Source organism: Telmatherina bonti (assembly GCF_933228915.1).
Source record: "Telmatherina bonti genome assembly, chromosome: 23".
NCBI lineage: Eukaryota > Metazoa > Chordata > Actinopteri > Atheriniformes > Telmatherinidae > Telmatherina > Telmatherina bonti.
Window position 1 is genome coordinate 1994860 of NC_136632.1, and position 129204 is coordinate 2124063.

The 129204-nt window shown below is 49.6% G+C and overlaps 4 protein-coding genes across 5 annotated transcripts in view; 2 read left to right on the forward strand and 2 right to left on the reverse strand.

The window, feature by feature from the left end:
* The window catches only part of LOC306773256 (ATP-dependent DNA helicase Q1-like), a 119716-nt gene extending 100854 nt beyond the window's left edge, over positions 1-18862 (reverse strand). Inside the window, exons 1-13 of one of the 2 annotated variants that reach the window (XM_079263020.1) lie at positions 18601-18862; positions 18445-18513; positions 16630-16851; positions 16378-16557; positions 14988-15094; positions 14388-14586; positions 13880-14046; positions 9269-9350; positions 7605-7753; positions 7399-7516; positions 7188-7326; positions 7023-7114; positions 5958-6174 (exon numbers count right to left, since the gene is read on the reverse strand). In XM_079263020.1, coding sequence (XP_079119146.1) covers positions 5958-6174; positions 7023-7114; positions 7188-7326; positions 7399-7516; positions 7605-7753; positions 9269-9350; positions 13880-14046; positions 14388-14586; positions 14988-15094; positions 16378-16557; positions 16630-16851; positions 18445-18469 — 1697 coding nt within the window. In that variant the 5' untranslated portion in view covers positions 18470-18513; positions 18601-18862. Of the gene's footprint in view, positions 1-5957; positions 6175-7022; positions 7115-7187; positions 7327-7398; positions 7517-7604; positions 7754-9268; positions 9351-13879; positions 14047-14387; positions 14587-14987; positions 15095-16377; positions 16558-16629; positions 16852-18444 lie in introns of both variants that reach the window. The other variant, XM_079263019.1, reaches the window with a different exon arrangement.
* Positions 18863-19362: 500 nt separating this feature from the next.
* golt1ba (golgi transport 1Ba) lies at positions 19363-26196 on the forward strand. Its single transcript, XM_079263082.1, has 5 exons — positions 19363-19498; positions 19700-19791; positions 21300-21478; positions 21568-21649; positions 24038-26196. Exons 1-5 carry the CDS (start codon positions 19474-19476, stop codon positions 24074-24076), a joined length of 417 nt encoding a protein of 138 aa, XP_079119208.1. The 5' UTR covers positions 19363-19473; the 3' UTR covers positions 24077-26196.
* A 7960-nt stretch (positions 26197-34156) lies between these two features.
* Positions 34157-35640, forward strand: spx (spexin hormone; the record flags this gene model as incomplete). Its single annotated transcript, XM_079263107.1, has 6 exons — positions 34157-34162; positions 34798-34881; positions 34977-35034; positions 35208-35270; positions 35412-35498; positions 35576-35640. 6 exons carry the CDS (start codon positions 34157-34159, stop codon positions 35638-35640), a joined length of 363 nt encoding a protein of 120 aa, XP_079119233.1.
* Positions 35641-37303: 1663 nt separating this feature from the next.
* gys2 (glycogen synthase 2) lies at positions 37304-121235 on the reverse strand (the record flags this gene model as incomplete). Its single annotated transcript, XM_079262952.1, has 16 exons — positions 37304-37519; positions 67557-67637; positions 69618-69781; positions 69866-69961; positions 74933-75059; positions 75198-75311; positions 76035-76113; positions 76185-76244; positions 82876-82982; positions 83068-83188; positions 83306-83423; positions 83566-83710; positions 85585-85770; positions 85875-86066; positions 113907-114088; positions 121112-121235. The coding sequence occupies 16 exons, from the start codon at positions 121233-121235 to the stop codon at positions 37304-37306; spliced, it is 2112 nt and encodes a 703-aa protein (XP_079119078.1).
* Between the last annotated feature and the right edge of the window lie 7969 nt (positions 121236-129204).

Sequence of the window (129204 nt, forward strand, 5' to 3'; positions counted from 1 at the left end):
TGTTGTGGCTTGTCGTGTCGTGTTGTGGCTTGTCGTGTTGTGGCGTGTCGTGTTGTGGCTTGTTGTGTTGTGTCGTGGCGTGTCGTGTTGTGGCTTGTCGTGTCGTGTTGTGGCTTGTTGTGTTGTGTTGTGTCGTGGCGTGTCGTGTTGTGGCTTGTCGTGTCGTGTTGTGTCGTGGCGTGTCGTGTTGTGGCTTGTCGTGTCGTGTCGTGTTGTGGCTTGTTGTGTTGTGTTGTGTCGTGGCGTGTCGTGTTGTGGCTTGTTGTGTTGTGTTGTGTCGTGGCGTGTCGTGTTGTGGCTTGTTGTGTCGTGTTGTGTCGTGGCGTGTCGTGTTGTGGCGTGTCGTGTTGTGGCTTGTTGTGTTGTGTTGTGTCGTGGCGTGTCGTGTTGTGGCTTGTCGTGTCGTGTCGTGTCGTGTTGTGGCTTGTTGTGTTGTGTTGTGTCGTGGCTTGTCGTGTCGTGTCGTGTCGTGTTGTGGCTTGTTGTGTTGTGTTGTGTCGTGTCGTGTTGTGTCGTGGCGTGTCGTGTTGTGGCTTGTCGTGGCGTGTCGTGTTGTGGCTTGTTGTGTTGTGTTGTGTCGTGGCGTGTCGTGTTGTGGCTTGTCGTGTCGTGTTGTGGCTTGTCGTGTCGTGGCTTGTCGTGGCGTGGCGTGGCGTGTCGTGGCGTGTCGTGTTGTGGCTTGTCGTGTCGTGTCGTGGCGTGTCGTGTTGTGGCTTGTCGTGTCGTGTCGTGTCGTGGCTTGTTGTGTCGTGTTGTGGCGTGTTGTGTCGTGGCTTGTCGTGTCGTGTTGTGGCTTGTTGTGTTGTGTTGTGTCGTGGCGTGTCGTGTTGTGGCGTGTCGTGTTGTGGCTTGTTGTGGCGTGTCGTGTTGTGGCGTGTCGTGTCGTGTTGTGGCTTGTCGTGGCGTGTCGTGTCGTGTTGTGGCTTGTTGTGGCTTGTTGTGGCTTGTCGTGGCGTGTCGTGTCGTGTTGTGGCTTGTCGTGTCGTGTCGTGTCGTGGCTTGTTGTGTCGTGTTGTGTCGTGGCTTGTCGTGTCGTGTTGTGGCTTGTTGTGTTGTGTTGTGTCGTGGCGTGTCGTGTCGTGGCGTGTCGTGTTGTGGCTTGTTGTGGCGTGTCGTGTTGTGGCGTGTCGTGTCGTGTTGTGGCTTGTCGTGGCGTGTCGTGTTGTGGCGTGTCGTGTTGTGGCTTGTTGTGGCTTGTCGTGGCGTGTCGTGTCGTGTTGTGGCTTGTCGTGTCGTGTTGTGTCGTGTCGTGTCGTGTTGTGGCTTGTCGTGTCGTGGCGTGTCGTGTTGTGGCTTGTCGTGTCGTGGCTTGTCGTGTCGTGTTGTGGCTTGTCGTGTCGTGTTGTGTCGTGGCGTGTCGTGTCGTGGCTTGTCGTGTCGTGTTGTGGCTTGTCGTGTCGTGTTGTGGCTTGTTGTGTTGTGGCTTGTTGTGGCGTGTCGTGTTGTGGCGTGTCGTGTCGTGTTGTGGCTTTTCGTGACGTGGCGTGGCGTGGCGTGTCGTGTCGTGTTGTGGCTTGTTGTGGCGTGGCTTGTCGTGTCGTGTTGTGGCGTGTCGTGTTGTGGCTTGTTGTGTTGTGTTGTGGCTTGTCGTGTCGTGTCGTGTTGTGTTGTGTCGTGGCTTGTCGTGGCTTGTCGTGGCTTGTTGTGTTGTGTCGTGGCTTGTTGTGTTGTGTTGTGGCTTGTTGTGGCGTGTTGTGGCGTGTCGTGTCGTGGCGTGTCGTGTTGTGGCGTGTCGTGGCGTGGCGTGTCGTGGCGTGGCGTGTCGTGGCGTGGCGTGTTGTGGCGTGGCGTGTTGTGGCGTGGCGTGTCGTGTCGTGGCGTGTCGTGGCGTGTTGTGGCGTGTCGTGGCGTGTCGTGGCGTGTCGTGGCGTGTCGTGGCGTGTTGTGGCGTGTCGTGTCGTGTTGTGGCTTGTCGTGGCGTGGCGTGTCGTGTCGTGGCTTGTCGTGGCTTGTTGTGGCGTGTCGTGGCGTGTCGTGGCTTGTTGTGGCGTGGCGTGTCGTGTCGTGTCGTGGCTTGTTGTGGCGTGTCGTGGCTTGTTGTGGCGTGGCGTGGCGTGTCGTGTCGTGGCTTGTTGTGGCGTGTCGTGTCATGGCGTGGCGTGTCGTGGCGTGGCGTGGCGTGGCGTGGCGTGTCGTGTCGTGTCGTGGCTTGTCGTGGCGTGGCATGTCGTGTCGTGGCGTGTCGTGGCTTGTTGTGGCGTGTCGTGTCGTGGCTTGTCGTGGCGTGGCATGTCGTGTCGTGGCGTGTCGTGGCTTGTTGTGGCGTGTCGTGTCGTGGCTTGTCGTGGCGTGGCATGTCGTGTCGTGGCGTGTCGTGGCTTGTTGTGGCGTGGCGTGTCGTGTCGTGGCGTGTCGTGGCTTGGCGTGGCGTGTCGTGTCGTGGCTTGGCGTGGCGTGGCGTGTCGTGTCGTGTCGTGGCTTGGCGTGGCGTGTCGTGTCGTGTCGTGGCTTGTCGTGGCGTGGCGTGTCGTGTCGTGTCGTGTCGTGGCGTGTTGTGGCTTGTTGTGGCGTGTCGTGGCGTGGCGTGGCTTGTCGTGGCGTGTCGTGTCGTGTTGTGGCTCGTCGTGGCGTGGCGTGTCGTGGCGTGTCGTGTCGTGGCGTATCGTGGCTTGTTGTGGCGTGTCGTGGCGTGTTGTGGCGTGTCGTGTTGTGGCTTGTTGTGGCGTGTCGTGTCGTGGCGTGTTGTGGCTTGTTGTGGCGTGTCGTGGCGTGGCGTGTCGTGTCGTGGCGTGTTGTGGCTTATTGTGGCGTGTCGTGGCGTGTCGTGTCGTGGCGTGTTGTGTCGTGGCGTGTTGTGGCTTGTTGTGGCGTGTCGTGGCGTGTCGTGTCGTGGCGTGTTGTGGCTTATTGTGGCGTGTCGTGGCGTGTCGTGTCGTGGCGTGTCGTGTCGTGGCGTGTTGTGGCTTGTTGTGGCGTGGCGTGGCGTGTCGTGTCGTGTTGTGGCTTGTTGTGGCGTGTCGTGGCGTGTCGTGTCGTGGCGTGTTGTGGCTTGTTGTGGCGTGTCGTGGCGTGTCGTGTCGTGTCGTGTTGTGGCTTGTTGTGTTGTGGCATGTTGTGTCGTGTCGTGGCTTGTCGTGTTGTGTTGTGTTGTGTCGTGGCGTGTCGTGTCGTGGCTTGTCGTGTCGTGTTGTGGCTTGTCGTGTCGTGTTGTGTCGTGGCGTGTCGTGTTGTGTCGTGGCGTGTCGTGTCGTGGCTTGTCGTGTCGTGTTGTGGCTTGTCGTGTCGTGTTGTGTCGTGGCGTGTCGTGTCGTGTCGTGGCTTGTTGTGTCGTGTTGTGGCGTGTTGTGTCGTGGCTTGTCGTGTCGTGTTGTGGCTTGTTGTGTTGTGTTGTGTCGTGGCGTGTCGTGTCGTGGCGTGTCGTGTTGTGGCTTGTTGTGGCGTGTCGTGTTGTGGCGTGTCGTGTCGTGTTGTGGCTTGTCGTGGCGTGGCGTGGCGTGGCGTGTCGTGTCGTGGCTTGTCGTGTCGTGTTGTGGCGTGTCGTGTTGTGGCTTGTTGTGTTGTGTTGTGTCGTGTTGTGGCGTGTCGTGTTGTGGCTTGTTGTGTTGTGTTGTGTCGTGGCGTGGCGTGGCTTGTCGTGGCGTGGCGTGGCGTGGCTTGTCGTGGCGTGGCGTGTCGTGTCGTGTCGTGGCTTGTTGTGTTGTGTTGTGGCTTGTCGTGTTGTGGCGTGTCGTGGCGTGGCTTGTCGTGGCGTGGCGTGTTGTGGCTTGTTGTGGCGTGTCGTGGCGTGTCGTGGCGTGGCGTGGCTTGTTGTGGCGTGTCGTGGCGTGTCGTGTCGTGTTGTGGCTTGTGGCGTGTCGTGTCGTGGCGTGTCGTGTCGTGGCTTGTCGTGTCGTGTTGTGGCTTGTCGTGTCGTGTTGTGTCGTGGCGTGTCGTGTTGTGGCTTGTTGTGGCGTGTCGTGTTGTGGCGTGTTGTGTTGTGTCGTGGCGTGTCGTGTCGTGTTGTGGCTTTTCGTGACGTGGCGTGGCGTGTCGTGTCGTGTCGTGTTGTGGCTTGTTGTGGCGTGTCGTGTCGTGGCTTGTCGTGTCGTGTTGTGGCGTGTCGTGTTGTGTTGTGTCGTGCTGTGGCGTGTGTCGTGGCGTGTCGTGGCGTGGCGTGGCTTGTCGTGGCGTGGCGTGGCTTGTCGTGGCGTGTTGTGGCTTGTCGTGTCGTGTTGTGGCTTGTTGTGTCGTGTTGTGGCTTGTGTCGTGGCTTGTCGTGGCGTGGCGTGTCGTGTCGTGTCGTGGCGTGTCGTGTCGTGTCGTGGCGTGTTGTGGCTTGTTGTGGCGTGTCGTGGCGTGTCGTGGCTTGTCGTGGCGTGGCGTGTCGTGTCGTGGCTTGTCGTGGCGTGTCGTGTCGTGTCGTGGCTTGTCGTGGCGTGTCGTGTCGTGTCGTGTCGTGTCGTGGCGTGTCGTGGCTTGTTGTGGCGTGTCGTGTCGTGGCTTGTCGTGGCGTGGCGTGGCGTGTCGTGGCTTGTCGTGGCGTGGCGTGTCGTGTCGTGGCGTGTCGTGTCGTGGCGTGTTGTGGCTTGTTGTGGCGTGTCGTGGCGTGGCGTGTCGTGGCTTGTCGTGGCGTGGCGTGTCGTGTCGTGTCGTGGCTTGTCGTGGCGTGTCGTGTCGTGTCGTGGCGTGTCGTGGCGTGTCGTGTCGTGGCGTGTTGTGGCTTGTTGTGGCGTGTCGTGGCGTGGCGTGGCGTGGCTTGTTGTGGCGTGTCGTGGCGTGGCGTGGCGTGGCGTGGCGTGTCGTGTCGTGTTGTGGCTCGTCGTGGCGTGGCGTGGCGTGTCGTGGCGTGTCGTGTCGTGTCGTGGCGTGTCGTGGCTTGTCGTGGCGTGGCGTGGCTTGTCGTGTTGTGGCTTGTCGTGTTGTGGCGTGTCGTGGCGTGTCGTGGCGTGTCGTGGCGTGTCGTGGCGTGTTGTGGCGTGTCGTGTCGTGTTGTGGCTTGTTGTGGCGTGTCGTGGCTTGTTGTGGCGTGTCGTGGCGTGTCGTGGCGTGTCGTGTCGTGGCGTGTCGTGTCGTGGCGTGGCGTGGCGTGTCGTGGCGTGTCGTGGCGTGGCGTGTCGTGGCTTGTCGTGGCGTGTCGTGGCGTGTCGTGGCTTGTTGTGGCGTGTCGTGGCGTGTCGTGGCGTGTTGTGGCGTGTCGTGGCGTGTTGTGGCTTGTTGTGGCGTGTCGTGGGTTGTCGTGGCGTGGCGTGGCGTGGCTTGTCGTGTCGTGGCGTGTCGTGGCGTGTCGTGTCGTGGCGTGTTGTGGCTAGTCGTGGCGTGGCGTGGCGTGGCTTGTCGTGTCGTGTCGTGGCGTGTCGTGTCGTGGCGTGTCGTGGCGTGTTGTGGCGTGTCGTGGCGTGTCGTGTCGTGGCATGTCGTGGCGTGTCGTGGCGTGTCGTGGCGTGTCGTGGCTTGTCGTGGCGTGGCGTGTCGTGTCGTGGCGTGTTGTGGCTTGTTGTGGCGTGGCGTGTTGTGGCGTGTCGTGGCGTGTCGTGGCGTGTCGTGGCGTGTCGTGGCTTGTCGTGGCGTGGCGTGTCGTGTCGTGGCGTGTTGTGGCTTGTTGTGGCGTGGCGTGGCGTGTCGTGGCGTGTCGTGGCTTGTCGTGGCGTGTTGTGGCGTGTCGTGGCGTGTTGTGGCTTGTTGTGGCGTGTCGTGGCGTGTCGTGGCTTGTCGTGGCTTGTCGTGGCGTGGCGTGTCGTGTCGTGGCGTGTTGTGGCTTGTTGTGGCGTGGCGTGTCGTGGCGTGTCGTGTCGTGGCGTGTTGTGGCTTGTCGTGTCGTGGCGTGTTGTGGCTTGTTGTGGCGTGGCGTGGCGTGTTGTGGCGTGTCGTGTCGTGTTGTCTTGCTGTGACCCCTCAGGGCCACCGTAGTCTGCAGGCTGACGCCTCCAGATGCCTCCGGAAGGCTCAGCGGTGGCGTTTCCGTGGCTTCCAGTGTGGTCAGGAACGGTGTGCAGCAGAGATTAGCTGCCGTCAGACTGGAGCAGAGGATCACGGGTCACCTGAGGTATCCCAGCAGCAGCATGCGGACGATCACGGCTTCCACCTGCGGCCGGCTCAGCGTGGTGGTCTGGATCATCTTCCTGCGTTTGGCCGGACCCCTCCCCATCCAGGCCTCCACCAGCTTCAGCGGGGTCAGCTTCTCGTCCAGGGAAGCTGCTAACTCCACGATATGGACAACCTGCTTGGCGTGCTGAGTGATGTCCACGTCGCCGTAGCCTGGAAGAGGAGGAGGAGCTTAGACACGGCTCGGTACTGACAAAGCCCTTTCCCCGCCTCGCCACGTCTCATCCTTGGAGTCAGGAGGAAACGTGGAGTTCACTACGCGGTCGTGGACGAGATGATTTCTACTGATGGAATAAAGAGAGAAATGTCTGAATAAACGTCGTTTCAATAAACTTCTTTGTAGGATTTGTTTGTAGGGAAGACTGAGTGGTGAATTATCCAGGTTACTGTCTGCTGCAGAAACACAGGAACACAAGGCTGCAGGCCGACTGCCTCACCACTGATTCACCCATGTAGGCAGACCGCTGCGCGTCTTCGCAGAGTTTTTATCTTCATCTGGATGAACTCTCAATATAAACTCTCAAATAAAACCACCAAGCTGTCCCTACCAAAACCTCTGCAACCATGAGCAGATAACGGACTCTGTCTCCTGCAGCAGGTTCCTAAAAAACTACCTAATAACCTGCAGGTGAGGAGAAACCCTCCATGTTCCGACCTCAGTCAGGCGAACCCAGCAGCATCTGCAGGACCTCGCGGTCTGCAGGACCTGCTTCTGGACATGGAGTCCAGCAGCATCTGCAGGACCTCGCGGTCTGCAGGACCTGCTTCTAGACATGGAGTCCAGCAGCATCTGCAGGACCTCGCGGTCTGCAGGACCTGCTTCTGGACATGGAGTCCAGCAGCATCTGCAGAACCTCGCGGTCTGCAGGACCTGCTTCTGGACATGGAGTCCAGCAGCATCTGCAGGACCTCGCGGTCTGCAGGACCTGCTTCTGGACATGGAGCTGAGGTCGGTTTAGACCGTTCTGGAGGACCACACAACAGATGTTTCAGATGCAAACCTTTTCCATGCCTGCAGGTGTCGCACATCTGGTTGCAGCCTTCCTCGTCCCACACCTCATCGAAGTGAAGAGCCATGAGAGCACGCCGACACCTTCACACAGCACGCCAGAAGGTCAGAACGCATGCCGGACGCTGGCGGCCAGCCTCCGTCATCATACAGTCACCTGCACAGGTTCTGGCAGTAGTCCACCATCTGCAGCAGCTTCTGCTGGCCAACGTTCTCCATCACCACCATGGTGCTGATCCTGAAGATGTCGGCAAAGCCGAAGTAGACGATGCAGTCTGCAGGGCGGTCGTCTCGGCCTGGAAACGGAGGAAACGGGAGCGTGAGGCGGCGGGAAGGTGCTGCTGACTCCGGCTTCAGGCAGCTGGTACCTGCTCTCCCGCTCTCCTGGTAGTAGTTCTCCACCGACTTGCTGATGGAGTGGTGGATCACAAACCTGACGTCTGGTTTGTCGATGCCCATGCCGAACGCCACCGTGGCGACCACCACCTGCACACCAGCAACACGTCAGCTGCAGCGCCACACCTCGGCGGCAGGAAAGCACCGTGGTGAAACGCTGATGCATTTAACTGGCTACCTGGATTCTGTTGGAGGTCCATCTCCGGTGAACCTGGGACTTGTCTCCAGGGTCCATGTTGGCGTGGTACGGATCCGCCAGGACGCCTCTCCTCCGGAGTTCAGACGACACGCTCTCTGCTTCCTTCTGGGAGAACACGTACACGATCCCTGCAGAGCACACACCCATCAGCCCCCGGAGCGCCGCATCGTCCGCCGAGACATCCAGCTTCACGCCACACGGACGCCCAGTTGGGTACGAGCTCCCAGTGCTCCCAGTACACCCAGTGCTCCCAGTCCTCCCAGTACACCCAGTGCTCCCAGTGCTCCCAGTGCACCCAGTACACCCAGTACACCCAGTGCTCCCAGTGCTCCCAGTGCTCCCAGTGCACCCAGTGCACCCAGTACTCCCAGTGCTCCCAGTACACCCAGTGCTCCCAGTGCACCCAGTGCACCCAGTACTCCCAGTACACCCAGTGCTCCCAGTACACCCAGTGCTCCCAGTGCTCCCAGTGCACCCAGTCCTCCCAGTACTCCCAGTGCTCCCAGTGCACCCAGTACTCCCAGTACTCCCAGTGCTCCCAGTACTCCCAGTACACCCAGTGCTCCCAGTACACCCAGTGCTCCCAGTGCTCCCAGTACACCCAGTGCTCCCAGTGCACCCAGTGCACCCAGTACTCCCAGTACACCCAGTGCTCCCAGTGCACCCAGTACTCCCAGTACACCCAGTGCACCCAGTGCACCCAGTACACCCAGTGCTCCCAGTGCTCCCAGTGCACCCAGTACACCCAGTGCTCCCAGTGCACCCAGTGCTCCCAGTGCACCCAGTGCTCCCAGTACACCCAGTGCTCCCAGTGCACCCAGTACACCCAGTACACCCAGTGCACCCAGTGCACCCAGTACACCCAGTGCTCCCAGTGCTCCCAGTGCACCCAGTACTCCCAGTACACCCAGTGCACCCAGTACACCCAGTGCACCCAGTGCACCCAGTACACCCAGTGCACCCAGTACACCCAGTGCACCCAGTACACCCAGTGCACCCAGTGCACCCAGTGCTCCCAGTACACCCAGTGCACCCAGTGCTCCCAGTGCACCCAGTACTCCCAGTACACCCAGTGCACCCAGTGCACCCAGTACACCCAGTGCTCCCAGTGCTCCCAGTGCTCCCAGTGCTCCCAGTGCACCCAGTACACCCAGTGCTCCCAGTGCACCCAGTGCTCCCAGTGCACCCAGTACTCCCAGTACACCCAGTGCTCCCAGTACACCCAGTGCTCCCAGTGCACCCAGTACACCCAGTGCTCCCAGTGCACCCAGTGCTCCCAGTGCTCCCAGTGCACCCAGTACACCCAGTGCTCCCAGTGCTCCCAGTGCACCCAGTGCACCCAGTACTCCCAGTGCTCCCAGTACACCCAGTGCTCCCAGTGCACCCAGTACTCCCAGTACACCCAGTGCACCCAGTACTCCCAGTACTCCCAGTACTCCCAGTGCTCCCAGTACTCCCAGTACTCCCAGTACTCCCAGTGCTCCCAGTACTCCCAGTACTCCCAGTGCTCCCAGTACTCCCAGTGCTCCCAGTACTCCCAGTACACCCAGTGCACCCAGTACACCCAGTGCTCCCAGTGCTCCCAGTACACCCAGTACTCCCAGTACTCCCAGTACACCCAGTGCTCCCAGTGCTCCCAGTACCTGACTGGTCCTTGTATCTGCTCTGTATCAGAGACGTTATGTCAGCGATGGAGGCGTCGCCGTCAGGCTCTTTCATCCTCACCTGGAGAACACAGAACAGCTTTTAATATGGATACACCTCCTCCTACTGCTGCTGCACCTCCTCCTCCTACTGCTGCTGCTGCTGCACCTCCTCCTCCTACTGCTGCTGCACCTCCTCCTCCTACTGCTGCTGCTGCTGCACCTCCTCCTCCTCCTACTGCTGCTGCTCCTCCTCCTCCTCCTACTGCTGCTGCTGCTGCACCTCCTCCTCCTACTGCTGCTGCTGCTGCACCTCCTCCTCCTACTGCTGCACCTCCTCCTCCTACTGCTGCTGCTGCTGCACCTCCTCCTCCTACTGCTGCTGCTGCTGCACCTCCTCCTCCTACTGCTGCTGCTGCTGCACCTCCTCCTCCTCCTACTGCTGCTGCTGCACCTCCTCCTCCTCCTACTGCTGCTGCTGCTGCACCTCCTCCTCCTACTGCTGCTGCTGCTGCACCTCCTCCTCCTACTGCTGCACCTCCTCCTCCTACTGCTGCTGCTGCTGCACCTCCTCCTCCTACTGCTGCTGCTGCTGCACCTCCTCCTCCTACTGCTGCTGCTGCTGCACCTCCTCCTCCTACTGCTGCTGCTGCTGCACCTCCTCCTCCTCCTACTGCTGCTGCTGCACCTCCTCCTCCTACTGCTGCTGCACCTCCTCCTCCTACTGCTGCTGCTGCTGCACCTCCTCCTCCTACTGCTGCTGCTGCTGCACCTCCTCCTCCTACTGCTGCTGCTGCTGCACCTCCTCCTCCTCCTACTGCTGCTGCTGCACCTCCTCCTCCTACTGCTGCTGCTGCACCTCCTCCTCCTCCTCCTACTGCTGCTGCACCTCCTCCTCCTACTGCTGCTGCTGCTGCACCTCCTCCTCCTCCTACTGCTGCTGCTGCACCTCCTCCTCCTACTGCTGCTGCTGCACCTCCTCCTCCTCCTCCTACTGCTGCTGCTGCTGCACCTCCTCCTCCTACTGCTGCTGCTGCTGCACCTCCTCCTCCTACTGCTGCTGCTGCTGCTGCACCTCCTCCTCCTCCTACTGCTGCTGCTGCACCTCCTCCTCCTACTGCTGCTGCTGCTGCACCTCCTCCTCCTACTGCTGCTGCTGCTGCACCTCCTCCTACTGCTGCTGCTGCTGCACCTCCTCCTCCTCCTGCTGCTGCACCTCCTCCTCCTACTGCTGCTGCTGCTGCACCTCCTCCTCCTACTGCTGCTGCTGCACCTCCTCCTACTGCTGCTGCTGCTGCACCTCCTCCTCCTACTGCTGCTGCTGTTGCACCTCCTCCTCCTACTGCTGCTGCTGCACCTCCTCCTACTGCTGCTGCTGCACCTCCTCCTCCTGCTGCTGCTGCTGCACCTCCTCCTCCTACTGCTGCTGCTGCTGCACCTCCTCCTCCTACTGCTGCTGCTGCACCTCCTCCTCCTACTGCTGCACCTCCTCCTACTGCTGCTGCTGCACCTCCTCCTCCTACTGCTGCTGCACCTCCTCCTCCTGCTGCTGCTGCTGCACCTCCTCCTCCTACTGCTGCTGCTGCTGCACCTCCTCCTGCTGCTGCTGCTGCACCTCCTCCTCCTACTGCTGCTGCTGCTGCACCTCCTCCTCCTACTGCTGCTGCTGCACCTCCTCCTACTGCTGCTGCTGCTGCACCTCCTCCTCCTCCTGCTGCTGCACCTCCTCCTCCTACTGCTGCTGCTGCACCTCCTCCTCCTACTGCTGCTGCTGCACCTCCTCCTCCTACTGCTGCTGCTGCTGCACCTCCTCCTCCTACTGCTGCTGCTGCACCTCCTCCTCCTGCACCTCCTCCTCCTACTGCTGCTGCTGTTGCATCTCCTCCTCCTACTGCTGCTGCTGCACCTCCTCCTACTGCTGCTGCTGCACCTCCTCCTCCTACTGCTGCTGCTGCACCTCCTCCTACTGCTGCTGCTGCTGCACCTCCTCCTCCTACTGCTGCTGCTGCTGCACCTCCTCCTCCTACTGCTGCTGCTGCACCTCCTCCTACTGCTGCTGCTGCACCTCCTCCTGCTACTGCTGCTGCTGCTGCACCTCCTCCTCCTGCTGCTGCTGCTGCACCTCCTCCTCCTACTGCTGCTGCTGCACCTCCTCCTCCTGCTGCTGCTGCACCTCCTCCTCCTGCTGCTGCACCTCCTCCTCCTGCTGCTGCACCTCCTCCTCCTGCTGCTGCTCCTCCTCCTCCTCCTGCTGCTGCTGCACCTCCTCCTCCTGCTGCTGCTGCACCTCCTCCTCCTGCTGCTGCTGCACCTCCTCCTCCTCCTGCTGCTGCTGCACCTCCTCCTCCTACTGCTGCACCTCCTCCTCCTGCTGCTGCACCTCCTCCTACTGCTGCTGCACCTCCTCCTCCTCCTGCGCCTCCTCCTGCTGCGCCTCCTCCTCCTCCTGCTGCACCTCCTCCTCCTCCTACTGCTGCTGCACCTCCTCCTCCTCCTCCTCCTGCTGCTGCACCTCCTCCTCCTACTGCTGCACCTCCTCCTACTGGTCAGCAGAACCTCCTCCTACTGCACCTCCTGCTGCTGAGCCTCCTCCTCCTCCTGCTGCACCTCCTCCTCCTCCTCCTCCTGCTGCTGCACCTCCTCCTACTGGTCAGCAGAACCTCCTCCTACTGCACCTCCTGCTGCTGAGCCTCCTCCTCCTCCTGCTGCACCTCCTCCTCCTCCTACTGCTGCACCTCCTCCTACTGGTCAGCAGAACCTCCTCCTACTGCACCTCCTGCTGCTGAGCCTCCTCCTCCTCCTGCTGCACCTCCTCCTCCTCCTCCTGCTGCTGCACCTCCTCCTCCTACTGCTGCTGCTGCTGCACCTCCTCCTCCTACTGCTGCTGCTGCACCTCCTCCTACTGCTGCTGCTGCTGCACCTCCTCCTACTGCTGCTGCTGCTGCACCTCCTCCTCCTCCTGCTGCTGCTGCTGCTGCACCTCCTCCTACTGCTGCTGCTGCTGCACCTCCTCCTCCTACTGCTGCTGCTGCTGCACCTCCTCCTACTGCTGCTGCTGCTGCACCTCCTCCTCCTACTGCTGCTGCACCTCCTCCTCCTACTGCTGCTGCACCTCCTCCTACTGCTGCTGCTGCTGCACCTCCTCCTCCTACTGCTGCTGCTGCTGCACCTCCTCCTCCTACTGCTGCTGCTGCACCTCCTCCTACTGCTGCTGCACCTCCTCCTCCTACTGCTGCTGCACCTCCTCCTCCTACTGCTGCTGCTGCACCTCCTCCTACTGCTGCTGCTGCTGCACCTCCTCCTCCTCCTGCTGCACCTCCTCCTCCTACTGCTGCTGCTGCTGCACCTCCTCCTCCTACTGCTGCTGCTGCTGCACCTCCTCCTCCTACTGCTGCTGCCGCTGCACCTCCTCCTACTGCTGCTGCTGCTGCACCTCCTCCTCCTACTGCTGCTGCACCTCCTCCTCCTACTGCTGCTGCTGCTGCACCTCCTCCTACTGCTGCTGCTGCTGCACCTCCTCCTCCTACTGCTGCTGCTGCTGCTGCTGCACCTCCTCCTCCTACTGCTGCTGCTGCTGCACCTCCTCCTCCTACTGCTGCTGCTGCACCTCCTCCTACTGCTGCTGCACCTCCTCCTCCTCCTGCTGCTGCACCTCCTCCTACTGCTGCTGCACCTCCTCCTCCTACTGCTGCTGCACCTCCTCCTCCTACTGCTGCTGCTGCACCTCCTCCTACTGCTGCTGCACCTCCTCCTCCTACTGCTGCTGCTGCACCTCCTCCTCCTACTGCTGCTGCTGCTGCACCTCCTCCTCCTACTGCTGCTGCTGCTGCACCTCCTCCTACTGCTGCTGCTGCTGCACCTCCTCCTCCTACTGCTGCTGCTGCACCTCCTCCTCCTGCTGCTGCTGCTGCACCTCCTCCTCCTACTGCTGCTGCTGCACCTCCTCCTCCTACTGCTGCTGCTGCACCTCCTCCTCCTACTGCTGCTGCTGCACCTCCTCCTCCTACTGCTGCTGCTGCACCTCCTCCTCCTGCTGCTGCTGCACCTCCTCCTCCTGCTGCTGCTGCACCTCCTCCTCCTCCTGCTGCTGCACCTCCTCCTCCTACTGCTGCACCTCCTCCTCCTGCTGCTGCACCTCCTCCTACTGCTGCACCTCCTCCTACTGCTGCTGCTGCACCTCCTCCTCCTCCTGCGCCTCCTCCTCCTCCTGCTGCACCTCCTCCTCCTCCTACTGCTGCTGCACCTCCTCCTCCTCCTCCTCCTGCTGCTGCACCTCCTCCTCCTACTGCTGCACCTCCTCCTACTGGTCAGCAGAACCTCCTCCTACTGCACCTCCTGCTGCTGAGCCTCCTCCTCCTCCTGCTGCACCTCCTCCTCCTCCTCCTCCTGCTGCTGCACCTCCTCCTCCTACTGCTGCACCTCCTCCTACTGGTCAGCAGAACCTCCTCCTACTGCACCTCCTGCTGCTGAGCCTCCTCCTCCTCCTGCTGCACCTCCTCCTCCTCCTACTGCTGCACCTCCTCCTACTGGTCAGCAGAACCTCCTCCTACTGCACCTCCTCCTCCTCCTGCTGGAGGCTGAACGGGGAGTGCGTACGGTGTCCATGGTTACCTCGTAGTACAGGTTGGTTCGGTTGAAGGAGGCGGTGAGCGTGATTGGCTGCTGGACACACAGGATCTTCTGGCAGTCGGCGAGGACGCTGCTGGTTGCCGTGGCGGTGAGGCCGAGCAGAGGGACGCGGGGGAACTGTCTCTTCAGGATACCCAGCAGCTTGTAATCTACGCAGATCAGAGATCAACATGTCTAACAGGAAGGCCGGCTCTCTGGAAGGTTTACATGTGATAAAACGGATTTATGGCTTCCATCACTGCTAGCAGGAAACGTTAGAAGAAGAAGAAAGGCTGGAAAAGTAGAGACGTCTGGAGCAGCTGGGTAACACCTGCAGAGCAGCCTGGCAGGAGGACAGATGGAGACCACCATGACCCACATGCTGTGTCTAAAGAGAACATCATGAAACAGTAGAAACACAAGTCCTCCCGGTCGGTCCTCCACCTAGACTGGTCTTAGTTAGAACCCTGGACTGGTTCAGAAGCTGGAGGTCTGGTTTACGAAGCCCCACCTGGTCTGAAGTCGTGTCCCCACTGGCTGCAGCAGTGCACCTCGTCCACAGCAATGCGACTGAGCAGGCTGGCGTTGTAGGCCTTCTCCAGACGAGACATCAGCAGCTTGCTCTTGGCGATCTTCTCCGGAGTGACATACAGCAGCTTGAAGGGAGCCTTTGGGTCGGTCATTCCCGCCATGACGGCCTTGGCTTCTTCCTGTCACGTTCCAACCAGCCACAGTCACCTTAAAACTGCAGGTATGAACGACTTTTAATGTAAAACGTCAGCATACAGATGTAGATGTTATGTCTCCATGGAAACATCATGTTTCCATGGAAACGTCGCAGGTCAAGTGACCACTGACTGTCACCACGGCAACCTCCACGCGTCGTTTCAAATCACATGCGAGGGCGCTCCGTAGGGAACAGGGTGGACATTCACACACAGCGAGGGAAAACGTGCAGGTTGACGACCACGGTTCTCCACCGTGGATCAACGCTCCTCTGTTCTGGCGCCCAGGAAGTGGTCTTCACCATGACAACATGCTGCCCTGTGATTGGCTGCCTGGATATCAGCGGTAACAGAAAGTAGCGCTGGACGAGCAGATAGCAGGGTACCTTACTGCTGGATGCGTTCAACAGGACCGCCGGCACCTGGATGGACTTCAGGTACATGATCTGGTCCTCCATCAGAGACACCAGAGGACAGACGACCAGAGTGAAGCCTGGCGGGATGACACGGCACAGATAAGGTCAACTGGTCCTGGTTCTGGCTGGTTCTGGCTGGTTCTGGCTGGTTCTGGCTGGTTCTGGCTGGTCCTGGCTGGTCCTGGCTGGTCCTGGCTGGTTCTGGCTGGTCCTGGCTGGTCCTGGCTGGTCCTGGCTGGTTCTGGCTGGTCCTGGCTGGTCCTGGCTGGTTCTGGCTGGTCCTGGCTGGTTCTGGCTGGTCCTGGCTGGTTCTGACTGGTCCTGGCTGGTTCTGGCTGGTCCTGGCTGGTCCTGGCTGGTCCTGGCTGGTTCTGACTGGTCCTGGCTGGTTCTGACTGGTCCTGGCTGGTTCTGGTTGGTCCTGGCTGGTCCTGGCTGGTTCTGACTGGTTCTGGCTGGTTCTGGCTGGTCCTGGCTGGTTCTGGTTGGTCCTGGCTGGTTCTAGCTGGTTCTGGCTGGTTCTGACTGGTCCTGGCTGGTTCTGGCTGGTTCTGACTGGTTCTGGCTGGTTCTGACTGGTCCTGGTTGGTCCTGGCTGGTTCTAGCTGGTTCTGGCTGGTTCTGGCTGGTCCTGGCTGGTTCTGGCTGGTTCTGACTGGTTCTGACTGGTCCTGGCTGGTCCTGGCTGGTCCTGGCTGGTTCTGGCTGGTCCTGGCTGGTTCTGGCTGGTTCTGGCTGGTTCTGACTGGTCCTGGCTGGTTCTGGCTGGTTCTGGCTGGTTCTGGCTGGTCCTGGCTGGTTCTGGCTGGTTCTGGCTGGTTCTGACTGGTCCTGGCTGGTTCTGGCTGGTTCTAGCTGGTTCTGGCTGGTTCTGGCTGGTCCTGGCTGGTTCTGGCTGGTTCTGACTGGTTCTGACTGGTTCTGACTGGTCCTGGCTGGTCCTGGCTGGTCCTGGCTGGTTCTGGCTGGTCCTGGCTGGTTCTGGCTGGTTCTGGCTGGTTCTGACTGGTCCTGGCTGGTTCTGGCTGGTTCTGGCTGGTCCTGGCTGGTCCTGGCTGGTTCTGGCTGGTTCTGGCTGGTTCTGACTGGTCCTGGCTGGTTCTGGCTGGTTCTGGCTGGTTCTGGCTGGTCCTGGCTGGTCCTGGCTGGTATTGGCTGGTTCTGGCTGGTTCTGGCTGGTTCTGGCTGGTTCTGGCTGGTTCTAGCTGGTTCTGGCTAGTTCTGGTTGGTTCTGGCTAGTTCTGGCTGGTTCTGACTGGTTCTGGCTGGTCCTGGCTGGTCCTGGCTGGTATTGGCTGGTTCTGGCCAGTTCTGACTGGCTGGTTCTGGTCGGTTCTACATGGAGACAAAGCCTCTGGACCTGTGGAGCAGACTGCAGGCAGCTGGTAGCAGAGACTCTTTCCTCCTCCCGTCGGCATCACCAGGAAGAGGTCCCGGCCTGCCAGGGTCAGGTTGATCGCTCTCAGCTGCAGCGCTCTGAACTTGGAGAGCCGGAACGAGTCCTTCAGGTGCTGCTCCACCTCTCTGGACCACGGGAAGTCTACCGAAGGACAGAGGGTCTTTTTAAACTGTCCAGAGAAGAGCCGGCCTGTGCAGCCCTGCTCTCCACTACCTGAGCCATCGTAGCGCTGCATCTCCTGCCTGCTCATCACCGGCGAGGCCGAGGATGAAGCCGAGGATGAAGACGGACGCGCCGCATCGCAGGCGTCTTCCAGCTGCAGCAGCAGAGCGGTCTTCCTGGACGTCAGCTCGGCTTGTTTCTGCAGGAGCTCGGCGATCTGCAGCTCCACCAGCTCCAGCTCCGCTTCCACCGAGTCCAGCTGCACCTGCACATCTGCCCAGCAACCCCAGCAGACTCAACACAGATGTTTCAGCAGAAAGGCCTGCTTCCACACCACACAGGGGCGGTGCTTTGCACATTTAACCACAGCGCTTTGGAAAAACGGAAAATAAATAAATGAATCAATAAGTTCATTTATTTATTAATCATATTTTGAAAGGTTGATGTGTTTTCGCCTGTTTTTTTTCCATCTAACCGCTTCAGAAGTCACAGCGCGAGTGCAGGAGGTCTTACTCTGGTCCACTTATTGGATTGAGTTTAAACATTTTACATCCAACCCACCCTGCACAGCGGTGTGACACACCTATCAGAACCTCATCCAGTCACAGCTCCTGATCCTAGGAGACGGTGTTAAACACGGTCACAATAACAATCTGCTTTTAATGTGCAGCAGGTTCTCTCAGAGGACGTCTGGCAGTGTGAATGAAGGTGTTCACACCTGCACAGATCATCACCTCCTTCTCCTCCATGAAGCTGCCGTCCCCGTGGAGGCGTGCCAGTGTTATCTAACGCCTGCAGGATCACCACAGTGCAACTGGTTTTTAATTATAGCTCCCAAATGTTGCAGGTGTCTGTGTAAAATGTCTATAAAACCAGTGGTTTCTGGATGTCATGTCATTCCAGTGGAAGAGAAACATCCCGTCAGACCATGAAAAAGACATTTCTTCATTTTAAATCTGAATCTGGCAAAGCAACACATCTGGAGAAGTCGCACCAAGAGCAACAAAAGGCTGCTTTTACTGGTTTAACTGGGAACAGATCGGTAAGGTCCCTGTAGAAAATCAGGAGATTCAAAGTATCAGGAGGAATCTCTGTATGCATGGGAAAGGTCAGATGGATGAAGATGTGGAATAGTTTGTGGACAGCATGGACGGCGTGTCCTGCAGACTAAAGAGGAGAGGGAGCATCCAGCTTGTTATCAGCCTGCATCTCTGATGGGATGGGGTTGCATTAGTGCCGATGGCGTGGGCAGCTTCCACATCTGGGAAGCTCCATCAATGCTGGAACATCTGCTCCCATCCAGACAACGTCTCTTTCAGGGAAGACCTTGCAGGTTCCACCATGCTGGACCACATCCTGATGGTGGAACAGGAGAACTGGTCCAGCAGGACCACGCTGGACCACATCCTGATGGTGGAACAGGAGAACTGGTCCAGCAGGACCACGCTGAACCACATCCTGATGGCGGAACGGGAGAACCGGTCCAGCAGGACCACGCTGGACCACATCCTGATGGCGGAACAGGAGAACCGGTCTAGCAGGACCACATCCTGATGGTGGAACAGGAGAACCGGTCTGCTGCAGTCCAGCAGACAACATGCTAACGATGCTAAACACCACCTGGAACAAGGCTGTACACATGCTAACAGCTGCTAACAATGCTAATCCCCTCATGTGAGGTTTACAGATGTGTTGCTGCATCAGATTCAGCTCATGTGTTCAGTGAAATGGTGAAAAGTCTCCGTTTCACCATCTCACACGTTCTTAATCTTCTCATAAAGGAACTGATTAGATGTGGAAATGATTTCATTCCGTTTATTATTGTTGGAGTCCTGATGTTTGCATCATTCTGACTGAAAAGCTCACCTTTGCTCCCTTCGCCAGCCTCCATGTTTCCTGGTCAGACAGAAGCTGATCTCCAGCTGCTTTCTTCCTCTGCAACACAACCAGTTCACATTTACTGCTGCAGGAACACCATCAGCTCATTGTAATGCCAGAAACCTCCTGGTGACAGTCCTGCACCTGCTTCCTGCCACACAGCTCCCCGCTAATGAGCCTATCTGGTGGGGCCTCCGTGGAGTGGGGCTGTCTGCAGCATCTTCTGTGGTTAACACGTGGAGATGGTGGGGAAACTTCCCCTTCCTGGTGGGGTCCGACCAGTTTAAACTCCCGACTCAGGGTTTGGAAACAGACAAACAAGCTGAATGGATACAGAAGGGAAAATAGACATATCCGCGCTCTTTGTTTACGTTCCACCTGGACGTCGCCACGGAGCAGACCTCCACGGACCGCGAAAATCCCACGAGTCTTCAAGCGTTTTACTAAGCCCAGAGTTCAGTCTGCCAGGCTGCTTACCCTGACCATCCAGTTCCGAACGATGGACACACTTATCACACACGCTCTTCTTCTTTCTTGCTTTAGTGGTTAGCTCGTTACAAACTACCTAAAATTAATTAAATATAAGGTTTTGTTGAAAACAGAAAATGGCTGTAACGTTAGAGAGGAACATCACTTCTGCCTGACAGGCAAAAAAGGGGTGAAAAGTTACAGAAGTTGCATTCAAGAACAAAACCCAGTTTATCAAACTGTTTATCTAGACCAGACTTTCGTAGTTTTATTTGGAAATGTCAAAGTAGTTCTTTTATCAGGTGTACCTACAATCATGTGTAAAATGTGTGTATTTAAGCGCCCTAGACCTGACAGTTTCCCGGTGTAAATGAAGAATCGCTGCTTTGAACGCAGCTCGGCGGTTTGTTCCGGAAGCCAACAGGACGGGAAGGTGTGTTTCCGGAAGACGTGGCTGTTGATGCAGAGGCAGCTGTCATCCAAATCATCCCCAGAACAAAGCTTCCATATAACCCCGACCCTTGTGTCTGTCGGCTACCCGGCGTCGAGATGATTTCCCTGACGGACTCTCAGAGTAAGGAGTTGCTGGTTCGAGTCTGCAGACGAGCAGCTGCTCATGGAAACTGCAGCTGCTCAGATCGCTGATTAATGCTGCTGGTTTGGTCAGCATGTAGTTATCCTATGGCTGCATTTCCACAGTTTTCTGAGTCTGTCTGGTGTTTTTAGACATGTCCAGGGTTCCAGCTTGTTGACGGTGTGTGTTTACATCCTGCAGAGATTGGCATGGGACTGACTGGGTTCGGCGTGTTCTTCCTCTTCTTTGGGATGATCCTCTTCTTTGACAAAGCGCTTCTGGCCATTGGAAATGTAAGTTCCACTAAAATGCTTTTCCTGCACGAGCGACTCAGAAATCCTTCATCCATTCAGACAGCTGATTTAGAGTTCGGCTGATCTCAGACCCGATCAGACGGCTGATCTCAGACCCGATCAGACGGCTGATTTCAGACCCGATCAGACGGCTGATCTCAGACCCGATCAGACGGCTGATCTCAGACCCGATCAGACGGCTGATCTCAGACCCGATCAGACGGCTGATCTCAGACCCGTTCAGACGGCTGATCTCAGACCCGATCAGACGGCTGATCTCAGACCCGATCAGACGGCTGATCTCAGACCCGTTCAGACGGCTGATCTCAGACCCGTTCAGACGGCTGATCTCAGACCCGATCAGACGGCTGATCTCAGACCCGATCAGACGGCTGATCTCAGACCCGATCAGACGGCTGATCTCAGACCCGATCAGACGGCTGATCTCAGACCATCTAGACCCGGTTCTGACCCAGACCAGAACAGTAGTTTTTGGGATTGTCTGAATGGTTTTCAGGTTTTTACCGGAGTTTTCTTTTGTTTATCTGTTTAAAATAGGATTTTATTCCGTTTTTTGCTGTTATGTGCTATGATTTTTTTTTTATTGAAATTTTAAATATTTATATATTTAATTAAGTAGTTTATTTATTTATTTTTCTTTTGTTTTTTTTCTGGTTTAATTTGTAGACTTTATTGTATTTTATGCTTCCAATTTATTTTTTCATTTACCTGCTGCATTTTATTTAATTTTTTGTAAATATATATATTTTTTATCCTAATTGAGGTTAATTTAATGTATATTTTCTTTCTTATTTTTTGTCTTTAATATTTTGTGGTTTATTTGCTTCCGTCCTAGTTTACCAAGCAGTGTTTTGTGGATTTAGATGAAATGAAGCTGTGTGGATTGAAGACTCCCTTGAATACTGAAGCAATATTATTTTATTTAAGTGTTAATTTACACAACTAGAAAATCACTCGGAAAGCGCAAACCTCCGCCAAGCACAATGTCAAAGAATCCTTTTAAAAGTTCCTGGATCCAAACGGTGATCCGATTCTTCCTTTTAACATTTCCAACAACTCCTGAAAACGTCATAAAAATGAGTTATCCTGAACAAACAGATAAACGGTGGTAAAAACACAACCTCCTTGGAGGAGGTAACAATGCTGCTGAAGGAGGAAGAGAGCGGAGAGAAGAAGAAAACCAACTTTCCAACCTAAACCAGCTGCTAAAACAACTTTACAGAAAACATCCTGCAGCCACTGCAGGGAGGCAAAGCAGACAATCATCAGGAGCACCTAGAAAAAGATACCGTGCACACCGCCAACCACCTCCATCTTTTCCGTTTGTTGTCCTACATGATGCGTTTAAGTTCCCACAAGTTGAGCCTTTTTTAATCCAGAACCATCAGAGACCTGGACTTTCCTGCAACATGGTCCCTGTATATCCACACTCTGCCTGAACCTGACTGAGGCTTAGCTGCTACGCTCTCTGTGTGCTTTATCTGTAGATCCTGTTTGTTGCTGGACTCGCCTTCGTCATCGGACTGGAGAGGACTTTCCGCTTCTTCTTCCAGAAGCACAAGATGAAGGCCACCAGCTTCTTCCTCGGAGGAGTGTTTGTGGTTCTGATTGGCTGGCCCATCGTCGGAGTCGTGCTGGAGATTTATGGATTTTTCCTCCTGTTCAGGTACGAGGTCTGATAGTGGGTGAATCAGAGATGCTTGATGTGATCAGAAGCCTGCCGTTGGTCAGCCTCCTCTCTGTGGTCACATGCAGGGGTTTCTTCCCAGTGGTGGTGGGCTTCATCAGAAGGATACCAGTACTCGGCTCCGTCCTCAACCTGCCTTTCATCAGCGCAGTGAGTTTTAGTACAGGAGCTTCACGGACATGCAGCATGGCTCTTTCACCTGTTCATTAACATCCTGATGCAACGCTGTCATTTGAAAGTGGTTTTATACACACACACACACACACACACACACACACACACGTCAGAGGTTAATGAATATGCTCCTACTGTGCTGTTGTTGGGGAAGCTTTGATTTGAGGTGAAAATGTCTCTTGTCTCTTTTTATTTTCAAAGCCTTCGTAAGGCTCTGTGGACAATCAGCAGCAGTGGTCAGTCACTGCCGATTTTCCCTGCATGCTAACGTTTGTCTCATCTCAGCTGGAAGTTCACGCGCTCATCATGGATGTGAATCTTTACCTCATGCCTCGATTTTATATCAGGCACTAAAAGTTAAATTGTCACAGCTGAAAAAACACTGTTCAGGTTTTTATTTCATGTCCATGATGAGACAGTTTGCATATGAACTGTTTAAGTTTGTAGAGCAGCTCGTTTTCTGCACTTATTGACCAGAGACACACACCACAGCTGATCTGTGCTCCAGACTGATCAGTCCGTTTTCCCTCTTCTGTTATCAAACAGTGTGTGGTTAGCATCTTACTGTTAGCATCTCACATGTTAGCATCTTACTGTTAGCATCTCACATGTTGGGTATATCACATGTAAATATCTTACTGTTAGCATCTTACTGTTAGCATCTTTCTGTTAGTATCTCACATGTTAGCATCTTACTGTTAGCATCTCACATGTTGGGTATATCACATGTAAATATCTTACTGTTAGCATCTTACTGTTAGCATCTTTCTGTTAGTATCTCACATGTTAGCATCTTACTGTTAGCATCTTTCTGTTAGCATCTCACATGTTGGGCATATCACATGTAAATATCTTACTGTTAGCATCTTATTGTTAGCATCTTTTTGTTAGTATCTCACATGTTGGGCACTTCACATGTAAGTATCCTACTGTTAACATCTCACATGTTAGCATCTTACTATTAGCACCTTACTGTTAGCATCTCACATGTTAGCATCTTACTGTTAGCATCTTTCTGTTAGCATCTCACATGTTGGGCACTTCACGTTAGTATCCTGCTGTTAACAACTCACATGTTAGCATCTTACTGTTAGCATCTTACCGTTAGCATGTTACTGTTAGCATCTTTCTGTTAGCATCTCGCATGTTAGCATCTTACTGTTAGTATCTTTCTGTTAGCATCTCACATGTTGGGCACTTCACATGTAAGTATCTTACTGTTAAAATCTCACGTTAGCATCTTACTGTTAGCATCTCACTGTTAGCATCATACATGTTAGCATCTCACTGTTAGCATCATACATGTTAGTATCTCACATGTTAGCATGTATGGTGCGAGTCTGAACCTATTCGTATTTATTAACCCATATTAAACACAAATAATCAGACAGTGAATAATAATGACTCGAAGACAAATAGAAAGACAGCAAGTGTTAATTCTAGTGTCCTCTGCAGTAGTTTGTATTTATTCCACTTAAACTTGCCTCTGCGGCAGACTGTGGACTCAACAAACTTGATCAAACTAAAAGCTATAAATAGATCAGTCTGTGCTGTCTGATCGGATGCATTTTATCGCATATTGTTTATGGAAACTTGCTGAATGTGTACGGTTGAAGCTCTGTAGAAACCAAGCTGGAGCAAAGGCACAACTTCATATTTTACTTTTCCACAGGAAACAAATGAACCTTGTTCCTTTTCTCAGCATCTTTAATAATATATTCTAAACACAAGTTTTGATTTGTCTTCTTTCATCCTGATTGTCTCATGGACCAGACAGATCCTTCTACTGTGCAATCAGGTCAAACATTTCCTGCAGAACACTCTCATCACTTAGATCATTAATAAATGTAACTTCATATTAATAATGGACAGGATGGACCTAAATCTGCTGAAACCTGGATTTAACCTGACATGTTAGTTCCCATATTTCCACACAGTAAGTCAGATATGGAACAGAGTAGATACCATATTTAAACCTTTAACTGCTGATCAATTCTTCCCTGGATTTATTTATAAAAACATAATCAGGAAAAAACACAGATTAGAATGAAACAATGTGTAAACACATGAAATAAAAATGAGAGAAGGTGAAAAAGATCATGTGAAATAAATGAGTTGGTTTGTAAGGATAAATAAGTGAAGGCGTGTGTGATCCCGGTTTCACTCCCGTCATGTATGACGCGGATGATAAACGCCGACACGGACCAGGTGTACACGCCTGATGACGATGCAGCTCGGCTGTGGTGCGTCTCGCTGGTCCTGCATGCAGGGTCCGACCATCTGAAGCGCTCGGCGAGAGCCTCAACTTATCCTGCACCGCAGCTGGATGATGATGATGATGCTTCTTCTTCTTCTCTCTTTCAGTACGTGGACAAAGTGGGCGAGAGCAACACCATGGTATAGCCGTTCGTTTTTGTATGAAGGAGAGGCTGCTGGCGTCGAGTTCCCTCCAGCAGACAGAGACTGGCATCCAGACTTTTACTAAGGTCACTACAAGGAACTGATCCCTCGCCGTCTCTGCTGACACGCTGTCGGCACGAAGACGCAGGCTGACGCCTCATGATGGACTCCTCGCGCGCCCACCTCCCCAGGCAGGAGCGCGGACCCTCAGCTTGCCATGTTACATGTTTGTGCTTTAACTTTATTTGGACAAAGTCCTGTGTGTGTGTGTGTGTGTGTGTGTGTGTGTGTGTGTGTGTGTGTGTGTGTGTGTGTGTGTGTGTGTGTGTGTGTGTGTGTTACACGCTCTGTGGATTCTGGCGAGGAACGCCTCTGGATAAATGATTTTTAAAGGACCGGCGACCGGATCGTGTGAGTTTGTTTCACAGCTCCGTCATGTGGGAGACGTGTGGCCACGATGCGGGAAGTCCAGCACGCCGTCCAACTCTGTTTGACTGGTTCCCAGCTGTTGCAGCTGGAAGTAAAGTGTGTAATAAGCAGCTGTGTGCAGATGTTTATTTCTGAATACATCCAATGTTGAGGTTCAGCTCATGCTAACGTAGAGCAGGAATCCATACAGAACGTATCCTTACGCTGCAGCGCTCATTAAACCTGGTTGCTACGAAAACACTTCAACCTGACGAGTTATTACCCTGATGGAGACGGAAAACCTTTCCAGACCTGTACGCAGGAGGCTGCAGCTTGTACACAAGCCATGGCTGATTTCCAGACCGCCTCATGACACTTTTTATTCCCACTCGCAGATGAACTTCATGTCAGATGGTGAAACTGTGACATCTTATCACCTGATGGAGAATGTGAGCCGTTTAGCATCGTTAGCATGTTGTCTTCTAGACTGCAGCAGACCAGTTCTCCTGTTCCACCATCAGGATGTGGTCCAGCATGGTGGAACCTGCAAGGTCTTCCCTGAAAGAGACGTTGTCTGGATGGGAGCAGATGTTTCAGCATTGATGGAGCTTCCCAGATGTGGAAGCTGCCCACGCCATCGGCACTAATGCAACCCCATCCCATCAGAGATGCAGGCTGATAACAAGCTGGATGCTCCCTCTCCTCTTTAGTCTGCAGGACACGCCGTCCATGCTGTCCACAAACTATTCCACATCTTCATCCATCTGACCTTTCCCATGCATACAGAGATTCCTTCTCATTCTCTGGATCTTTTGATGAAAATCTACACTGTAGATATACGATATTCAAAGTTTTCACAATTCTATGTTTAGCGTTTTCAGAAATTGATCCCGGTCTCTGGTGTGTGAAGACATGATTAGGAATGTCGGGGTTAGTTGCAGGTGTCGTCTGGATTTTTAGACAGACATGTAAAAACTTCATCACAGTAGTCAAGACCACTGCAAATATGTAGAGTCATCAGTCCTGTTGTAGATGTGTCCTGTGGGGGTAAAGCTGCCTCCTGATTGGTCCGTTGGTTTTAACGTTGACTGAAGCTGGACTCATCTTTGTTTCCAAACACAATCATTCCAGATGTTGTGGAGTTAAACATGGCCTGAGCTGGTTGTGCTGAGATGTGGAACTGGTGTGGAAACGTGTCTCCAGCCTCTGGAGCCTTCCTTCAGACTGGTCTGTTCACTGGCTGCATCTGACCGCATGGTGGCGCTGTTGGCTCAGTTTCACAAGCTGAGTTTCAGACGTTTGTGCTCGGTATCAGCAGAGTTAATGTTACACAGTGAGACCTGATCTGAGTTCTGACAACACAAACCAGACATGATTCTCTACTGGAAACCAGTGCATGGACTCAGGAAGCTTCCAGAAACCAGTGTGAACCCAGTTCAGGCTGAAATCCACACATGCAGGTTAAAGCTCCATCATATGTGAAGAGGATCCAGAAACACGCCGTCTTCTCTGGACCAAAGCTCATTTAAAATGTTCTGAGTGGAAACCTGGATGAAGATGTGGAATAGTTTGTGGACAGCATGGACGGCGTGTCTCGACATCAGTTGCTCAGTAAGAAGCTGGCAAGTTGTAGGAGAAGTCTTTTTACTTTTTCCACATGCAAACAGACGCTAACGATGCTAAACGTAAACCTGGAACTACTTTTACAGACGTGTTGCTGCATCAGATTCATATTTTCCATCAGATGATAAAATGTCTGCGTTTCACATCTGATGTTTATGTTCTACTGGGGGGGGGGGGGGGAAGATGACCTGATGAGATTCTGGTTTACTTTTATTTATGCTGCTCAAAAAAAAAAAATAAAAAAAAAAATAAAAGGAACACTAAAGTACCACGTTGTAGATCTGAATGATTTAAATTTTATTAAATACTTTGTTCTTTCCATAGTTGAATGTGTTGACAACAAAATCACAAAAATCATCAACGAAAATCAAACGTATCAACCCATGGAGGTCTGGATGTCCCAGATGTGCTCAGCTGGATCCAGGTCTGGGGAACGGGCGGGCCGGTCCATAACATCAATGCCTTGGTGTTGCAGGAACTGCTGACACACTCCAGCCACATGAGGTCTAGCATTGTCTTGCATTAGGAGGAACCCAGGGCCAACCGCACCAGCATATGGTCCCACAAGGGGTCTGAGGATCTCATCTCGGTACCTAATGGCAGTCAGGCTACCTCTGGCGAGCACATGGAGGGCTGTGCTGCCCTCCAAAGAAATGCCCCCCCACATTATTACTGACCCACTGCCAAACCGGTCCTGCTGGAGGATGTTGCAGGCAGCAGAACGTTCTCCACGGCGTCTCCAGACTCTGTCACGTCTGTCACATGTGCTCAGTGTGAACCTGCTTCCATCTGTGAAGAGCTCAGGGCGCCAGTGGAGAATTTACCAATCTTGGTGTTCTCTGGCAAACGCCAAACGTCCTGCACGGTGTTGGGCTGAAAGCACAACCCCCACCTGTGGACGTCGGGCCCTCATGCCACCCTCATGGAGTCTGTTTCTGACTGTTGGAGCAGACACATGCACATTTGTGTCCTGCTGGAGCTCATTCTGCAGGGCTCTGGCAGTGCTCCTCCTGTTCCTCCTTGCACAAAGAAGGAGGTAGCGGTCCTGCTGCTGGGTTGTTGTCCTCCCACGGCCTCCTCCACGTCTCCTGATGTACTGGCCTGTCTCCTGGTAGCGCCTCCATGCTCTGGACGCTATGCTGACAGACACAGCAAACCTTCTTGCCACAGCTGGCATTGATGTACCATCCTGGATGAGCTGCACTACCTGAGCCACTTGTGTGGGTTGTAGACTCCGTCTCATGCTACCACTAGAGTGAAAGCACCGCCAGCATTCAGACCAAAACATCAGCCAGAAAGCATCGGAGCTGAGAAGTGGTCTGTGGTCTCCACCTGCAGAACCACTCCTTTATTGGGTGTGTCTTGCCAGTTGCCTATAATTTCCACCTGTAGTCTGTTCCATTTGCACAACAGCAGGTGGAACTGATTGTCAATCAGTGTTGCTTCCTAAGTGGACGGTTCCATTTCACAGAAGTCTGGTTGACTTGGAGTTACATCGTGTGCTGTATGCGAAGAGTGAGTGGGACATCGACTCACTGATCCACACCGCCAGGATCTACAGCAGGGACATACCTGCAGCGACTGAGGCAAGTACTGAGAAGTCAGCTCAATGGCAAGAACAAGATCCGGGCAATTAACAGCTACGCCCTGCCAGTGATCTGATACCCTGCTGGGATAATAAGCTGGCCAAAGGAGGAAGATCAGATCACAAACGTCAAAACACGGGAGCTGCTCACCATGCATGGAGGGTTCCACCCCAAGTCCAGTGTCCAGCAACTATACACTAAGAGCAAAGAAGGGGGCCGGGGACGAGTGAGCATTAAGGCCACTATCCAAGATGAAACATCCAAGCTCCATGAATACATCAGGAAGAGGGCACCGAAGGATGAAGCACTTAGTGAATGTCTGGAAGAACATGAGATGGAAGAACCATCATGGCAGGAAAAGCTCCTGCATGGGATGTACCACCGGCAGATCACCAAAGTGGCCGATATAAACAAGTCCCATCAATGGCTGGAGAGGGCTGGACTGAAGGACAGCACAGAGGCACTAATCATGGCAGCACAGGAGCAGGTCCTGATCACCAGAGCGATCAAGGCCCAGATCTACCAGACCAGGCAGGATCCCAGATCTACCAGACCAGGCAGGATCCCAGATCTACCAGACCAGGCAGGATCCCAGATCTACCAGACCAGGCAGGATCCCAGATCTACCAGACCAGGCAGGATCCCAGATCTACCAGACCAGGCAGGATCCCAGATCCACCAGACCAGGCAGGATCCCAGATCTACCAGACCAGGCAGGATCCCAGATCTACCAGACCAGGCAGGATCCCAGATCCACCAGACCAGGCAGGATCCCAGATCCACCAGACCAGGCAGGATCCCAGGTGTAGACTATGCAAAGGAGCCCCTGAAACAATCCAGCACCTCACAGCAGGGTACAAGATACTGGCAGGTAAAGAACACATGGAGCGCCATAACCAATTTGCTGGCATAGTGTACAGGAACATCTGTGCAGAATATGGACTGGAGACTCCTCAGTCCCAGTGGGAAACTCCCTCCAAGGTGGTGGAGATTGAGAGGGCTAAGATCCTCTGGGACTTCCAGATCCAGACAGATAAAATGGTGGTGGCCAACCAAGCGGACATAGTGATCATGGAGAAGCAGCAGAGGAAAGCCGTAGTGATCGATGGATCCATCCCCAATGATGGAAATATCAGGAAAAAGGAGAAACTGGAGAAGTACCAAGGCCTCAAGGAAGACCTGGAGAAGGCCTGGAGGGTGAAAGCAACAGTAGTACCCATAGTGATGGGAGCACTGGGGGCCGTGTCCCCCCCACTGGAGACGTGGCTCCAACAGATACCTGGTGGAACATCAGACATCTCCGTCCAGAAAAGATCAGTCCTAGGAACAGCTAAGATACTGAAGAGGAGCCTCCCAGGACTCTGGTAGAGAACCCGAGCTTGAAACTTTTATTTATTATAGTCAGAGGCTGTGTCTCAATCAGCGCACTGACACTACTTCGTGCACTATGTTTCAGTGTGTTTACACTGACTTTTGCGCCAAAAACTCAGTGCACTGAAAGTACCCGGATGCTGCCCTAACCCCGCCCATAAATGCAGTGTGGAACGATGGACTAAATCGACGCCATTTTGCTGACGTAGCGGAAGAGGATGGACTTTCCATCAGTTTACCAGGTAAATAATGGCAGAGTTTAACGCCGGTCCAGGCGGGGATTCATTTGTATAAATGTAAGTATTAAATTATTCCGTTATGATTGTGATGTATACTGCAGCCTGACGACAGTTATGGATCTGACCATTTGTCAGACTCGGTAGTTAGCACCGTAGGTTAGCACACTGTTAGCAGTTTTTATCCGCTGTAGTGGACGTATACAGGTTATATGTGTTATAAATGATGAATGTTATAGGTTCTGTATGTTCATTCATCCTTGCTGAACATCCAGATGAAGCATTGTGGTGTTTATACCGTAAACTATTAATACCGATATAGCGCCAGTTTTTAGAGAGCGGTCCGTTACTATGGTTACCACTGATGCCATAAATCTGCATCGTATCGTCAGATCTGAACTGCTGAGACTGAACGAGAAGAGAAAAACAAAAAATTCGCCAAATTATTTATTGTTTAGATATAAATGCAGTCATGATCTGGGGAGTAACACATCATTACCATCCTCTGCCTCTCATCAGCCTCACAGACGGTTCCTGGAGATGCTGCTGGTTCTCCTGCTGGTTGTTCCCCAGCTGCCCTCCTGACATCTTCATCATCATCATCATCTGGCTCCAGAAGGTCACCGCTGCTCATGCAGATGTTGTGGAGGACGGTGGACGGACCTCCACCTGGTCTCTAGGATCCTGAAAGACTGACCTCCACCTGGTCTCTAGGGTCCTGAAAGACGGACCTCCACCTGGTCTCTAGGATCCTGAAAGACTGACCTCCACCTGGTCTCTAGGATCCTGAAAGACGGACCTCCACCTGGTCTCTAGGATCCTGAAAGACGGACCTCCGCCTGGTCTCTAGGATCCTGAAAGACGGACCTCCACCTGGTCTCTAGGATCCTGAAAGACTGACCTCCGCCTGGTCTCTAGGATCCTGAAAGACGGACCTCCGCCTGGTCTCTAGGATCCTGAAAGACGGACCTCCACCTGGTCTCTAGGATCCTGAAAGACGGACCTCTACCTGGTCTCTAGGGTCCTGAAAGACGGACGTCCACCTGGTCTCTAGGGTCCTGAAAGACGGACGTCCACCTGGTCTCTAGGATCCTGAAAGACGGATCTCCACCTGGTCTCTGGGATCCTGAAAGACGGATCTCCACCTGGTCTCTGGGATCCTGAAAGACGGACCTCCGCCTGGTCTCTAGGATCCTGAAAGACGGACGTCCACCTGGTCTCTAGGATCCTGAAAGACGGATCTCCACCTGGTCTCTGGGATCCTGAAAGACGGACCTCCACCTGGTCTCTAGGGTCCTGAAAGACGGACCTCCGCCTGGTCTCTGGGATCCTGAAAGACGGACCTCCGCCTGGTCTCTGGGATCCTGAAAGACTGACCTCCGCCTGGTCTCTAGGATCCTGAAAGACGGACCTCCGCCTGGTCTCTGGGATCCTGAAAGACTGACCTCCGCCTGGTCTCTAGGATCCTGAGAGACGGACCTCCGCCTGGTCTCTAGGATCCTGAAAGACTGACCTCCACCTGGTCTCTAGGATCCTGAAAGACGGACCTCCGCCTGGTCTCTAGGGTCCTGAAAGACGGACCTCCACCTGGTCTCTGGGATCCTGAAAGACGGACCTCCGCCTGGTCTCTAGGATCCTGAAAGACGGACCTCCGCCTGGTCTCTAGGATCCTGAAAGACGGACCTCCTCCTGGTCTCTAGGATCCTGAAAGACGGACCTCCACCTGGTCTCTAGGATCCTGAAAGACGGACCTCTACCTGGTCTCTAGGGTCCTGAAAGACGGACGTCCACCTGGTCTCTAGGATCCTGAAAGACGGATCTCCACCTGGTCTCTAGGGTCCTGAAAGACGGACCTCCTCCTGGTCTCTAGGGTCCTGAAAGACGGACCTCCACCTGGTCTCTAGGATCCTGAAAGACGGACCTCCACCTGGTCTCTAGGATCCTGAAAGACGGACCTCCACCTGGTCTCTAGGGTCCTGAAAGACTGACCTCCACCTGGTCTCTGGGATCCTGAAAGACGGACCTCCACCTGGTCTCTAGGGTCCTGAAAGACGGACCTCCACCTGGTCTCTAGGATCCTGAAAGACGGACCTCCACCTGGTCTCTAGGATCCTGAAAGACGGACCTCCACCTGGTCTCTAGGATCCTGAAAGACTGACCTCCACCTGGTCTCTAGGATCCTGAAAGACGGACCTCCACCTGGTCTCTAGGATCCTGAAAGACTGACCTCCACCTGGTCTCTAGGATCCTGAAAGACGGACCTCCACCTGGTCTCTGGGATCCTGAAAGACGGACCTCCACCTGGTCTCTAGGGTCCTGAAAGACGGACCTCCGCCTGGTCTCTAGGGTCCTGAAAGACGGACCTCCGCCTGGTCTCTAGGATCCTGAAAGACGGACCTCCACCTGGTCTCTAGGATCCTGAAAGACGGACCTCCACCTGGTCTCTAGGATCCTGAAAGACGGACCTCCACCTGGTCTCTAGGGTCCTGAAAGACGGACCTCCACCTGGTCTCTAGGATCCTGAAAGACGGACCTCCACCTAGTCTCTAGGATCCTGAAAGACGGACCTCCACCTGGTCTCTAGGATCCTGAAAGACGGACCTCCACCTGGTCTCTAGGGTCCTGAAAGACGGACCTCCACCTGGTCTCTAGGGTCCTGAAAGACGGACCTCCACCTGGTCTCTAGGATCCTGAAAGACGGACCTCCACCTGGTCTCTAGGGTCCTGAAAGACGGACCTCCACCTGGTCTCTAGGATCCTGAAAGACGGACCTCCACCTAGTCTCTAGGATCCTGAAAGACGGACCTCCACCTGGTCTCTAGGATCCTGAAAGACGGACCTCCACCTGGTCTCTAGGGTCCTGAAAGACGGACCTCCACCTGGTCTCTAGGACCCTGAAAGACGGACCTCCGCCTGGTCTCTAGGATCCTGAAAGACGGACCTCCGCCTGGTCTCTAGGATCCTGAAAGACGGACCTCCGCCTGGTCTCTAGGATCCTGAAAGACGGACCTCCGCCTGGTCTCTAGGATCCTGAAAGACGGACCTCCACCTGGTCTCTAGGATCCTGAAAGACGGACCTCCACCTGGTCTCTAGGATCCTGAAAGACGGACCTCCACCTGGTCTCTAGGATCCTGAAAGACGGACCTCCACCTGGTCTCTAGGGTCCTGAAAGACGGACCTCCACCTGGTCTCTAGGATCCTGAAAGACGGACCTCCACCTGGTCTCTAGGGTCCTGAAAGACTGACCTCCACCTGGTCTCTAGGATCCTGAAAGACGGACCTCCACCTGGTCTCTAGGATCCTGAAAGACCTCTCCACACACACCTGGCTTCTGACAGGCAGCATATGAAGCGAGCTTGCAGGTGGGTTCAGACAGGCTGCCTGAGGAGCGTCATGAGGAAGATGGACCGCTACAAGCAGGAGGAGATTCAGTAAAGGATTCAATAAAATGTTTCTAGAACAACTTTGCTGCATCTCTGTGTCTGAGCATCTTCTTTACAGCATTACATTCCCTACATTATCATTTATAATCCCTTTCCTGTTGCCAGATGTGCACAGCATCAGAGTAAACACCAGTTAAAACATGTGTTTCATGTAAAGGACATTTTTATACTGACAATATCTTTGCATATTTAAAAGCTGTTTTATTAGTGTTTTGATTTAAACTTTATTATACTAATAAGCATGAGGGAGACATGCAGAGACACATGACAGTCTGATGTTGCTTTATATAGTTAACAACTGAGATAGATCCCTCTACTGTAGGCCATAATATATGATGATATGATACATAAAGTTATGTTTGCTGGATTTGTTCATTTTATTTATTACAACTTCCTAAAAAGAATTTAGTGGGACGAACCGTCTCTGAAACGATGAGCCAACAATGAAGCGGGACTGGCAACAGGTCCGCACTCTGGGTACGTATGCAGGCGGGTCATACACGTTATAAATAAATAAATATACGTACCAACTCATGTTCAGCCAATGGGAGGAGGATCCTTCGTCACCTTTAATGTGATGGAGTTTCATGAAAGAAGCAAATTCATTCTCCTAATTTAGCGCTTTGTTTTACTTTTGGCAGCAGAATAATTGTGGTCAAATGCGAGTTCGTCACTACGGTTAGTGCTCTACGTCCATGTTCCATTTGGGACAGTACTAACCCACCGTAGTGCACACTAGAGAGAGAAGTGCGTAGTGCACACTAGAGAGAGAAGTGCGTAGTGCACACTATGCATTATGCACTAACGAATTGAGACACAGAGTCTGGAAACGCCCCTGTTCAGTGGAAACCAGAAAGTCTCATTTACCTCCAGCTGCTGCACATAAACCTATAAAACACACAACTTCACTGGCTGGAACCAGGAGTTTTCCAGTATCGGGCTCAGACTACTTCCTGAGGAGTTGACACTGTCTGCTGCTGCGGTTCAAATAAAGTTTCCCGACACTGAGATGCAGCTTCACATTTGCTCCTCTTTGTGTTCCTGGAAGAGCTGATTGATAAAATCCAGCTGCCAATTTTCTCCTGTCCTGCTCCAGTGAGCAAGGAGTAAAACATCAATACTGGGGGGGGGGTCAGGTCTGCAGGGCCATCACCCCCCCAGAGCCGCTTCACATTTTATATTAACGGCCAGCAGCTCCAACATGACTGATGTGGAGATGAGCTGCTGGCAGCTGCTTTAACTCAGCGTTTACAGTCAAGCAGCAGCATCATTGATCGCTTCCTCCGTCCAGCCGCCCCCGTTTCATCAAGCTGGCGTGACCTATTCCTGCTCGCTTCTCCTGCTATAAATACAGGAGAGCTCAGCCTGCTAGCAATTACCCGGATCCTGTTTGAGTCAGAACCAGACCTGGTACCATGAAGGTAAGTCCAGCTTAGTGGTTTTAGTTTTATTCTTATTCATGTTTTTATTCTGAATTTTCAGTTTTGACTTTCCTATTAATTCTTTTAGTTTTACTTTTCTAACTAGTTTTATTTTTCATCTTATCATTTTTTTTTTACTTTTTCCTTCATTATCCTCCTTTTTAAGTTTTTTTTTTTAACTAGTTTTTCTTGTAGATTTTTTTAAAAACTTTTATTCTTTGTTTTCCTAAGTTTAATTTGACTTAAATTACTTTATCTCATCATTTTTCTGTTTTGTTTTGTTTTTTGTTACCAGTTTTTCTTTTGGTAGTATTTTTATTCTTTTTCTCAAGTTTTATTTTTATTGTTAGTATTTTAATTGTATTATTTTTCTTCATTTTTTATTTATATTTTATGTTTTTAACATCAATCTGCAGAGAAAAATATTTTTTTAATCAACTTTTTTTAACTCTTTTAGTTAATAAAACATGTTATTCCCATAGTTCTAGTTACCGATGATGATGATTATTATTGTTATTAGTATTTAGTTTGTGTGGACAGACGTAGTGAATTCACGGCCTGCTAACGGTAAGTTGTCCACCAGCTTTGTGCATCTCTGTGCACTGCGCCTTCAGACTTGCCTGTTTCTCCGGCAGGATTTGAGGAGCGCCACCTTGGTCCACTTTCTGACCCTTCTGCTGCTGACGACCTTCATCTCTCAGTCGTGGAGTGCTCCAAAGGTATTTCTCCTCACATCCACACATTTTTGTGTTCCTGGGAATCTGAAGAACCTGGAGCTTAGAGGAGTCTGAACTTTTCTTGGTTTTCTCAGCAGAGTTCCTTCCAGCGGAGAAACTGGACCCCCCAGGCCATGTTGTACCTGAAGGGCACACGTATGTATTCTGTCTCCTGATGGTTTCATGCTTTCAGACGCATTTTGGCCCACAATGTTCTGTACTTATGAGACGGGGCGTGTTAGCAGTGGAATGAAATCAGCCGTGAGACGCTGAAGAAGGATGATTCATTGTGGAAGGACGTGAAACTGACTTGTAATACTTTTTCTCAGAGGGTCGTAGGTTCATCTCTGAGGACCGAAAAGAAGGAGATGTCTATGACACGCTACACTTAGGTACATCCCAGTTCATTCAGCCCTACCTGAAGCCACTGTAGTTCAGTTTGAGTCCAGTCTGCTTCCCTCAACAGTCACACTGCAGGAGCCGTGGGGGCCCCTGCAGCCGACACGTGACCTGTGTGCTCTGTTTCCCGTCAGAGACCCGCAGCCAGAACACGGAGAAGCTGAGCGTGGACCAGGCCGCCACCGTCCTCCTCAACTTCCTGCAGCAGACCCGAGAAGGAGGTGAGTGAGGGGACGTCGGTGTGGGTTTACGGCTTCACACTCAGACTTGACTCTGTTCTCCTCTCCGGCTCCCACAGTTGATGAAAACCCAGATGAGGTGTACCTGCAGGAGCTGCCGGTGTGGAAGAGAGAATACTTCTGAGAGCATCGTCTGAGACCAGCTCTGTAAATATGGTTTCACATGTCATGTTTTATTAAAAAGACTTGGATTCAAAGCACTTGGATTCTTGATCTCTGAAGCTCTGAACGTCCCCACATCCGTCATCACATTTACAGCATCTCTGTCTCTGCTGTCCTGAAACACGAAGGCGAAACTCTGAGCTGAATCTCTGTACATAAAGATGACGGAGATCCTCCGTCCAGGAGGTTTTCAATCCATGATACCACCATTATTTATCACATCTTCATCACCATCACTACCATGTTGCTAAGAGACCTCTATTTCCACCTGGACATGATGATGAAGACACTTCCTGTCAGACTTTCCACCAATCAGAGAGCTTAAACTGATGGTAACGTCCAATCAGGAGCAGCCAAAGATCAACAAGTGATGAGAAAAGCAGGAAAATAATGATCCTCTATGGCTGGAATAAAGCCAAGAAGACGTTTGGGATGCAGCTGAGGTGGAGGTGCAGCAGTGAGGACAGCAGGTAGATAGTAGCAGGAAGACGTTTGGGATGCAGCTGAGGTGGAGGTGCTGCAGTGAGGACAGCAGGTAGATAGTAGCAGGAAGACGTTTGGGATGCAGCTGAGGTGGAGGTGCTGCAGTGAGGACAGCAGGTAGATAGGAGCAGGAAGACGTGGAAATGTGGGAAAAGTGTAAATATGCAACATGACGAGGAGAACCGCAGCTAAAAGACTGAATTACATGTCTGAATTCCCTCCTCCACACATCATCCGGCTCATGTGAGTCAGGTGTGCTGGAGAAGATGTGCAGGGAGGATGGCAGTACTCCAGGACCAGCACCCTGGTTTACATACAAGAACCAGAACTCCTTTCATGGCTGATATTCTTCTTCTTCTGTGGTGAATCATGTCGGAGAGCATCACGTTGTAGAACATTTCGACACTTTTTTGGTGATTCAGATGTTGAGAGAAAGTCAAGTTCAGATTGTAGTTTAGGTTCATTCTGACATCGTCCAAAAAGCAGAATATTCCCAACTTTATGAGCTTTATCTCCATGAACATCATCGAGATGAAAAGTAAAAAGCAGTTTTTGTCCTGACCGTGTCTCAGCTTCAGACCAGGATCACGCAGGCAGCCTCGTCGTGGTGAAGATAAACTTTATTTCAGACAGGAGGCAGAAAAATGAAGCGCGTACATGGAAACAGTTAGCTGGTCCGTACTGTGCAGCTCTTATCTCACCACTCTGCATGTCACATTCACCCTAACCCACACCGTTACTGATCCATGCTGAGCACATTAGTCGTAAGGCAGTAGCCTCCCCCTGACGGGGGGTGGACCAGGTCTCCCCTCTGGTCTAACCGGTGAGACAAATCCCAGGTTTTGTGATAAATACAGAGAAATCTGCAGATATTTCCTGTTCATACAAATATGAAGAATGTTTGCTCAAGAAAACGATCTGAGAGTTAGCTCCCTGAGGAACAGAAAAAAGGCTTTTCTTTTACTGCGGCTGTTTTCAGGAGACATGAGGACCAGAGGAACGTGTTCGGCTTCATCGCCAAGGCAACTTCAGTTCACGTTATCAGCGTCTGGTAAATATGAGAAGGATGAAGGTGTGTGGTCTTCATCAGCAGCTGAAGAAGGTGATGATGATGATGACTATGGTGATGGTGATGATGAGTCTCAGTTTCCCGACTCTCCTGGCTGCTTCTTCTTCCCCTCCGGGACAGATCCCAGGACAAAAGGAGCCTTGATGTTCAGTCGGTCCCTTTCCGCCTCCTCGTCTTCATCGTATGGTTCATCATCATCCTCCACATCACTGTGGTGGGGGGTTGAGTGGACGGAGGCAGAGGGGGAGGGGGGCACTGAGGAAGGCCTGGGGTACCGGAAACCCTCCGTCTGCAAAGAGCAGAAATTCCAGTTATCCTATAAATCCGTTTATTTCCTCGTTCCTTTAGAGGTTGGTGGTTACAGGTAAGACTAGAGTAGACTAGACTAGACTACACTATACTAGACTAGACTAGACTGCACTGCACTACACTAGACTAGACTAGACTCGACTACACTATACTAGACTAGACTAGACTGCACTGCACTACACTAGACTAGACTAGACTCGACTAGACTATACTAGACTAGACTAGACTGCACTGCACTACACTAGACTAGACTAGACTCGACTAGACTACACTACACTAGACTAGACTAGACTGCACTGCACTACACTAGACTAGACTAGACTCGACTACACTATACTAGACTAGACTAGACTGCACTGCACTACACTAGACTAGACTAGACTCGACTAGACTATACTAGACTAGACTAGACTGCACTGCACTACACTAGACTAGACTAGACTAGACTAGACTACACTACACTAGACTAAACTGCACTACACTATACTAGACTAGACTGCACTGCACTAGACTAGACTAGACTACACTACACTAGACTAGACTAGACTACACTAGACTAGACTAGACTAGACTACACTACACTACACTAGACTAGACTGCACTAGACTAGCCTACACTAAACTAGACTAGACTAGACTACACTACACTAGACTAGACTACACTAAACTAGACTAGACTACACTAGACTAGACTAGACTGCACTGCACTACACTAGACTAGACTAGACTCGACTAGACTGCACTACACTACACTAGACTAGACTACACTACACTAGACTAAACTGCACTACACTACACTATACTAGACTAGACTACACTAGACTAGACTACACTAAACTAGACTAGACTAGACTACACTAGACTAGACTAGACTAGACTACACTACACTACACTAGACTAGACTGCACTAGACTAGCCTACACTAAACTAGACTAGACTAGACTACACTACACTAGACTAGACTACACTAAACTAGACTAGACTAGACTACACTATACTAGACTAGACTAGAATGCACTGCACTACACTAGACTAGACTAGACTAGACTCGACTAGACTGCACTAGACTAGACTAGACTAGACTACACTAGACAAGACTGCACTAGACTAGACTACACTAAACTAGACTAGACTAGACTACACTACACTAGACTAAACTGCACTACACTACACTATACTAGACTAGACTACACTACACTAGACTAGACTACACTAAACTAGACTAGACTAGACTACACTATACTAGACTAGACTAGACTAGACTGCACTGCACTACACTAGACTAGACTAGACTAGACTAGACTAGACTGCACTAGACTAGACTAGACTAGACTACACTAGACTAGACTGCACTGCACTATACTAGACTAGACTAGACTACACTAGACTAGACTGCACTAGACTAGACTACACTAAACTAGACTAGACTAGACTAGACTACACTACACTAGACTAGACTGCACTGCACTATACTAGACTAGACTACACTAGACTCGACTAGACTGCACTACAGTACACTAGACTAGACTAGACTAGACTACACTACACTAGACTAGACTCGAAAACACTACAGTACACTAGACTAGACTACACTACACTAGACTAGACTGCACTGCACTATACTAGACTAGACTACACTAGACTAGACTCGACTAGACTGCACTACAGTACACTAGACTAGACTACACTGCACTAGACTAGACTAGACTAGACTCGACTACACTACACTACACTACACTAGACTAGACTACACTACACTAGACTACACTGCACTAGACGAGACTAGACTACACTATACTAGACTAGACTAGACTCGACTAAACTGCACTACACTACACTAGACTAGACTACACTGCACTAGACTAGACTGCACTAGACTAGACTAAACTGCACTACACTACACTATACTAGACTAGACTAGACTCGACTAAACTGCACTACACTACACTAGACTAGACTAGACTACACTGCACTAGACTAGACTGCACTAGACTAGCCTACACTAAACTAGACTACACTACACTAGACTAGACTAGACTACACTAGACTAGACTGCACTGCACTATACTAGACTAGACTACACTAGACTAGACTCGACTAGACTGCACTACAGTACACTAGACTAGACTACACTACACTAGACTAGACTCGACAACACTACAGTACACTAGACTAGACTAGACTACACGACACTAGACTGCACTGCACTATACTAGACTAGACTACACTACACTAGACTGCACTGCACTATACTAGACTAGACTACACTAGACTAGACTCGACTAGACTGCACTACAGTACACTAGACTAGACTAGACTACACTACACTAGACTGCACTGCACTATACTAGACTAGACTACACTAGACTAGACTCGACTAGACTGCACTACACTGCACTAGACTAGACTACACAACACTAGACTAGACTGCACTAGACTAGACTAGACTACACTATACTAGACTAGACTAGACTCAACTAGACTGCACTACACTACACTAGACTAGACTAGACTACACTACACTAGACTAGACTGCACTAGACTAGACTAAACTGCACTACACTACACTATACTAGAATAGACTACACTAGACTAGACTAGACTACACTACACTAGACTAGACTGCACTGCACTATACTAGACTAGACTACACTAGACTAAACACGACTAGACTGCACTACAGTACACTAGACTAGACTAGACTACACTACACTAGACTAGACTCGACAACACTACAGTACACTAGACTAGACTAGACTACACTACACTAGACTAGACTGCACTGCACTATACTAGACTAGACTAGACTAGACTCGACTAGACTGTCCTACAGTACACTAGACTAGACTAGACTACACTGCACTAGACTAGACTAGACTCGACTAGACTACACTACACTAGACTAGACTACACGACACTAGACTACACTATACTAGACTAAACTACACTAGACTAGACTACACTACACTAGACTAGACTGCACTGCACTATACTAGACTAGACTACACTAGACTAGACTCGACTAGACTGCACTACAGTACACTAGACTAGACTAAACTACACTACACTAGACTAGACTCGACTACACTACAGTACACTAGACTAGACTAGACTACACTTCACTAGACTAGACTCGACTACACTACAGTACACTACACTATACTAGACTAGACTACACTAGACTAGACTCGACTAGACTGCACTACAGTACACTAGACTAGACTAGACTACACTACACTAGACTAGACTAGACTCGACTAGACTACACTACACTAGACTAGACTACACTACACTAGACAAGACTACACTACACTAGACTAGACTACACTAGACTACACTCGACTAGACTGCACTACACTACACTAGATTAGACTACACTAGACTAGACTGCACTACACTACACTAGACTAGACTACACTACACTAGACTAGACTACACTAGACTAGACTGCACTGCACTACACTATACTATACTAGACTAGACTACACTACACTAGACTAGACTAGACTACACTGCACTAGACTAGACTAGACTAGACTACACTACACTAGACTGCACTACACTACACTAGACTAGACTACACTAGACTAGACTGCACTACACTATACTAGACTAGACTACACTAGACTAGACTACACTAGACTAGACTGCACTGCACTAGACTAGACTACACTAGACTGCACTACACTACACTATACTAGACTAGACTACACTAGACTAGACTAGAATCGACTAGACTGCACTACACTACACTAGACTAGACTACACTACACTAGACTAGACTGCACTGCACTAAACTAGACTAGACAAGATTAGACTACTACACTAGACTACACTAGACTAGACTACAATAGACTAGATCGAACTAAACTAGACTAGACTACACTACACTAGACTAGACTACACTACACTAGACTAGACTAGTCTACACTAGACTAGACTAGACTACACTACACTAGACTAGACTAGACTACACTACACTAGACTAGACTAGACTACACTACACTAGACTAGACTACACTAGACTACACTACACTAGACTAGACTAGACTACACTACACTACTACACTAGACTAGACTAGACTGCACTAGACTAGACTAGACTACACTAGACTAGACTACACTACACTAGACTGCACTGCACTATACTAGACTAGACTACACTAGACTAGACTCGACTAGACTGCACTACAGTACACTAGACTAGACTAGACTACACTACACTAGACTGCACTGCACTATACTAGACTAGACTACACTAGACTAGACTCGACTAGACTGCACTACACTGCACTAGACTAGACTACACTACACTAGACTAGACTGCACTAGACTAGACTAGACTACACTATACTAGACTAGACTAGACTCAACTAGACTGCACTACACTACACTAGACTAGACTAGACTACACTACACTAGACTAGACTGCACTAGACTAGACTAAACTGCACTACACTACACTATACTAGAATAGACTACACTAGACTAGACTAGACTACACTACACTAGACTAGACTGCACTGCACTATACTAGACTAGACTACACTAGACTAAACACGACTAGACTGCACTACAGTACACTAGACTAGACTAGACTACACTACACTAGACTAGACTCGACAACACTACAGTACACTAGACTAGACTAGACTAGACTACACTACACTAGACTAGACTGCACTGCACTATACTAGACTAGACTAGACTAGACTCGACTAGACTGTCCTACAGTACACTAGACTAGACTAGACTACACTGCACTAGACTAGACTAGACTCGACTAGACTACACTACACTAGACTAGACTACACGACACTAGACTACACTATACTAGACTAAACTACACTAGACTAGACTACACTACACTAGACTAGACTGCACTGCACTATACTAGACTAGACTACACTAGACTAGACTCGACTAGACTGCACTACAGTACACTAGACTAGACTAAACTACACTACACTAGACTAGACTCGACTACACTACAGTACACTAGACTAGACTAGACTACACTTCACTAGACTAGACTCGACTACACTACAGTACACTACACTATACTAGACTAGACTACACTAGACTAGACTCGACTAGACTGCACTACAGTACACTAGACTAGACTAGACTACACTACACTAGACTAGACTAGACTCGACTAGACTACACTACACTAGACTAGACTACACTACACTAGACAAGACTACACTACACTAGACTAGACTACACTAGACTACACTCGACTAGACTGCACTACACTACACTAGATTAGACTACACTAGACTAGACTGCACTACACTACACTAGACTAGACTACACTACACTAGACTAGACTACACTAGACTAGACTGCACTGCACTACACTATACTATACTAGACTAGACTACACTACACTAGACTAGACTAGACTACACTGCACTAGACTAGACTAGACTAGACTACACTACACTAGACTGCACTACACTACACTAGACTAGACTACACTAGACTAGACTGCACTACACTATACTAGACTAGACTACACTAGACTAGACTACACTAGACTAGACTGCACTGCACTAGACTAGACTACACTAGACTGCACTACACTACACTATACTAGACTAGACTACACTAGACTAGACTAGAATCGACTAGACTGCACTACACTACACTAGACTAGACTAGACTACACTACACTAGACTAGACTGCACTGCACTAAACTAGACTAGACTAGATTAGACTACTACACTAGACTACACTAGACTAGACTACAATAGACTAGATCGAACTAAACTAGACTAGACTACACTACACTAGACTAGACTACACTACACTAGACTAGACTAGTCTACACTAGACTAGACTAGACTAGACTACACTACACTAGACTAGACTAGACTACACTACACTAGACTAGACTAGACTACACTACACTAGACTAGACTACACTAGACTACACTACACTAGACTAGACTAGACTACACTACACTACTACACTAGACTAGACTAGACTGCACTAGACTAGACTAGACTACACTAGACTACACTACACTAGACTACACTACACTGGAGTAGCCTGAACTTGACTAGACTACACTAGACTAGACTAGACTGCACTGCACTACAGTACACTAGACTAGACTAGACTACACTACACTAGACTGCACTGCACTATACTAGACTAGACTACACTAGACTAGACTCGACTAGACTGCACTACACTGCACTAGACTAGACTACACTACACTAGACTAGACTGCACTAGACAAGACTAGACTACACTATACTAGACTAGACTAGACTCAACTAGACTGCACTACACTACACTAGACTAGACTAGACTACACTACACTAGACTAGACTGCACTAGACTAGACTAAACTGCACTACACTACACTATACTAGAATAGACTACACTAGACTAGACTAGACTACACTACACTAGACTAGACTGCACTGCACTATACTAGACTAGACTACACTAGACTAGACACGACTAGACTGCACTACAGTACACTAGACTAGACTAGACTACACTACACTAGACTAGACTCGACAACACTACAGTACACTAGACTAGACTAGACTACACTACACTAGACTAGACTGCACTGCACTATACTAGACTAGACTAGACTCAACTAGACTGCACTACAGTACACTAGACTAGACTAGACTACACTGCACTAGACTAGACTAGACTCGACTAGACTACACTACACTAGACTAGACTACACGACACTAGACTACACTATACTAGACTAAACTACACTAGACTAGACTACACTACACTAGACTAGACTGCACTGCACTATACTAGACTAGACTACACTAGACTAGACTCGACTAGACTGCACTACAGTACACTAGACTAGACTAAACTACACTACACTAGACTAGACTCGACTACACTACAGTACACTAGACTAGACTAGACTACACTACACTAGACTAGACTCGACTACACTACAGTACACTACACTATACTAGACTAGACTACACTAGACTAGACTCGACTAGACTGCACTACAGTACATTAGACTAGACTAGACTACACTACACTAGACTAGACTAGACTCGACTAGACTACACTACACTAGACTAGACTACACTACACTACACTAGACAAGACTACACTACACTAGACTAGACTACACTAGACTACAATCGACTAGACTGCACTACACTACACTAGATTAGACTACACTAGACTAGACTGCACTACACTACACTAGACTAGACTACACTACACTAGACTAGACTACACTAGACTAGACTGCACTGCACTACACTATACTATACTAGACTACACTACACTAGACTAGACTAGACTAGACTACACTGCACTAGACTAGACTAGACTAGACTACACTACACTGCACTACACTACACTAGACTAGACTACACTACACTAGACTAGACTAGACTACACTAGACTAGACTGCACTACACTATACTAGACTAGACTACACTAGACTAGACTACACTAGACTGCACAAAACTACACTATACTAGACTAGACTACACTAGACTAGACTAGAATCGACTAGACTGCACTACACTACACTAGACTAGACTAGACTACACCGCACTACACTAAACAAGACTAGACTAGACTACACTACACTAGACTAGACTGCACTGCACTAAACTAGACTAGATTAGACTACTACACTAGACTACACTAGACTAGACTACAATAGACTAGATCGAACTAAACTAGACTAGACTACACTACACTAGACTAGACTACACTACACTAGACTAGACTAGTCTACACTAGACTAGACTAGACTACACTACACTAGACTAGACTAGACTACACTACACTAGACTAGACTAGACTACACTAGACTAGACTAGACTACACTACACTAGACTAGACTACACTAGACTACACTACACTAGACTAGACTAGACTACACTACACTACTACACTAGACTAGACTAGACTGCACTAGACTAGACTAGACTACACTAGACTACACTACACTAGACTACACTACACTGGAGTAGCCTGAACTTGACTAGACTACACTAGACTAGACTAGACTGCACTGCACTAAACCAGACTAGACTAGACTGCACTACACTACACTAGACTAGACTAGACTACACTACACTAGACTAGACTGCACTAGACTAGACTAAACTGCACTACACTACACTATACTAGAATAGACTACACTAGACTAGACTAGACTAGACTATACTATACTACACTAGACTGCACTGCACTATACTAGACTAGACTACACTAGACTAGAAACGACTAGACTGCACTACAGTACACTAGACTAGACTAGACTACACTACACTAGACTAGACTCGACAACACTACAGTACACTAGACTAGACTAGACTACACTACACTAGACTAGACTGCACTGCACTATACTAGACTAGACTACACTAGACTAGACTCGACTAGACTGCACTACAGTACACTAGACTAGACTAGACTACACTGCACTAGACTAGACTCGACTAGACTACACTACACTACACTAGACTAGACTACACTACACTAGACTACACTATACTAGACTAAACTACACTAGACTAGACTAGACTACACTACACTAGACTGCACTGCACTATACTAGACTAGACTACACTAGACTAGACTCGACTAGACTGCACTACAGTACACTAGACTAGACTAAACTACACTACACTAGACTAGACTAGACTCGACTACACTACAGTACACTAGACTAGACTAGATTACACTACACTAGACTAGACTGCACTGCACTATACTAGACTAGACTACACTAGACTAGAGTAGACTCGACTAGACTGCACTACAGTACACTAGACTAGACTAGACTACACTACACTAGACTAGACTCGATTAGACTACACTACACTAGACTACACTACACTACACTAGACTAGACTACACTAGACAAGACTACACTACACTAGACTAGACTACACTCGACTAGACTACACTCGACTAGACTGCACTACACTACACTAGACTAGACTACACTAGACTAGACTGCACTACACTACACTAGACTAGACTACACTAGACTAGACTAGACTACACTACACTAGACTAGACTACACTAGACTAGACTGCACTACACTACACTATACTAGACTAGACTACACTAGACTAGACTAGACTACACTGCACTAGACTAGACTAGACTAGACTACACTACACTAGACTGCACTACACTACACTAGACTAGATTAGAATACACTACACTACACTACACTAGACTAGACTACACTAGACTAGACTGCACTGCACTACACTATACTAGACTAGACTACACTAGACTAGACTAGACTACACTACACTAGACTAGACTACACTAGACTAGACTACACTAGACTACACTAGACTACACTACTACACTAGACTAGACTAGACTACACTAGACTAGACTCGACTAGACTGCACTACAGTACACTAGACTAGACTAGACTACACTACACTAGACTAGACTCGATTAGACTACACTACACTAGACTACACTACACTACACTAGACTAGACTACACTAGACAAGACTACACTACACTAGACTAGACTACACTCGACTAGACTACACTCGACTAGACTGCACTACACTACACTAGACAAGACTACACTAGACTAGACTGCACTACACTACACTAGACTAGACTACACTAGACTAGACTAGACTACACTACACTAGACTAGACTACACTAGACTAGACTGCACTGCACTACACTATACTAGACTAGACTACACTAGACTAGACTACACTGCACTAGACTAGACTAGACTAGACTACACTACACTAGACTGCACTACACTACACTAGACTAGATTAGAATACACTACACTACACTAGACTACACTAGACTAGACTGCACTGCACTACACTATACTAGACTAGACTACACTAGACTAGACTAGACTACACTACACTAGACTAGACTACACTAGACTAGACTACACTAGACTACACTAGACTAGACTAGACTACACTACTACACTAGACTAGACTAGACTGCACTAGACTAGACTAGACTACACTAGACTAGACTATACTAGACTACACTACACAACAATGGACTAGCCTGAACTTGCCAAGACTACACTACACTAGACTAGACTAGACTAGACTAGACTACACTACACTACACTAGAATAGACTACACTAGAATAGACTATACTAGACTACACTACACAACAATGGACTAGCCTGAACTTGACTAGACTACAATACACTAGACTAGACTCGACTAGACTGCACTACATTACACTAGACTAGACTACACTAGACTAGACTGCACTACACTACACTACACTAGACTACACTAGACTAGACTAGACTACACTACACTAGACTGCACTGCACTACACTAAACTAGACTAGACTAGACTACACTACACTAGACTACACTAGACTAGACTGCACTGCACTACACTATACTAGACTAGACTACACTACACTAGACTAGACTACACTACACTACACTAGACTAGACTGCACTGCACTAGACTAGACTACACTACACTGCACTACACTACACTTTACTAGACTAGAGTACACTAGACTAGACTAGACTCGACTAGATTGCACTACACTACACTAGACTAGACTAGACTACACCGCACTACACTAAACTAGACTAGACTAGACTACACTACACTAGACTAGACTGCACTGCACTAGACTACACTAGACTAGACTAAAATAGACTACACTACACTACACTAGACTACACTACACTTGACTACATTAGACTAGACTAGACTACAATAGACTAGATCGAACTAAACTAGACTAGACTACACTACACTAGACTAGACTAGAATAGACTACACTACACTAGACTAGACTAGTCTACACTTCACTAGACTACACTACACTAGACTAGACTAGACTACACTAGACTAGACTACACTACACTACACTAGACTACACCACACTAGACTAAACTAGACTAGACTAGACTACACTACACTTGACTACATTAGACTAGAATACACTAGACTAGACTATACTACACTAGACTACACTACACTAGACTAGACTAGACTGCACTACACTAGACTACATTAGACTAGACTACACTAGACTAGACTATACTACAATAGACTAGATCGAACTAAACTAGACTAGACTACACTACACTACACTAGACTAGACTAGACTACACTACACTAGCCTACACTAGACTAGACTAGCCTACACTACACTAGACTAGACTACACTAGACTAGACTAGACTACAACACTAGACTAGACTAGACTGCACTAGACTAGACTAGACTAGACTAGACTATACTAGACTACACTACACAACAATGGACTAGCCTGAACTTGACTAGACTACACTACACTAGACTAGACTACACTAGACTACACTACACTTGACTACATTAAACTAGACTAGACTACACTAGACTAGACTACACTACACTAGACTAGACTACACTACACTAGACTAGACTAGACTACACTACACTAGACTAACTACTAGACTAGATTAGACTACACTACACTAGACTAGACTACACGAGACTAGACTACACTAGACTAGACTACACTACACTACACTAGACTAGACTACACTAGACTAGATTAGACTACACTACACTAGACTACACTACACTAGACTACACTAGACTACACTACACTACACTAGACTAGACTACACTAGACTAGACTATACTAGACTACACTACACTAGCCTACACTAGACTACACTACACTACACTAGACTAGACTACACTAGAGTAGACTGGACTAGACAAGACAACACTACAGTAGACTACACTACACTAGACTACACTAGAGAACACTAGACTACACTACACTACACTACACTAGACTAGACTAGACTACACTACACTACACTAGACTAGATTGCACTGCATTACATTAGACTAGACTAGACTGCACTACACTAGACTAGACTAGACAGCACTACACTGCACTACACTAGACTGGACTAGACTTGACCGGACTAGACTAGACTAGACTACATTAGACTAGACTAGAGTAGACTACACTACACTAGACTACACTACACTAGACTAGACTGCACTACACTACACTACACTAGACTAGACTAAACTAGAATAGCCTACACTAGACTACACTACACTAGACTAGACTAGACTAGAACAGACTACACTACACTAGACGAAACTACACTACACTAGACTAGACTAGACTACACTGGACTACATTAGACTAGACTAGACTAGACTACACTACACTAGCCTACACTAGACTAGACTAGACTACACTACACTAGACTAGACTACACTAGAGTAGACTGGACTACACTAGACTACACTACACTAGACTAGCCTACACTAGACTAGACTAGTCTACACTAGACTAGACTAGACTGCACTGCACTATACTAGACTAGACTACACTAGACTCGACTAGACTGCACTACAGTACACTAGACTAGACTAGACTACACTACACTAGACTAGACTCGACAACACTACAGTACACTAGACTAGACTACACTACACTAGACTACACTACACTGCACTACACTAGACTACATTAGAGAACACTAGACTGTACTGCACTACACTAGACTAGACTAGACTACACTACACAACACAAGACTAGACTGCACTGCACTACACTAGACAAGACTAGACTATACTGCACTACACTAGACTAGACTGCAGTACACTGCACTACACTAGACTAGACTAGACTAGACTTGACAGGACTAGACTAGACTAGACTACACTAGACTAGACTAGAGTAGACTACACTACACTTGACTACATTAGACTATAGTGCACTACACTACACTAGACTACACTAGACTAGACTAGACTACACTACACTAGACTAGACTAGACTACACTAGACTACACTAGAGTAGACTAGACTAGACTAGACTACACTAGACTAGACTGCACTATACTACACTACACTAGACTACACTACACTAGACTAGACTAACCTACACTAGACTACACTACACCAGACTAGACTAGACTGGAAAAGACAACACTACACTAGACTACACTACACTGGACTAGACTAGACTATACTACACTGGACTACATTAGACTAGATTAGACAAGACTACACTATACTAGACTACACTAGACTAGACTACACTACACTAGACTAGACTACACTACACTAGACTAGACTAGAGTAGACCACAGTAGACTAGCCTACACTAGACTAGACTACACTAGACTAGAACAGACTACACTACACTAGACTGGACTACACTACACAAGACTAGACTAGACTAGACTAGACTGCACTATACTACACTACACTAGACTAGACTAACCTACACTAGACTACACTACACTAGACTAGACTAGACTGGAAAAGACTACACTACACTAGACGAAACTACACTACACTAGACTAGACTAGACTACACTGGACTACATTAGACTAGACTAGACTAGACTACACTACACTACACTAGACTACACTACACTAGACTAGACTACACTACACTAGACTACACTACACTAGACTAAACTAGACTACACTAAACTAGACTAGACTACACTAGACTAGACTACACTACACTAGACTACACTAGACTAGACTACACTAGACTAGACTGCACTATACTAGACTACACTAGACTAGACTGCACTATACTAGACTGCACTACACTACACTACACTAGACTACACTGCACTACACTAGACTACACTACACTAGACAAGACTACAGTAGACTAGCCTACACTAGACTACACTAGAGAACACTAGACTACACTACACTACACTAGACTAGACTGCACTACACTAGACTAGACTAGATTGCACTACACTGCACTACACTAGACTGGACTAGACTTGACCGGACTAGACTAGACTAGACTACATTAGACTAGACTAGAGTAGACTACACTACACTAGACTACACTACACTAGACTAGACTACACTAGACTAGACTAGACTAGACTACACTACACTAGACTATACCAGACTAGACTGCACTACACTACACTAGACTAGACTAACCTACACTAGACTACACTACACTAGACTACACTACATTACACTTACACTACACTAGACTAGACAAGACTACACTAGACTAGACTGCACTGCACTAGACTAGACTAGACTAGACTACACTAGACTGCACTAGACTAGACTAGACTACACTACACTACACTACACTACACTAGACTAACCTACACTAGACTACACTACACTACACTAGACTACACTACATTACACTTACACTACACTAGACTAGACAAGACTACACTAGACTAGACTGCACTGCACTAGACAAGACTAGACTAGCCTACACTAGACTACACTACACTAGACTAGACTAGAACAGACTACACTACACTAGCCGAAACTACACTACACTAGACTAGACTAGACTGGACTACAATAGACTAGACTAGACTACACTACACTAGCCTACACTAGACTAGACTAGACTACACTACACTACACTACACTAGACTAGACTACACTAGAGTAGACTGGACTACACTAGACTACACTACACTAGACTAGCCTACACTAGACTACACTACACTGCACTACACTAGACTACATTAGAGAACACTAGACTGCACTGCACTACACTAGACTAGACTAGACTAAAATACACTAGACTCGACTAGACTGCACTACACTACACTAGACTAGATTACACTACACTACACAAGACTAGACTGCACTGCACTACACTAGACAAGACTAGACTAGACTGCACTACACTAGACTAGATTGCACTACACTACACTAGACTAGACTACACTAGACTAGACTAGACGAGAACAGAATACACTACACTAGACTAAACTAGACTACACTACACTAGACTAGACTACACTAGACTAGACTAGACTAGCCTACACTAGACTACACTGGACTACATTAGACTAGACTAGACTAGACTACACTACACTAGACTACACTACACTAGACTACACTACACTAGAAAAGACTACACTACACTAGACTAGACTACACTACACAAGACTAGACTAGCCTAGACTAGACTACACTAGACTAGACTAGCCTACACTAGACTACACTGGACTACATTAGACTAGACTAGACTAGACTACACTAGAGTACACTACACTAGACTAGACTACACTAGACTAGAACAGACTACACTACACTAGACTAGACTACACTACACAAGACTAAACTAGCCTAGACTAGACTAGACTAGCCTACACTAGACTACACTACACTACACTAGACTACACTAGACTAGACTAGACTAGACTTGACCGGACTAGACTAGACTAGACTACACTAGACTAGACTAGAGTAGACTACACTACACTTGACTACATTAGACTATGGTGCACTACACTACACTAGACTAGACTAGACTACACTACACTAGACTAGACTATACTAGACTAGACTGCACTACACTACACTAGACTAGACTAACCTACACTAGACTACACTACACTACACTAGACTACACTACATTACACTTACACTACACTAGACTAGACAAGACTACACTAGACTAGACTGCACTGCACTAGACTAGACTAGACTACACTAGACTGCACTAGACTAGACTAGACTACACTACACTACACTACACTAGACTAACCTACACTAGACTACACTACACTACACTAGACTACACTACATTACACTTACACTACACTAGACTAGACAAGACTACACTAGACTAGACTGCACTGCACTAGACAAGACTAGACTAGCCTACACTAGACTACACTACACTAGACTAGACTAGAACAGACTACACTACACTAGCCGAAACTACACTACACTAGACTAGACTAGACTGGACTACAATAGACTAGACTAGACTACACTACACTAGCCTACACTAGACTAGACTAGACTACACTACACTAGACTAGACTACACTAGAGTAGACTGGACTACACTAGACTACACTACATTAGACTAGCCTACACTAGACTACACTACACTGCACTACACTAGACTACATTAGAGAACACTAGACTGCACTGCACTACACTAGACTAGACTAGACTAAAATACACTAGACTCGACTAGACTGCACTACACTACACTAGACTAGATTACACTACACTACACAAGACTAGACTGCACTGCACTACACTAGACAAGACTAGACTAGACTGCACTACACTAGACTAGATTGCACTACACTACACTAGACTAGACTACACTAGACTAGACTAGACGAGAACAGAATACACTACACTAGACTAAACTAGACTACACTACACTAGACTAGACTACACTAGACTAGACTAGACTAGCCTACACTAGACTACACTGGACTACATTAGACTAGACTAGACTAGACTACACTACACTAGACTACACTACACTAGACTACACTACACTAGAAAAGACTACACTACACTAGACTAGACTACACTACACAAGACTAGACTAGCCTAGACAAGACTACACTAGACTAGACTAGCCTACACTAGACTACACTGGACTACATTAGACTAGACTAGACTAGACTACACTAGAGTACACTACACTAGACTAGACTACACTAGACTAGAACAGACTACACTACACTAGACTAGACTACACTACACAAGACTAAACTAGCCTAGACTAGACTAGACTAGCCTACACTAGACTACACTACACTACACTAGACTACACTAGACTAGACTAGACTAGACTTGACCGGACTAGACTAGACTAGACTACACTAGACTAGACTAGAGTAGACTACACTACACTTGACTACATTAGACTATGGTGCACTACACTACACTAGACTAGACTAGACTACACTACACTAGACTAGACTATACTAGACTAGACTGCACTACACTACACTAGACTAGACTAACCTACACTAGACTACACTACACTACACTAGACTACACTACATTACACTTACACTACACTAGACTAGACAAGACTACACTAGACTAGACTGCACTGCACTAGACTAGACTAGACTACACTAGACTGCACTAGACTAGACTAGACTACACTACACTACACTACACTAGACTAACCTACACTAGACTACACTACACTACACTAGACTACACTACATTACACTTACACTACACTAGACTAGACAAGACTACACTAGACTAGACTGCACTGCACTAGACAAGACTAGACTAGCCTACACTAGACTACACTACACTAGACTAGACTAGAACAGACTACACTACACTAGCCGAAACTACACTACACTAGACTAGACTAGACTGGACTACAATAGACTAGACTAGACTACACTACACTAGCCTACACTAGACTAGACTAGACTACACTACACTACACTACACTAGACTAGACTACACTAGAGTAGACTGGACTACACTAGACTACACTACACTAGACTAGCCTACACTAGACTACACTACACTGCACTACACTAGACTACATTAGAGAACACTAGACTGCACTGCACTACACTAGACTAGACTAGACTAAAATACACTAGACTCGACTAGACTGCACTACACTACACTAGACTAGATTACACTACACTACACAAGACTAGACTGCACTGCACTACACTAGACAAGACTAGACTAGACTGCACTACACTAGACTAGATTGCACTACACTACACTAGACTAGACTACACTAGACTAGACTAGACGAGAACAGAATACACTACACTAGACTAAACTAGACTACACTACACTAGACTAGACTACACTAGACTAGACTAGACTAGCCTACACTAGACTACACTGGACTACATTAGACTAGACTAGACTAGACTACACTACACTAGACTACACTACACTAGACTACACTACACTAGAAAAGACTACACTACACTAGACTAGACTACACTACACAAGACTAGACTAGCCTAGACTAGACTACACTAGACTAGACTAGCCTACACTAGACTACACTGGACTACATTAGACTAGACTAGACTAGACTACACTAGAGTACACTACACTAGACTAGACTACACTAGACTAGAACAGACTACACTACACTAGACTAGACTACACTACACAAGACTAAACTAGCCTAGACTAGACTAGACTAGCCTACACTAGACTACACTACACTACACTAGACTACACTAGAGTAGACTAGACTAGACTTGACCGGACTAGACTAGACTAGACTACACTAGACTAGACTAGAGTAGACTACACTACACTTGACTACATTAGACTATGGTGCACTACACTACACTAGACTATACTAGACTACACTACACTAGACTACACTAGACTAGACTAACCTACACTAGACTACACTACACTACACTAGACTACACTACATTACACTTACACTACACTAGACTAGACAAGACTACACTAGACTAGACTGCACTGCACTAGACTAGACTAGACTACACTAGACTGCACTAGACTAGACTAGACTACACTACACTACACTACACTAGACTAACCTACACTAGACTACACTACACTACACTAGACTACACTACATTACACTTACACTGCACTAGACTAGACAAGACTACACTAGACTAGACTGCACTGCACTAGACAAGACTAGACTAGCCTACACTAGACTACACTACACTAGACTAGACTAGAACAGACTACACTACACTAGCCGAAACTACACTACACTAGACTAGACTAGACTGGACTACAATAGACTAGACTAGACTACACTACACTAGCCTACACTAGACTAGACTAGACTACACTACACTACACTACACTAGACTAGACTACACTAGAGTAGACTAGACTAGACTAGACTACACTACACTAGACTACACTACACTAGACTACACTACACTAGAAAAGACTACACTACACTAGACTAGACTACACTACACAAGACTAGACTAGCCTAGACTAGACTACACTAGACTAGACTAGCCTACACTAGACTACACTGGACTACATTAGACTAGACTAGACTAGACTACACTAGAGTACACTACACTAGACTAGACTACACTAGACTAGAACAGACTACACTACACTAGACTAGACTACACTACACAAGACTAAACTAGCCTAGACTAGACTAGACTAGCCTACACTAGACTACACTACACTACACTAGACTACACTAGACTAGACTAGACTAGACTTGACCGGACTAGACTAGACTAGACTACACTAGACTAGACTAGAGTAGACTACACTACACTTGACTACATTAGACTATGGTGCACTACACTACACTAGACTAGACTAGACTACACTACACTAGACTAGACTATACTAGACTAGACTGCACTACACTACACTAGACTAGACTAACCTACACTAGACTACACTACACTACACTAGACTACACTACATTACACTTACACTACACTAGACTAGACAAGACTACACTAGACTAGACTGCACTGCACTAGACTAGACTAGACTACACTAGACTGCACTAGACTAGACTAGACTACACTACACTACACTACACTAGACTAACCTACACTAGACTACACTACACTACACTAGACTACACTACATTACACTTACACTACACTAGACTAGACAAGACTACACTAGACTAGACTGCACTGCACTAGACAAGACTAGACTAGCCTACACTAGACTACACTACACTAGACTAGACTAGAACAGACTACACTACACTAGCCGAAACTACACTACACTAGACTAGACTAGACTGGACTACAATAGACTAGACTAGACTACACTACACTAGCCTACACTAGACTAGACTAGACTACACTACACTACACTACACTAGACTAGACTACACTAGAGTAGACTGGACTACACTAGACTACACTACACTAGACTAGCCTACACTAGACTACACTACACTGCACTACACTAGACTACATTAGAGAACACTAGACTGCACTGCACTACACTAGACTAGACTAGACTAAAATACACTAGACTCGACTAGACTGCACTACACTACACTAGACTAGATTACACTACACTACACAAGACTAGACTGCACTGCACTACACTAGACAAGACTAGACTAGACTGCACTACACTAGACTAGATTGCACTACACTACACTAGACTAGACTACACTAGACTAGACTAGACGAGAACAGAATACACTACACTAGACTAAACTAGACTACACTACACTAGACTAGACTACACTAGACTAGACTAGACTAGCCTACACTAGACTACACTGGACTACATTAGACTAGACTAGACTAGACTACACTACACTAGACTACACTACACTAGACTACACTACACTAGAAAAGACTACACTACACTAGACTAGACTACACTACACAAGACTAGACTAGCCTAGACTAGACTACACTAGACTAGACTAGCCTACACTAGACTACACTGGACTACATTAGACTAGACTAGACTAGACTACACTAGAGTACACTACACTAGACTAGACTACACTAGACTAGAACAGACTACACTACACTAGACTAGACTACACTACACAAGACTAAACTAGCCTAGACTAGACTAGACTAGCCTACACTAGACTACACTACACTACACTAGACTACACTAGAGTAGACTAGACTAGACTTGACCGGACTAGACTAGACTAGACTACACTAGACTAGACTAGAGTAGACTACACTACACTTGACTACATTAGACTATGGTGCACTACACTACACTAGACTATACTAGACTACACTACACTAGACTACACTAGACTAGACTAACCTACACTAGACTACACTACACTACACTAGACTACACTACATTACACTTACACTACACTAGACTAGACAAGACTACACTAGACTAGACTGCACTGCACTAGACTAGACTAGACTACACTAGACTGCACTAGACTAGACTAGACTACACTACACTACACTACACTAGACTAACCTACACTAGACTACACTACACTACACTAGACTACACTACATTACACTTACACTGCACTAGACTAGACAAGACTACACTAGACTAGACTGCACTGCACTAGACAAGACTAGACTAGCCTACACTAGACTACACTACACTAGACTAGACTAGAACAGACTACACTACACTAGCCGAAACTACACTACACTAGACTAGACTAGACTGGACTACAATAGACTAGACTAGACTACACTACACTAGCCTACACTAGACTAGACTAGACTACACTACACTACACTACACTAGACTAGACTACACTAGAGTAGACTGGACTACACTAGACTACACTACACTAGACTAGCCTACACTAGACTACACTACACTGCACTACACTAGACTACATTAGAGAACACTAGACTGCACTGCACTACACTAGACTAGACTAGACTAAAATACACTAGACTCGACTAGACTGCACTACACTACACTAGACTAGATTACACTACACTACACAAGACTAGACTGCACTGCACTACACTAGACAAGACTAGACTAGACTGCACTACACTAGACTAGATTGCACTACACTACACTAGACTAGACTACACTAGACTAGACTAGACGAGAACAGAATACACTACACTAGACTAAACTAGACTACACTACACTAGACTAGACTACACTAGACTAGACTAGACTAGCCTACACTAGACTACACTGGACTACATTAGACTAGACTAGACTAGACTACACTACACTAGACTACACTACACTAGACTACACTACACTAGAAAAGACTACACTACACTAGACTAGACTACACTACACAAGACTAGACTAGCCTAGACTAGACTACACTAGACTAGACTAGCCTACACTAGACTACACTGGACTACATTAGACTAGACTAGACTAGACTACACTAGAGTACACTACACTAGACTAGACTACACTAGACTAGAACAGACTACACTACACTAGACTAGACTACACTACACAAGACTAAACTAGCCTAGACTAGACTAGACTAGCCTACACTAGACTACACTACACTACACTAGACTACACTAGACTAGACTAGACTAGACTTGACCGGACTAGACTAGACTAGACTACACTAGACTAGACTAGAGTAGACTACACTACACTTGACTACATTAGACTATGGTGCACTACACTACACTAGACTAGACTAGACTACACTACACTAGACCAGACTACACTAGACTACACTAGAGTAGACTAGACTAGACTAGACTACAATAGACTAGACTGCACTATACTACACAACACTAGACTACACTACACTAGACTAGACTAACCTACACTAGACTTCACTACACCAGACTAGACTAGACTGGAAAAGACTACACTACACTAGACGCAACTACACTACACTAGACTAGACTAGACTATACTACACTGGACTACATTAGACTAGACTAGACAAGACTACACTATACTAGACTACACTAGACTAGACTACACTACACTACACTAGACTACACTACACTAGACTAGACTAGACTAGACTAGACTAGACTACAGTAGACTAGCCTACACTAGACTACACTACACTAGACTAGACTATACTGGAACAGACTACACTACACTAGACTACACTAGACTAGACTAGACTACACTACACTACACTAGACTAGACTACACTAGACTAGAACAGACTACACTACACTAGACTGGACTACACTACACAAGACTAGACTAGACTACACTAGACTAGACTAGACAACACTACACTACACTAGACTAGACTACACTAGACTAGAACAGACTACACTACACTAGACTGGACTACACTACACAAGACTAGACTAGACTACACTAGACTAGACTGCACTATACTACACTACACTAGACTAGACTAACCTACACTGGACTACACTACACTAGATTAGACTAGACTAGACTAGACTACACTACACTAGACTACACTACACTAGACTACACTACACTACACTACACTACACTAGACTAGACTACACTACACTACACTACACTAGACTAAACTAGACTAGACTACACTAAAGTAGACTAGAGTACACTAGACTAGACTACACTACACTACACTAGACTACACTAGACTAGACTACACTAGACTGCACTATAGTAGACTGCACTACACTACACTACACTAGACTACACTACACTACACTAGACTAGACTACAGTAGACTAGCCTACACTAGACTACACTAGAGAACACTAGACTACACTACACTACACTAGACTAGACTACACTACAATAGACTAGACTGCACTACACTAGACTAGACTAGACTGCACTACACTGCACTACACTAGACTGGACTAGACTAGACCGGACTAGACTGCACTACACTACACTAGACTAGACTAGAGTAGACTACACTACACTAGACTACACTACACTAGACTAGACTACACTAGACTAGACTAGACTACACTACACTAGACTAGACTATACTAGACTAGACTGCACTACACTACACTAGACTAGACTAACCTACACTAGACTACACTACACTACACTACACTAGACTACACTACATTACACTTACACTACACTAGACTAGACAAGACTAGACTAGCCTATACTAGAGTACACTACACTAGACTAGACTAGACTGGAACAGACTACACTACAGTAGCCGAAACTACACTACACTAGACTAGACTAGACTAGACTGGAACAGACTACACTACACTAGCCGAAACTACACTACACTAGACTAGACTAGACTACACTGGACTACAATAGACTAGACTAGACTAGACTACACTAGCCTACACTAGACTAGACTAGACTACACTACACTAGACTAGACTACACTAGAGTAGACTGGACTACACTAGACTACACTACACTAGACTAGACTAGACTACACTGGACTACAATAGACTAGACTAGACTAGACTACACTAGCCTACACTAGACTAGACTAGACTAGACTAGACTACACTACACTAGACTAGACTACACTAGAGTAGACTGGACTACACTAGACTACACTACACTAGACTAGCCTACACTAGACTACACTACACTGCACTACACTAGACTACATTAGAGAACACTAGACTGCACTGCACTACACTAGACTAGACTAGACTAAAATACACTAGACTCGACTAGACTGCACTACACTACACTAGACTAGATTACACTACACTACACAAGACTAGACTGCACTGCACTACACTAGACAAGACTAGACTAGACTGCACTACACTAGACTAGATTGCACTACACTACACTAGACTAGACTACACTAGACTAGACTAGACGAGAACAGAATACACTACACTAGACTAAACTAGACTACACTAGACTACACTACACTAGACTAGACTACACTAGACTAGACTAGACTAGCCTACACTAGACTACACTGGACTACATTAGACTAGACTAGACTAGACTACACTACACTAGACTACACTACACTAGACTACACTACACTAGAACAGACTACACTACACTAGACTAGACTACACTACACAAGACTAGACTAGCCTAGACTAGACTACACTAGACTAGACTAGCCTACACTAGACTACACTGGACTACATTAGACTAGACTAGACTAGACTACACTAGAGTACACTACACTAGACTAGACTACACTAGACTAGAACAGACTACACTACACTAGACTAGACTACACTACACAAGACTAAACTAGCCTAGACTAGACTAGACTAGCCTACACTAGACTACACTACACTACACTAGACTACACTAGACTAGACTAGACTAGACTTGACCGGACTAGACTAGACTAGACTACACTAGACTAGACTAGAGTAGACTACACTACACTTGACTACATTAGACTATGGTGCACTACACTACACTAGACTAGACTACACTACACTACACTAGACTAGACTACACTAGACTACACTAGAGTAGACTAGACTAGACTACACTAGACTAGACTGCACTATACTACACAACACTAGACTACACTACACTAGACTAGACTAACCTACACTAGACTTCACTACACCAGACTAGACTAGACTGGAAAAGACTACACTACACTAGACGCAACTACACTACACTAGACTAGACTAGACTATACTACACTGGACTACATTAGACTAGACTAGACAAGACTACACTATACTAGACTACACTAGACTAGACTACACTACACTACACTAGACTAGACTACACTACACTACACTAGACTACACTAGACTAGACTACACTACACTAGACTACACTACACTAGACTAGACTAGACTAGACTAGACTACAGTAGACTAGCCTACACTAGACTACACTACACTAGACTAGACTAGACTGGAACAGACTACACTACACTAGACGAAACTGCACTACACTAGACCAGACTAGACCAGACTACACTGGACTACATTAGACTAGACTACACTACACTACACTAGACTACACTAGACTAGACTAGACTACACTACACTACACTAGACTAGACTACACTAGACTAGAACAGACTACACTACACTAGACTGGACTACACTACACAAGACTAGACTAGACTACACTAGACTAGACTGCACTATACTACACTACACTAGACTAGACTAACCTACACTGGACTACACTACACTAGACTAGACTAGACTGGAAAAGACTACACTACACTAGACGAAACTACACTACACTAGACTAGACTACACTGGACTACATTAGACTAGACTAGACTAGACTACACTACACTAGACTACACTACACTAGACTACACTACACTACACTACACTAGACTAGACTACACTACACTACACTAGACTAAACTAGACTAGACTACACTAAACTAGACTAGAGTACACTAGACTAGACTACACTACACTACACTAGACTACACTAGACTAGACTACACTAGACTGCACTAGACTAGACTGCACTACACTACACTACACTAGACTACACTACACTAGACTACACTACACTAGACTAGACTACAGTAGACTAGCCTACACTAGACTACACTAGAGAACACTAGACTACACTACACTACACTAGACTAGACTACACTACACTAGACTAGACTGCACTACACTGCACTACACTAGACTGGACTAGACTTGACCGGACTAGACTAGACTAGACTACATTAGACTAGACTAGAGTAGACTACACTACACTAGACTACACTACACTAGACCAGACTACACTACACTACACTAGACTACACTACACTAGACTAGACTAGACTAGACTAGACTGCACTACACTACACTAGACTAGACTAACCTACACTAGACTACACTACATTACACTTACACTACAATAGACTAGACAAGACTAGACTAGCCTACACTAGACTACACTACACTAGACTAGACTAGACTGGAACAGACTACACTACACTAGCCGAAACTACACTACACTAGACTAGACTAGACTAGACTGGAACAGACTACACTACACTAGCCGAAACTACACTACACTAGACTAGACTAGACTACACTGGACTACAATAGACTAGACTAGACTAGACTACACTACACTAGCCTACACTAGACTAGACTAGACTACACTACACTACACTAGACTAGACTACACTAGAGTAGACTGGACTACACTAGACTACACTACACTAGACTAGCCTACACTAGACTACACTACACTGCACTACACTAGACTACATTAGAGAACACTAGACTGCACTGCACTACACTAGACTAGACTAGACTAAAATACACTAGACTCGACTAGACTGCACTACACTACACTAGACTAGACTACACTACACTACACTACACTGCACTACACTAGACTACATTAGAGAACACTAGACTGCACTGCACTACACTAGACTAGACTAGACTAAAATACACTAGACTCGACTAGACTGCACTACACTACACTAGACTAGACTACACTACACAAGACTAGACTGCACTGCACTAGACTCGACTAGACTAGACTGCACTACACTAGACTAGATTGCACTACACTGCACTACACTACACTAGACTAGACTACACTAGACTAGACTAGACGAGAACAGAATACACTACACTAGACTAAACTAGACTACACTAGACTACACTACACTAGACTACACTACACTAGACTAGACTACACTAGACTACACTAGACTAGACTAGCCTACACTAGACTACACTGGACTACATTAGACTAGACTAGACTAGACTAGACTACACTACACTAGACTACACTACACTAGACTAGACTACACTAGACTAGAACAGACTACACTACACTAGACTAGACTACACTACACAAGACTAGACTAGCCTAGACTAGACTAGACTAGACTAGCCTACACTAGACTACACTACACTACACTAGACTACACTAGACTAGACTAGACTAGACCTGACCGGACTAGACTAGACTACACTAGACTAGACTAGAGTAGACTACACTACACTTGACTACATTAGACTATGGTGCACTACACTACACTAGACTACACTAGACTAGACTAGACTACACTACACTAGACTAGACTAGACTAGACTAGACTACACTAGACTACACTAGAGTAGACTAGACTAGACTGCACTATACTACACTACACTAGACTACACTACACTAGACTAGACTAACCTACACTAGACTACACTACACCAGACTAGACTAGACTGGAAAAGACTAGACTACACTAGACGCAACTACACTACACTAGACTAGACTAGACTATACTACACTGGACTACATTAGACTAGACTAGACAAGACTACACTATACTAGACTACACTAGACTACACTAGACTAGACTACACTACACTACACTACACTAGACTACACTACACTACACTAGACTACACTAGACTAGACTACACTACACTACACTAGACTACACTACACTAGACTAGACTAGACTACAGTAGACTAGCCTACACTAGACTACACTACACTAGACTAGACTAGACTGGAACAGACTACACTACACTAGACGAAACTACACTACACTAGACTAGACTAGACCAGACTACACTGGACTACATTAGACTAGACTAGACTACACTACACTAGACTAGACTAGACTACACTACACTACACTAGACTAGACTACACTAGACTAGAACAGACTACACTACACTAGACTGGACTACACTACACAAGACTAGACTAGACTACACTAGACTAGACTGCACTATACTACACTACACTAGACTACACTACACTAGACTAGACTAACCTACACTAGACTACACTACACTAGACTAGACTAGACTGGAAAAGACTACACTACACTAGACGAAACTACACTACACTAGACTAGACTAGACTACACTGGACTACATTAGACTAGACTAGACTAGACTACACTACACTAGACTACACTACACTACACTAGACTAGACTAGACTACACTACACTAGACTAGACTACACTACACTAGACTAAACTAGACTAGACTACACTAAACTAGATTAGACTACACTAGACTAGACTACACTACACTACACTAGACTACACTAGACTAGACTACACTAGACTAGACTGCACTATACTAGACTGCACTACACTACACTACACTAGACTACACTACACTAGACTAGACTACAGTAGACTAGCCTACACTAGACTTCACTAGAGAACACTAGACTACACTACACTAGACTAGACTAGACTACACTACACTACACTGCACTACACTAGACTAGACTAGACTGCACTACACTGCACTACACTAGACTGGACTAGACTTGACCGGACTAGACTAGACTAGACTACATTAGACTAGACTAGAGTAGACTACACTACACTAGACTACACTAGACTAGACTAGACTACACTACACTAGACTAGACTAACCTACACTAGACTACACTACACTACACTACACTACACTACACTAGACTAGACAAGACTAGACTAGCCTACACTAGACTACACTACACTAGACTAGACTAGACTGGAACAGACTACACTATACTAGCCGAAACTACACTACACTAGACTAGACTAGACTACACTGGACTACAATAGACTAGACTAGACTACACTACACTAGCCTACACTAGACTAGACTAGACTACACTACACTACACTACACTACACTAGACTAGACTACACTAGAGTAGACTGGACTACACTAGACTACACTACACTAGACTAGCCTACACTAGACTACACTACACTGCACTACACTAGACTACATTAGAGAACACTAGACTGCACTGCACTACACTAGACTAGACTAGACTAAAATACACTAGACTCGACTAGACTGCACTACACTACACTAGACTAGACTACACTACACTACACTACACTGCACTACACTAGACTACACTAGACTAGACTACACTACACTACACTAGACTAGACTACACTAGACTAGACTAGACGAGAACAGAATACACTACACTAGACTAAACTAGACTACACTAGACTACACTAGACTACACTACACTACACTAGACTAGACTAGACTACACTAGACTACACTAGACTAGACTAGCCTACACTAGACTACACTGGACTACATTAGACTAGACTAGACTACACTACACTACACTACACTAGAACAGACTACACTACACTAGACTAGACTACACTACACAAGACTAGACTAGCCTAGACTAGACTACACTAGACTAGACTAGCCTACAGTAGACTACACTGGACTACATTAGACTAGACTAGACTAGACTACACTAGACTACACTACACTAGACTACACTAGACTAGAACAGACTACACTACACTAGACTAGACTACACTACACAAGACTAGACTAGCCTAGACTAGACTAGACTAGACTACACTACACTACACTAGACTACACTAGACTAGACTAGACTAGAACAGACTACACTACACTAGACTAAACTACACTAGACTAGAATAGACTAGATTAGATTAGACTAGACTACACTACACTACACTACACTAGACTACACTACACTAGACTAGAGTAGACTACACTAGACTACACTAGACTAGACTAGACTACACTAGACTACACTAGTCCATGCAGGTCTTACTTCCAGACATGTGAGCATGTGTGGTGGATTCTCCAAAGCGCGACTGGGACGCTCCAGGTGGAGGATTTCATCAGATCCGGTCAGCTGCTGTCTTCGTCTCCATCTGTGTTTTATGAACTGCTTTGTAAGTTATAATAAACTGGTCTGACGTGGATCACCTGGATTAGAACTGGACCGTACTGGTAAAACGGACTGGGGATGACCAGGTGCTTTGAACTGGTGACGTATGAAAACAGCTGGTTTGTTTTCTGAAAGAAGTGATCTGCGTATGTATTTCTGATCTATGCTGATGAACAATAAAAACCTGTTTTCCGTCCTGACGACTGTTCAACATGACAACGTTACGGTGAAGCAACGCCTCACCTTCAGAGGAGCGGTGGGATCCATCTTGAACTTGTCTGGGAAAACTCTGCTGAGGGCCAGATGTCGCGCGTGGATGTAAAACTGCCAATCAGAGAATCATCAGTCAGTCAACATTTCAGCTTTACAGTAGAATACCTCGGCTCTGATAAGGTGGCCTTTACCGAGACCTCACGCCCGTCTGCAGGGGGGTCACGGTAGCTTTACATCTAGACTTTTATACCTGATCCTACAGGGTCACCCTGCTGAGACAGCTCAGGCTGTCCAAAGAAACGTAAGGTAGTCTACTCGTCTGCTGGTCTACTGGTCTACTGGTCTGCTGGTCTGCTGGTCTGCTGGTCTGCTGGTCTATTGGTCTGCTGGTCTGCTGGTCTGCTGGTCTACTGGTCTGCAGTCTACTGGTCTGCTTGTCTACTGGTCTGCAGTCTACTGGTCTGCTGGTCTATTGGTTTGCTGGTCTGCTGGTCTACTGGTCTACTGGTCTACTGGTCTGCTGGTCTGCTGGTCTGCTGGCCTATTGGTCTGCTGGTCTGCTGGTCTATTGGTCTGCTGGTTTACTGGTCTGCTGGTCTGTTGGTCTACTGGTTTGCTGGTCTATTGGTCTACTGGTCTACTGGTCTGCTGATCTACTGGTCTGCTGGTCTACTGGTCTGCAGTCTACTGGTCTGCTTGTCTACTGGTCTGCAGTCTACTGGTCTGCTGGTCTATTGGTTTGCTGGTCTGCTGGTCTACTAGTCTACTGGTCTGCTGGTCTACTGGTCTACTGGTCTACTGGTCTGCTGGTCTGCTGGCCTATTGGTCTACTGGTCTGCTGGTCTATTGGTCTGCTGGTTTACTGGTCTGCTGGTCTGTTGGTCTACTGGTTTGCTGGTCTATTGGTCTACAGGTCTACTGGTCTGCTGATCTACTGGTCTGCTGGTCTGCTGGTCTACTGGTCTGCAGTCTACTGGTCTGCTTGTCTACTGGTCTGCAGTCTACTGGTCTGCTGGTCTATTGGTTTGCTGGTCTACTGGTCTACTGGTCTGCTGGTCTGCTGGTCTGCTGGCCTATTGGTCTACTGGTCTGCTGGTCTATTGGTCTGCTGGTTTACTGGTCTGCTGGTCTGTTGGTCTACTGGTTTGCTGGTCTATTGGTCTACTGGTCTACTGGTCTGCTGATCTACTGGTCTGCTGGTCTACTGGTCTGCAGTCTACTGGTCTGCTTGTCTACTGGTCTGCAGTCTACTGGTCTGCTGGTCTATTGGTTTGCTGGTCTGCTGGTCTACTAGTCTACTGGTCTGCTGGTCTATTGGTCTGCTGGTCTATTGGTCTACTGGTCTGCTGGTCTGTTGGTCTACTGGTCTACTGGTTTGCTGGTCTGCTGGTCTATTGGTCTACTGGTCTATTGGTCTACTGGTCTGCTGATCTACTGGTCTGCTTGTCTACTGGTCTGCTTGTCTACTGGTCTGCAGTCTACTGGTATGCTTGTCTACTGGTCTGCAGTCTACTGGTCTGCTTGTCTACTGGTCTGCAGTCTACTGGTCTGCTGGTCTACTGGTGAATTGGTGTGCTGGTCTACTGGTCTGCTGGTCTACTGGTTTGGTGGTTTGGTGGTCTGCTGGTCTATTGGTCAACTGGTCTACTGGTCTGCAGTCTACTGGTCTGCTGGTCTATTGGTCTACTGGTCTGCTGGTCTACTGGTCTGCTGGGCTGCTGGTCTACTGGTCTACTGGTCTGCTGGTCTACTGGTCTACTGGTCTGCTGGTCTACTGGTCTACTGGTCTACTGGTCTGCTGGTCTGCTGGTCTACTGGTCTGCTGGTCTACTGGTCTACTGGTCTGCTGGTCTGCTGGTCTGTTGGGCTGCTGGGCTGCTGTACACCAGTCAGACAAATCTTCATCCTTTCATGAAACCAGTAATCCCACATCAGTGAGATGGGGCTCTTACTGGTGAAACACCGTGCATGTGTAATGGCAGTCCTGCGAGGTTTGTGTAAAACTGGTGAAAAGTAGTTTTTGGGGACAGAGGGGCGTCCCAGGTTTGTCTCAGCTTTAGGAACCCAGTTAGACCAGCAGCAGAAACTGACCCGGCCCAGGTATCTCCAGTCCAGCAGGTCCGACAGCCGCTCCGTTCGGTTCCGCTGGATGATGCGCTGCCGCCGAGACTGCTGGCAGAAGCTGAACATAAACTGGGTCAGCTGGTTGCAGGACTCCTCAGGGGATCGGAAGCGCCGGTCTACAATGTAGATTCCTGGCCAGAAGAGGAAGAGGAGGAGGGTGTCTGAGGATGAACACATGAAAACACTCTGATGTGTCTGATGTCAGGGTGGCGTACCGTAGGCGGTAGGTTCAGACACGTGCTCCTCCATGAAGCAGCCGAAGCCTGACAGGTTGGTGGTGATGCTGGGGATACCCATGACGGTACATTCACCTGGAGGACACAGAAGGGAACAGCGGACTCAGCAGGAAATCAGCTGATTAGAGGAAAACAACGGAAGTTTGGGAAGCGCCGTTTGTGTCTCTGACCACCAACCGGAACGCAGTTTTAGGTTCAGATCAGAAAACATCCCAGCCTCACTTCGCTCCAGTTCCACTTCAGTCACCTGCAGACACTGTGCTTGTGTTTGGTTCTTGACAAAATAATAATCATGAAATCTTTTTGGTTTCTATAAACTGTCTGTACTTGTTAAAAGCATCACAATAAGATCCTTTTCACCCGCGTAGGAACATAGACTCCATATTGGTTTAACTACAGTAAATTATCAAGCAGTCTGAAACCTTTTGTGCTCGGATGTTAACAAAATAATTATTAATTTCATCCACTATTGTTTATTTATTTTCTATTTTTCATGACTGTTCTAGAAGAAATACCGTGGAACATCTTTACTGTGGAATCTATTCAGAACCTGATTTCTTCCATTCCAATTCTGTTTAATGTTTGTCCCACAATTTTTCTATTTTTTTATGATAATACAGTTTCATTTGTGTCCTTAAGAGGGTATTTTATCTTTCCTCATGTTTTCATCAGTTCAATTTATTAAAAATATTTCGTTTCAGAGAACATTTTCCTGATGACAGGCTTTCTGCAGACCAGAAGTTATCCAAGGATCCCTATATACTTTACTTTTTGATAAAATCTTATCAGTGGACAATGCAGATCATAAAGTTCAGACCATCTAGACAAAAATGCCACAGAAGCCTCATTTGGATCATCGACAGACACCATCCCATACGCAGAGAATTAGCTCGGTTTTAAATGCTTCAGTCCCTTCTGGAGCTCCAACTCTCATCCAAGTTTTTCTTAGATTTTGTAGTCTCTTATTTGGTTATATATATAAAATATTAACAATGACTGGGAAGTGATCAGTGACATCACTCATCGAAAGACAACTTATGGAAAAATCTTTAACGTTGGTAAAATATTATCGATAGTTAAACTTTCCTGAGTTACTCTTGTTGGATTATCGATTAAAGGTCTTAAACCAAAACTAAACATTTCATTAATAAAATTAAAAGTTGGTTTATGTGTTCAGTAAATCAACATTAAAATCAGCACAAATATAAACTGACTTCTTATTACTGAAATGATCCAAAACCTTAGATAATGAATTGGGCTTAATGTGGACACCAGGAGTAAATACGACATAAGAATATAGGATGATCCTTATCATTTTCATCTGAATAGTCAGACTTTCGAGAACATCATCTAAAACTAAAGTATGAAAAATCTCACAATGAAGATATTTGTGAACATAAAATGCCACTCCTTATTGCCTTTCTTCTTTCTGTTGATTTAGTAGAAATCATCATTTACAAATGCTTCAGTCATTTCATCAGTTAACAGGGTTATAGCAACAACTTGAAAAGTACATCAAATGTTCCTTAATTCGTACAAAGTTTGATCTAAAACCTCCACTGTTGAAGTGGATTACTGAAAAACCACTTACATCTAACCTTTTACATGATTTTCAGAATAATATGATGCATTTATACTGTTACCATGAACTAAATGCTGGGTAGGTGTGTCTACTGGGGTTGCCTGTGAGGTCTGCCTGGGGTTCAGACCTGTACTGGGTGGAGTCACCCCTCCACCTGGGTCTGGCTCCGCCTGTATGAGCCTAACCCTCTCAATAATGCATTTCCTGGGATGTTCCTTTCCCTGCTACGTCCCGCACACAGTCTGTTTGCTGTTTGGTTCCGCGTATCAGAGCCTTGTTGGTCAGGCTGACTGACGCTGCCTTAGGATGTCGCGTTCCTTGTTTCTGACCCTCTTCCTGCTTCAGAGCTCCCTCTCTCTGATCCTTTTCCCTTCTTTCTTGACAGTGATGGCTTTCCTGACTCTGACACTGATGTGAGAGTGTTTTTTCTTTCAGGATGTTTTCTGACGAAGGTTCTTCAACGCTGCCGGGAGTGACCGTTCTGATGTTTAGATATTCCTGTATCTCTTTAAGCAGTTAGTCTTTTTTCTGGGTTTGTTTTGTTGTTTTATTGTATCCCTGAATGGTGCTTCTCTTGTGTTGATCCTGGAAAATGAATGAATGAATGAATGGATGAACTAAATGTGTTTCAGGATCAATATCAAAATCCTTATCATTTGTCAGTTCAGAGTAATTTTAATTTAACTCCCTGCTAATTGTTTAGTCCGAGCTGCCAACAGAGTTTGGACTGTCTTACTACCACTGGAATAACGGTCCTCGTTTGTCATCCTCTAAAAACAATAAAATATAAATTTAAAAAAATTTAGAAATAAACAAAAACCACATCAACAAAAATACTCATTTTAACTTGTCAGGTGTTTGACGTTCCACATAAGGTCCAATGTACCATGAGATGAATTCTCCAGTTCTTAAGGTTTTTGTCAGAAGGCTCCACTTGTTCACATCCGTTTGGTTTTATGTCCAGTTTTCCATTTCTTATCCATGTAGAACGCATCTGGTTCTGCTTCTTTAGGTGGCGTCCAAGCCGTCAGTCCAGTTTCGGCTCAGTTTCAGCCCAGTTCCAGCCCAGTTTCAGTCCTGTTTCAGCCCAGTTTCAGCTCAGTTTCAGTCCTGTTGAGCCCAGTTTCAGTCCAGTTTCAACCCAGTTTCAGCCCAGTTTCAGTCCTGTTTCAGCCCAGTTTCAGCCCAGTTTCAGCCCAGTTTCAGTCCTGTTGAGCCCAGTTTCAGTCCAGTTTCAACCCAGTTTCAGCCCAGTTTCAGTCCTGTTTCAGCCCAGTTTCAGCCCAGTTTCAGTCCAGTTTCAACCCAGTTTCAGTCCAGTTTCAGCTCAGTTTCAACCCAGTTTCAGCCCAGTTTCAGCCCAGTTTCAGTCCAGTTTTAGCCCAGTTGCAGCCCAAGTTAGCCCAGTTCCAGCTCAGTTTCAGCCCAGTTGCAGCCCAGTTTGAGTCCAGTTTCAGCCCAGTTTCAGCCCAGTTTCAGCCCAGTTTCAACCCAGTTTCAGTCCAGTTTTAGCCCAGTTGCAGCCCAAGTTAGCCCAGTTCCAGCTCAGTTTCAGCCCAGTTTCAGTCCAGTTTCAGCCCAGTTTCAACCCAGTTTCAGTCCAGTTTTAGCCCAGTTCCAGCTCAGTTTCAGCCCAGTTGCAGCCCAGTTTGAGTCCAGTTTCAGCCCAGTTTCAGTCCAGTTTCAGTTGCAGCCCTAGCATAGCTGCGGTGCGTTTTATCCAAACATCCCTGGCCAGAGAATTTTGCTCCAGATCATCAGTTCTCTGTTCCAACATCTAAACTTTTATCTCTTTGAGTTATTATTTCCTTCAGCACTGTTCTCCATCCAGAGGTTTAAGTTTAATTGTTGTTCACCAAGCTTGCTCATCTCATGCCCCATGTAGTTAAGATATTTTTTTATATCTTAAAGGTGTTTTGATAATGCTTTAACTGTCGTCATGACTTCAGATTAAAATGATCCATCCATCCATCCATCTTCTGCCGCTTATCCGGGGTCGGGTCGCGGGGGCAGCAGCCTAAGCAGGGAAGCCCAGACTTCCCTCTCCCCAGCCACATTTGCCAACTCTGCGGGGGGGATCCCGAGACGTTCCCAGGCCAGCCGAGAGATATAATCCCTCCAGCGTGTCCTGGGTCTTCCCCGGGGTCTCCTCCCAGAGGGACGTGCCTGGAACACCTCACCAGGGAGGTCCAGGAGGCATCCTGACCAGATGCCCGAGCCACCTCAACTGGTTCCTCTCGATGCGGAGGAGCAGCGGCTCTACTCTGATCTCCTCCTGGATGACCGAGCTCCTCACCCTATCTCTAAGGGAGAGCCCGGCCACCCTGTGGAGGAAACTCATTTCAACCGCCTGTATACGAGATCTGGTTCTTTCGGTCACGACCCACAGCTCATGACCATAGGTGAGGGTAGGAACGTAGATCGACTGGTAAATCGAGAGCTTCGCCTTCTGGCTCAGCTCCTTCTTCACCACGACAGACCGGCGCAGAGTCCGCATTACTGCAGACGCCGCACCGATCCGTCTGTCGATCTCGCGCTCCATCCTTCCCTCACTCGTGAACAAGTAAAATGATCACTAAAGAAATAATTAAGGTAAGTCAAGTGGACTGCTCTGGAGAGAACCAGCAGAAATCTTACACAAGCCTGAAAGACCCAAAACTGTTGTGCTCCTAAAATACCTTTCACAGTCCAACCCTGATTTGATTTTCCCAGAGGGGAAATAAAAACCAGTCAGTACCAGTTGCATTCTGTTTCCCAGAGGGATGGCATTGGATTCAAAGGATTTTTGTTGGATTCTTGAGAGCAAAGAGCAAAGACACACAGCAGCAGCCAACTTTTAAGTGCTCATCGGCTTGTAATTTCATACTTAATAGGCATACAAGCTTTGCTTCTGCCTGTTTTGTTTTGGTTGTTTGTGTACAAACTGTCTGTCTGTCTGTGGCTGAAACAAAATAAACTAATAAACTGACTAAAGAAACTAATGCTTGTCTATAATTTTCTTCCTGATCTCCTGAGACCACTCTTTCCTTTGCTTCCTCGCAGGGTGTGGTACACCCCATGTCAGCAAACAGCACAGGGACAACCTGTAGCCCTGTCCACAGGCCCACTGACTGACAGCAGGACACCAGACACCTGTCATGCTGATTAGTGGACACACCTTGGACTAACATGTCTCTTTGGACACATTATTATCACGTCTTTTCCAGGGTACCATAATTCTTGTCCAGAACTGTTTCATGAGTTTATTTTTCATGTCAGTCTGTTGCTGGGTAGAAAAGCAACGTCTGACTTTTACTGGTTATATTTAACAGAATTTTGATTATTTCTTTTGTCAGATTCAAGTTATTTCTGGGACCACTGTGAGTTTTTCTTTCATTGACCGCAGGGTACCAACCGTTTTGTCCACGTCTGTAAAAGTTGTGTTTGTGTCTGTGTGTGGGCGTGTGTGTGTGGGCATAACGTACCTGGGGTGTATCCCCATGGTTCATAGTAGGAAGGAAACACTCCAAGGTTACAACCCCGGACAAAGTCCTCGTAGTCCATGGGCAGTAGAGGACTGGTGGAGGACAGAAACTCAGGGTGGAAGATGAGCTGACAGGATGCAGAGACAGGATGAGACACATTTGACATCGGTCTTGGGAGGCCCTGCTGGGTCAGATTTTACCCAGACCAGGCTACGCCCCTCTGGGTCTGACCTGACCCGAACTAGCTGAAGGAGCTTTCCTCTACCTTTACACGGTCATTCCTGGAGTTGAAGAGACCGATGCGTCTCATGTTGGACAGGATGGGATCTGTGGAGTCATCCAGCATGTTGTGAGTGGTGACAGGAGGAAGGCTGTGTCTCTGAGCCGGGGGGAGGGAGGGGGGACAGATTATTATGTTTAACAAACTGAACCAATTGGAAGGACGCAGGAAATCATCAGGCATTTATGGCCGTTAGGAGTCAGTGGTCCATAACTGTCCAGCATGAGAGTCAGACACGTATTGATGAGTTAGTAACTGATTCATTTCTCACATTACTGCAGCACAAAACCAGGAAACCAGTCTCCTTTCATTTCGCTGAAAATAAGTTGGAATATGAATGATTCTGTCGCAGCCTCGTTCGTTTTTACTAATGATTAATGTTAAAGTTATTTTTAATTCAGATAAAGAGGCTGTGATTGGAAAGAAGCTGCAGAAAGTCAGCGGTGAGACATGAAGATGACAGAAAGGAGAAATATTCACAACAGCATAGCTTCCAATGACCAATCAGGAGCCTGGATTCCATCAGTCCTTCAGTCGATACAACATGCAGCCCATCTCCAGCTGGTGAAATATGGATGCAGATATACACTCATTTTAATTGTCAAGGACCTTTTATTGGCACTTTCCTGTTGACGCAGGGCTGTAACAGATTTCCCACAGCTGCTGGACTGACCTGCAGTCTGCTCTGAGGCAGGTCATTACCTCTGAGCGACAGCATTCGCCCAGACGGATCACAGCAGGAAAACACCACATCACGTTTATTCATCTGGTCATGTCCCTTTTCATTATCACAACCAGATTACTGGAGACCAGATCCAGTACCTGAGTAGCGTAGATGGCTCTCTTCATCATGGTGAAGTCGTCTCGGTCCAGAATGGCGTTCATGTCTGGGATCTGTCCTCTATATAACACACACAGAGTCCATTATTCATCACAGAGGACCACAGATCATGTGACTCAGTGTTTACTTACTTCAACAGAGCATCATAGAGCTTTGTACCAAACTTCTCCTTCACAGTGTGAGCTGTGTCCCTGTGAGACACAAACCAGAACCTTCATGGACACAGCCCAACATGTCCAAATAACGTCACATGTTCTGATGGAAAACTACTCATTAGCATTTCCTCCTCAAGGAGACAGACAGGCTGGAGGTGGAGACAGACGAGGTCTCAGGAGACAGACAGGCTGGAGGTGGAGACAGACGAGGTCTCAGGAGACAGACAGGCTGGAAGTGGAGACAGACGAGGTCTCAGGAGACAGACAGGCTGGAAGTGGAGACAGACGAGGTCTCAGGAGACAGACAGGCTGGAAGTGGAGACAGACGAGGTCTCAGGAGACAGACAGGCTGGAGGTGGAGACAGACGAGGTCTCAGGAGACAGACAGGCTGGAGGTGGAGACAGACGAGGTCTCAGGAGACAGACAGGCTGGAAGTGGAGACAGACGAGGTCTCAGGAGACAGACAGGCTGGAAGTGGAGACAGACGATGTCTCAGGAGACAGACAGGCTGGAGGTGGAGACAGACGATGTCTCAGGAGACAGACAGGCTGGAGGTGGAGACAGACGAGGTCTCAGGAGACAGACAGGCTGGAGGTGGAGACAGACGAGGTCTCAGGAGACAGACAGGCTGGAGGTGGAGACAGACGAGGTCTCAGGAGACAGACAGGCTGGAGGTGGAGACAGACGAGGTCTCAGGAGACAGACAGGCTGGAGGTGGAGACAGAGGAGGTCTCAGGAGACAGACAGGCTGGAGGTGGAGACAGACGAGGTCTCAGGAGACAGACAGGCTGGAGGTGGAGACAGAGGAGGTCTCAGGAGACAGACAGGCTGGAGGTGGAGACAGACGATGTCTCAGGAGACAGACCGGCTGGAGGTGGAGACAGAGGAGGTCTCAGGAGACAGACAGGCTGGAGGTGGAGACAGACGAGGTCTCAGGAGACAGACAGGCTGGAGGTGGAGACAGAGGAGGTCTCAGGAGACAGACAGGCTGGAGGTGGAGACAGACGATGTCTCAGGAGACAGACCGGCTGGAGGTGGAGACAGACGAGGTCTCAGGAGACAGACAGGCTGGAGGTGGAGACAGACGATGTCTCAGGAGACAGACAGGCTGGAGGTGGAGACAGACGAGGTCTCAGGAGACAGACCGGCTGGAGGTGGAGACAGAAGAGGTCTCAGGAGACAGACAGGCTGGAGGTGGAGACAGACGATGTCTCAGGAGACAGACAGGCTGGAGGTGGAGACAGACGAGGTCTCAGGAGACAGACAGGCTGGAGGTGGAGACAGACGATGTCTCAGGAGACAGACAGGCTGGAGGTGGAGACAGAGGAGGTCTCAGGAGACAGACAGGCTAGAGGTGGAGACAGACGATGTCTCAGGAGACAGACAGGCTGGAGGTGGAGACAGACGAGGTCTCAGGAGACAGACAGGCTGGAGGTGGAGACAGACGAGGTCTCAGGAGACAGACAGGCTGGAGGTGGAGACAGACGAGGTCTCAGGAGACAGACAGGCTAGAGGTGGAGACAGACGATGTCTCAGGAGACAGACAGGCTGGAGGTGGAGACAGACGAGGTCTCAGGAGACAGACAGGCTGGAGGTGGAGACAGAGGAGGTCTCAGGAGACAGACAGGCTGGAGGTGGAGACAGACGATGTCTCAGGAGACAGACAGGTTGGAGGTGGAGACAGACGAGGTCTCAGGAGACAGACAGGCTGGAGGTGGAGACAGAGGAGGTCTCAGGAGACAGACAGGCTGGAGGTGGAGACAGACGAGGTCTCAGGAGACAGACAGGCTGGAGGTGGAGACAGAGGAGGTCTCAGGAGACAGACAGGCTGGAGGTGGAGACAGACGAGGTCTCAGGAGACAGACAGGCTGGAGGTGGAGACAGACGATGTCTCAGGAGACAGACAGGCTGGAGGTGGAGACAGACGAGGTCTCAGGAGACAGACAGGCTGGAGGTGGAGACAGACGAGGTCTCAGGAGACAGACAGGCTGGAGGTGGAGACAGACGATGTCTCAGGAGACAGACAGGCTGGAGGTGGAGACAGACGATGTCTCAGGAGACAGACAGGCTAGAGGTGGAGACAGACGATGTCTCAGGAGACAGACAGGCTGGAGGTGGAGACAGACGAGGTCTCAGGAGACAGACAGGCTGGAGGTGGAGACAGACGAGGTCTCAGGAGACAGACAGGCTGGAGGTGGAGACAGACGATGTCTCAGGAGACAGACAGGCTGGAGGTGGAGACAGACGAGGTCTCAGGAGACAGACAGGCTGGAGGTGGAGACAGACGATGTCTCAGGAGACAGACAGGCTAGAGGTGGAGACAGAGGAGGTCTCAGGAGACAGACAGGCTGGAGGTGGAGACAGACGATGTCTCAGGAGACAGACAGGCTGGAGGTGGAGACAGACGAGGTCTCAGGAGACAGACAGGCTGGAGGTGGAGACAGACGATGTCTCAGGAGACAGACAGGCTAGAGGTGGAGACAGAGGAGGTCTCAGGAGACAGACAGGCTGGAAGTGGAGACAGACGATGTCTCAGGAGACAGACAGGCTGGAGGTGGAGACAGACGATGTCTCAGGAGACAGACAGGCTAGAGGTGGAGACAGACGATGTCTCAGGTGACAGACAGGCTGGAGGTGGAGACAGACGAGGTCTCAGGAGACAGACAGGCTGGAGGTGGAGACAGACGATGTCTCAGGAGACAGACAGGCTGGAGGTGGAGACAGACGAGGTCTCAGGAGACAGACAGGCTGGAGGTGGAGACAGACGAGGTCTCAGGAGACAGACAGGCTGGAGGTGGAGACAGAGGAGGTCTCAGGAGACAGACAGGCTGGAGGTGGAGACAGACGAGGTCTCAGGAGACAGACAGGCTGGAGGTGGAGACAGAGGAGGTCTCAGGAGACAGACAGGCTAGAGGTGGAGACAGAGGAGGTCTCAGGAGACAGACAGGCTGGAGGTGGAGACAGACGATGTCTCAGGAGACAGACAGGCTGGAGGTGGAGACAGACGATGTCTCAGGAGACAGACAGGTTGGAGGTGGAGACAGACGAGGTCTCAGGAGACAGACAGGCTGGAGGTGGAGACAGACGATGTCTCAGGAGACAGACCGGCTGGAGGTGGAGACAGACGAGGTCTCAGGAGACAGACAGGCTGGAGGTGGAGACAGACGAGGTCTCAGGAGACAGACAGGCTGGAGGTGGAGACAGACGAGGTCTCAGGAGACAGACAGGCTGGAGGTGGAGACAGACGAGGTCTCAGGAGACAGACAGGCTGGAGGTGGAGACAGACGATGTCTCAGGAGACAGACAGGCTGGAGGTGGAGACAGACGAGGTCTCAGGAGACAGACAGGCTGGAGGTGGAGACAAACGAGGTCTCAGGAGACAGACAGGCTAGCAGTGGAGACAGAGGAGGTCTCAGGAGACAGACAGGCTGGAGGTGGAGACAGAGGAGGTCTCAGGAGACAGACAGGCTGGAGGTGGAGACAGACGATGTCTCAGGAGACAGACAGGCTAGAGGTGGAGACAGACGATGTCTCAGGAGACAGACAGGCTAGAGGTGGAGACAGACGAGGTCTCAGGAGACAGACAGGCTGGAGGTGGAGACAGACGATGTCTCAGGAGACAGACAGGCTGGAGGTGGAGACAGACGAGGTCTCAGGAGACAGACAGGCTGGAGGTAGAGACAGACGATGTCTCAGGAGACAGACAGGCTGGAGGTAGAGACAGACGATGTCTCAGGAGACAGACAGGCTGGAGGTGGAGACAGACGAGGTCTCAGGAGACAGACAGGCTGGAGGTGGAGACAGACGATGTCTCAGGAGACAGACAGGCTGGAGGTGGAGACAGACGAGGTCTCAGGAGACAGACAGGCTGGAGGTGGAGACAGACGATGTCTCAGGAGACAGACAGGCTAGAGGTGGAGACAGACGATGTCTCAGGAGACAGACAGGCTAGAGGTGGAGACAGACGATGTCTCAGGAGACAGACAGGCTAGAGGTGGAGACAGACGATGTCTCAGGTGACAGACAGGCTGGAGGTGGAGACAGACGAGGTCTCAGGAGACAGACAGGCTGGAGGTGGAGACAGACGAGGTCTCAGGAGACAGACAGGCTGGAGGTGGAGACAGAGGAGGTCTCAGGAGACAGACAGGCTGGAGGTGGAGACAGACGAGGTCTCAGGAGACAGACAGGCTGGAGGTGGAGACAGACGAGGTCTCAGGAGACAGACAGGCTGGAGGTGGAGACAGAGGAGGTCTCAGGAGACAGACAGGCTGGAGGTGGAGACAGACGATGTCTCAGGAGACAGACAGGCTGGAGGTGGAGACAGACGATGTCTCAGGAGACAGACAGGTTGGAGGTGGAGACAGACGAGGTCTCAGGAGACAGACAGGCTGGAGGTGGAGACAGACGATGTCTCAGGAGACAGACAGGCTGGAGGTGGAGACAGACGAGGTCTCAGGAGACAGACAGGCTGGAGGTGGAGACAGACGAGGTCTCAGGAGACAGACAGGCTGGAGGTGGAGACAGACGAGGTCTCAGGAGACAGACAGGCTGGAGGTGGAGACAGACGAGGTCTCAGGAGACAGACAGGCTGGAGGTGGAGACAGACGATGTCTCAGGAGACAGACAGGCTGGAGGTGGAGACAGACGATGTCTCAGGAGACAGACAGGCTAGAGGTGGAGACAGACGATGTCTCAGGAGACAGACAGGCTGGAGGTGGAGACAGACGAGGTCTCAGGAGACAGACAGGCTGGAGGTGGAGACAGACGAGGTCTCAGGAGACAGACAGGCTGGAGGTGGAGACAGACGATGTCTCAGGAGACAGACAGGCTGGAGGTGGAGACAGACGAGGTCTCAGGAGACAGACAGGCTGGAGGTGGAGACAGACGAGGTCTCAGGAGACAGACAGGCTGGAGGTGGAGACAGAGGAGGTCTCAGGAGACAGACAGGCTGGAGGTGGAGACAGACGAGGTCTCAGGAGACAGACAGGCTGGAGGTGGAGACAGAGGAGGTCTCAGGAGACAGACAGGCTAGAGGTGGAGACAGAGGAGGTCTCAGGAGACAGACAGGCTGGAGGTGGAGACAGACGATGTCTCAGGAGACAGACAGGCTGGAGGTGGAGACAGACGATGTCTCAGGAGACAGACAGGTTGGAGGTGGAGACAGACGAGGTCTCAGGAGACAGACAGGCTGGAGGTGGAGACAGACGATGTCTCAGGAGACAGACAGGCTGGAGGTGGAGACAGACGAGGTCTCAGGAGACAGACAGGCTGGAGGTGGAGACAGACGATGTCTCAGGAGACAGACAGGCTGGAGGTGGAGACAGACGATGTCTCAGGAGACAGACAGGCTAGAGGTGGAGACAGACGATGTCTCAGGAGACAGACAGGCTGGAGGTGGAGACAGACGAGGTCTCAGGAGACAGACAGGCTGGAGGTGGAGACAGAGGAGGTCTCAGGAGACAGACAGGCTGGAGGTGGAGACAGACGAGGTCTCAGGAGACAGACAGGCTGGAAGTGGAGACAGACGAGGTCTCAGGAGACAGACAGGCTGGAAGTGGAGACAGACGAGGTCTCAGGAGACAGACAGGCTGGAAGAGGAGACAGACGATGTCTCAGGAGACAGACAGGCTGGAAGTGGAGACAGACGAGGTCTCAGGAGACAGACAGGCTGGAGGTGGAGACAGACGAGGTCTCAGGAGACAGACAGGCTGGAGGTGGAGACAGACGAGGTCTCAGGAGACAGACAGGCTGGAGGTGGAGACAGACAATGTCTCAGGAGACAGACAGGCTGGAGGTGGAGACGGAGGACGTCTCAGGAGACAGACAGGCTGGAGGTGGAGACGGAGGACGTCTCAGGAGACAGACAGGCTGGAGGTGGAGACAGACGAGGTCTCAGGAGACAGACAGGCTGGAGGTGGAGACAGACGAGGTCTCAGGAGACAGACAGGCTGGAGGTGGAGACAGACAATGTCTCAGGAGACAGACAGGCTGGAGGTGGAGACAGACAATGTCTCAGGAGACAGACAGGCTGGAGGTGGAGACGGAGGACGTCTCAGGAGACAGACAGGTTGGAGGTGGAGACAGACGATGTCTCAGGAGACAGACAGGCTGGAGGTGGAGACAGACGAGGTCTCAGGAGACAGACAGGCTGGAGGTGGAGACAGACGAGGTCTCAGGAGACAGACAGGCTAGAAGTGGAGACAGACGATGTCTCAGGAGACAGACAGGCTGGAAGTGGAGACAGACGAGGTCTCAGGAGACAGACAGGCTGGAGGTGGAGACAGACGAGGTCTCAGGAGACAGACAGGCTGGAGGTGGAGACAGACGAGGTCTCAGGAGACAGACAGGCTGGAGGTGGAGACAGACGATGTCTCAGGAGACAGACAGGCTGGAGGTGGAGACAGACGAGGTCTCAGGAGACAGACAGGCTGGAGGTGGAGACAGACGAGGTCTCAGGAGACAGACAGGCTGGAGGTGGAGACAGACGATGTCTCAGGAGACAGACAGGCTGGAGGTGGAGACAGACGAGGTCTCAGGAGACAGACAGGCTGGAGGTGGAGACAGACGAGGTCTCAGGAGACAGACAGGCTGGAGGTGGAGACAGAACACATCCAGTGTTGGCCTGTTAAACTGCATAATGAAATCTAAGGACATGGCAAGTCGTACCACAGCTGTTTGCGTATCGCTTGGCCCTTCAATGACTCCACATTGAAGTTGTTGGTTTTAGCTGGCATGATGAAGAAAACCACCACAGTCACATCGTTTCTGCGCACCTATGTGGACAGTGAAACGGATTCTTTCAGTCTGGTTCGCCTGGTGTACATCTAACTCCTGCTGTATGAAATGGAAGGTCCTCACCCGTAGCAAGTAGTTCAGTCTGGACAAGGCCTCGAGAAAAATATCAGCTCCCTTGTTGGAGAACTCATATCGTCCAGCTATGAAGAAGAACAGCGTTTTCTCCAAGTTGAAGTCAAGATGGCTGTTGGGATACAACAGGTTGATAAATGTCTTAGAATCAGACAATGTTCACATAGAAATTTAAATGGTGGAAGTTTCCAGCAACAGAAGTGGATCAGGCTCAGGAAAGCCTACCCACCCATAGAAGTGGCCTCTGACAAACTCCTTGATGCGGGCCTTGTTGGTGGAGTGGAGGTTCTGAAACTCATGCATGGCTGAGAACTTCTTCACGTTCAGTCCATTTGGGGTCACCACATCTGTACCAACACAACGACAGCGGTGTGTGATTGTGATGACAGAACAGGAATCAGATGGCTAACCAAACCAGACCCTGGCCCACATGAGGGGTGAAAGTTTCAGTCTGTGTGGGTGTGGTCCAGCAGAGGGACCCATGAGCACCTGGCTTCCTGTGCAGCATGTGGTTGGCCTCCACCGCTGTGATCTGGGACACGGTGGTGAAGACGTGAGCGCAGTGGACCGCCGCTCGCTCCAGGCAGTATCGATGGTAGATCTGCCTCTCACCGGCCTCCTTGTCAATGTCAAACTGCAACACACATCACATGGATGCATTTAGAAATGTTCCTGCTTGATAATTCTCATGTCCAGTAAGACAGCAGATGAGGTTTAGATGTGCACGTTTTCATCGGGTCTCTCTGGATTTACGTTGGTCTCACTGTGATCACTTTTTAATAGTTTGTTTTTCATTTTTCACTAAATGTAACCCTTTATCAGTTTAGTTAGAAACATGTTCATTTTGTTAAATCAGTTTTCTTGACATGAACAGAGGTGTGCCACAGGGTTCCAGACCGAGACCTTTTCACTGTTTAAGTCAACAATGTGGGTCAAAAGGAGCATACTTTGATGAAGATCAATAGTTACTGACCTTTTTGAGCCCAGATCTCCAAGATAACATCAGCTGCTGCTTTTTCTTTCAGCAGACTAGAGCTGAAGATGGTGGTTGGGTCTTCCAGGTGGGTCCTGCACCTTGTGGTTGGGGTGGTGTGTGTGTGTGTGTGTATGTGAGACGTTGATATGTTATGGTGTGTTTTTACTTATGTGAGATGCGGCCCTTGGGGAAAACGTGCTTTCCCTGCACAGCCTCGACTGCACTTTTTTTCCTTCCTGCTCCATTTTCGTCTTTTTAATAAAAAAGTATTTTAACTGTTGAAAATATTTCTTTAAAATTAAAAGTCTGTATTTTACTGGAATGAACTTTGTTTCATCACATCATTCCCAGGGTGGCGGTGCTGCGAAAAGCTACAGCCTCTTTATAACAAACGGTTTGTTGCTGCCAATACGTTTGATGTTTTTCTCTTACATTCAATGAAAGCGTCAAATAAAGATCCCAGATAAAAAAATAAGAATCTACAAATAACTTATTGATCCTGGCGTTAAAGTGTAAACCTGGTTGGAGAGGACGTCGTTAGGAACTTGATCTTAGTGTTTCACTTATCTAAGTTTACTTTGTTACATTTATTTTTTCAAATAATAAAAGAAAACAAATCAAAAGAAAAAGAAATTGCAATAAATTAAATTAGAAGTTCATTCTAATAACAAATGAAACTCATGATCAACATTTCCAGACGTTTACGGTCTGAAAGAGATGTGTAGTCATGAACATGTTTCAGCTGAAACAAAACATTGATGTATTTTACTGTATATATTAAACTTAAAAAAACTTGAATTAAAATTGGATAACACTGAAAAGAGAAGTCCCATAGATGAGTTTAGTTAAAGCAGTTCTTTGTGGGAGCAGCTCCTGCTCCATTCCTCTGTGCAGTTTACATCGTCCCTGTTGACAAATCTCAAAATGCATATTGATACGAATCCATCGACCGGACCGTGAGGCTGAGGGTCATCTGTCAGTCATGTGTGCAGCCAGTTTGCAACCTTTATCTGCATGCTGACCTTTAGGAAGCGAACACAGCAGGACCAATTACGAGCATCTGGCTGAGCATCCACACAGCTCAACATTCCTAATCACTCTGATTAAAAAGGCCGAACCGGCAAATCGCATGTGTTGACAACATTTTAGGGTTTTGCAGCAAAAAAAAAAAAAAAAAAAGTTTCTTTAATCTTGAGACAGGCTTGAGATGGAAGCAGATGAGGTCTCAGGAGCAACAGCTTCTGACTTTTTTATTACACTTTATTTTTATTTTATTTTGTTTCGACTTTTATTTTTAGCTTGTTTATTTACTGTTAGATTATTTATTATCGTATTTTATTTTACTCCAGTGTTTTATTCGTCTAATGGCTTCTTTTTACAGTTTCTAGAAGGGATTCATTCCAGGCATGAAGGGGTGAAGTTGCCACAGAGAATTCCAGCCAGTTTTCATCACATGACATGACATAGGCAGCATGAGCACGTCACAAACATGATCCTCTCCCAGGTGTGTCCAGGTGTTGCAGGACTCTCACCTTGTCCAGGTTGTTGTAGAAGTCCACATTCCCAGCACAGAGGTACCTTCCCAGCAGGGTGGCGTGTGTTGTGAAGACGGTTGCCAGGGGGATCTTACGGGAGCGAGCGAGGATGAGCCCGGGGCCCGCCTGCCATTCGTGGAAGTGACCGATGACATTTGGTTTGTCTCCCAGGTGGTCAGTTAACTGATGAAGGGCAGACACAGCTGTGTTCACGCTGGGAGTCTGGAGGTTCTACTTCCTCACTTCAGCGGACAGAAAATGAACCAGGAACTTCGGGAATGTCTGACCTCTTTGAAAAACCAGGCAATCAGGGAGCCCAGGATGAGCGAGTCATTGGCCTCTCGGTCATGGAATGGCAGGCCGATGCTGCAGGTGTCCCACAGGTCCCCCTTCCAGCGGTCCAGGTTCCAGGCTGCGGAGCCGATGTCAAACAGGATCACATAGGGACTGCCCTCGATCAGCCAGCGGCCGAAGTGAACCTGCAGCAGCAGAGAGCGGACACAAAGTGGAAACATGTTGCATATGTTCATAAACCATTCATAAAACAAACGTTTTAAAGTGTCCAAACCAGCACAAAACACGGAGACGCTGCAGTCAGACCGGACCCGGTCCATCTCCAGCACGCGGGCGCCATCTAGTGGCCTCCACCCGCCTCACCAGCAGACAGCTAAAACAGATTTAGCACGGATCCAGGTGTCATGCGGGGACAGGATGTCCATCCCAGCACGAGCTCAGCAAGACACACGCACCGGGTACACGTCTCAGGACGTCTCTGTGCGAAAGGACACGCTACACGTCTCAGGACGTCTCTGTGTAAAAGGACACGCTACGCGTCTCAGGACGTCTCTGTGCGAAAGGACACGCTACACGTCTCAGGACGTCTATGTGTAAAAGGACACGCTGCGCGTCTCAGGACGTCTCTGTGTAAAAGGACACGCTACGCGTCTCAGGACGTCTCTGTGTAAAAGGACACGCTACGCGTCTCAGGACGTCTCTGTGTGAAAGGACACGCTACGCGTCTCAGGACGTCTCTGTGTGAAAGGACACGCTACACGTCTCAGGACGTCTCCTTGTGAAAGGACACGCTACGCGTCTCAGGACGTCTCTGTGTAAAAGGACACGCTACGCGTCTCAGGACGTCTCTGTGTAAAAGGACACGCTACGCGTCTCAGGACGTCTCCTTGTGAAAGGACACGCTACGCGTCTCAGGACGTCTCTGTGTAAAAGGACACGCTACGCGTCTCAGGACGTCTCCTTGTGAAAGGACACGCTACGCGTCTCAGGACGTCTCTGTGTAAAAGGACACGCTACGCGTCTCAGGACGTCTCCTTGTGAAAGGACACGCTACGCGTCTCAGGACGTCTCTGTGTGAGAGAACACGCTACGCGTCTCAGGACGTCTCCTTGTGAAAGGACACGCTACGCGTCTCAGGACGTCTCCGTGTGAGAGGACACGCTATGCGTCTCAGGACGTCTCTGTGTAAAAGGACACGCTACGCGTCTCAGGACGTCTCTGTGTGAGAGAACACGCTACAGGTCTCAGGACGTCTCCTTGTGAAAGGACACGCTACGCGTCTCAGGACGTCTCTGTGTAAAAGGACACGCTACGCGTCTCAGGACGTCTCTGTGTGAGAGAACACGCTACGCGTCTCAGGACGTCTCCTTGTGAAAGGACACGCTACGCGTCTCAGGACGTCTCCGTGTGAGAGGACACGCTACACGTCTCAGGACGTCTATGTGTAAAAGGACACGCTACGCGTCTCAGGACGTCTCTGTGTGAAAGGACACGCTACGCGTCTCAGGACGTCTCTGTGTAAAAGGACACGCTACGCGTCTCAGGACGTCTCCTTGTGAAAGGACACGCTACGCGTCTCAGGACGTCTCTGTGTAAAAGGACACGCTACGCGTCTCAGGACGTCTCTGTGTGAGAGAACACGCTACAGGTCTCAGGACGTCTCCTTGTGAAAGGACACGCTACACGTCTCAGGACGTCTCTGTGTGAGAGGACACGCTACGCGTCTCAGGACGTCTCTGTGTAAAAGGACACGCTACGCGTCTCAGGACGTCTATGTGTGAGAGGACACGCTACGCGTCTCAGGACGTCTCCTTGTGAAAGGACACGCTACGCGTCTCAGGACGTCTCCGTGTGAGAGGACACGCTACACGTCTCAGGACGTCTATGTGTGAGAGGACACGCTACACGTCTCAGGACGTCCGTGTGAGAGGACACGCTACACGTCTCAGGACGTCTATGTGTGAGCGGACACGCTACACGTCTCAGGACGTCTCTGTGTGAGAGGACACGCTACACGTCTCAGGACGTCTCTGTGTGAGAGGACACGCTACGCGTCTCAGGACGTCTCTGTGTAAAAGGACACGCTACGCGTCTCAGGACGTCTCCTTGTGAAAGGACACTCTACGCGTCTCAGGACGTCTATGTGTGAGAGGACACGCTACACGTCTCATTACGTCTCTGTGTGAGAGGACACGCTACACGTCTCAGGATGTCTCTGTGTGAGAGGACAACTACACCTGTCAGGACGTCTCTGTGTGAGAAGACAACTACACCTGTCAGGACGTCTCTGTGTGAGAGGACACGCTACACGTCTCAGGACGTCAATGTGTGAAAGGACACGCTACACGTCTCAGGATGTCAATGTGTGAAAGGACACGCTACACGTCTCAGGACGTCTCCGTGTGAAAGGACACGCTACGCGTCTCAGGATGTCTCCGTGTGAAAGGACAACTACACCTGTCAGGACGCCTCTGTGTGAAAGGACACACTACACGTCTCAGGACGTCTCTGTGTGAGAGGACACGCTACACGTCTCAGGACGTCTCCTTGTGAGAGGACACGCTACACGTCTCAAGACGTCTATGTGTTAAAGGACACGCTACACGTCTCAGGACGTCTCCTTGTGAGAGGACACGCTTACGCGTCTCAAGACGTCTATGTGTTAAAGGACACGCTACACGTCTCAGAACGTCTATGTGTGAGAGGACACGCTACATGTCTCAGGACGTCGTGAGAGGACACGCTACGCGTCTCAGGATGTCTCCGTGTGAAAGGACACGCTACACGTCTCAGGACGTCTATGTGTGAGAGGACACGCTACACGTCTCAGGACGTCCGTGTGAGAGGACACGCTACACGTCTCAGGACGTCTATGTGTGAGAGGACACGCTACACGTCTCAGGACGTCTCTGTGTGAGAGGACACGCTACACGTCTTAGGACGTCTCTGTGTGAGAGGACACGCTACGCGTCTCAGGACGTCTCTGTGTAAAAGGACACGCTACGCGTCTCAGGACGTCTCCTTGTGAAAGGACACTCTACGCGTCTCAGGACGTCTATGTGTGAGAGGACACGCTACACGTCTCATTACGTCTCTGTGTGAGAGGACACGCTACACGTCTCAGGACGTCTCTGTGTAAAAGGACACGCTACGCGTCTCAGGACGTCTCTGTGTAAAAGGACACGCTACACGTCTCAGGATGTCTCTGTGTGAGAAGACAACTACACCTGTCAGGACGTCAATGTGTGAAAGGACACGCTACACGTCTCAGGATGTCAATGTGTGAAAGGACACGCTACACGTCTCAGGACGTCTCCTTGTGAGAGGACACGCTACACGTCTCAAGACGTCTATGTGTTAAAGGACACGCTACACGTCTCAGGACGTCTCCTTGTGAGAGGACAAGCTTATGCGTCTCAAGACGTCTATGTGTTAAAGGACACGCTACACGTCTCAGAACGTCTATGTGTGAGAGGACACGCTACATGTCTCAGGACGTCGTGAGAGGACACGCTACGCGTCTCAGGATGTCTCCGTGTGAAAGGACACGCTACGCGTCTCAGGACATCTATGTGTGAAAGGACACGCTATGCGTCTCAGGACATCTATCTGCGAAAGGACACGCTACACGTCTCAGGACGTCTATGTGCGAATAGACACGCTACACGTCTCGGAACGTCTCTGTGTGAGAGGACACTCTACGCGTCTCAGGACGTCTGTGTGAAAGGACATGCTATGCGTCTCAGGACATCTATGTGTGAGAGGACACGCTACACGTCTCATTACGTCTCTGTGTGAGAGGACACGCTATACGTCTCATGATGTCTCTGTGTGAGAGGACAACTACACCTGTCAGGACGTCTCTGTGTGAGAGGACACGCTACATGTCTCAGGACGTCAATGTGTGAAAGGACACGCTACACGTCTCAGGACGTCTATGTGTTAAAGGACACGCTACACGTCTCAGAACGTCTATGTGTGAGAGAACACGCTACATGTCTCAGGACGTCTCTGTGTGAGAGGACACGCTACATGTCTCAGGACGTCTCCTTGTGAGAGGACACGCTACGCATCTCAGGATGTCTCCGTGTGAAAGGACACGCTACGCGTCTCAGGACGTCTATGTGTGAGAGGACACGCTACACGTCTCAGGAATTCTATGTGGGACAGGACACGCTACACGTCTCAACACGCTACACGTCTCAGGACGTCTCTGTGTGAGAGGAAAAGCTACGCGTCTCAGGACGTCTCCGTGTGAGAGGACACGCTACGCGTCTCAGGACATCTATGTGTGAAAGGACACGCTATGCGTCTCAGGACATCTCTGTGTGAGAGGACACGCTACACGTCTCATGATGTCTCTGTGTGAGAGGACACGCTACACGACACAGAACGTCTCTGTGTGAGAGGACACGCTACGCGTCTCAGGACATCTCTGTGGGAGAGGACACGCTACGCCTCTCAGGACGTCTCTGTGGGAGAGGACACGCTACACGACACAGAACGTCTCTGTGTGAGAGGACACGCTACGCGTCTCAGGACATCTATCTGTGAAAGGACACGCTACGCGTCTCAGGACGTCTATGTGTGATAGGACACGCTACACGTCTCAGGACGTCTCTGTGTGAGAGGACACGTACCCGTCTCAGGACGTCTATGTGTGAAAGGACACGCTACACATCTAAGGACGTCTATGTGTGAAAGGACACGCTACGCGTCTCAGGACGTCTATCTGTGAAAGTACACGCTACACGTCTCAGGACGTCTCTGTGTGAAAGGACACGCTACGCGTCTCAGGACGTCTATGTGTGAAAGGACACGCTACACATCTCAGGACGTCTATGTGTGAAAGGACACGCTACACGTCTCAGAACGTCTATGTGTGAGAGAACACGCTACACGTCTCAGGACGTCTCTGTGTGAGAGGACACGCTACGCGTCTCAGGATGTCTCCGTGTGAAAGGACAACTACACCTGTCAGGACGTCTCTGTGTGAAAGGACACGCTACGCGTCTCAGGACGTCTATGTGTGAAAGGACACGCTACGCGTCTCAGGACGTCTATGTGTGAAAGGACACGCTACGCGTCTCAGGACGTCTATGTGTGAAAGGACACGCTACACATCTCAGGACGTCTATGTGTGAGAGGACACGCTACACGTCTCAGGACATCTATGTGGGACAGGACACGCTACACGTCTCAGGACGTCTCCGTGTGAGCAGACACTCTACACGTCTCATGATGTCTCTGTGTGAGAGGACACGCTACACGTCTCAGAAAGTCTCCGTGTGAGAGGACTCGCTACGCGACACAGAACGTCTCCGTGTGACAGGACGACTACACCTGTCAGGACATCTCTGTGTGAAAGGACGTCTCAGGACGTCTATCTGTGAAAGGACACGCTACACGTCTCAGGACGTCTATGTGCGAAAGGACACGCTACACGTCTCAGGTCGTCTCCGTGTGAGAGGACACGCTACACGTCTCAGGAAATCTATGTGTGACTGGACACGCTATGCGTCTCAGGACATCTATGTGTGAAAGGACACGCTATGCGTCTCAGGACATCTATGTGTGAGAGGACACGCTACACGTCTCATGATGTTTCTGTGTGAGAGGACACGCTACGCGTCTCCTGACGTCTATGTGTGAGAGGACACGCTACGCGTCTCAGGACGTCTATGTGTGAGAGGACACGCTACGCGTCTCCTGACGTCTTATCTGTGAAAGGACACGCTACATGTCTCAGGACGTCTATGTGTGAAAGGACACGCTACACGTCTCGGAACGTCTCTGTGTGAGAGGACACGCTACACGTCTCATGATGTTTCTGTGTGAGAGGACACGCTACGCGTCTCCTGACGTCTCTGTGTGAGAGGACACGCTACGCGTCTCCTGACGTCTTATCTGTGAAAGGACACGCTACATGTCTCAGGACGTCTATGTGTGAAAGGACACGCTACACGTCTCGGAACGTCTCTGTATGAGAGGACACGCTACGCGTCTCAGGACGTCTATGTGCGAACGAACACGCTACACGACTCGGAACGTCTCTGTATGAAAGGACACGCTACGCGTCTCAGGACTTCTATGTGTGAGAGGACACGCTACACGTCTCATGACGTCTCTGTGGGAGAGGACACGCTATGCGTTTCAGGACATCTATGTGTGAAAGGACACGCTATGCGTCTCAGGACATCTATGTTTGACAGGACACGCTATGCCTCTCAGGACATCTATGTGTGAGATGACACGCTACACGTCTCAGGACATCTATGTGTGAAAGGACACGCTACGCGTCTCAGGACGTCTATGTGTGAGAGGACACGCTACACGTCTCAGGACGTCTCCGTGTGAGAGGACACGCTACGCGTCTCAGGTTGTCTCCGTGTGAGAGGACACGCTACGTGTCTCAGGACGTCCGTGTGAGAGGACACGCTACGCATCTCAGGACGTCCGTGTGAGAGGACACGCTACACGTCTCAGCACGTCTGTGTGTGAAAGGACACGCTACACGTCTCAGGACGTCTATGTGTGAAAGGACACGCTACACGTCTCAGGACGTCTAAGTGTGAGAGGACACGCTACGCGTCTCAGGACGGCTCTGTGTGAGAGGAAACGCTACGCGTCTCAGGACGTCCGTGTGAGAGGACACGCTACACATCTCAGGACGTCTATGTGTGAGAGGACACGCTACACGTCTCAGCACGTCTGTGTGTGAAAGGACACGCTACACGTCTCAGGACGTCTCCTTGTGAAAGGACACTCTACGCGTCTCAGGACGTCTCTGTGTAAAAGGACACGCTACGCGTCTCAGGACGTCTCCTTGTGAAAGGACACTCTACGCGTCTCAGGACGTCTATGTGTGAGAGGACACGCTACACGTCTCAGGACGTCTCCTTGTGAAAGGACACTCTACGCGTCTCAGGACGTCTGTGTGTGAAAGGACACGCTACACGTCTCAGCACGTCTGTGTGTGAAAGGACACGCTACACGTCTCAGGACGTCTCCTTGTGAAAGGACACTCTACGCGTCTCAGGACGTCTCTGTGTAAAAGGACACGCTACGCGTCTCAGGACGTCTCCTTGTGAAAGGACACTCTACGCGTCTCAGGACGTCTCTGTGTAAAAGGACACGCTACGCGTCTCAGGACGTCTCCTTGTGAAAGGACACTCTACGCGTCTCAGGACGTCTCTGTGTAAAAGGACACGCTACGCGTCTCAGGACGTCTCCTTGTGAAAGGACACTCTACGCGTCTCAGGACGTCTCTGTGTAAAAGGACACGCTACGCGTCTCAGGACGTCTCCTTGTGAAAGGACACTCTACGCGTCTCAGGACGTCTATGTGTGAGAGGACACGCTACACGTCTCATTACGTCTCTGTGTGAGAGGACACGCTACACCTGTCAGGACGTCTCTGTGTGAGAGGACAACTACACCTGTCAGGACATCTCTGTGTGAGAGGACACGCTACACGTCTCAGGACGTCAATGTGTGAAAGGACACGCTACACGTCTCAGGACGTCAATGTGTGAAAGGACACGCTACACGTCTCATGACGTCTCTGTGGGAGAGGACACGCTATGCGTCTCAGGACATCTATGTTTGACAGGACACGCTATGCCTCTCAGGACATCTATGTGTGAGATGACACGCTACACGTCTCAGGATGTCTCTGTGTGAGAGGACACGCTACACGTCTCAGGACGTCTAAGTGTGAGAGGACACGCTACGCGTCTCAGGACGTCCGTGTGAGAGGACACGCTACACATCTCAGGACGTCTATGTGTGAGAGGACACGCTACACGTCTCAGCACGTCTGTGTGTGAAAGGACACGCTACACGTCTCAGGACGTCTCCTTGTGAAAGGACACTCTACGCGTCTCAGGACGTCTCTGTGTAAAAGGACACGCTACGCGTCTCAGGACGTCTCCTTGTGAAAGGACACTCTACGCGTCTCAGGACGTCTATGTGTGAGAGGACACGCTACACGTGTCAGGACGTCTCCTTGTGAAAGGACACTCTACGCGTCTCAGGACGTCTGTGTGTGAAAGGACACGCTACACGTCTCAGCACGTCTGTGTGTGAAAGGACACGCTACACGTCTCAGGACGTCTCCTTGTGAAAGGACACTCTACGCGTCTCAGGACGTCTCTGTGTAAAAGGACACGCTACGCGTCTCAGGACGTCTCCTTGTGAAAGGACATTCTACGCGTCTCAGGACGTCTCTGTGTAAAAGGACACGCTACGCGTCTCAGGACGTCTCCTTGTGAAAGGACACTCTACGCGTCTCAGGACGTCTATGTGTGAGAGGACACGCTACACGTCTCATTACGTCTCTGTGTGAGAGGACACGCTACACGTCTCAGGATGTCTCTGTGTGAGAGGACAACTACACCTGTCAGGACGTCTCTGTGTGAGAGGACAACTACACCTGTCAGGACATCTCTGTGTGAGAGGACACGCTACACGTCTCAGGACGTCAATGTGTGAAAGGACACGCTACACGTCTCAGGACGTCTCCGTGTGAAAGGACACGCTACGCGTCTCAGGATGTCTCCGTGTGAAAGGACAACTACACCTGTCAGGACGCCTCTGTGTGAAAGGACACACTACACGTCTCAGGACGTCTCTGTGTGAGAGGACACGCTACACGTCTCAGGACGTCTCCTTGTGAGAGGACACGCTACACGTCTCAGGACGTCTCTCTGTGAGAGGACACGCTTACGCGTCTCAAGACGTCTATGTGTTAAAGGACACGCTACACGTCTCAGAACGTCTATGTGAGAGGACACGCTACATGTCTCAGGACGTCTCCTTGTGAGAGGACACGCTACGCGTCTCAGGATGTCTCCGTGTGAAAAGACACGCTACGCGTCTCAGGACATCTATGTGTGAAAGGACACGCTATGCGTCTCAGGACATCTATCTGTGAAAGGACACGCTACACGTCTCGGAACGACTCTGTGTGAGAGGACACGCTACGCGTCTCAGGACGTCTCTGTGTAAAAGGACACGCTACGCGTCTCAGGACGTCTCCTTGTGAAAAGACACTCTACGCGTCTCAGGACGTCTATGTGTGAAAGGACATGCTATGCGTCTCAGGACATCTATGTGTGAGAGGACACGCTACACGTCTCATTACGTCTCTGTGTGAGAGGACACGCTACACGTCTCAGGATGTCTCTGTGTGAGAGGACACGCTACACGTCTCAGGACGTCTATGTGTTAAAGGACACGCTACACGTCTCAGCACGTCTATGTGTGAGAGAACACGCTACACGTCTCAGGACGTCAATGTGTGAAAGGACACGCTACACGTCTCAGGACGTCAATGTGTGAAAGGACACGCTACACGTCTCAGAACGTCTATGTGTGAGAGAACACGCTACACGTCTCAGGACGTCTATGTGTTAAAGGACACGCTACACGTCTCAGAACGTCTATGTGTGAGAGAACACGCTACATGTCTCAGGACGTCTCCGTGTGAGAGGACACGCTACATGTCTCAGGACGTCTCCTTGTGAAAGGACACGCTACGCGTCTCAGGACGTCTATGTGTGAGAGGACACGCTACACGTCTCAGGAATTCTATTTGGGACAGGACACGCTACACGTCTCAGGACGTCTCTGTGTGAGAGGAAAAGCTACGCGTCTCAGGACGTCTCCGTGTGAGAGGACACGCTACGCGTCTCAGCACGTCTGTGTGTGAAAGGACACGCTACACGTCTCAGGACGTCTCCTTGTGAAAGGACACTCTACGCGTCTCAGGACGTCTCTGTGTAAAAGGACACGCTACGCGTCTCAGGACGTCTCCTTGTGAAAGGACACTCTACGCGTCTCAGGACGTCTATGTGTGAGAGGACACGCTACACGTCTCAGGACGTCTCCTTGTGAAAGGACACTCTACGCGTCTCAGGACGTCTGTGTGTGAAAGGACACGCTACACGTCTCAGCACGTCTGTGTGTGAAAGGACACGCTACACGTCTCAGGACGTCTCCTTGTGAAAGGACACTCTACGCGTCTCAGGACGTCTCTGTGTAAAAGGACACGCTACGCGTCTCAGGACGTCTCCTTGTGAAAGGACATTCTACGCGTCTCAGGACGTCTCTGTGTAAAAGGACACGCTACGCGTCTCAGGACGTCTCCTTGTGAAAGGACACTCTACGCGTCTCAGGACGTCTATGTGTGAGAGGACACGCTACACGTCTCATTACGTCTCTGTGTGAGAGGACACGCTACACGTCTCAGGATGTCTCTGTGTGAGAGGACAACTACACCTGTCAGGACGTCTCTGTGTGAGAGGACAACTACACCTGTCAGGACATCTCTGTGTGAGAGGACACGCTACACGTCTCAGGACGTCAATGTGTGAAAGGACACGCTACACGTCTCAGGACGTCTCCGTGTGAAAGGACACGCTACGCGTCTCAGGATGTCTCCGTGTGAAAGGACAACTACACCTGTCAGGACGCCTCTGTGTGAAAGGACACACTACACGTCTCAGGACGTCTCTGTGTGAGAGGACACGCTACACGTCTCAGGACGTCTCCTTGTGAGAGGACACGCTACACGTCTCAGGACGTCTCTCTGTGAGAGGACACGCTTACGCGTCTCAAGACGTCTATGTGTTAAAGGACACGCTACACGTCTCAGAACGTCTATGTGAGAGGACACGCTACATGTCTCAGGACGTCTCCTTGTGAGAGGACACGCTACGCGTCTCAGGATGTCTCCGTGTGAAAAGACACGCTACGCGTCTCAGGACATCTATGTGTGAAAGGACACGCTATGCGTCTCAGGACATCTATCTGTGAAAGGACACGCTACACGTCTCGGAACGACTCTGTGTGAGAGGACACGCTACGCGTCTCAGGACGTCTCTGTGTAAAAGGACACGCTACGCGTCTCAGGACGTCTCCTTGTGAAAAGACACTCTACGCGTCTCAGGACGTCTATGTGTGAAAGGACATGCTATGCGTCTCAGGACATCTATGTGTGAGAGGACACGCTACACGTCTCATTACGTCTCTGTGTGAGAGGACACGCTACACGTCTCAGGATGTCTCTGTGTGAGAGGACACGCTACACGTCTCAGGACGTCTATGTGTTAAAGGACACGCTACACGTCTCAGAACGTCTATGTGTGAGAGAACACGCTACACGTCTCAGGACGTCAATGTGTGAAAGGACACGCTACACGTCTCAGGACGTCAATGTGTGAAAGGACACGCTACACGTCTCAGAACGTCTATGTGTGAGAGAACACGCTACACGTCTCAGGACGTCTATGTGTTAAAGGACACGCTACACGTCTCAGAACGTCTATGTGTGAGAGAACACGCTACATGTCTCAGGACGTCTCCGTGTGAGAGGACACGCTACATGTCTCAGGACGTCTCCTTGTGAAAGGACACGCTACGCGTCTCAGGACGTCTATGTGTGAGAGGACACGCTACACGTCTCAGGAATTCTATTTGGGACAGGACACGCTACACGTCTCAGGACGTCTCTGTGTGAGAGGAAAAGCTACGCGTCTCAGGACGTCTCCGTGTGAGAGGACACGCTACGCGTCTCAGGACATCTATGTGTGAAAGGACACGCTATGCGTCTCAGGACATCTATGTGTGAGAGGACACGCTACACGTCTCATGATGTCTCTGTGTGAGAGGACACGCTACACGACACAGAACGTCTCTGTGTGAGAGGACACGCTACGCGTCTCAGGACGTCTCTGTGGGAGAGGACACGCTACGCGTCTCAGGACGTCTCTGTGGGAGAGGACACGCTACACGTCTCATTACGTCTCTGTGTGAGAGGACGACTACACCTGTCAGGACATCTCTGTGTGAGAGGACACGCTACACGTCTCAGGACATCTATCTGTGAAAGGACACGCGACGCGTCTCAGGACGTCTTTGTGTCAGAGGACACGCTACACGTCTCAGGACGTCTCTGTGTGAGAGGACACGTACGCGTCTCAGGACGTCTATGTGTGAAAGGACACGCTACACATCTAAGGACGTCTATGTGTGAAAGGACACGCTACGCGTCTCAGGACGTCTATGTGTGAAAGTACACGCTACACATCTCAGGACGTCTATGTGTGAAAGGACACGCTACGCGTCTCAGGACGTCTATGTGTGAAAGGACACGCTACGCGTCTCAGGACGTCTATGTGTGAAAGGACACGCTACACGTCTCAGAACGTCTATGTGTGAGAGAACACGCTACATGTCTCAGGACGTCTCTGTGTGAGAGGACACGCTACGCGTCTCAGGATGTCTCCGTGTGAAAGGACAACTACACCTGTCAGGACGTCTATGTGTGAGAGGACACGCTACACGTCTCAGGACATCTATGTGGGACAGGACACGCTACACGTCTCAGGACGTCTCCGTGTGAGAGGACACGCAATGCGTCGTAGAACGTCTCCGTGTGAGAGGACACGCTACGCGTCTCAGGACATCTATGAGTAAAAGGACACGTTATGCGTCTCAGGACATCTATGTGTGAGCAGACACTCTACACGTCTCATGATGTCTCTGTGTGAGAGGACACGCTACACGTCTCAGAAAGTCTCCGTGTGAGAGGACTCGCTACGCGACACAGAACGTCTCCGTGTGACAGGACGACTACACCTGTCAGGACATCTCTGTGTGAGAGGACGTCTCAGGACGTCTATCTGTGAAAGGACACGCTACACGTCTCAGGACGTCTATGTGCGAAAGGACACGCTACACGTCTCAGGTCGTCTCCGTGTGAGAGGACACGCTACACGTCTCAGGAAATCTATGTGTGACTGGACACGCTATGCGTCTCAGGACATCTATGTGTGAAAGGACACGCTATGCGTCTCAGGACATCTATGTGTGAGAGGACACGCTACACGTCTCAGGACGACTCCTTGTGAGAGGAGACGCTACGCGTCTCAGAACGTCTCTGTGTGGGAGGACACGCTACGCGTCTCAGGATGTCTCTGTGTGAGAGGACACGCTACACGTCTCATGATGTCTCCATGTGAAGGGACAACTACACCTGTCAGGACGTCTCTGTGTGAGAGGACACGCTACACGTCTCAGCACGTCTGTGTGAAAGGACACGCTACACGTCTCAGGACGTCTATGTGTGAAAGGACACCCTACACGTCTCTGGACGTCTGTGTGTGAAAGGACACGCTTACGGGACTCAGAATGTCTCCGTGTGAGAGGACAGGCTGCGCGTCTCAGAACGTCTACGTGTGAGATGACACGCTACGTGTCTCAGGACGTCTCTGTGTGAGAGGACACGCTACGCGTCTCATGATGTCTCTGTGTGAGAGGACACGCTACACGTCTCAGGACGTCTGTGTGAGAGGACACGCTACGCGTCTCAGGTCGTCTCTGTGTGAGAGGACACTTTACGCGTCTCAGAACGTCTATGTGTGAGAGGACACGCTACACGTCTCAGGACGTCTCTGTGTGAGAGGACACGCTACACGTCTCAGCACGTCTGTGTGAAAGGACACGCTACACGTCTCAGGACGTCTATGTGTGAAAGGACACCCTACACGTCTCAGGACATCTATGTGTGAGATGACACGCTACACGTCTCAGGATGTCTCTGTGTGAGAGGACACGCTACACGTCTCAGAACGTCTCCGTGTGAGAAGACACGCTACACGTTTCAGGACATCTATGTGTGAAAGGACACGCTACTCGTCTCAGGACGTCTATGTGTGAGAGGACACGCTACACGTCTCAGGACGTCTCCGTGTGAGAGGACACGCTACGCGTCTCAGGACGTCTCCGTGTGAGAGAACACGCTACGCGTCTCAGGTTGTCTCCGTGTGAGAGGACACGCTACGTGTCTCAGGACGTCCGTGTGAGAGGACACGCTACGTGTCTCAGGACGTCCGTGTGAGAGGACACGCTACAAGTCTCAGGACGTCTATGTGTGAGAGGACACGCTACACGTCTCAGCACGTCTGTGTGTGAAAGGACACGCTACACGTCTCAGGACGTCTATGTGTGAAAGGACGCTACACGTGTCAGGATGTCTCCGTGTGAAAGGACAACTACACCTGTCAGGACGTCTATGTGTGAAAGGACACGCTACGCGTCTCAGGACGTCTAAGTGTGAGAGGACACGCTACGCGTCTCAGGACGGCTCTGTGTGAGAGGACACGCTACGCGTCTCAGGACGTCTATGTGTGAGAGGACACGCTACGCGTCTCAGGACGTCTATGTGTGAAAGGACACGCGACGCGTCTCGGGACTTCTCTGTGTGAGAGGACACCCTACGCGTCTCAGGACGTCTATGTGTGAGAGGACACGCTACACGTCTCAGGACGACTCCTTGTGAGAGGAGACGCTACGCGTCTCAGAACGTCTCTGTGTGGGAGGACACGCTACGCGTCTCAGGATGTCTCTGTGTGAGAGGACACGCTACACGTCTCATGATGTCTCCATGTGAAGGGACAACTACACCTGTCAGGACGTCTCTGTGTGAGAGGACACGCTACACGTCTCAGGACGTCTATGTGTGAAAGGACACCCTACACGTCTCTGGACGTCTGTGTGTGAAAGGACACGCTTACGGGACTCAGAATGTCTCCGTGTGAGAGGACAGGCTACGCGTCTCAGAACGTCTCTGTGTGAAAGGAAACGCTACACGTCTCATGATGTCTCTGTGTGAGAGGACACGCTACACGTCTCAGGACGTCTGTGTGAGAGGACACGCTACGCGTCTCAGGTCGTCTCTGTGTGAGAGGACACGCTACGCGTCTCAGAACGTCTATGTGTGAGAGGACACGCTACACGTCTCAGGACGTCTCTGTGTGAGAGGACACGCTACGCGTCTCAGGACGTCTCCTTGTGAGAGGACACGCTACGCCTCTCAGGATGTCTCCGTGTGAAAGGACAACTACACCTTTCAGGACATCTCTGTGTGAGAGGACACGTACGCGTCTCAGCATGTCTCTGTGTGAAAGGACATGCTACACGTCTCAGAACGTCTATGTGCGAAAGGACACGCTACACGTCTCGGAACGTCTCTGTATGAGAGGACACGCTACGCGTCTGAGGACGTCTCTGTCTGAGAGGACACGCTACGCGTCTCCTGACGTCTTATCTGTGAAAGGACACGCTACATGTCTCAGGACGTCTATGTGTGAAAGGACACGCTACACGTCTCGGAACGTCTCTGTATGAGAGGACACGCTACGCGTCTCAGGACGTCTATGTGCGAAAGGACACGCTACAGGTCTCGGAACGTCTCTGTATGAAAGGACACGCTATGCGTCTCTTGACGTCTATGTGTGAGAGGACACGCTACACGTCTCAGGACGTCTGTGTGAGAGGACACGCTACATGTCTCAGGATGTCTCTGTGTGAGAGGACACGTACGCGTCTCAGGATGTCTCTGTGTGAGAGGACACGTACACGTCTCAGGATGTCTCTGTGCGAAAGGAAAACTACACCTGTCAGGATGTCTCTGTGTGAAAGGACAACTACACCTTTCAGGACGTCTCTGTGTGAGAGGACGCGCTACACGTCTCAGGATGTCTCTGTGTGAGAGGACACGCTACATGTCTCAGGATGTCTCTGTGTGAGAGGACACGTACGCGTCTCAGGATGTCTCTGTGTGAGAGGACACGCTACACGTCTCAGGATGTCTCTGTGCGAAAGGAAAACTACACCTGTCAGGACGTCTATGTGTGAAAGGACACGCTACACGTCTCAGGACGTCTATGTGTGAAAGGACACGCTACAGGTCTCAGGACGTCTATGTGTGAGAGGACACGCTACGCGTCTCAGGACGTCTCCTTGTGAGAGGACACGCTACGCCTCTCAGGATGTCTCCGTGTGAGAGGACACGCTACATGTCTCAGGATGTCTCTGTGTGAGAGGACACGCTACGCGTCTCAGGATGTCTCTGTGTGAAAGGACACGCTACACGTCTCAGGACGTCTATGTGTGAAAGGACACGCTACACGTCTCAGGACGTCTATGTGTGAAAGGACACGCTACACGTCTCAGGACGTCTGTGTGAGAGGACACGCTTACGGGACTCAGAATGTCTCCGTGTGAGAGGACAGGCTGCGCGTCTCAGAACGTCTACGTGTGAGAGGACACGCTACACGTCACAGGACGTCTCTGTGTGAGAGGACACGCTACGCGTCTCAGGACGTCTCCGTGTGAGAGGACACGCTACGTGTCTCAGGACGTCTATGTGTGAGAGGACACGCTACGCGTCTCAGAACGTCTCCGTGTGAGAGGAAACGCTACACGTCTCATGATGTCTCTGTGTGAGAGGACACGCTACGCGTCTCTTGACGTCTATGTGTGAGAGGACACGCTACACGTCTCAGAACGTCTCTGTGTGAGAGGACACGCTACGCGACTCAGAACGTCTCCGTGTGAGAGGACACGCTACGCGTCTCAGGACGTCTGTGTGAGAGGACACGCTACACGTCTCAGAACATCTCTGTGTGAGAGGACACGCTACGCTTCTCAGGACGTCTGTGTGAAAGGACATGCTACGCGTCTCAGGACGTCTCCGTGTGAGAGGACACGCTACGTGTCTCAGGACGTCTATGTGTGAGAGGACACGCTACGCGTCTCAGAATGTCTCCGTGTGAGAGGAAACGCTACACGTCTCATGTCTCTGTGTGAGAGGACACGCTACACGTCTCTTGACGTCTCCGTGTGAGAGGACACGCTACGCGTCTCATGACGTCTATGTGTGAGAGGACACGCTACACGTCTCAGAACGTCTCTGTGTGAGAGGACACGCTACGCGACTCAGAACGTCTCCATGTGAGAGGACACGCTACGCGTCTCAGGTCGTCTCCATGTGAGAGGACACGCTATGCGTCTCAGGTCGTCTCCGTGTGAAAGGACAACTACACCTGTCAGGAATTCTCCGTGTGAGAGGACATGCTTCACGTCTCAGGATGTCTCCGTGTGAGAGGACAAGCTGCACGTCTCAGGATGTCTCCTTGTGAGAGGACACGCTACGCGTCTCAGGACGTCTATGTTTGAAAGGACACGCTACACGTCTCAGGACGTCTCCTTGTGAGAGGACACGCTACGCGTCTCAGGACGTCTCCTTGTGAGAGGACACGCTACGCGTCTCAGGACGTCTCTGTGTGAGAGGACACGCTACGCGTCTCAGGATTTCTCCGTGTGAAAGGACAACTACACCTGTCAGGACGTCTCCGTGTGAAAGGACAACTACACTTTTCAGGACGTCTCTGTGTGAGAGGACACGCTACACGTCTCAGGATGTCTCTGTGTGAGAGGACACGCTACGCGACTCAGAACGTCTCCGTGTGAGAGGACACGCTACGCGTCTCAGGACGTCTGTGTGAAAGGACATGCTACGCGTCTCAGTATGTCTCCGTGTGAAAGGACAACTACACCTTTCAGGACGTCTCTGTGTGACAGGACACGTACGCGTCTCAGGATGTCTCTGTGTGAAAGGACACGCTACACGTCTCAGGACGTCTATGTGTGAAAGTACACGCTACACGTCTCTGGACGTCTGTGTGAGAGGACACGCTTACGGGACTCAGAATGTCTCCGTGTGAGAGGAAAGGCTGCGCGTCTCAGAACGTCTACGTGTGAGAGGACACGCTACACGTCTCAGGACGTCTCTGTGTGAGAGGACACGCTACGCGTCTCAGGACGTCTCCGTGTGAGAGGACACGCTACGTGTCTCAGGACGTCTATGTGTGAGAGGACACGCTACGCGTCTCAGGATTTCTCCGTGTGAAAGGACAACTACACCTGTCAGGACGTCTCTGTGTGAGAGGACACGCTACGCGTCTCTTGACGTCTATGTGTGAGAGGACACGCTACACGTCTCAGAACGTCTCTGTGTGAGAGGACACGCTACGCGACTCAGAACGTCTCCGTGTGAGAGGACACGCTACGCGTCTCAGAACGTCTCTGTGTGAGAGGACACGCTACACGTCTCAGAACGTCTCTGTGTGAGAGGACACGCTACGCGTCTCAGGACGTCTGTGTGAAAGGACATGCTACGCGTCTCAGGACGTCTATGTGTGAAAGGACGCTACACATCTCAGGACGTCTCCATGTGAGAGGACACGCTACGCGTCTCAGGTCGTCTCCATGTGAGAGGACACGCTATGCGTCTCAGGTCGTCTCCGTGTGAAAGGACAACTACACCTGTCAGGAATTCTCCGTGTGAGAGGACATGCTTCACGTCTCAGGATGTCTCTGTGTGAGAGGACATGCTGCACGTCTCAGGATGTCTCCTTGTGAGAGGACACGCTACGCGTCTCAGGACGTCTATGTTTGAAAGGACACGCTACACGTCTCAGGACGTCTCCTTGTGAGAGGACACGCTACGCGTCTCAGGACGTCTCTGTGTGAGAGGACACGCTACGCGTCTCAGGATTTCTCCGTGTGAAAGGACAACTACACCTGTCAGGACGTCTCCGTGTGAAAGGACAACTACACTTTTCAGGACGTCTCTGTGTGAGAGGACACGCTACACGTCTCAGGATGTCTCTGTGTGAGAGGACACGTACGTGTCTCAGGTCGTCTCAGTGTGAGAGGACACGCTAGTCGTCTCAGGAAATCTATGTGTGACTGGACACGTTATGCGTCTCAGGACATCTGTGTGAGAGGACACGCTACACGTCTCTGGACGTCTCCTTGTGAGAGGACACGCTACGCGTCTCAGGACGTCTCCTTGTGAGAGGACACGCTACGTGTCTCAGGATGTCTCCGTGTGAAAGGACAACTACACTTTTCAGGACGTCTCTGTGTGAGAGGACACGCTACACGTCTCAGGATGTCTCTGTGTGAGAGGACACGCTACTCGTCTCAGGAAATCTATGTGTGACTGGACATGTTATGCGTCTCAGGACATCTGTGTGAGAGGACACGCTTACGCGACTCAGAATGTCTCCGTGTGAGAGGACACGCTACGCGTCTCAGGTCGTCTCTGTGTGAGAGGACACGCTACACGTCTCAGGATGTCACCGTGTGAGAGGACACGCTACATGTCTCAGGATGTCTCCGTGTGAGAGGACAAGCTACGCGTCTCAGGACGTCTCCATGTGAGAGGACACGCTACGCGTCTCAGGTCGTCTCCATGTGAGAGGACACGCTATGCGTCTCAGGTCGTCTCCGTGTGAAAGGACAACTACACCTGTCAGGAATTCTCCGTGTGAGAGGACATGCTTCACGTCTCAGGATGTCTCTGTGTGAGAGGACATGCTGCACGTCTCAGGATGTCTCCTTGTGAGAGGACACGCTACGCGTCTCAGGACGTCTATGTTTGAAAGGACACGCTACACGTCTCAGGACGTCTCCTTGTGAGAGGACACGCTACGCGTCTCAGGACGTCTCTGTGTGAGAGGACACGCTACGCGTCTCAGGACGTCTCCGTGTGAAAGGACAACTACACTTTTCAGGACGTCTCTGTGTGAGAGGACACGCTACACGTCTCAGGATGTCTCTGTGTGAGAGGACACGTACGTGTCTCAGGTCGTCTCAGTGTGAGAGGACACGCTAGTCGTCTCAGGAAATCTATGTGTGACTGGACACGTTATGCGTCTCAGGACATCTGTGTGAGAGGACACGCTACACGTCTCTGGACGTCTCCTTGTGAGAGGACACGCTACGCGTCTCAGGACGTCTCTTTGTGAGAGGACACGCTACGTGTCTCAGGATGTCTCCGTGTGAAAGGACAACTACACTTTTCAGGACGTCTCTGTGTGAGAGGACACGCTACACGTCTCAGGATGTCTCTGTGTGAGAGGACACGCTACGCGTCTCAGGTCGTCTCTGTGTGAGAGGACACGCTACACGTCTCAGGATGTCTCCGTGTGAGAGGACACGCTACATGTCTCAGGATGTCTCCGTGTGAGAGGACAAGCTACGCGTCTCAGGACGTCTCCTTGTGAGAGGACACGCTACGCGTCTCAGGACGTCTCCTTGTGAGAGGACACGCTACACGTCTCTGGACGTCTCCTTGTGAGAGGACACGCTACGCGTCTCAGGACGTCTCCTTGTGAGAGGACAACTACACTTTTCAGGACGTCTCTGTGTGAGAGGACACGCTACACGTCTCAGGATGTCTCTGTGTGAGAGGACACGCTACTCGTCTCAGGAAATCTATGTGTGACTGGACATGTTATGCGTCTCAGGACATCTGTGTGAGAAGACACGCTACGCGTCTCATGACGTCTATGTGTGAGAGGACACGCTACACGTCTCAGGACGTCTGTGTGAGAGGACACGCTTACGCGACTCAGAATGTCTCCGTGTGAGAGGACACGCTACGCGTCTCAGGTCGTCTCTGTGTGAGAGGACACGCTACACGTCTCAGGATGTCTCCGTGTGAGAGGACACGCTACACGTCTCAGGACGTCTGTGTGAGAGGACACGCTTACGCGACTCAGAATGTCTCCGTGTGAGAGGACAAGCTACGCGTCTCAGGTCGTCTCTGTGTGAGAGGACCCGCTACGCGTCTCAGGATGTCTCCGTGTGAGAGGACACGCTACGCGTCTCAGAACGTCTCTGTGTGAGAGGACACGCTACGCGTCTTAGGACGTCTCTGTGTAAAAGGACACGCTATGCGTCTCAGGATGTCTCCGTGTGAGAGGACACGCTACGCGTCTCAGAACGTCTCTGTGTGAGAGGACCCGCTACGCGTCTTAGGACGTCTCCTTGTGAGAGGAGACGCTACGCGTCTCAGGATGTCTCCGTGTGAGAGGACAAGCTACGCGTCTCAGGTCGTCTCTGTGTGAGAGGACACGCTACACGTCTCAGGACGTCTCTATGTGAGAGGACACGCTACACGTCTCAGGACGTCTCTGTGTGAGAGTACACGCTACACGTCTCAGGATGTCTCTATTCGAGAGGACACGCTACACATCTCAGGTCGTCTCTGTGTGAGAGGACACGCTACACATCTCAGGACGTCTCCATGTGAGAGGACACGCTACGCGTCTCAGGTCGTCTCCGTGTGAGAGGACAACTACACCTGTCAGGAATTCTCCGTGTGAGAGGACATGCTTCACGTCTCAGGATGTCTCCTTGTGAGAGGACATGCTACGCGTCTCAGGACGTCTATGTGTCAAAGGACACGCTACACGTCTCAGGACGTCTCCTTGTGAGAGGACATGCTACGCGTCTCAGGACGTCTATGTGTGAGAGGACATGCTTCACGTCTCAGGATGTCTCCTTGTGAGAGGACATGCTACGCGTCTCAGGACGTCTATGTGTGAGAGGACACGCTACACGTCTCAGGACGTCTCCTTGTGAGAGGACATGCTACGCGTCTCAGGACGTCTATGTGTGAAAGGACACGCTACACGTCTCAGGACGTCTCCTTGTGAGAGGACACGCTACGCGTCTCAGGACGTCTCTGTGTGAGAGGACACGCTACGCGTCTCAGGATTTCTCCGTGTGAAAGGACAACTACACCTGTCAGGACGTCTATGTGTGAAAGGACACGCTACGCCTCTCAGTATGTCTCCGTGTGAAAGGACAACTACACCTTTCAGGACGTCTCTGTGTGAGAGGACACGTACGCGTCTCAGGATGTCTCTGTGTGAAAGGACACGCTACACGTCTCAGGACGTCTCCGTGTGAAAGGACAACTACACCTTTCAGGACGTCTCTGTGTGAGAGGACACGTACGCCTCTCAGTATGTCTCCGTGTGAAAGGACAACTACACCTTTCAGGACGTCTCTGTGTGAGAGGACACGTACGCGTCTCAGGATGTCTCTGTGTGAAAGGACACGCTACACGTCTCAGGACGTCTATGTGTGAAAGGACACGCTACACGTCTCTGGACGTCTGTGTGAGAGGACACGCTTACGGGACTCAGAATGTCTCCGTGTGAGAGGAAAGGCTGCGCGTCTCAGAACGTCTACGTGTGAGAGGACACGCTACACGTCTCAGGACGTCTCTGTGTGAGAGGACACGCTACGCGTCTCAGGACGTCTCCGTGTGAGAGGACACGCTACGTGTCTCAGGACGTCTATGTGTGAGAGGACACGCTACGCGTCTCAGGATTTCTCCGTGTGAAAGGACAACTACACCTGTCAGGACGTCTCTGTGTGAGAGGACACGCTACACGTCTCAGAACGTCTATGTGTGAAAGGACACGCTACGCCTCTCAGGATGTCTCCGTGTGAAAGGACAACTACACCTTTCAGGATGTCTCTGTGTGAGAGGACACGCTACGCGTCTCAGGATGTCTCTGTGTGAAAGGACACGCTACACGTCTCAGGACGTCTCTATGTGAGAGGACACGCTACACGTCTCAGGACGTCTCTGTGTGAGAGTACACGCTACACGTCTCAGGATGTCTCTATTCGAGAGGACACGCTACACGTCTCAGGATGTCTCTATTCGAGAGGACACGCTACACGTCTCAGGTCGTCTCTGTGTGAGAGGACACGCTACACATCTCAGGACGTCTCCATGTGAGAGGACACGCTACGCGTCTCAGGTCGTCTCCGTGTGAGAGGACACGCTATGCGTCTCAGGACGTCTATGTGTGAAAGGACACGCTACACGTCTCAGGACGTCTCCTTGTGAGAGGACATGCTACGCGTCTCAGGACGTCTATGTGTGAAAGGACACGCTACACGTCTCAGGACGTCTCCTTGTGAGAGGACACGCTACGCGTCTCAGGACGTCTCTGTGTGAAAGGACAACTACACCTGTCAGGACGTCTATGTGTGAAAGGACACGCTACGCCTCTCAGTATGTCTCCGTGTGAAAGGACAACTACACCTTTCAGGACGTCTCTGTGTGAGAGGACACGTACGCGTCTCAGGATGTCTCTGTGTGAAAGGACACGCTACACGTCTCAGGACGTCTATGTGTGAAAGGACATGCTACGCCTCTCAGTATGTCTCCGTGTGAAAGGACAACTACACCTTTCAGGACGTCTCTGTGTGAGAGGACACGTACGCGTCTCAGGATGTCTCTGTGTGAAAGGACACGCTACACGTCTCAGGACGTCTATGTGTGAAAGGACACGCTACACGTCTCTGGACGTCTGTGTGAGAGGACACGCTTACGGGACTCAGAATGTCTCCGTGTGAGAGGAAAGGCTGCGCGTCTCAGAACGTCTACGTGTGAGAGGACACGCTACACGTCTCAGGACGTCTCTGTGTGAGAGGACACGCTACGCGTCTCAGGACGTCTCCGTGTGAGAGGACAAGCTACGTGTCTCAGGACGTCTCTGTGTGAGAGGACACGCTACACGTCTCAGAACGTCTATGTGTGAAAGGACACGCTACGCCTCTCAGGATGTCTCCGTGTGAAAGGACAACTACACCTTTCAGGACGTCTCTGTGTGAGAGGACACGCTACGCGTCTCAGGATGTCTCTGTGTGAAAGGACACGCTACACGTCTCAGGACGTCTGTGTGAAAGGACACGCTACACGTCTCAGGACGTCTATGTGTGAAAGGACACGCTACACGTCTCTGGACGTCTGTGTGAGAGGACACGCTTACGGGACTCAGAATGTCTCCGTGTGAGAGGACAGGCTGCGCGTCTCAGAACGTCTACGTGTGAGAGGACACGCTACACGTCTCAGGACGTCTCTGTGTGAGAGGACACGCTACGCGTCTCAGGACGTCTCCGTGTGAGAGGACACGCTACGTGTCTCAGGACGTCTATGTGTGAGAGGACACGCTACGCGTCTCAGAACGTCTCCGTGTGAGAGGAAACGCTACACGTCTCATGATGTCTCTGTGTGAAAGGACAACTACACCTGTCAGGACGTCTCTGTGTGAGAGGACGCGCTACACATCTCAGGACGTCTGTGTGAAAGGACATGCTACGCGTCTCAGGACGTCTATGTGTGAGAGGACACGCTACACGTCTCAGGACATCTGTGTGAGAGGACACGCTACGCGTCTCATGACGTCTATGTGTGAGAGGACACGCTACACGTCTCAGGACGTCTGTGTGAGAGGACACGCTTACGCGACTCAGAATGTCTCCGTGTTAGAGGACACGCTACGCGTCTCAGAACGTCTCTGTGTGAGAGGACCCGCTACACGTCTTAGGACGTCTCCTTGTGAGAGGACACGCTACACGTCTCAGGACGTCTGTGTGAGAGGACACGCTTACGCGACTCAGAATGTCTCCGTGTGAGAGGACACGCTACGCGTCTCAGAACGTCTCTGTGTGAGAGGACCCGCTACGCGTCTTAGGACGTCTCCTTGTGAGAGGACACGCTACGCGTCTCAGGATGTCTCCGTGTGAGAGGACAAGCTACACGTCTCAGGTCGTCTCTGTGTGAGAGGACACGCTACACGTCTCAGGACATCTCTATGTGAGAGGACACGCTACACGTCTCAGGACGTCTCTGTGTGAGAGGACACGCTACACGTCTCAGAACGTCTACGTGTGAGAGGACACGCTACACGTCTCAGGACGTCTCTGTGTGAGAGGACACGCTACGCGTCTCAGGACGTCTCCGTGTGAGAGGACACGCTACGTGTCTCAGGACGTCTATGTGTGAGAGGACACGCTACGCGTCTCAGAACGTCTCCGTGTGAGAGGAAACGCTACACGTCTCATGATGTCTCTGTGTGAGAGGACACGTACGCGTCTCAGGATGTCTCTGTGTGAAAGGACAACTACACCTGTCAGGACGTCTCTGTGTGAGAGGACACGCTACGCGTCTCAGGACGTCTATGTGTGAGAGGACACGCTACACGTCTCAGGACATCTGTGTGAGAGGACACGCTACGCGTCTCATGACGTCTATGTGTGAGAGGACACGCTACACGTCTCAGGACGTCTGTGTGAGAGGACACGCTACGCGTCTCAGAACGTCTCTGTGTGAGAGGACCCGCTACACGTCTTAGGACGTCTCCTTGTGAGAGGACACGCTACACGTCTCAGGACATCTGTGTGAGAGGACACGCTACGCGTCTCATGACGTCTATGTGTGAGAGGACACGCTACACGTCTCAGGACGTCTGTGTGTGAAAGGACACGCTACGCGTCTCAGAACGTCTCTGTGTGAGAGGACCCGCTACACGTCTTAGGACGTCTCCTTGTGAGAGGACACGCTACACGTCTCAGGACGTCTGTGTGAGAGGACACGCTTACGCGACTCAGAATGTCTCCGTGTGAGAGGACACGCTACGCGTCTCAGAACGTCTCTGTGTGAGAGGACCCGCTACGCGTCTTAGGACGTCTCCTTGTGAGAGGACACGCTACGCGTCTCAGGATGTCTCCGTGTGAGAGGACAAGCTACACGTCTCAGGTCGTCTCTGTGTGAGAGGACACGCTACACGTCTCAGGACATCTCTATGTGAGAGGACACGCTACACGTCTCAGGACGTCTCTGTGTGAGAGGACACGCTACACGTCTCAGAACGTCTACGTGTGAGAGGACACGCTACACGTCTCAGGATGTCTCCGTGTGAGAGGACAAGCTACACGTCTCAGAACGTCTACGTGTGAGAGGACACGCTACACGTCTCAGGACGTCTCCTTGTGAGAGGACACGCTACACGTCTCAGGACGTCTCTGTGTGAGAGGACACGCTACACGTCTCAGGTCGTCTCTGTGTGAGAGGACACGCTACACGTCTCAGGACATCTCTATGTGAGAGGACACGCTACACGTCTCAGGACGTCTCTGTGTGAGAGGACACGCTACACGTCTCAGGATGTCTCTATTCGAGAGGACACGCTACACGTCTCAGGATGTCTCTATTCGAGAGGACACGCTACACGTCTCAGGTCGTCTCTGTGTGAGAGGACACGCTACACATCTCAGGTCGTCTCTGTGTGAGAGGACACGCTACACATCTCAGGACGTCTCCATGTGAGAGGACACGCTACGCGTCTCAGGTCGTCTCCGTGTGAAAGGACAACTACACCTGTCAGGAATTCTCCTTGTGAGAGGACATGCTTCACGTCTCAGAACGTCTCCGTGTGAGAGGACACACTGCACGTCTCAGGATGTCGCCTTGTGAGAGGACACGCTACGCGTCTCAGGATGTCTCCGTGTGAGAGAACACGCTGCACGTCTCAGGATGTCTCTATTCGAGAGGACACGCTACACGTCTCAGGTCGTCTCTGTGTGAGAGGACACGCTACACATCTCAGGTCGTCTCTGTGTGAGAGGACACGCTACACATCTCAGGACGTCTCCATGTGAGAGGACACGCTACGCGTCTCAGGTCGTCTCCGTGTGAAAGGACAACTACACCTGTCAGGAATTCTCCTTGTGAGAGGACATGCTTCACGTCTCAGAACGTCTCCGTGTGAGAGGACACACTGCACGTCTCAGGATGTCGCCTTGTGAGAGAACACGCTGCACGTCTCAGGATGTCTATGTGTGAGAGGACACGCTACACGTCTCAGGATGTCTATGTGTGAGAGGACACGCTACACGTCTCAGGATGTCTCCGTGTGAGAAGACACGCCATGCATCTCAAGACATCTCTCGGTAAAAGGACACGCTCAATGTCTCAGTACGTCTCTATGTGAGAGGACACGCTCCATGTCTCATGACTTCTCCATGTGAGCGGACAGGCTACACGTCTGAGGACGTCTCTGTGTGAGAGGACACGCTACATGTCTCAGTACATCTCCGTATGAGAGGACACTTTACATCTCTCATGTAGAAACAGGACTGTTACATGTGTTTCGCATGTAGAAATGTGACTCTTATGTGTGTTTGGCATGTAGAAACATAACTGTTACATGTGTTTGGCATGTAGAAACGTGACTGTTACATGTGTTTGGCATGTAGAAACAGGACTGTTACATGTATTTCGCATGTAGAAACGTGACTGTTACATGTGTTTGGCATGTAGAAACAGGACTGTTACATGTATTTCGCATGTAGAAACGTGACTGTTACATGTGTTTGGCATGTAGAAACGTGACTGTTACATGTGTTTTGCATGTAGAAACAGGATTGTTATGTGTTTCGCATGTAGAAACATGACTGTTACATGTGTTTCACATGTAGAAACAGGACTGTTACGTGTTTCGCATGTAGAAACGTGACTGTTACATGTGTTTCCCATGTAGAAACGTGACTGTTACATGTGTTTCGCATGTAGAAACAGGACTGTTACCATTTTCGCATGTAGAAACATGACTGTTACTTGTGTTTCACATGTAGAAACAGGACTGTTACGTGTGTTTGGCATGTAGAAACGTGACTGTTCCATGTTTCGCATGTAGAAATGTGACTGTTACATGTGTTTGGCATGTAGATACGTTACTGTTACATGTGTTTCGCATGCAGAAACAGGACTGTTACGTGTTCCACATGTAGAAACAGGAGTGTTACGTGTTTCGCATGTAGAAACATGACTGTTACATGTGTTTGGCATGAAGAAACGTGACTGTTTCATGTGTTTGGCATGTGGAAACGTGACTGTTACATGTGTTTGGCATGTAGAAACGTGACTGTTACATGTGTTTGGCATGTAGAAACGTGACTGTTACATGTGTTTGGCATGTAGAAATGTGACTGTTACATGTGTTTCGCATGTGAACCAGCAACATGTTCTAAACCTTATTTCTACATGTGAATCACATGAAAACAACTGATGATAAACATCTTGGCCACACGTTCAGAATGATGATTAAATGATCAAGAAACTATTAATTTGTCAAATTCTACTGTTTCTTACACGAACAGGTCATCTGAACACACGTCTCCATGACTTCAGATCGGGAGATCTATTTCCCAGCATGCACTGCAGCTGTAAGACCTGCCCTCCTAAGCACTCCTTTAACAATGCAAGTCATGCCCCTGCTCCATGCTCGGTCTGCTCCATGCCCAGCATCACCACATTCATGCATTCATCAGCAGAAATACCTCATGTTTTTGTCTGGTTTCTGCTTCTTAAACTGGAAATGAAGACATGAACTGATGCCCTGCGAGCAGCTGAGAGTCAGCTTTTATTTTTTACGCCCTCGACTGTGACCATCAGCCGTCTCATATCAGTTTGTCGCACCTGGAGGGAGGCTGAATGTCTGAAACATGAAGATGCACCTGGCAGCCGTTGTGGATCAGAGCGTCCATGGCCTTCCGGATGGCCGGATTGGGCGGCTCGCAGCACTCCACCTGAGTCTTAAAGTTGTGATCAAAGTACGGCCCCATCATGTAGTAGTTCTCCCCCCACTCATCCACGGTGATCTTGGCCTTGGACTGGATGACTGTGTAGATCCCCCCAACTGCAAGTTGGGACAGAACAGAAAAACCATCATTTCGACCCGTTTCCACCAAGCAGATCTTGTTCACATAAATGACACAAAAAACAGAAAGTGCTGGATGAGTTTCCTGTTACATCCAGAAGAGAACCTCTTACAGACCAGGATCCACTGGATCTGAAAGATCTCAGAGTTCCAGATTTTACCATCAGAGCTTCACCCAGACTGCAGGTTCACTGGTACCTAGAGGTTCTAAAGCAGAACCTTTATTATCAGGCCTTCTCTGTGGAACCAAATCTCAGTCAGGCTTCAGGAAGCAGAACCGGATCCCAGATGGCTATCCCCGATGGAGGCTTTCCTTCCTGGTTCTGGTCCTGATGGAGGTTTTCCTCCCTGGTTCTGGTCCCGATGGAGGCTTTCCTTCCTGGTTCTGGTCCTGATGGAGGTTTTCCTCCCTGGTTCTGGTCCTGATGGAGGTTTTCCTCGCTGGTTCTGGTCCTGATGGAGGTTTTGCTTCCTGGATTTGGTCCTGATGGAGATTTTCCTTCCTGGTTCTGGTCCTGATGGAGGTTTTCCTTCCTGGATCTGGTCCTGATGGAGGTTTTCCTTCCTGGATCTGGTCCTGATGGAGGTTTTGCTTCCTGGATTTGGTCCTGATGGAGATTTTCCTTCCTGGTTCTGGTCCTGATGGAGGTTTTCCTTCCTGGATCTGGTCCTGATGGAGGTTTTCCTTCCTGGATCTGGTCCTGATGGAGGTTTTTCTTCCTGGTTCTGGTCCTGATGGAGGTTTTCCTTCCTGGATCTGGTCCTGATGGAGGTTTTTCTTCCTGGTTCTGGTCCTGATGGAGGTTTTTCTTCCTGGTTCTGGTCCTGATGGAGGTTTTCCTTCCTGGTTCTGGTCCTGATGGAGGTTTTTCTTCCTGGTTCTGGTCCTGATGGAGGTTTTTCTTCCTGGTTCTGGTCCTGATGGGGGTTTTCCTTCCTGGTTCTGGTCCTGATGGAGGTTTTCCTTCCTGGATCTGGTCCTGATGGAGGTTTTCCTCCCTGGTTCTGGTCCTGATGGAGGTTTTCCTCGCTGGTTCTGGTCCTGATGGAGGTTTTGCTTCCTGGATTTGGTCCTGATGGAGATTTTCCTTCCTGGTTCTGGTCCTGATGGAGGTTTTCCTTCCTGGATCTGGTCCTGATGGAGGTTTTCCTTCCTGGATCTGGTCCTGATGGAGGTTTTTCTTCCTGGTTCTGGTCCTGATGGAGGTTTTCCTTCCTGGATCTGGTCCTGATGGAGGTTTTTCTTCCTGGTTCTGGTCCTGATGGAGGTTTTTCTTCCTGGTTCTGGTCCTGATGGAGGTTTTTCTTCCTGGTTCTGGTCCTGATGGAGGTTTTCCTTCCTGGTTCTGGTCCTGATGGAGGTTTTTCTTCCTGGTTCTGGTCCTGATGGAGGTTTTTCTTCCTGGTTCTGGTCCTGATGGGGGTTTTCCTTCCTGGTTCTGGTCCTGATGGAGGTTTTCCTTCCTGGATCTGGTCCTGATGGAGGTTTTTCTTCCTGGTTCTGGTCCTGAGGCAGGTTTTACTCCCTGGTTCTGGTCCTGATGGAGGTTTTCCTTCCTGGTTCTGGTCCTGATGGAGGTTTTCCTTCCTGGTTCTGGTCCTGATGGAGGTTTTTCTTCCTGGTTCTGGTCCCGATGGAGGTTTTCCTTCCTGGTTCTGGTCCTGATGGAGGTTTTACTCCCTGGTTCTGGTCCTGATGGAGGTTTTCCTTCCTGGTTCTGGTCCTGATGGAGGTTTTACTCCCTGGTTCTGGTCCCGATGGAGGCTTTCCTTCCTGGTTCTGGTCCTGATGGAGGTTTTCCTCCCTGGTTCTGGTCCTGATGGAGGTTTTCCTCGCTGGTTCTGGTCCTGATGGAGGTTTTGCTTCCTGGATTTGGTCCTGATGGAGATTTTCCTTCCTGGTTCTGGTCCTGATGGAGGTTTTCCTTCCTGGATCTGGTCCTGATGGAGGTTTTCCTTCCTGGATCTGGTCCTGATGGAGGTTTTTCTTCCTGGTTCTGGTCCTGATGGAGGTTTTCCTTCCTGGATCTGGTCCTGATGGAGGTTTTTCTTCCTGGTTTTGGTCCTGATGGAGGTTTTTCTTCCTGGTTCTGGTCCTGATGGAGGTTTTCCTTCCTGGTTCTGGTCCTGATGGAGGTTTTTCTTCCTGGTTCTGGTCCTGATGGAGGTTTTTCTTCCTGGTTCTGGTCCTGATGGGGGTTTTCCTTCCTGGTTCTGGTCCTGATGGAGGTTTTCCTTCCTGGATCTGGTCCTGATGGAGGTTTTCCTCCCTGGTTCTGGTCCTGATGGAGGTTTTCCTCGCTGGTTCTGGTCCTGATGGAGGTTTTGCTTCCTGGATTTGGTCCTGATGGAGATTTTCCTTCCTGGTTCTGGTCCTGATGGAGGTTTTCCTTCCTGGATCTGGTCCTGATGGAGGTTTTCCTTCCTGGTTCTGGTCCCGATGGAGGTTTTCCTTCCTGGATCTGGTCCTGATGGAGGTTTTCCTTCCTGGATCTGGTCCCGATGGAGGTTTTTCTTCCTGGTTCTGGTCCCGATGGAGGTTTTCCTTCCTGGATCTGGTCCTGATGGAGGTTTTTCTTCCTGGTTCTGGTCCTGATGGAGGTTTTCCTTCCTGGATCTGGTCCTGATGGAGGTTTTTCTTCCTGGTTCTGGTCCTGATGGAGGTTTTTCTTCCTGGTTCTGGTCCTGATGGAGGTTTTTCTTCCTGGTTCTGGTCCTGATGGAGGTTTTCCTTCCTGGTTCTGGTCCTGATGGAGGTTTTTCTTCCTGGTTCTGGTCCTGATGGAGGTTTTTCTTCCTGGTTCTGGTCCTGATGGGGGTTTTCCTTCCTGGTTCTGGTCCTGATGGAGGTTTTCCTTCCTGGATCTGGTCCTGATGGAGGTTTTTCTTCCTGGTTCTGGTCCTGAGGCAGGTTTTACTCCCTGGTTCTGGTCCTGATGGAGGTTTTCCTTCCTGGTTCTGGTCCTGATGGAGGTTTTCCTTCCTGGTTCTGGTCCTGATGGAGGTTTTACTCCCTGGTTCTGGTCCTGATGGAGGTTTTACTCCCTGGTTCTGGTCCTGATGGAGGTTTTTCTTCCTGGTTCTGGTCCTGATGGAGGTTTTTCTTCCTGGTTCTGGTCCTGATGGGGGTTTTTCTTCCTGGTTCTGGTCCTGATGGGGGTTTTCCTTCCTGGTTCTGGTCCTGATGGAGGTTTTCCTTCCTGGATCTGGTCCTGATGGAGGTTTTCCTCCCTGGTTCTGGTCCTGATGGAGGTTTTCCTCGCTGGTTCTGGTCCTGATGGAGGTTTTGCTTCCTGGATTTGGTCCTGATGGAGATTTTCCTTCCTGGTTCTGGTCCTGATGGAGGTTTTCCTTCCTGGATCTGGTCCTGATGGAGGTTTTCCTTCCTGGATCTGGTCCTGATGGAGGTTTTTCTTCCTGGTTCTGGTCCTGATGGAGGTTTTCCTTCCTGGATCTGGTCCTGATGGAGGTTTTTCTTCCTGGTTCTGGTCCTGATGGAGGTTTTTCTTCCTGGTTCTGGTCCTGATGGAGGTTTTTCTTCCTGGTTCTGGTCCTGATGGGGGTTTTCCTTCCTGGATCTGGTCCTGATGGAGGTTTTCCTTCCTGGATCTGGTCCTGATGGAGGTTTTTCTTCCTGGTTCTGGTCCTGATGGAGGTTTTACTCCCTGGTTCTGGTCCTGATGGAGGTTTTCCTTCCTGGTTCTGGTCCTGATGGAGGTTTTCCTTCCTGGTTCTGGTCCTGATGGAGGTTTTTCTTCCTGGTTCTGGTCCCGATGGAGGTTTTCCTTCCTGGTTCTGGTCCTGATGGAGGTTTTACTCCCTGGTTCTGGTCCTGATGGAGGTTTTCCTTCCTGGTTCTGGTCCTGATGGAGGTTTTACTCCCTGGTTCTGGTCCCGATGGAGGCTTTCCTTCCTGGTTCTGGTCCTGATGGAGGTTTTCCTCCCTGGTTCTGGTCCTGATGGAGGTTTTCCTCGCTGGTTCTGGTCCTGATGGAGGTTTTGCTTCCTGGATTTGGTCCTGATGGAGATTTTCCTTCCTGGTTCTGGTCCTGATGGAGGTTTTCCTTCCTGGATCTGGTCCTGATGGAGGTTTTCCTTCCTGGATCTGGTCCTGATGGAGGTTTTTCTTCCTGGTTCTGGTCCTGATGGAGGTTTTCCTTCCTGGATCTGGTCCTGATGGAGGTTTTTCTTCCTGGTTCTGGTCCTGATGGAGGTTTTTCTTCCTGGTTCTGGTCCTGATGGAGGTTTTCCTTCCTGGTTCTGGTCCTGATGGAGGTTTTTCTTCCTGGTTCTGGTCCTGATGGAGGTTTTTCTTCCTGGTTCTGGTCCTGATGGGGGTTTTCCTTCCTGGTTCTGGTCCTGATGGAGGTTTTCCTTCCTGGATCTGGTCCTGATGGAGGTTTTCCTCCCTGGTTCTGGTCCTGATGGAGGTTTTCCTCGCTGGTTCTGGTCCTGATGGAGGTTTTGCTTCCTGGATTTGGTCCTGATGGAGATTTTCCTTCCTGGTTCTGGTCCTGATGGAGGTTTTCCTTCCTGGATCTGGTCCTGATGGAGGTTTTCCTTCCTGGTTCTGGTCCCGATGGAGGTTTTCCTTCCTGGATCTGGTCCTGATGGAGGTTTTCCTTCCTGGATCTGGTCCTGATGGAGGTTTTTCTTCCTGGTTCTGGTCCCGATGGAGGTTTTCCTTCCTGGATCTGGTCCTGATGGAGGTTTTTCTTCCTGGTTCTGGTCCTGATGGAGGTTTTCCTTCCTGGATCTGGTCCTGATGGAGGTTTTTCTTCCTGGTTCTGGTCCTGATGGAGGTTTTTCTTCCTGGTTCTGGTCCTGATGGAGGTTTTTCTTCCTGGTTCTGGTCCTGATGGAGGTTTTCCTTCCTGGTTCTGGTCCTGATGGAGGTTTTTCTTCCTGGTTCTGGTCCTGATGGAGGTTTTTCTTCCTGGTTCTGGTCCTGATGGGGGTTTTCCTTCCTGGTTCTGGTCCTGATGGAGGTTTTCCTTCCTGGATCTGGTCCTGATGGAGGTTTTTCTTCCTGGTTCTGGTCCTGAGGCAGGTTTTACTCCCTGGTTCTGGTCCTGATGGAGGTTTTCCTTCCTGGTTCTGGTCCTGATGGAGGTTTTCCTTCCTGGTTCTGGTCCTGATGGAGGTTTTACTCCCTGGTTCTGGTCCTGATGGAGGTTTTACTCCCTGGTTCTGGTCCTGATGGAGGTTTTCCTCCCTGGTTTTGGTCCTGATGGAGGTTTTACTCCCTGGTTCTGGTCCCGATGGAGGTTTTCCTTCCTGGATCTGGTCCTGATGGAGGTTTTTCTTCCTGGTTCTGGTCCTGATGGAGGTTTTTCTTCCTGGTTCTGGTCCTGATGGAGGTTTTTCTTCCTGGTTCTGGTCCTGATGGAGGTTTTCCTTCCTGGTTCTGGTCCTGATGGAGGTTTTTCTTCCTGGTTCTGGTCCTGATGGAGGTTTTTCTTCCTGGTTCTGGTCCTGATGGGGGTTTTCCTTCCTGGTTCTGGTCCTGATGGAGGTTTTCCTTCCTGGATCTGGTCCTGATGGAGGTTTTTCTTCCTGGTTCTGGTCCTGAGGCAGGTTTTACTCCCTGGTTCTGGTCCTGATGGAGGTTTTCCTTCCTGGTTCTGGTCCTGATGGAGGTTTTCCTTCCTGGTTCTGGTCCTGATGGAGGTTTTACTCCCTGGTTCTGGTCCTGATGGAGGTTTTACTCCCTGGTTCTGGTCCTGATGGAGGTTTTCCTCCCTGGTTTTGGTCCTGATGGAGGTTTTCCTTCCTGGTTCTGGTCCCGATGGAGGTTTTACTCCCTGGTTCTGGTCCTGATGGAGGTTTTACTCCCTGGTTCTGGTCCTGATGGAGGTTTTCCTTCCCGGTTCTGGCCCCGATGGAGGTTTTACTCCCTGGTTCTGGTCCTGATGGAGGTTTTACTCCCTGGTTCTGGTCCTGATGGAGGTTTTCCTTCCTGGTTCTGGTCCTGATGGAGGTTTACCTTCCTGGTTTTGGTCCTAATGGAGGTTTTACTCCCTGGTTCTGGTCCTGATGGAGGTTTTCCTTCCTGGTTCTGGTCCTGATGGAGGTTTTCCTTCCTGGTTCTGGTCCCGATGGAGGTTTTACTCCCTGGTTCTGGTCCTGATGGAGGTTTTACTCCCTGGTTCTGGTCCTGATGGAGGTTTTCCTTCCCGGTTCTGGCCCCGATGGAGGTTTTACTCCCTGGTTCTGGTCCTGATGGAGGTTTTACTCCCTGGTTCTGGTCCTGATGGAGGTTTTACTCCCTGGTTCTGGTCCTGATGGAGGTTTTACTCTCTGGTTCTGGTCCTGATGGAGGTTTTACTCCCTGGTTCTGGTCCTAATGGAGGTTTTACTCCCTGGTTCTGGTCCTGATGGAGGTTTTACTCCCTGGTTCTGGTCCTGATGGAGGTTTTACTCCCTGGTTCTGGTCCTGATGGAGGTTTTACTCCCTGGTTCTGGTCCTGATGGAGGTTTTACTCCCTGGTTCTGGTCCTGATGGAGGTTTTACTCCCTGGTTCTGGTCCTGATGGAGGTTTTACTCCCTGGTTCTGGTCCTGATGGAGGTTTTACTCCCTGGTTCTGGTCCTGATGGAGGTTATCCCACACTGACATGAGAAATGAGGATAAATGAGCGGCTGGTGATGTAGCAGCAGCACCAGTTTAGACTCTGAACGTCAGCGTGTGTGTGGATGGCGGCTCTGGCTTCTTATCTGCAGCTTAATGTTTAACTGCAGAGGGAGCAGACTCCACACTCACTGAATTTCAAGATTTACTCTTTGAGGAACAAAGACTCAGTTTCGGACAAAATGTGGACAACGTGAAGAACCAGGAGTGGCTGTGAGACAATTAGAAGGATTTCTGTCTACAATCCAGCTGCATGTCACAGTTTACATGTTTAAATTAAATAATTTTCACGCTCCATGTTGGCGCCTCAGACACATGAAGGAATCAGCCCACATATGAACATCTCGTCAACCGATTTGTGATCTGTCCCACCTTTGTTGGTGACCTCCCATGCCACCTCGAAGAGCAGCAGGTCCTCCACGGGCAGCTCATCCTCCTCCCAGGCTGGCAGCACCCCGCTCAGAGACGACATGGACAGTGAACGTGACAGTGGCATCTTCCTGATCCTTTCAGTTCTACAGACACCAGGAGAAAGAAGTAGCTTCTCTGCAGTCTGAACTGACTTCTTTACAACAGTCTACAGGAGGTCCCGAGCTCAGTGGGGACACAAGAGACAGGAGAACAAGTTAACAGGGATTTGTGAGGGACTCCTCCTACTGAGGCCGACCTGCAGTCAGCAGGACGGACATTAACCTCAAACACACAGAGGTCAGGGTGAAAGGTTTGAGATCATTTGAATGTGGTTGTGAAATGTAGCAGGAGGGAGGCCGAATCAGCTGGCTGTCACTGAATCAGAATGTTTTCCACGGGTTATTACTGTACCTGCCAAAAAAACCAAATATGCCGGTTCACATCTCATCCAGAAATCCTAATACCATCATAAATCTTATCAGTTAACACCAGAGCAGCATCAAGGTCCTTCAAGCAGGATGCATCATTACTGAAGCAAACAGAGCAGAAGTGCAGGACAGCTACAGATGTATTCGCCAAATTTAATCTGTTTTATTCATCCATCCATTTTCTTGACTGCTTCGTCTGATTCAGGCTCGCAGGGAAGCTGGAGTCTATCCCAGCAATCACTGGGCTAGAGGCAGGATCATCTGGACAGGTCACCAGTCCATCACAGGGCCACACAGAGAGAAAAACAACATTCACTCCTAGGGACAATTTAGAGTAACCAGTTAATCTAACATCTTGTCTTTGGACGGTGGGAGGAAGCCAGAGACAACTCATGCACCGACAGGGAAAATATGCAAACTCCACACAGAAAGACCACTGTTCGAACCTCTCCAGCTGAGGCTGGAACCAGCAACCTTCTTACTGTAAGGCCACAGTGCTGACCACTACACCACACCCCTTTATTCATATTCACCCATTTGTATTCTTCTTGTGTGACCTAGGCTCCTCCCTGAGCCGTCACCTTATCGTGGTTGAGGGTTTTTGTGTCCTAAAGATCCTAGCAGCTATGTTGTCGGGGGCTTTATGCCCCTGGTAGGGTCACCCATGGCAAACAGGTGTCTAGGGGAGGGACCAGACCAAGTACGGCTCACAGACCCCTGGACGAGGGTGGAGAGGCGTGATGGCGGCAGCAGGAGCATCCACATTGCTGTCTGACTGTGTCTCTGATAAAATAAACATGGGTCAGAACCATACCAAACCCAAAATCATTGTAAAGAAAATTGGTGAAGTATATCAGCACACCTGTTTAGAAACTAACCTTCGAGCTCTTCTGAAGGCCAGGTTTTCCACCCTGAGCGCTTGCAACATTCTGGCGCCAGAGTCTTTTGTTCCGGCATTACCCGAGTTAGCCGGTCGGTGGCCGAGGATGAGGTCCAAGGTTTCAAACCATTTTCTAGTTTTGCGAATCGCTCCGCTCTGGTTATTCTGATCCTTAATTTTTTTATGGTCCTGTAATAGTTTTCCATCTTTCCCTACACTGCTTCGCAGTGTGGTAAATTCTCGCTTTCTGGAGTTCTCCGCTTATCTTCGCGAAAATCTTTGTTTCTCTGTGAGCCTTCGAAACCCCTCTGGATGTCCTCGGCTGGTAAAACTGCCAGAAGAGATTGACCTCTTCGTCGGTCCACTTGTCCATTGCCTTCTCCATTCTTCCATAAACAGTGGCTTTAGAAAATGGCGGGGTCTGAAGATGCGGAAATTAAGTAGCGGCGCTCAGCGCTGTCACCTACGTCAGATGCATTCCTAAAGAACTACGGAAAGATCTGGAAGTCAAGTAGGAACTGAAACAGTTATAGGAACTGAGGGTAATGGTCCCCTAGTTCTGTCCGAATGCGCAGAACTGGAAAGGTTAGAGGAACTTCAAATGGTTCCTACAGTGGGAAAGAGGGTAGCGTCATCTTAACGACTAACAGTTTTGTTGCCGATGTCATAATTTCTCTCAGCAGGGGACAGGCGTCTAGAGGAGAAGTCACATGGATGGTGTTTGTGATCAGTGTCAGAGCGTTGGGACAAGACGGCCCCAACTCCGACATTGGAGGTGCCAACTTTGTCCACAAACTGCCGCCCTGGGTCAGGCATCTGGAGGATTGGGAAGGGGTAAACTACTCCTTGAGAGTCTGAAAAGCTGAAGCAGCTGACAGTGACCACTGGAAAGGCACTTTAGAAGCGGTCAGAGTGGTAAGGGGAGCAGCAACAGCTCAAAGCCCAAAATGTGGCCATTTAGTGCTCTGAAAGGAACTGGATGGGGCAAGGGAAGTCAGCTCAAGTCCCAGCTGATGGACCATCTCCTCATCATTGATTCAGGTGTCGGCCCCTGAGTCAATGAAAATAGACAAGGTGTAGGGCAGAAGGAGACGGACCTTGGAACAGGGGTCTCTGGCTTTGAGTTGACAAGGCTGTTGAGCTCACCAGTGCCTTTTACTGGTGAGCTCTGGCTTCTACTGGACAACCAATGGCGTAGTGTCCAGCAGCCCAACAATATAAACAGAGATTGGACTTACGGCGACATTTCTTCTCTTCCAGAGGGAGGTGAGTCCCAACTGCATAGGCTTCGGATCCCTAGTCTGCTGCATCAATGGGGCGGTATTTAGAGCTCATCATAGCACAGAGACAGCACTGGTGAAAGTCTAATGATCTTCTCATGGCCTCAGATAAAGGACTTCTGTCTGGACTCATTCTTTTAGATCTCAGTGCTGCATTCGACACTATTGATCACAATATTCTGCTACAGAGGCTGGAACATGTTATTGGGATTAAAGGGACCACATTAGACTGGTTCCAGTCAGATTTATCTGATAGATTTCAGTTTGTAAATGTAAATGATGAGTCTTCCTCACACAGCAGGGTAAGTCATGCAGTTCCTCAGGGTTCTGTACTTGGACCAATACTTTTCACATTATACATGCTTCCCTTAGGAAATATCATCAGGCAGCATGGTATAAAGTTTCATTGCTATGCGGATGACACTCAGATCTACCTTTCCATGAAGCCAGATGAAACCAATCAGTTTCTTAGATTACAAAGATGTCTTACAGACATCAAGACCTGGATGACTCTGAATTTTCTCCTTTTAAACTCAGACAAGACAGAGGTCGTTATCTTCAGGCCTGAAAAACTTAGAACAAAATCATCCAGTTATGTAATTAATCTGGATGGCATTAATCTGGCCTCCAGTACCACTGTGAGGAATCTTGGAGTCATTATTGACCAGGACTTGTCTTTTAGCTCACATGTAAAACAGGTTTCTAGAACCGCCTTCTTCCACCTGCGTAATATTGCAAAAATTAGGAGCATCTTGTCTCAGAAAGATGCAGAAAAATGAGTCCATGCCTTTATTACTTCCAGGCTGGATTACTGCAATTCCTTATTGATGGGTTGTCCCAAATATGCCCTGAAAAGTCTCCATCTGATCCAAAATGCTGCAGCGAGGGTTCTGATGAGGACTAGCAGGAGAGATCATATTTCACCAGTTTTAGCCTCTCTACACTGGCTCCCTGTTAAATCCAGGATAAAGTTTAAAATTCTTCTCCTCACATATAAAGCTCTCCATGACCAAGCTCCATTGTACATAAAAGATCTTATAGTTCCATATATTCCAAATAGAGCACTTGGCTCTCAGACTGCAGGTTTACTGGTGGTTCCCAGAGTCTCAAAGAGTCCTATGGGAGGAAGGGCCTTTAGCTATCAGGCTCCTCTCTTATGGAACCAGCTCCCACCGTGGGTTCAGGAGGCAGACTCCCTCCACACCTTTAAGATGGAGCTGAAAACCTTCCTTTTCCATGATTCTTATAGTTAGGATATGAGCATCTCCTGAGTTGGAGTCTGCATGTACGGGACCCAACTGTCCAGGTTCTGCTCATTGCTCTTATAGTTATGGGTAGTCTAGCCATCCATTACTTATGTAGCAATGGGGATGTTACCTGATGCACTGAGAAGTACCTCGCTCTATTTCTCTAATATATTAATGTATAAATATATGACAATATTGCCGTCTCTAACTTATTTCTCCTTTTTTCCGCAGGTCTTCCTGAATAAGTGCAGTTGTACATGTTGATCTGTCTTTCCTGTCCTCTCCACCCCAACCAGTCGAGGCAGATGGCTGCCCTCCCTGAGCCGGGTTCTGACGGAGGTTTTCTTCCTGTTAAAGGGGAGTTTTTTCCTTCCCACTGTCGCCTCGTGCAGCTCAGGATGGAGGATTGGATCCAAGTCATGACTCGATGCAATCAGTTGGTTTCTATTATATAACATGTATGAATTGGCTCGGACTGATGTGGATGTTGGTTCGTGTATGTAAAGTGCCCTGTGACAACATTGTTGTGAAGTGGCGCCATACAAATAAAGTTGAATTGAATTGCCTGAAGGCTGTAGGCAGGAGTGAGGAAGAAGAGATCTCTGGGGTTTTCCCATGGCTTTTTTCCCGTTGACAAGTCTGGATACGATTGTCTATACATATTGCCAGTTCACTCGCCCTGTCCAAGGTGTTTGGGGTATCATGAGACAAGCTTGTCTGTGATCTTGTCAGACAGGCCATGAAGGAAGGCATCACGAAGGGCTGAACAGTTCCAGCTGCTTTGACTGGCTCGGATGCAGAAATCGATCAAGTAGTCTGCCACTGTGCCTTGTCTTAGACCCAGTAGTCCCTTTGCAGAATCTGAACCACTTCCTTCGAATCCAAAGACCTTGCAAAGCTCTGCAGCAAACAGGTCAAAAGAGGAACAGGCAGCTGTCATCTTTTCCCACTCTGCTGTTCCCCATAAGCGAGCTCTGCCTGACAGATGGTTGATGACAAACACAACCTTCGGCGATTCTGATGCGAAGGTTCGGGGCTGCAGGGCAAACAAGAGAGAGCAGTTGGTGAGAAAGGGGCCACAAGTCTCTCGATCCCCGGAGTAATACCCACCCAGGGTTCAGGAGCATCGCTTGGCAAAGAGATGGAGGAGCCGATACTTCATAGAAGGAAACCGGCAGAGGAGAAGTAGTGAGCTGAGCAGTCAGCTGTTGCATCTGTGCTGTTAGAAAGCAACCTTGGATCTCAGCTGCTTGTCTGGCTTCAGCAGCTGATGCAGTCAGTATTGCTTCATGTTGCTGCAGAACACCCTGTTTCCAGGCAGCTGAGTGGTTGGGATTGTGCGCTGAGTCCATCTTGTGGCCAGATTGTACTGAAATGAGCAGAGAAAAGGACCCAAAGCAGCACAAGAGAGCCGGCAAGGTTAACAGTCTTTATTGAACCACTTAGAAGAGAACGTTCAGTGCTGGGGTTTAACTCTGGTTCCCAACATGCCAAGCAGAGGAAATTTCCTCTGGGCCAACAGAGCAGGCATGTAGTACAACGTGATGACAGAAAATCCACTAACTTACTGGTGGTGGTCCTCCAGGACAGAAACCCAGTAACCACTGGGGTGTAGTGTTGAGTGAAAGAGTGAAGGAGGAACGTTTAGATAAAGAATCCAGAACCAGGGTACTCCTGGGTTAGAGTCTGGGTAAGAGACTGCACGTCCTCCCTCATGTTTGGTTTTTTATATGAAACCTTGCATGAAAAGTGTTGAGTTTCAGGCCCCGTTTAGTAAACACCCCGACCAGATGGGTGGAGCTATCATATGCTCCTCTAGATGATCTCCAGCCTTTTGTGGCTCCTGTTCCAGCTGTTTACAGATGTGTTGCTGGATCAGATTCCCCATCAGCTCATATCTTCCATCAGAAGATGAAATGTCTCAGTCGTCAGACATGTTTGTGTCATTTTATGTTCTCCCTCAGAGAGGACATGCTGCTTGATTGTGGAACGTTTTCAACATTTCTCCAAAACAGACCCATGAAGTGAACAAATCCCCATTATTTCCAGCAGACATTATCTTGTCCTGGATGGATGATGGACGCAGCAACATTTCCCAGAAGAGCTGATGAATGATGCAGCAGACAGCTCGGCTGTGATTGGCTGCCAGCTGCAGGAGCACAAGGTCACATGATGGAGAATGAAAAGTGTTGCAGATGGAGGGAAGGTGTTATTTCCTACTGGATCTGTGGCTGAATGATGAGGCTGCTGCTGCTGGCTGCGGTGTGTGTGCTGACGGTGGCTGAGGGTGGAGGGAGTGTACCGGCGGCTCAGGAGACTCATGCAACAGGTAGGCTGGGGGGGCATCTATTTACTTTTATCATTTATTATCTTTACTGACTCCACGGACCGTGTTCAGACCAAAGCTGAGAGGTTTCCACCGCAGGTGCTGGTCCCAGATGAAAACCTGGGCTGGTTTTGGTTCTGGGTAGTTTTCTGACCCAACTGGTTCTGTTTCTATAGCGATGACCTTCGGTCGGGGCTCAACGCTGAACTTACTTTTACTAGCAAGAAAATATTTAAATAATTTCCACTCAAACAGGAGGCGCATCTCCTCCGCTCCCTGAGGAGGTGTTTAGTCTCCTCAGAAAGCCAATCCGAGGCAGATGAAGCAGTTGTCAAGAAGAGGAAGCTCCTCTGTCTTTAGTGAAGGATCGTCCACGTTGTCATGGCTGCAACATGTTCAGGGCAGAGATCAGAGGTCGCTGTAGGACCCTGAATCATCCCTTCACTCAGATTTACGTTTCTGCGTGTTGGCCCTGAATGCATCGCTCGGCTCTGGTCTGTAAAGACGGCGTTCAGGTTAAAGACCAAAACTAAGACGATCTGTGTTCCACATGTTGCACCGAGACGCCAGGAGCCACGCTCACTCCTTCTCTACTCCTCTTCTCCTCTACTCCTCCTCTTCCTCTCCACTCCTTCTCTACTCCTCTTCTCCTCTACTCCTCCTCTACTCCTCTTCACCTCTACTCCTCCTCTTCCTCTCCACTCCTTCTCTACTCCTCTTCACCTCTACTCCTCCTCTTCCTCTCCACTCCTTCTCTACTCCTCTTCACCTCTACTCCTCCTCTTCCTCTCCACTCCTTCTCTACTCCTCTTCACCTCTACTCCTCCTCTTCCTCTCCACTCCTTCTCTACTCCTCTTCACCTCTACTCCTCCTCTACTCCTCTTCACCTCTACTCCTCCTCTTCCTCTCCACTCCTTCTCTACTCCTCTTCACCTCTACTCCTCCTCTTCCTCTCCACTCCTTCTCTACTCCTCTTCACCTCTACTCCTCCTCTTCCTCTCCACTCCTTCTCTACTCCTCTTCACCTCTACTCCTCTTCACCTCTACTCCTCCTCTTCCTCTCCACTCCTTCTCTACTCCTCTTCACCTCTACTCCTCCTCTTCCTCTCCACTCCTTCTCTACTCCTCTTCTCCTCTACTCCTCCTCTTCCTCTCCACTCCTTCTCTACTCCTCTTCACCTCTACTCCTCCTCTTCCTCTCCACTCCTTCTCTACTCCTCTTCACCTCTACTCCTCTTCACCTCTACTCCTCCTCTTCCTCTCCACTCCTTCTCTACTCCTCTTCACCTCTACTCCTCTTCACCTCTACTCCTCCTCTTCCTCTCCACTCCTTCTCTACTCCTCTTCACCTCTACTCTCCTCTACTCCTCTTCACCTCTACTCCTCCTCTACTCCTCTTCACCTCTACTCCTCCTCTTCCTCTCCACTCCTTCTCTACTCCTCTTCACCTCTACTCCTCTTCACCTCTACTCCTCCTCTTCCTCTCCACTCCTTCTCTACTCCTCTTCACCTCTACTCCTCCTCTACTCCTCTTCACCTCTACTCCTCCTCTACTCCTCTTCACCCTCTACTTCCTCCTCTTCCTCTCCACTCCTTCTCTACTCCTCTTCTCCTCTACTCCTCCTCTTCCTCTCCTCCTTCTCTACTCCTCTTCACCTCTACTCCTCCTCTACTCCTCTTCACCTCTACTCCTCCTCTACTCCTCTTCACCTCTACTCCTCCTCTTCCTCTCCACTCCTTCTCTACTCCTCTTCACCTCTACTCCTCCTCTTCCTCTCCACTCCTTCTCTACTCCTCTTCACCTCTACTCCTCCTCTCCTCTCCACTCCTTCTCTACTCCTCTTCTCCTCTACTCCTCCTCTCCTCTCCACTCCTTCTCTACTCCTCTACTC

Coding starts and splice junctions, on each gene's coding strand:
- golt1ba (XM_079263082.1), top strand. CDS start 19,474: ATGATTTCCCTGACGGACTCTCAGA. Junction 19,792..21,299: donor CGCTTCTGGCCATTGGAAAT/GTAAGTTCCACT, acceptor CTTTATCTGTAG/ATCCTGTTTGTTGCTGGACT. Junction 21,650..24,037: donor ACCTGCCTTTCATCAGCGCA/GTGAGTTTTAGT, acceptor TCTCTCTTTCAG/TACGTGGACAAAGTGGGCGA.